Genomic DNA, 143771 nt, shown 5'->3' on the forward strand with positions numbered 1-143771 from the left:
TGACGCTCTACCTTATATACTGCATGTACTTGCTAACCATGCGTCGGGATGGGTCATACTCCACACGCTATGCTACTACACGGGCTGTTCTGCACAAGCGTCCACTGGCCTTGAGTAATCTCATATCCTATTGTCTTTTCATACATGCATCAGCTAATTTTCGGTGCAGTTTAGTCGGAGACTGTATGTATCGTTTTATGCATGCTTGCTGGTCTTGGGTACAGTATAAATTGAAGCTCAACAGGTCACCCCTCCACACGGGATCGCTTACCTTGGGCACAACATAGTCTTACAATATATACTGTCATTCTGCTGACCTTAGTATGATAGTCAATCTGTTAAATTCACTAATAATTCACTATTTGTAAGAAATTTACACACAAGTACACAGAAACTTGACTGTATATATATATTTCTGTAAAACTGTTAAATTCTAATATATATATATATATATTAGAATTTAACAGTTTAACTATCGTACTAAGGTCAATAAAATATAATAATATATATATATACATATATATTATTAGAATGTAAGGAAATATAGATAGGTTTAATTATATATTCAATTTAACTATAATAAAATATAGATATTATTTATATTTATATTACTATCCTTATATACAACATAAGGAAACTATATATTACATTTTGTTATATATTCAATTTAGCTATAATAAAATGTAAAAATTAAAATTTACAATGAAAAGTTAACAATTCATAAATAAAATAACGTTTAGAATGTAAGTTTTACATCATGGAGATTTTACAGACAAGACATGATTATTTAAAGACAAATACATTCCATAAGTGAAAAATATTAAATTTTATTACTTGTTAGTTAATAACAACCCATTAATTCCTTTTTTCAATCTTTGTACTGTATCTTCTGTATTCGGAATCTTCCATTCATTTCGCGTATAATATTTTTTTTTTAATGTTTTATCGAAAAATATTTGGCGTGCATGATATTTCGTCGATATTCCAAAATTTGTCGAATTATATATTATTAATTTTCTTTTGTCTCTCATTATTCAATACTCTTTCAGGGACAAATCAGTCCAGGTAGCTTTTTTCCATGTCTATCGACTGCATCGTTATATATAATTATTATAATGACGATAATGACACATAGAAGTTTATATAACATCTTACTCCTAAAAGATCATCAACACCTTTAGATCTATCAAATTCAAGGTCGGCCAATAATTATACTTCGCGGTATAATAAACCCCATTTAGTACGCTACATAAAAAAAAAATAAATACTTTTGAGTTATTACTTTCATATTATTATGTCTATCGTAAAATAATCACAGAAAGATCTCATAATTAATCACGTTCGTTAAATTATCAATATTGTCCAAAATCATTTGTTAAAATTATAAAAATGACAATAATATATTATGAAAATATATAGAAGAAACATGCATGATAAAACATAAGATTCGATACTCTCTATCCTCATCGAGGTCGCTGCAGAGATTTAATTCTGTTTCATTCTCACAATTTCAACATTTTTTATAATTGTTTTATTTATTTATTTATTTATTTATTTATTATACTTTGTTCCATATACATTTTCTATAATTGAATATTGCTAAATATATTTCATAACCTCTTTAATTTTCATAGGCAGATTTTGAGATTTTGACTAACACTTTTTTACAGAGTAGAAATTCCGTGCTCGACAATAAAGGGACATATGTTATCTTTACTCTGTCGGTAAGTCTTATCTACATTGTACAGTCGGTAAAAGAGTTGAAACACGCAGGACGGCTTCATGCAAAATAATAGTATCTTGATATAAATGCTACAATAAAAACAGTACATTTTAATATATAGTATGTTTCTGAATATTTTCATCTAAAAATTATTTTAGAAATTATTTTGAATAAAAATTTACATTTTCATATAATAACCAGAACCGAGCCTAATTAACGAACTTTCAAATACATAAAATAAAATTAAAAGAAATGAAATGTTCTTTTTCCGTAAGTAATTTATTATCTAAGGAAATTGTATAACAATAGATAGACGAAACAAAAACAAAAATCGAATTTTCGATTTTAAGAAATAAATAAGAACGTTGTGTATTAGATGAAGTATATAAGAATATATAGAAATAATTCATTTTGAATACAAAAAATGTTTCAGTCAATGGATTAACAATAAACGATTTAATGGTCCGAAACTATTTATTAGAAATTTAGAAACAATGGTAATATATTATGAAAATATCTATAAGAAATATACATACGTAAGCAAATTCACTCAGTATTTTCTATCAAAATGCATTACACATACATAAAAAAAGAACTTGAACTTAAACGATTTAAAAATCTATTATACAAAATTGCTTAATTCTTTAACTATAGATTTAATTTAATTTATAGTTATTTCTTATTTTAAATTAACAAATTTTTATTTTTATTTTCGATATTTCTTTTTTGAATGAATTATTTTTAAAATTCTTTTTAAAATTTCATTATTTTCTTATTTTAAAACTCTTCTATTGTACTGTAAAATGCAATATAAATAATTTTAGCTTAGCATAACTGATACATTATACATATCAGATGTTTCCATAGTAATTTAACTAATCAAGAAAAAATCTCTTAAATCCCTAAAGCAACCTCATTTTATATGCCGAAATAATATAGGATCCTTATCCACTAAAATTCTCATGATTACTCATGTGTATTATCCTATTTATATCTGATAATAAATACTGTATATTTCTTATTGGTTTTATAAAAATAAACTCCTTTACTATGTTACCTATTTCTTTTTTTTTTTTTACTTTTCCGAATTCATATCTAATTTCATAAATAACTTGAACGATATTATACAGCTTGTGATGTTTTTATTAAGTTCCAAAGGCTTCATATAATGTAAACAATGTTTCTTAAAATCCTTTTCAATTTTGCATGTTTAACATTTAATCTATCATGTGTATTGCTTAATCTACTTAGCAGGTAAAATTATACATTATACGAAGTTTCTTAGTTAAAATGTAGCTTTGTAAGCAATCACGTGTATTATTTATAATCATAATTATATTTCTATTTCTTCTTGCAAATATAGTAAAAATTTATTTATGTTATATCTTATTAAATTAAAGTTGACAGGTAACGGCTCTCTAATATGAAAATAAAATAATATATGGTAGACTTATTTCACCAAATCAAGTAATAACAGGTACATTATAAAATAAATTGTAAGAGCATATTATGAGAAACTAAAAAAATTCTTCTATTTCTTTCTTTTCTATCTTTATTAGTTCGTTCAATCGAATTTATTTCAATATATAATCTGTGAAACATTTTTGTCACTGCGTATTACTACGAGCGAATTAATCGCTAGCTTATTATAGTTCTTTTTCCTTCGGTAACAATAATTATGAGTTTACAGAAGACGCATTTTGATCGTATCGGTAATTTTGTTAAATTAGAATCAACCGATCGTAATATTCACATAGTTGAGTTTTCGACCCACCGATACGTTCACCCGCCCCTCGCAATTTTCTGATGTTTACTTTTCCTTTGTTTGTTCGAACAATTGAACATCAGCTGACTAGGATCAATACTGCATCTACCGATAAAACAATTAAATTCCGTATGCGCCACTGGCGACCGATACAGTTGTTCGTTTTTTTGGCATATGAACTTATTATTATTGTTTTTTACTAATTGCTTTTAATTATCAGACCCTTTTCATCATTTTATTTTATGATACTCATTTTCATTGTGATAAACGAAATCTAAGAAACCTTACGCAATATATTTTCACATACATACGAATTGTATAAACCATATGTGTTTTTTATATCTAATAGAAATCTGCAATTTTATAAAGAAATGAATAAAAAGATTTTAATCCTAAAATTATTAGACTGCACCATTGCATCTTGATGAGAGCGTCAATTATCAACAAAACAATGAGTTAATTACGTATGTAAATCCAAATAATATGATAGTTATATTTCCCAAATATTTTTCTTCGATTGTATACTCGGATACGAAACATTTTTTTATTCGCATTTCTAAGAATATATTTTATTTCTTAAAAAGCATTTTTTGAGAATTGAAATGTGGTGGACCTGTTTTTTACAATTAAACATGATTAACCATGTGGTATGTAACTTATTTAATACAGCTCTGACTACTAAAGCTTCTTAAAAATTATGCTAGATGACGCTAGGATCTCAAAAACTTGTTCGAATTTCAATGAATTCAGCTTAAATATGTAAATTCTCATTCATACTCTCCAATAAAAATTTTGCATACCTCTGTATTGTATGATAATGAGAAATATATATTTCTTAAAGTTGTCAAACGAAGCGGGAATATAGCCGCCATTTTTAAATCGAGTCATACAGTTTAATTGCACTTGATTGTACTTTATTCCAAATAATTGTGTATGAATAAATCGATTAAAATTTTTCTTCGTTCACTTTCTCACGTTCCCTTAACATTTTCGAAGTATAAGTGTTCCTGAAATATAAATATTAATAAATATCAATCGCAAACTTTAATAGAAAACTACATAGACTTTTAAATACCATTAAAAAAGATGCACCAAGTAATAGACTCTTTAATCTTATATCGAGATCTAATGGAAAAGTAAGTAAAAAAGTGTAATCATGGATTGTATTATTCCACTGATGCATTAAAGAGGCCATCTGATGTGAACCATCGATTGAAATAATCTATAGAAATAAGAAAACAAATTTTTTGATTAGATACAAATTCCACGAGGGAATAATATTTATTAAAATATTTGATAGGAATGTTTTTTTATCTTTCTATTGTATTGAAAAATCTGCATAATATATAATACTGCAAAATGATATAATATGCATGAATCATGATATTATCTAAAGTTATGAATTTCTTTTCCTTTTCCTGTTTATGTCTGACTATATATGCATGTATCTATCATAGACTGTATCTTTTATAGACTATAATCAAGAATGGATTTGATCGAATCTAACAAAATTTTATACGAACGATATACCTACCGTATGAAAATGTGCTATCTGAACTCTCAGATTAATCATTTCAAGTACTTGAAAATAGCGATCGCAAAAATCTACAATTAATTGTTAACTTTTAAAAAAATGGTTCAAGCAATTCTAATGAATTTATCGTCCGATATATTAGACAAAATTTTCGTTATTTTTCGAATTTTTACTCACATGAATTATCTCAATGTTCTTAGCCACATGTATCGTTTTCGGTACACACTTAACATTATTTTCAAGTCAAATGATATATTGACAGACAAAGTAAAAGAAAACAATTATTGATATCACTAATACATGTACTATGATAACGTTTGTAGCTCTTTTTAAGTCGTGTACCGATAAAAGTACTTACACGCGTAAATAGTATAGTAATGAGTTATCAATTGTATAATGCAACTTTTTTTAATTATGCTCATTGGCTGTGCGATTGGTTACTTAAATATTTGCATTATTGTGAAAAAAAGCAAAGACAAGAGAACATATTAATTGAGATTATAAAAAATTTACTAAAAAAAGACCACACAATGCAAGCGTAAATTTGATACAAATATTAATTGCTAAAAGTATACATTCGATTTGAATAGCTCGTTCAAATGGATATGATAAATGATGATTCGTCATGGACTTAATAAAGAAGTGACACCAAAAGAAAAGAATTAAAATGAGGAGAAATTAAAAAATAAGTAATTTTTTGTTGTTCTCGTACATTTTTAATATGAAGTAAACTTATTTATTCGTTATATTGTGTATTTTATAGTTCTAATATTTAATACTTTATTAAATAAAATAATTTGTCAGCTTGCAAAAAAACCAAAAAAATAAATAACTTTTACATATTTATCAAACTCCACAACGTGTAATGTTTCCGGCACATATGGTATAAAAATGACACAATTATTCAAAAATTTGGCAAGGAGTTCATTAAATGAAAGTTATTAAATTACAGTGTTACCTGAAATTGTGATTCCTTGTACATACAACAACTACATGCATTCGGTCCGTATATATTACACAAAGGTTTCCGTGAAGGATCGTAAACGGTAAAACTCGGGCCCAAAATAGAGAAATTTTGTTCCACACTCCCAATTAAATCCGTACTCGATACCGTAAGTTTCTTCGTAAATAAAGAAAAAATATTTAAAGTAGAATATGTATTATAGATATTTAAAAAATTATCGTACGTATGTCCTTGAAGTAATCATCTATTTTGAAAAATAAAATAAATAATACAAAAATACCTTCATGAAATGATATTACTATAATATTAAAAAAAAAAAATATATCTATTTGAAAATAAATGTCGGGAGAAAATATAGCCTAGAACTTAAATTAGAAGTTTTCCGTAATTTAATTCTGGAATGTACACCATCAATGTCTTTAGAGATTTCAAAGGAATTTGCTGTTTCTCGGAACACACATTCAAGCAGATTAGAGATTATCTTTCAATCTCATTAATATGAGCCTAAAGATTGGACATACTTTTAATTCTTTTAAAATATTCTAATTCAGTTTTTAATCATATCTTCTACGTTCTAATTCAAATATTTTTAATAAAACTACAGGCAAAATAATTTAAACATGGTTTAATTCAATTTGGAGAGCGCTTTTAATTCAATAGCTTCACGTTCGAAGCAATTGAGAAATTATAAATATGTGAATATTCAACACAATTGTATATATAATTATATTAATATTTCACCAAAATAGATGATTATTTTAGAGACATCCTGTACACCGTTTTGTATGTGTATGTGTATATAAACATAGTAGAGAATAATATTAATACGAATGTCAAAAATCAAGTGGAAACAATTCACACGTTAAATAATTTTCAATGATCAACAGTTTTATCACAATTTTACAGACCTTCATTTGAAACATTTTTAAGATTCCTTTAAAAAGTAATATTTAAAACATTAAAAACTTATTTTTTTAAATAAAACTAAATTCTAATTGCATGGAATTGATAACAATGAATTTTGTATCTTTCATGTACAAAAAGTTGTAAATATTACCGAATAATTATATAGATTTGCACAAAATTAATTCAGTAATTAACATATTAAATTAAAGAAAAAAAAAGAAAAAATAAAAAGAATGATATTCTTTAAAAAATTATTAACTATATATAACTTACGTGTACCGGTCCAGGCATATATTTCCATACAGGATTCTTCTTTATAACAAACGCCGTTTCTCCAGCTTGATCTAAGAAAATTAATGTAAAATCTGCAACTCTACATATGTAGCTTTCTTCGTTGTCCGCACGAGATTCCGTAGCTAAAAAGATTGTTTCACCTTTTGGTACTTTCACTCTATATTGTTTTTTATTGCCGGATAATCCAAATACTAAAAAATATAAACAGTTAAAGATGATTATTTTTCAGATGAATATAAAAATTCGATGAAATTCCAGATGAATAAAAAATTCGAAATATGCAATACGTCTATATATACAGATTGATTATAAATTAAAAGCCAGGTGAATATCTCTTTTATTAGTGGGAATAGAAAAAAAAAGTATGTCAAGAAAAGTTTCATAAGTTTATATGTCAAGTATTATTAAAATATAGAATACGAAATAAAACATCACCAACTATTGATTAAATAGGAATTTGAATAATTGTTAGTTTTTCTTATGGAATATCTTATATTTTTTTCAATTATTAAATATTTTAATTATTTATCTTTAAAAAAAATATTTAAAAAATATAGTCCTAAAGTTAATAATAAACAAAACATTAAACTGGAAAATATGCTGTGTTGTCGGAAGTAATAATATTAATCTTAATGAAACCAAAATTTATAAGAATTACAAGGGAAAATTATAAACTTCATTAATCAAATAACATCTAAAAACTTTTGTACAAAAAAGTACAAAAAAGTAACAAAATGTACAAAAAAGTATGTTTATAAGATGTCGATTGTACATACAAGAAAATGATGGATACTTTGAACACTTATTAAACGATCATTCAATTTCCGGTTTAATCAATAGTCGCGTGTTATATTCCACTCTTAAAGCATTTGACGCATGAAATTATGAAACTTTTTTCTACTGCTCCTAAACGAAATATTCAACTGGCCCTTCATTTATAATAATTCTATATAAATGGATATATATATATACATATAAGAAATTAAATCTTCTGGAAAGTTTTTAACGATTTACGATACATTTCAATATTGATATTTCATATAGAAGGATCTAAAGTTTTTTTTTCCGATAATATTCATCTATTGTATTATACGTACAACGACATATCAAGAAAAAACATATATAAATATAAAAAAAAACTCTTTTTAACAATATATATGTTACTGAATTACGTTATATCGAATGACATAATAAATTAAATTTCATATGAAAATTAATATATACATATGTCATAAGCATATGCAACAAGATTACGTATACACGTATATCTACGTAATCATATGTGTCCTTAAATTTTCATATTCAAAATTAACTTTTTAAAAGACCTTAATATCTTATATAGTTTCGAAGAAAAAGAAATTTACGGCCGTTAAAATTGATTATCCTTTGAATTTCCAATTGTTCAACTCCAGCTAAGAAATGCGTTCCCGAGAGTACATTCAATTGTGATCTGGGTGTTGAGATCCAGTCCATAGTAGATATTGGTATTGGTCTTCTGCCCGAGATATTTTCACCTGATTGTAACACCATAGAAAATATTTCTTATTCCAAAATAATCTAATAACGACAGAAGGATGAAGGTAGCGAAGGAACGAGGAAAATGTAACATTTACGTACATAGTTACGTATAGATATAGATAGACGTACCTTGTGGCTGTACCGTGATAACAATCGGTCCTTGAAAAACCGGTGGTATACTAGATCTTTCTTGCTCCTCTAATTCCATATTTCCGTTTATTATATAAATTATATGCGTCACACTCAACAATCTTATTCTAAAAATTTATGCCGATTGTATCTAAGATCATCGTATACAGAAATTTCGTATATACATTTTGCTTATATATTTACGTACATATTCAACACACATTTATTTCAACATTTCTCCGCGATATTGAACGTTTACATGATTCTCTATCATTTTGCATTCACTACACTTTCGTTTCTTCTTCTTTGTTGATGAAACAAAAAAGATTAATTTTAATTCGAACACTCATATTTTATGTCGTAATATATTCTATGCGTATCTATATATATATATATATATATATATATATATATATATATATATATATATAATGAAAACATGCACTTTTAAGCGTATTACGTTGTTATTAAATTTTTTTTTTAATTTTCTAACGGAAAATATTTAAAAAAAGATAAATAAATATCTATATATATCTGTATATAATTAATCAAGTCGCCGACCATTAACACTGAAGTCAAAAATATTTTCTCACTGCCCTCACTTATCCGTTATACTGTTATCTTTGATAAAATAAGACTTATCATGGCGACGGATAAGCGCTATCTTTCATCTACGTTATCCGGTTACCAAAAAAAAAAAAAGAAAAACTTGTTAATGCGAATTAAAAGACAAATTATTAAATAACAGAAAGATCTAAGACAAGAATAACTAAGGAAGAAAAGGGGGTGTTAGAAAGTTGATAGAATAGATTAATTATATGTATAGAAAATGATCATAAAAACCACATCATGAAAAATTTTTATTTTTTTAATTATTTTTCGCTGTACTTGTTAATCGTTGCTATTATGTATGCATATCGCGCTTCTCTCTTTCTCTTTCTTTTGAACACTGCATCTCTCGATTTAGAAATTAGATTAGTATACGCGAGATTCCATGTATGTAGCTGACGTAATAAAATGATATTCTATGAGAACAAAAAGTTTTCGTCACGAATTCTTGTTATATAACGAATATATATATATATATATATATATATATATATATATATACGCGCGCGCGCGCGCGCGTATGTGTGTGTGTGTACATAAGTACCTACCCTAAAATTTGTCCTTCATTTTTAAGGTAAACGCGAAATATGTATACGATATTTGTGGAATTTTAAGCACGTGCGATATATATTCGTTTAAATAGAGGTGAGGTGTCATTTGATAAATGGAAAAGATGATGAATTTGGAGAAACAAGATGATAAAGTCTAAAAAGGTTTGTCAGACAATTATTATTGTCAAAAAGAATACATAATTCATTTAAAAAATCGTTTACCTAGGAAAATAGTTCAAAGAGTTAAAATTAATTAAAATCTTCGTATCCCTTAAACAGATATAAAATATAATAATGCTATTTTTATGTGAAAACTATACGTAATACATTATACAATGTAATGTAATGTAGTTGTGTGTGTGTGCGCGCGCGCGCGCGTGTGTGTGTGACAGAAAATTTTCATGTCATACCCAGGAATGCAAGAATGCATCAATATAATGAAAAACTTCAATAAGGAACTCTAATAAAAAGAAACGTTATCTAGATCGATTAGTTTAAAATTAGTAATAATCTCGATGAGTTTGGTCACGTTATATGAATTTTCAACATTTTTTATCGTCACAATTAATACTACTTTTTCGACGTCATGGAATCACAATGTCACGAATAAAGCATTAAATGCCAAATGTACTTAATGAAAATATACGATTTTATTCGTATTTTGTTGTTATTAAATTTTTAAAAAAGTTTTCCGATTCGAAAAGAATAATAAATAGATAGATAAATAAATAAATAAATAAATATCAATAAAAATAAGGACGAAATGAACGAAAAAATCAACATTGTCAACATCGATCGGATGTATTAACATAATTCACGAGATATTCGTTGCAATTTTCATTCTCTGGAATAAGAATGACACGTAATATTTTATTTACATTTCACATGAGTCATTATTTTTCATTTAATCAGAGAAGAAGATAAGCCCTTTCGAATGAAAACAGGAATACCAAATGCCCGTATAATTTTCTGGTTAGTATATTTCTTCAGGCACACCCCACACGCCTTTACTTGTTGCTGCTACCGGCAAACGGAGAGTTCCATGCGCGTTTCTATCGATCCTCAAGGGCTTCTATATAAAAGCTCGCGTCATAGGTGATCGTGGAGCAGAGAACGAATTCCATGTTTCGAGAAACCATCGCGCAAGAAAGAAAACGAGATATAGAAAAAGAAAGACGAATTAGAAGGACATTGAACACGATCATACGACTTACGTTACGTGTCATGCGGATAAATTATTAAGAAAGAGAGAGGGAGAGAGAGAGAGGAAAAAAGAGGAAAAGAGTGAGAAAGAGAGAGAGATAAATAAATAGGGAAAGAGAAAGAGAGAACAGTAAGTGAAATGATCGAAATATGATTTATGTTTTCATTGTCCTTATCATGTCAGCACGCTTCTTCTTCGTTTCTTGTCACCTTTTCCTTGATGTTCGTTCGATATTTTCATAGGACTGTATTCACGAGCGTGAATAATAATTTTACTTCGTATCATTCGCAATATGTTTATTTTTTTCTTTTTAATTTCTTTTCTCAGGTGTATGTCATATTTAATTTTAACTCGTTTATTTTTATGTTTACATTTAAATTTATTTATGGATTTTCATGGTAAATCGTGCATACCGTTTGTTAGTGTAAATATCATTATGTTATGCTCAAATATGCGTGTTAAATTGAATGTTTTGAACGATAAAAGCTGAACAATCTGTGTGAGGAGGAGTTATTAGAAGGAAAAAAAATTAGTTTCATCAATATTTTTTATAACTTTATACTCGTCGATTGATTGTTCGATGTTACGGATCTTGCTTTTATTTTATTCATATATTATTATATTTTTATGAAAAAAACTGACATTTCACTGATCATTTTACATATTTTTCAAATTTATTGTACTTTCGTTAAACAAGATTTAAGTTATTGTTCGCGTTGCTTATTTAATTTTACGAGTTAAAAAGAGATTTGCAATATCGATTTTCTTTCATTGACAACAATAATCGACGATATTAAAATATAATGCATTAATTTTAAAGCAATTTGTTTCTTAATATGTAGCACGTCTTATTGATCTCACGTTGAGCAACAAATTATAGGCGTTCGATGACGTAAAATGAAAGATTATAATAGTCGTGTAAGATTCCTGTCGTACTATTTATTAATATAGGAAACTTATTATTAACATTATAAATATTTATATATATACTTATTTATTTATTACATTATAATTATATATATATATATATATATATATATAATCTTATCGATATTGAAAAAAATATTAGTTTAGAACAGGAAACATTTTTCAACTATTGATTTTAGACTTTACACAACGATTACGTTCGTATCTCATTTAATTGTTATCAATCGTTGCGTTCGAGTATATACCATTGCATCGTTTCAAGTATTTCATCAATATTTCTTCGTTTTGATAAAGAACTTTAGAGAAGTCGGTATTAGCCCAAATACGATTAAGCTCATTAATATTTCCATATTGAATAATTTAATAAATAGAAGTCTGATGAATGTAAGCATTTGCTATTTATGCACTTTTGTTCTCTTGTGTGTTTTTTCTTTCCTTCTTTTGTTGCTGTTCTTAAACATGCATGTTAAAAAATCCAGTACATCAAATAGTTTAATTCATTAAATTTATATTATTCCCGAATGAAACATAAGTAATAATGATATAAGGACGATAAAGAAAGGCAGAAAATATTTGCCGTTTGCAGCTAACGGTTATTCCGTTCGCACCTAGCTTCCGTTCATCCATTTACCAGGACTTATTGATTTTTTGAATTAGCAGATGTTGGGACAGGGTTGGATTTTGATGCTCGTCAGCGTTGGAATAACGGCGCTCGCTCCTGCGCCCTATGAGACGAACGAAGAGTCCCTAAGAAGTGCATTAAATGCTGTTACGAGAAAGCAAATATCGTTGGAACCCGCCTCTCAAGAATATTACAATGATTTTCGTCCGCTCAAGTATCATAGAGACGACGTCGAGAGAATGTTCGAGAAGGGACGACAGGGCGATCGAGTTTTGCCAGAAGGAGACGAGGAACTTGAATTTCTACCGAATGGTAAGAACAAATATACGATAAACCAGCGTTTCCTTAAATCTTCCTACGATGGAACATCTTACAAATCTTGAAATTTTAATGGGACATTTTCGTTATTTTATAGAGTAACGATAAAAAAAATTAATCAAGTAAATATAATAATTAAGAAAACAAAATGGACATTTATTCTCAAGTTTTAATTATCCAAAACAAAATCCAAATTAAAATAGTAAAATAATTCAAAATTATCCAAATGAAAATAGTAAATTAATATTAATTCTCGTAATTTTTCACGATAACTTATTGACTTTCCGAAGAACATAATTTGGGAAACGCTAGGCTAAATAATACAATTATTCGTCACTATATATAGTGATCGATCAAAATATGTTTCATTTCAAAGAATATAGGACAAAGTTTTGTTATTGAGTTTATCAACGTACCATAATTTTATTTAATATTGCAAATTGTTTAATTCCGTTTGAAATTTATATTTCTGCATAAAAAAAATTTATCTTATTTTAATTTTGGTCTACGCATGTAAAAAATTCTAACTAACTCATCACAACGCAATATCCCATATTCAGATCAATTGCAATTCCAGAGAACGGACAACTAGAAATGGTGGGTGACGGATTTCAAGGCGTAAACAACAAGTTGCTCGAGAAGTCAGTTATCGATTATTTGGAGAACGCGCAGGAGCAGGTAAAGTCTACTTTTCTTCGAGATTAAAGACAAAGAGAAAGAAAGAGAAAGGAAGGGAGAGAAGAGAAAAAGCTTAGGTTTATTAAACGCAAACTCGATAACTTTTAAAAATAACATTTCTATTTTTATTCAAAATCAAATATATAATAATCTTTAATACGTATGAGTATGTATAAGAATAACAATAAGTATAAGAATTATTTAAAAACATAATTCTCAAAATTTCAGCCTATTCGAATTAAAATATTTTCGAAATTGTAAATTCGATCAAAAATTTTTGTTTAATTTCATAAAAAAAAACAAGCTTCTCAATAGAAAGTATTAAGTGCTATGGAAATAATTATTTAATAATTTTTTTTCTACATAATTATACATTGTATAGACAGGAAGTCTGAAAAACAGTGAACGATTTACGTTACGTATATCTATTTTTTAGACTTTCTTCTTTCAGCATGCACTTTATAATGTGCGAATACTTTTTTAAATAAAAGTATAGTAAGCGCATACACGCAGGAAATGATCATTATACGGATCAATCTAAAGAAAAAATTGATTTTCCTCGATAAAATTAAAAAAAGGAGAAGAAAAAACATTTCGATTGAAAATATAATTTTTGAAAGAGAAACAAGTACTGCCCCGTGTTATGTTTTTTTAGCATTTTTTCGGATAATTGCATTTACCATTAATTATTAATAATTTTAAAAGATTCTTTTTATTTTATTTGTAACTAAAAACTCTGATATATTTCAATAAAAATGAACAAAAATGTTATTCCAAAAATGATTGATTTCGCTTGAAATATATATATATATATATATATATATATATATATGTAAATATATATATATTAATTGTTTCTTTAGGAACGAATACCATCGCTCTTTCGAGAACGCGAACGAAATTCCAATCATAAAAGGGGTAGCGTAACGGAAAATACTAATATAGATGGTCGAGAACTAGCGAAATTGTTTTTGGAAGAATTGCAAGACGATTATCCGTACGCTCAAACGGAAACCGAAGAAAATTATTTGGATACACCAATTTACGAGAAATACAGGACCAACCAAGAAAACAAATTCTACGAGTTAGTATAACATTAACGTACACATGAATTTTCATTCTTCGTAAAATATTTTTACTAAGTTTTTTTTCTTTTATTTTTTACGTTAACCTTTTCATTCGGTATTATTACATAACAGGAACGAAGGTCCAATGTCATGGAGCGAGCTTTTCGATAAAGGAGATTTGTTGTCAGGCGAAAGAAGAAAAAATAGCGAGGAAAATGATTTCTCGGATAAAGATACGGAACAGAGTGTCCTTTATTTCTTACCAACTGAACGGAGGAACGTAAATGCGAGATATCCTTTGGGCCGAGAGATCGACAAATATCGGACTTTGGGAAAACGTTATCCTGTAGCTAAAAGAAGCCCGAAAGAGTTTCAACAAGTAAAGAGACAAATTATGGATCCAAAGGTAGGTTTACTTTTTATTGACAGTTGACAGTAAGTGTTTTTTCTTTTTCTGTCTTTTTTTGTTTTTTTAACATTGTCGTAAAGCTTCGTAAAAGATTTGTATTATTTGCATTTTCTTTAAAGGTCGCGCAAGATCTAGGAGCATTATTCGGCACCACTCTGAATACTCGTAATTATACACGTCCGCATAATCACGACCACGAGCAAAACCACGACCACGACCATGACCATGAGCACGATCGCGACCATGATCATAATCACGATCATGACCACGACCACAATTACGATCACGGTCATGAAAATATTCGGGTCAATACGTCGGAAGCTCCAAAGGTAATTCCTATTTCCAAGGGTCAAAAGGAGAACGTCACGAAGATCAATACATCAAAAGGGAAAGACATCGAAGTGAAAAAGAAGAGTACCGATTGGTCTCAATATTTTGGTATCGATCGTAGGAAGAAAAAGACTACTTTCTTGGCCAGGCCAGATACGCAAGATCAAGATGACGAATGGATGTTACAACGATACTATGAGGTATATTTCTTTTTTTTTTCTCTAAAATCATTAATACATTCACCGATAACCATTACAAAGTTTTTCGTTAAGACAACTTTTCTTCTTTTTACGCCATAAGAATGAAATAAATATCTTACATATTATATTTTTGTCCAATTCAATATTTGTACATTTTGTATTACTTTTTTGCAATATTGCATTATTTTTTTAATATACGACACACGATTCAGAAGGGATAGATGGAAAGTCCGTCAAAATATTATTAACGGTGAATAAGTTAATACTAATTTGCTTATAAAGGAAACAATAACTTTATTCAATACCGAAGTGTTGCATGAATTCATTTTTTAATAGAACATGGCCGAAAATTTGAAACACCCCGAACGAGAATCCGAAAGTGAGAACCATGAGAGGAAGGAGAAAATTAATCAGATATATGCGATGTTGAATAATGTTGGTATGGATTTAGAAAAGGTTTGTAAAAAAAAAAAGAAAAGAAAATAAATCAATTATTGATACAAAAATATTTATATCATAGAATATTTAGAATATCGTTATAATTAAACACGATATTGTAAAAAGTTTGATTGTATTTATATCTTTCACTAATATTGTGATATAATATTAGATCATACACTAATATTTCACTAATACCTTATTATTCAGACAAAAGATCAGATCATGAACCGACTAGCGGCTGCATATTCATTAGAAAAGATGCGTAAGGCACTGAATGAATTTAGAAACAGCCTAGCTGCTCGTAAAGAAGCTCAAAAGGCTGCTTACGCCCGAAATAATTTGACACAAAACCTTCGTAATGACGAGAGTATTCAAAAAAACGAAAAAAAGCAGACTAGCTTCAACATAAACATTAACGATGGTACATATATATTTCATATATACATATACACACGTGCGCGTGCACGCACACAGATGCATATATATATATGATAAATATATTGTTTTCTTTCTTTTTTTATTTATTTAGCTTTGGACGAAAACAAAAACTGTCCGGATGTTGAGGAGATCGAACGACAATGTAAGATTGTCGACAATTTAACTGGAGATAACAGTCAGATGCTATATTTACCATGCGTTATGCTTCAAATATGTAAAGCTTGCGTATGTATACAACTTATCTAAGTAATTCATAGCTAAATCCCTTAATATTTATCCACATTTCTATTTATATACTTTTACGCTTCATTTTCCTTGGCTACTATTTATAGGATCATTCAACATTTTTTCTTAATTTGGTTAAACATTTGATTAAAATTTGGTCAATATTTTAAATATATGATCAGTATCGTAATAAAATATCACTAAATTTGTAACAATCCAAACGCAAGATACAATCTTGACAGTTAATTCTTTATACTAACTACAATAATATATACTATTTCTTTTACAAAATATTTATCATTAATTAATTAAATACTGACCAAATAAATAAAAGTGTTTATCTGTTATGATCAAATTTTCTGTATCATATAAAACGAAAAAGTTAAAATAGAATTGAAATCAATTCTCCGAAAACTTGAAAGTAGTTTCTCTTTTCTTCATCGTCAAATGATATTTAAAATAAAATATTAATATATATATATATATATATATATATATATATTAATTTTGATTTTATATGACCTATCTAACGACTCGTATCTAACTGTGATACCACTGATGAACATCAAAAAATGTCATCGTAGAAGCGTCTATGAAGCGCAAAGATTTAACATATATATTAACTATATAAAAATTATTTATAATTATAAAAAATTATAAAATTTTCTTCGTTACAGATACCAAATGAAATAGATGAATGTTTAATGAATTACGCGATAGAAGTGCGTAAAGTTTGTAACAATCAAAACGAGAAAGGAGCTCTTACGGAAAACGAATTTTGTGTCACAACAGCCCTAAATCTAATGCAATTGCAACCAAGTGTCGCTACCTCCTTACAATGTCGTATCAACAAGGAATCCTGTCTACATCGATATTATTATCGTTATCGACATCGTTATCTCCGCCATCCTCAACATGTCAATTATCTTTCTCATGAAAGTTACGATTCCCCGATATCGCAACTATCAGAACGATAAGAGATCATTCGAATATCGATCAGGCAATCGTATTGCAAATACGTGGATAAATAAATGGGCAGGTACAATAAAAAGAAAAAAAGAAAAAAAGAAAAAATAATGTGTCCACTATAATTGCGTGCACTCGAATTGAAACGCGATATATATGTTACCCTTTTTTATTTTTAGTCATCGTTCTTCGCGTAAAGACATTAAGGATTAAAATATTATTCGAAATAAGAAGCTTCTATTATTTTTTTCAGGATCGTCATTCACTTAAGTAATAGAAAAGATGTAAAACATTTAAATCGTTAAAGTTGATTCAAGAGCACATCAACATTTGTTAGCACGTAATAATTTCTATCCTGTTCTGTTCGTAACAGAGCTTATCTAACTGTGACTTTATTTTATAAATAAGTACTATATTTTACAATATAAACAACGTACATATGTATATCGGTTTAATATCCGTTTACTTTTGTTTCTTTTGTTTTCTTTTTGTATCGAGAGATGCTACTCATCTGGACAATTAGAATGTTCTTTCATATCATTATATTTATTTTGAGTAAGCAAAAAATCATATACGAAAGATGAAGACAATAATTAATGACTGAAATTTATGAATATTTTTATCTGCTGATCTTATATTATTATTTAGACAACTACCAATAATTAATTGTAGAAGCATTCTTCCTTAGTACATAATGATGAGCGTTGACATATTACATATTAAAAATATGATCAAAGTCCGGATGAGTGGCTCGAATGAGATCAGAATTGAACAATATAATGGTAAACGTACAAAGATGTACTCATTAAATGCGGCAATTAATATAATTAATATGAAATTCTTCCAAAATGCACTATTATCAGCAATACAAATGGCAAGTACGAGAAAGATGTGTCCGAATTCTGTATGTGATTTCAACATATATATTTTTGTCTATATATATTTTATGCAAGAAACCAAAAAGAAAAGAAAAGAAATCTAAGATATAATCTGTAGTACAACAATACAAATCCTCTTGTCTCTCAAATTCATTATCAAACTTTTATCGATAAAGAGCATAACAATATACATTAATGTCTATATTGAAAAATGTTTAAGAATAAATTAAAAGTATCGATTATATTTTTGTGCAATATTTGAACCCATCTTTTATAATAATAATATATCTTATGTTTGCATTGACATAATATTAACATTCTATATGTCAGTCCTATAATCGAAATATAATAAATATATTTAAACATATATGTCTCATTTCCTGTAATTTATAATCAATATAAAAATAGCAACAATATATATAAATAAATAAATTGGATGATGAATAATCACTAGTATTTGAAATATTTGAATTAAATATGATATATTAATAAATATATTCATTTTGGTATGTGTGTATATTATACATATTTATAAAAATTTATTTTTCATTTCGTTGATATTTCATCTAATATTATTTTTAATTTCAAGTTAATTTCAAATATCCAAAACAATATATCATTATATATTTTAACATTACTATATCACAATATTTTTTTTTACAAATAGAACTTAGAAAATGCGGCCTATATTAAATTATTTAAATGTGTTATTTTAAACAAGATAATATATATCTAAAACTTACAACAAATGGTTATATAATTCCATAAAATAGATAATATTAATAATCACATTAATAATCAGTACATACAATGCAAAAATTAATTTTCTTATTTTATATCCTCCATTTTTTTATCGAAATAATACTGTTTTATCAAAACTAGAAAAGAGATTAAAATATAACTGAAATAGAAAGTTTTTCCATTTTTTATTATCATATGAATTAATATTATGTTATGTCGTAGTTGTGAAAGAAACATGAAATTTAAATATATAATATTATGAAATAATTGTTCGTCCAGAATAATATTAAACTACCATTAATCTCTAAGAAAATATAGAAAAGGTTAAAAATATTATTATTTTGGCCTGCATCACTAGAATCATTTAATGAACATAAGTTCCTAAAGTCATCGATTTTCAATATCATTCTTAATAATTGAGTGACCAAGAAAATTAAAATTTGGCTTGTTAATGTTTCAATAACATTTTACACTTTCATATCTGCAGTATCATAATTTAAACGATCAATTCATAAAATAAGATTATTTTCTATTAATTATTGAGCTTTTCTCTTGACAAAAGCATCTATTAGAAAAGACCTGAATTTTCTACCAATGCCATTTGAGCAGCCTTTAAAACCTCGACAAATGCGCGGAATGTATATTGCTCTGAAGTATTGATCGCCTTGGCTTCTGTTGAACATACCAGTTTATATGAAATTCCTACAGCACCACCACCATACAAAATCTTTTTATCCTTACTAAGTATGTTATGTACAATGCACAATGCATCTTTTCATAAATGAAAAAAAATGAAATTAGATAAATAAATTTACATACTCACCATGTTTAAGTTATTAATATCTTCTTTTATATAATTTTAAAGACTAAGCTGTAATATGAACATGTGTCAATAAAGCGAAAATACCTGGTTTTATTGTTAATTGAACCTTCTTAAACTTACATATTTTCAAGCAGTCTGGTTAGTAAGATATATAAAAAAACATATGTGAAATTCTACTTGTTACCATAAATTAGACCACATAAATATTACCTACGACATCAGACAAACACAACTAAATCTTCTCTTAAGCCATTTCCTTGGGAATAATTTAAGATATCACCCTAATTAAGAAAAAAGTAATGCAAATGATATAAGTATTATTTTTGTTATCTAAGAATAATTGACATATTACGCCACATACTAATACAATATTTTCCATCAACTTTTCCTTCTATTCTTATTAATTGAAAATTAATATTCCATGTAACATGATCATAAACTACTAATATAGCATTTACTGCAATTTCTGCAATTTGTTCATAGCACTTATTGATACTAAAAATAAAAATATACTTTAGTTAAACTATGATTACTAAATATTAAAAATTTTCATGGCAAAAGTTGTTACAAAATGAATAATTACATCTTAAAGTCCAGAGACGTCATATCAATCTTGATGTAAGATTCTAAATTTTTCATGTGTTTTGAAAACTTGTATATAATTCTTTTAAAATCATCCGTGATACATTTAGTAGCCATTTCAAATACATTTATTATTCTTATTATATGTATTGCTTTATATAATGATTATTCAGTTTCTAACAAAGCACCAGTTAATAAAATTAATCCAATCCAAGAAATTGAACCTACTGAATAATTTTGAAACTTTATTTTAACCTATATACTTCAAAATTATAGCTCCATTATTAGTAATGATAACATCTTTATCCTAACTTGTCATCAACTTCTCCAAATCTTTTCGACCATAAAGTCTTGAGAGTATTAAGCACATTACAGGTTGCTAAAATGTGTAATTAAAAATTGAAAATTTATTATGTAAGATATTAACATAACAATTGATATTAAAAGTTGCTTCTAACAGTCAAAATGTCTTATTTTATTCTCAAAATTAACAAAAGTGTTATGAATACCGAATGATTTCCTTTTATGGACAGGAAAACATCTTATTGATTCTTATATTAATGTACACATATGGATATACTAAATTAATTGAGAAATGCATAAACGTTTCATATAATTAATATAAATTGTTTTTAAAGTAGGACATAATATTTCATACTTAGATAAGTAATAAAAATCAAGTTTGTTAATATAATGCCAAATCTAAAATATCACCATTACACCTGGTCAATCATAAATTCAAGTAAATATCAAAATAAATCAATTTTCTTAAATTTTTCGATAAAACAAAATCTTAATAATTATATATAATTTAAATATATACTTCATGAATATTATAAAAATACTTTATAATTTATAATATTTTATAAATTCATACCATAATCGCATCGATAACATTTAAGGCTGTTCATCACCTTTCTTTCGAAATGGATATGACTTCATTCAGATATGGATAAAATACGAATTACGAATACGAGCGGGATGCTGTCTCCACCATGTATTCATCGTATAAGTGTATAAGCTTATTCTACTCTTGTGCGTATAACAATGGTGTCATGAGGATTAAAATAAATAGTGTTAGTACTGTGAACTAATACTTTTCAGTCTTTCATATGTGTATCTTTTCTTGATAACCATGCGTCTCATAAAAGTTACGTTTTAAATGAAGGTTTAATCTGTTCACTCTATTTTTCGAATTTTTGAAAATACTTTAATGTAAATAAACCATTCTCGAAAAAATACCATTTTTTAACACGATTTTTTTCAAAGGAAATAAAATTAAAAAATTCGAAAAATAGGATTAATAGATTAAATCTTCGTTTTTAGAATGAAACCTTGTTTATCAAAATCAGTCAAAAATTACGCCTGTTCTGCTTGATAACATAAACTATTATAAAACCAGAGCTGATAAACAGTCTTAATCGTTTTTGTCTTCATTTTTTAAAATAATAAATGGACCTCATTCATAAAAAATACCAGAATCGTAAACATTTTCGTTTTAAGTTCTAAAGCAATTATCAAACATCATTGAATTAAAACATTTACTTTAAATGTTGTAATCCTAGCTGTCCACATTTTTAAGCAACATTTGCTTCTAATCTAATGAACATATTAACAAAAAGAAAGAAATACGTCACAATTATACCCTATACTGTCATTTTTCCAAAATATTCAACAGACAAGTGATAAATTTAAACTATTTGTCGATGTTTGATTTTACAGATCAATTACATTTAGAAAATAGATTGCAAATAGATTTTAAGAAATTTTATCAATTTTATTAAGAAAAGAATCTCCTTAAATAGTAACGTCCACATAGTGAGATTTTGATAATCAATATTACTTGCAATGTGATATTTATTGTTATAATTGTAAACACGGCAAGAGAGAGAGAGAGAGAGAGAGAGAGAGAGAGAGAGAGAGATAAAGTCGAGTTATTGATTATATTTAATGAAATTAAAAAAACGATCGATTTTTTTTTTTATATATATTTAGAGAATATATTCAATTTTGTTTTTACATGAACTTTTTTTACATAATTTTGATATAATACAAATTAAAAGAAATATTTCATTCTCTTTTTACACGATTTATTTTCATTTAACACGATTAACCCAAATACAAAGAAAAGAAATGTTTCCGTATTGCAATGAATGCAACATTTACTTTGCATCATTCATCTCTGTGTTGTTGTTTTCGATTCCAATTATAATTGGAATTACGCTTACGCAAACATATGCGTTTATTGTCAGAAAAAAACAACAAATAAAATGTTGTTATGTTTGTAACTGATATTATTTTATTTAATTTTTGTTTATGAAATTAATAACGTTATTTTTCTTTTCAAATAATAATTTATCTTATATAATATGTTTTTATATACATGTGCAATCTTTATGAAATAAATAATACAAGTATGTAAAAATTATAAGATTTATACATAATTTTTCATATGATTTATTGTATGATTTTTATTGATTTTTTAAGTTTGAAATCAATCTTCTATTTTCCATAAATACAGTATATTTTTTTACATATATTTTTTTGGGACGTATTTATCATATAAAAATAAAATTGAGTATATTTAGTAGTTTAACAATCATGGAAATTATAAATTACTTCTATATTATCTGATATAGGTAATATAGGGACATATTTCATTAGATTTCTAATATTTTTCTATTTAAGTATTTCTTTTTATTGATCCTACGAAATATATTTTAAAGAATTCATTTTTAAAACTTTTTCTTAAATTAACAATCGATTGTTGTTATATTTGTTTTAAAAATTCAAAGAAAAAAGATACGATTGGAGTATTGATAAGAATTTCATAATTGATTTACTGTTTATCATTAATTCACATTTTATTATTAGAGTTCTTTAATATATTATATTATTTGCATGATATATTTATTTGTATATTAAATAGTCACACACATGTAATTACTTTGGAAATAATTTATTGAATACTTTTGACTCAGAATCTGAAAATCAAACAACCAAATATATTAAATCCTGTAATACATCGTAAAAATAAACATTGGATTGTTTATAAAGTTTCTCACCTGTTCTATATATATTTCCAATCTTGACCTCCTAAGATCGAGTATCTTATATCCATATGTATTTATATGTGTGAGCAGCTCATTTTCTTTTTCTCTAAATTTTATACGGATATACGATCAATGTATACAAAGATACACAAAAGCAGAAACTTGGATAGATATAATATAAGTAATAATAATATATATCGGCTTTCCATTTTTAATATAATTTAAATACATATAATAACATTTTATTTTTATAAAATTTGATATAATATAATATACCTTTACTAGATAGAAATATGTATGTTTTGTCTAGTTTTGAAAAAGAAATAACTATTAAGAAACTGAAAATTATTGCTCAATATAGCAAATATATGAGTGGTATGAATTTTTTTGACCAAATGTTTTATGTTTATCTAGATGTAGCATTTAGATGCTTTATACTATTTTAGATGAATTCGAAATACTGTAAAAAATTTTCAACATCATTTCGCTAATAATTCTGAGTTGTTATATTTTGTTGGAAAAAATTTAAATAACAAAAAATTAACCAAATACTAATTTGCTGTGAGAATAATTGAATTAAATGAAAATTGGATGCAAGTAAAAAAACTCAACAACTAAATTTCTTCAATAATATGTACTTGTAAATTATTTTAGAGAAAAGAAAAGAATTGTTTGATGTATAGCACAAAAACAGAAAGATCAAGAAAGTATGTTTAATCTGCAATAGACGAGTATTTCATTGTCACTTGTACAAAAGAAAAGCTTTACATTCACATTATTCTTATAAAAAAAATGCTTATTTTTTTATATTCTATAAAACATAATTGTTTTCACTTCCGCAAAAATATAGTTCATTAAAAAATAAAAACCGAAAAAATTGTTTCTCGTACCATTCATTACAAACTTTTATTTACTAATTAAAATAATTTTTTTTCTTTCTTTTAAAGATGAAATAAAAAAAAGAAAAGACGTAAAAATATCTTCATTTAAAAAAAAGAGTATGTTAACTTTAACAGATATCTCAAACGTCGCATATTTTTCAAGATATTTTTGAATGATATCTAAAAAGAATATAAGTTATTATAGGGGTTAAAATTATTATAGAACTAATATTTAAATTTAAAAATTTGCAAAGTTTAATCATCGTTCAATAAATTGCAAAGATCCCTTTTTTGTTTAATGATATTCTTAAGTTCATTTAAGTAACTATATGAAATTGCAATGAATTGAATTTTATTTAATTAAATAAGTATAAAATTTACGTTTTTTAAATGTTATATAACAAGATAAATTGCAATAATTTTTATGATGGATCAAAATGATCTGACATTCGTACATCACATCGCTACTCAAGCATCTATAAAGAATTCGAGGGTTAATTTAAATACAAGTATTAACAGTCAAAATATAATGCAGCCGTTCTTCTATTGGTAGTTTTTCTATCTTCAAACATGAAGTATTCAATTATCAATTGCATATTTATATATTTATTAACTGCAATCAACTTGAACGTTCTTGTAATTTGCTAATAATACAATCAAAACATATAAAAACAATATATTCATAAAATGAAAATTACTTGCATAATTGATATTCTATAAATTTCTTCTCTTTTTTTTTTTTAATAATTAACGAAACACTAACGTTCTATTGCTAGCATACTCAAATATTAAATATCCTTACCTGTATTATTATTTAAAACTATATGAAGTCCTAGTCACATGATAGAAATATTAGATATTCTTTAATATTTATCTCAAAAAGATATAAAAAATATTTATTTTATTCTTAATATAAATATACTAATGTATAACATCATATAAACGATGCAAAGAAAAGCATTTGACTTGTATTTAACAAGAAAACTCATGTTCAATTGTATGCCTTTATAATACAGTAACAGAGGTCCATAAGTTGTATGTATTCGCTACCTCCTTCCAATAGCCTGTAATTACATTGCTAAAACACGATAAAAATATTGTGTTATATTGCCCAAACGTACTGTGTTCTCTCTCTCTCTCTCTCTCTCTCTCTCTCTCTCTCTCTCTCTCTCTCTCTCTCTCTCTCTCCACACGCGCGCGCACATACAGGCATATGTAACATTATATAAAAATTCTTAAGTTTGATTTACCCCAAGTTTTTCTGCGATCATTGCCTTCTGCTTATCAGAAAATTCATTAGAATAAATTATTCTTTCGCTCAACTGCTCTATAACCTAAAAAAATATCAAAATAGATATAATAATAAAGAAGTATCTAGGCAAAAAATTAAAGAAATACCTGCGAAGTTGCAAAAGCCTCCAATAAGAAATCTTCTACGAATGCTTCGACTTTATTATAATCTTTAGATTTGCATACATCCATTAAATTATCAAGCCAATTGTCAGGTATAAACTGAAAAAACGAACGTACACTATAGCAAATAACGTAATTATGATCCTTTCAGAAGAAACCTGGCTTATGATAACAATCAAGATTATGAAAGAATTGTATATAATGATTGTGTATAATAAATATAGTACCATTTTATACATCCAAATAATAGTTATTTAAAATGCCTACAATATTTAGAAGCAGAGTTATTCGATTTAGTTTAATAATAAATTTTACCTTTAAAAAAAACTTGTTTTTAAAGTTCCCTTATCTCTTCAAAAATATAGTAAAAATACTATAAAGTTCCTTTCTTTAAAGCTCTTTTAATAAAATATAAATGACAACATCTTATCATAAGTTAAGCTTCTTTGGAAAGGATCATTATAAATTGTTTAAAACACATTATTACTTTAAAGTTTAGAAAAAGAAAGCTATATAATTACACCAATAATTTCAAGTGCGTCATTGATCGTAACTTCTATGTCTTTCCCTTTTAATCTCGCAATGGATTGTAAACAGGTAATAGCACGTCTTAAATCACCACCTGATGCTTCTACAATTTTTACAAGAACTGGTTTTTCAGCTTTTAGGCTTTCTTTCTCACATATATATTCCAATCGTTCAATAATTTTTTCCTCCCCAAGTGGTTTGAATCTAAACTTTGTACAACGTGATGTCAAAGGTTCTATAATTCTTGATACATAATTACATATTAAACAAAAACGCGTACTATGAGATTCTTTCTCCATTGTACGACGTAGAGCTGCTTGTGCTGCATGGGTCATACTGTCTGCTTCATCCAAAATAATAATTTTGAATGGAGGACACTTCTTTCCACTAAAAATATTAACTTAATTTATATGACTATACATATTTTAGAATCTATATAAATAATATTCAATAAGATTACAGATAAATTAGAAATGCCTCAGCGTAATGTTTTTATCATATGGAATAACGAAGCAACAAGTACAATGCTGAAATATTTTGTCTGCTTGTAATAAGAGATCAAAAGTTAACAATATCTCTAAAATTTCTTATAATCTCTCAAGCAATTTTATATTTAGTTGGTAATAAGAGTTACAAAGATACTTAACTTGAACTCCTGAAAACAACTAAGCAAATTCTACTTTTTAAATGACTTTGTAAATGACTGTACAAGTGCTGCTTCAGTTAATCTATCAGACCTTTTACTAAAACATCATTGGCAATAGAGATATACAATAAGTATGTGAAAAGAACATAAGCTCTTTTCTCTAATGAACAGACGATTGTACTTACTCTTTTCTCATGCTTCCAGCAGTAAGTTGGGCAAACGATTTTACCTTGTCTCTTACTACTTGTATTCCTCTTTCATCAGAAGCATTTAATTCTAGAATTCTTTCTTTATACATTGTACCAAATAATTGCCTAGCTGCTGCTAAAATGGTACTAGTTTTACCAGTACCAGGTGGACCATAAAACAATAAATTTGGAAAGTCGCTACCATCCATGCACTGTTTTAAAACTTCAACGACTTCTGCTTGCTCAACGACATCTTCAACCGTTCTTGGTCGACTATAAAGATGAATTAAAAATGAAAGTGGTTGAGAATATTGAAAATATAGTTATAATTCGAAACTACGACCTACAAATCTCACTTGTTAAATGATAGCTTACAATAGCAATTTCTATTATAAGATATAATGAAGTATAACAAGGTTATAAATATGATAAAGCATTAGAAACAACTTACTATTTCTCTACCCATGGTGTTAACGACTCGTTTCGTTCTTCCTTTGTACGAGAAGTAGAAGGTTTCTTCGTATCTCCTGCTCCTAATTTACCTATTTTTAAGAAAGCTTGCATTCTTCCTTTGGTTTGTTATATTTTAACCAACATAGACTTTCCCGCATGAATCTTGTACTGCATGAATTATACCAAATTATGTGAACTAATTGTACTCCACAATAACTATATATCTTTAAATACATACAACATATATGAAGTTCATAAATGATTAAAAATCAATGAAACAAGAAAAAATTGTTAATAACAATTTTATCAGAATAATGTAATCCACGAACTTAACAATTTTAACAATATCTCGTTATAGATTTAATATGACTAATATGACTTTTTTAGCAACGGTTCATTCAAAATGAAACAGCGCCACGCAAAGAAAAAGAACACGAATGCTTAGAGCATTCTTATTGGTCCATAAGTTAGATTTCGTTACTTGTCCATAGGTTAGTAACTTATTTCTTGGGCTTGTACTTATGAGAAGAGAACGATACACAAATACAAATTGATAACTATACTATTAAAACTATAATTGAATAAATCCTATTTTATAAAATAGTATATAAAAAATATCATATTAAAATATAACATTGCACACAAGGTATGAAGCTAAAAATGCGTTTTCACATGACATCATATCTCTTACTTTGATTGTTTATCACTCTTCGCTTGAAGCGTGTGTGCTTCAACCCAGGTATGGACAAAATATGAAGTATAAATACAAGTGAGAAACACTATCCCTGCCATGCACTTATCATATCGGCGTTAAGCGTTTCGTCTCACGAGGCACGGGCCTCGGGAAAACAAATTCCCTTCGAAGAATTCCTGCTACGTCAGATGAATTTGCTTTTTTGGCCCTCCCCTCAACTTTGTGCAGCTCTATGACACAGGACTGGCACATAACAATATGCCAGACAGCATACGCAAGCCAATCAAATATCACCTACCTTTACTTGTGAAAACGCTGCTTTTTATCTCTGTTTCAGTGATGAGGATTGGCTGACATAAACTCGACGCTGGATCCACTTCTTTTATTGGTGGATTAAATATATTTACCACCGTATAGGCCGATTCCCTTGCCCTCGGTTCGGTTGGCTCGATCTCAGAGAGAATAGAATTGATTGGCTGTAAAATTGTACAAGAGTTCGTCGATTGTGCTGCGGAGAACGAATTCCTCGATCGCGTTTAAACGATTTATAAATAAAAGTAGAATTGAGATTCGTCTCAATAAAAATTGGAAGAGCCAGTCACTTCCGTAGATGCAACCAGGATTATTAACTTAGACTGTTTTAATAATGCTCAATTTATTTAAAATAATAACAATAACGAATAGATACAAGAATGATGACCGATTCAAGACCATAATAATAACTAAAAAATAAGTAAGAATGAATAATAACTGAGAATAACTGTAACAAAGACTGAATCAAATAAATTGTAAGCAATAACTTGATGATTGCAGTACAGCGAAAAATCTAAATAAAAAACCGACGAGACGATGTGTACAGTCGGTTAAATAGAGATCGTTGGCCAATCAACGAGGGGTGATTCGCCAAGATGTCGTTATTGACTCATCGTAGCTTTCCCCCTATTGGCGATGGAGATGTCCAATGGCGGTTGCGAACACTCGGAACGCTGCGTCTGGTAGGGATGAAGCTCTATGGACCTAGCGCATGCGTCTCGCATTTTTGTGACGTCCGTTGTTTGTTTAGCCACATCTTCTATACAATAATAGGAGCTTTGTTCATATTTATAATAAAACATATGTCTAATTCTTCTATTAATTAGGATAAGTTCTCATTTCAATTCTACAAAGGTGGAGATACCGCTTATCTATGGTTATATAGTTCTATTTCAAGTCTAACATCAACGTAGGACGTAACATAAGCTTGGTTGATTATATCCCTCTACGTATATATAACAATCGATTTCGTGTCGGTAGAGTAGGTAATTTAATATGCTGTAAACTTACTTTTCAGTCTTTCATATGTATATCTCCTTTTGATGATGACATCTCGCAGTAATTCGTATTAGATACGACGCATTTGTTCGCGACAAATGTATAGAGAATAATAAATATAATTGACACATATAATAACTAGTATATAAATTCGGAACAAAGAACAAGATTTTATCAAATGTTTTGTTAAAAATAATTAGTGAATTCTTATATATTACATTATTTTAATACAAAACGAAACAAGACATATATATAAATATAATTAAAATCGTGAGACATATCTATCGATTGGTGCTCATGTGTTGAAATTATCAAGGATACAATTTGTTGAAAATTCGCGCGAAGAACTATTACACGAGATGATGTATTTTTTCTTTTTTTGTTATTATAAATTACTGTCATCATATGAGTGTATAAGTATATTCTATGATGTATATAGTATATAATATGATGTATATAAGTATATTCTTTTACTTCTTATTATTATTCTTATTATTACATTATTATATTATATATTATTGCTGTAGTAATAATAATAATATAAAATGGACTACTCCTATAAAGGAAACTATAAAAAAAAAAAAAACGTTGGAAGAAAAACTTCGTAAATACTGTGTAAATAAACTTGTGTTTTGATTTGTATAAAAATAATATATAATATATAAGTATATATTTACTAATTATTGTCTTTGAAAAAATAATCGACAAATGTATATACTTTATATGCATTTGTCATCAAACAAAATTGTACTGCTATTGTAATCCTAGTATAGATTACTACGAAACACACGTTAACCATCAATAAAAGAAATAACTATAAGAGATCGAATAGTAATGCCTTACTGAACTATCCAATAAGGAAAAAAAGAATAAATTAGTTAATTATATTGGTTTACATTGATACAATAAAAAAAAAAAAGAAAACAATTATTTAGCCTCGAGAATCTACGATTTTTAAATTATAAATCTAAATGATATAAATTTAAATCGTACATAAGATAAAAGGAATTACAAATTTTTCTAAAATTTAATAATATTTTAGAAATAGACTTATTGACATGGAAAATATGTATTCCCTTATTTTTATTATAGAATCATCTGTTTAAAGTTCATTAAAATGTCCGAACGAAATTACCGTAGCATCTCCATGTGAACATCGTGAAACGTATTTAGTGCATGTAAAATGAATCATCATCAATTTACTTACCAACAATTAGGTAATCGTTACTTCATAGGAACAAAACACACACTATTCAAGCGTGATATGGAAGTCAGTAGTAGGAGTATGGGCTTCTTTACCGTAGATTTTAAGAGGCGCCATATATGAAATTTTCTTCGCGAAAAATATCGAAAACACCATTTACGAAAGAATGAATCCAGGCGTAATTCTCGATCAATTTTTATGAATAAGATCTGGTTTTAAAAAGTTTAATTAGTTAGAAGATTTAAACAGGAACGACGCTATTTTGAATTTTTAGAAAAGCTTTATATTTACGAATAAATTATTCTCGAAAAATACCATTTTTTAATGATTTCTTTCAAAGAAAAGAAAACTTTTTAAAAAATTCGAAAAAATGAGATTTTAATTTAAATTTTCATCTTTAAAATGAGATCTTATCCATAAAAATTTTTTAAGAATTGTTTAAAAATTACGTCTATTCTTATTATTTATTTAAGCCATTATAAAAGAGAAGTGCTGAATCATTTTTATTTTTATATACATACATTTTACGTCTATAGTTCATTCACGTCTTTATTAAAGCAAGTCGGTAAAACAGGGATTACCGATATGTCACAACATATGGCAATTTAATGACAAGTGGTTTTCAAAAAAATCGCTTTCCCATTTCATTCAAATAATCTTATTAGATTATGTTACGAGTGTGTAGACTTGTGTTAATGAATCAAACATGAATCGTATCTATCGTCTAATCTTGCTTTGATATTGTAGCTCGAAAGAAGGCATGTATGTTAGTATGAAAAAGATTGTGTGATAAGAAATATGCGTAATTCACAAATGCTTTTATTTTATTCCACCAAGTAATTATCGATTTAGAAGTACTTTATCAATTTAATAATATAATTTTTAATATAATAAAGAAAAAAGTAGGATTATTCCACGAACTACGTATAAAATAATGGCAAATTCGATCATTACTTCAAACACGGAACTTCGAAAATTACATCCAGCACATAAATATGCACTTGCAGAAATACTAAATGTTTCTGACTCATGGAAAAAATTAATGGCAATTATTCCACGAGATGATACTAATATGCCAAGGTTTAATAGTGAACATGTTAGGTAAGTACTGTTGGTATATCAATATTTAGAAGAATTATCCATTTACTAAATTATTTTAATGAATAATAAATTTACTACTTTCAGCATAATTGATCAAGTAGCACAAAAACATCGAGAGAATGCTGCAAAAATTTTTTTGGAAGAATGGGGTACAATGGGTAGATTAAGACCTAGATTACAAAACTTATTAGATCTTCTTACGAAAGCAGAATTATTTAGAGCTGCTGATTATGTTGCTAATGAAATTTTAAAAGGTTTTATAATGACCAATTTATATCAAGTAAATAATTATTATAAAGTAGAATTTATCATTAATATTAAGATCATGCTTGCAGTTGATTTACCTAAGCGACCAGAGTATGGACCTGCTGCAATTATCGATATTTCAGATGAAACTTTAGCAAGACTTATGGATGATAGAACTAAATTAGATAATGATGAAGATGATAAATCATCACCAATGCTTGAATCATCGTACCGAGTTAATGTTGGAGAAATTATATATTTTTCAGACGCTGTAGATCTCATGGATCCTTGTTCTATGAAAAGTAATACACAAAATTTTGAAGAAATTAATGCAAATAAGAAAGATATAAACTTAAGTGCCCAAAATATACTTGTGCCATCTGTTAATTATAAACATTTGGAGGTGTCATCTCAAGAATTACCATTGTTCTTGAAAAACTTTGAACAAAGCAGAAATATGAATGATAGTGTTAAATCAGAAGAAATCCCTGTTTTTTTAAATGAAAGCATCTCCATATTGGATAAATCTGAAATTAACAGTAATAATAATTGGACAAATATAATGAATGTGGATAATGGAACAAATTCAACCAATTGCAATTCCAGTTTTAAAAAGACAGAAGATAAGAAAGATAATAAGAATTATCAATTTCAATCTGAAGTAACATCCTCTTTATTACCAGAATTTGTAAATAATCGAACAGAAACCAACATTTTGAATGAAACAAATAATATACACATTAAAAGTCAAAATATAATAAACTCTGAAGATTTGCCGCTTACAGTATTGGAGTTTAATAGATAAAAACTTTTAAGTAACTATTATAATTAATGTAATTTATCTTACAGAAAGACTTTTAGACGAAATTTCAAACGAAAAGAAATGAGTTTTTGATTGGACCGTTTTTGAATGAAATAAAATATTCAACCGAATATGTACAACTATAAAATATTGAAAATTTTTTACTAATAATTTTTTGAAAAAATCGATTTGAAGTTTCGAGATTGTAACGTCCATATAAAAATTAATTCTTTTTTTTTATTTTTAATTTTTAACAATATATGAGCAATTCAAGTATTTAAGGTTTCAAATGTTATTATCCCATATTCAATTCTTATATGAATGTTCTTTTTTCCTCACGTGTTTTTTTTTTCTCTTTTCGTGTTATTAACTTTGCATAATTTTACTCGCTTTTCTGCATGAGCACTATTACATCATCAATAATTAACAATTACTATTCAGATTACTTACATTAGAGACAAAGTTGGCTTATCAAGATAGTCGTATAATTTTTCCCTCAGATGAAAAAATATGTTAACTTAGCAACACGGATAAAAAATATGAATGAAGCATAATATCTAATGAATTCCCCTAGCTTTTAAAGATCCTTTCTCTTTCCATAAGAAAATTGTGGTGTTTTCCGCTTTCAGGCTAGCACTTATCGAATAAATAATTATGTGAATTTCACTTAACAGCTTATATAGCTTATTTTTTTATAATATATAAGATGCTAAAACTTTATTATTTAACAAAGATATGATTTAATATAAAAAGTATAACAATGAATTTTCCTATATTTTTGATTTACAAAAAGTTATGAAAAATATCAGATAAATATACCGGTTTATACAGATAAACATACACAGTTTATACCAAATCTTGCTTTATATTTATTTATCCAATTTATTTTATGATGTAAAAATATATTCGTTTTACCTTAATTATGTTATATCTATTTTACAATCGTTTAGAGATATCTTTAGCATTTTCTTTACTATTAGCTATTCGACATCCAAATTGAAAAGCTCTTTTCGGAAAAGTAGCAGTATTTTGAAGACCTAGCTTACGTGCTAATAAACGTAACAGTAATTTATCTCCTAAACCAGATGGCATTTTTTCTGTTGGATAACATCTGTAAAGAAACAAAATAAACATTTAAAAAACAAGCTATTTAAAAAAGCAGTTTAATACTTCTTTTTTAATTTGAATACCTTTCCCATGGTTGCAATTGTTGAACATATTGTACCACATTTTCATCAAGATATGGTAATCTGGATTGTCTACCATGATCAGAAACAATTCTATTATCTCTTCCCAAATTTCTTTGAGAAATTTTGGCTAATTCAGTATTCAACTCTTGTTTTAAAGCATTCCAGCCTTTATGTTTCAATATTGTTCTATGTCTCATGTATCCACCAAATAATTCATCTGCACCTATACCTAGGAGAAGTACACGACATGGAGACTCATACTCTGTATCCGTTTTTGTAATTATGCCTTTTGCTCGACTTGCAAACCACATGGCACAACCTAAACTTTCATCTAAGATAGTACAGAGAGGATAAAGTAAATCATTGATACGAGAAGATCGATATTTCTGTAATTCTGCTTGTGTTACATTTACCTGAAATAATAATGGTATTGGTAGAATAATATTTATCATTTTTATTTAAATGATAATAAATTTTATATCATACCTCAATAAAATTCCATTTTCTATTCGGACAAATTTGTAATATTTCAGAGAGAGTCTGTCTCCCTGTTTTTCTATCTGGAACATCATATATTTGTGAGGCATATAAATTTGTATTTTTAATATGCTTATTTTTTTGAGGTGTATTAACAGTTTTCTCAAATGCGACATTTATCAGATCAATAGGTTCATTTTGTGATACGTATTTATGAGCAATTAATGTCAAAATAGCTGAATCAAGTCCACCAGAGAATAATATACCTATTTTTGCATGATCGCAAGTAATATTTTCTCCTTTCAATGCAAGTAGGATACAGTTCTTGCAAAAATTTGGTTTTGTTTTTATTCGCATTTCAATTGCTTTATGTAAAAGTTTAGATAAATATTCTACTCTTTCCAAAACTATTTCATTTTCTAATAAATGCTCTATCATTCCATTAAAATCTTCTAAATAAGGGTTATTTTCTAAATAATCTAAATCTTTAATAGTTGGATGTAAATGCATTACTACCTTATTAGACAGATTTTGTTCTGTTATTATCTCTTTGATATTAATATTTACGTTCAAAGCATTTCTTAATTCTTCAATGATATTTTCAAATATAAAATCTGGTTCTTTCCACGGATAACAAGTAAGATTTATGTTTGTATCAGATAAATTTATTGCAAATATACCAATTGCAGGAACTTCCATTATATTTTTCAAATATTTAACACCAACAGATGTTATAGTTAATGCATTTTTTTCATTATTTAACTGTAGAAGTAAACTGTGCCTTCCAATAATATCTCTTCCAAAATATAATACTTTGCTAGATTTTTGAAAATATATAAAACTATATGGTCCTTGAATATACTGAAGAGTATTTGTAATATTAGGAGATGTACTGAATGCATTTAAAATAGTAATACTATCACATATATCATCTTTTGCCTATAATTTCATGTAACATTTCCATTAATATTAATGTAACAAATTTATTGAGAAGTAAAGAATTACTAAAACATTTACCAAAGATCCAGAAAAAACATCTCCGTTCCATAAAAGAATGTTACCATCCGAATCAATTAATGGTTGTTCTACTAACTTCAAACCTTGCATCCATAGTATACTTGCTGCGAAATGTCCGCACCATATATCAGTTAATGATGTAAAATTCTTAACTAACTTATCTGGACCTCTGGAAATTATAAGATTTTTGCATTTGTCCCACTGGAAAAGAAAAATATTAATATAGAAATAAAAATATTAGAAAAAAAACAAGAAATTGTTGATACACTGGCATAGTGATATATATTGATAGAACTATAAAAAAAATAAAAAATAATTGTCATTTAAAAAATAAAGATCTTTACCTCATCAGAATGTTTGACACTATCTTCTGAATGTTGAGAAATACAACAAAATATACCACACATTGTATCAATAAAAATATAACCATTGATTAGAAAGTCATCGTCGTAGTATCTTTTGTCTAAAATCTAGAAGATTATTACATATTTTGGAAGTATTATAAAAAATACTAAATAAGTACTAAACAAGTGTTATAAATATATATATAATGTATTTCATAAACTTTATAATACAATCATTCTTATTAATTATATTTATATTCTAATTGATCAATTTTATCTGTTTTATATTTTTATTCCATCTTATTACATATTATTCAATATGTGAATAGAAATAAAAATATGCAAAAAATATATATTTTGTAAATACATATTTTCATTCTATCGTGTTATAAATTCATATATCAAGTCCCGAAAAAATGACGTTTCTGTTGTAATTCTAATATTTATGTCAATCAGCACCAGCAGCAATAGGTAAAAGTCTCAACCGCGAATTTCTTTTGGTGAATTAAACGCTTTTCACGACAAACCGAAGTATAAAATTGAAAAAATACTTTTATTTTCAATAATTTTTTTAAATTCTGCTCCTTACTGATTCATTTTTTATGTAATAACTTGTTACTATCGTATTCTATCAATCGAGTACACCTCGAAATTCTAACAATCACCGCTTGATGTCACCCTATGACTTCGAGAATTAAACTACATTATATATATATATATATATATATATATATATATATATATATATATATATATATATATATATATATAAAATGTAGTTTAGTCTTTTTCATTTGATTTATTATAAATAAAAATATGTAAATTTAATTATATACATATAAAAAAATATTAAGGATCCGTCGTGTGTTTTCGTAACAAACTTAGCTATCACTAGTATCATGAATAATATTATTTATAATAATTCTACATTGAAAATAATGCCTTACGATTACATTAATATTTCTTTACAGTTGTTAAGTATTTAAATAAGTCAATGATAAGCGATGACGGGTTTATTTTATTAGTTTATATACTGTCTTCAAATTGATTATTTAAAACAATCTCTTTTTTTAATTAGACAAATATTGTTACGCGCGGGACTACTTGCAATGAAAAAGAATTTTATTAACAAGAGCAAGAACAATTATGTACACTATTTAGCTTAACAGACTCTTTGAAGAGATTTAAAAACAATTAAGAATGTTTGCGAGACACGTCCTCTGAGGCCGAGCTTCTTCGGAAGACAAACACATCTCGTTGTTATCTGTCGTTGTCATCTGAACTCTTCTAGGCCAGCTCGTAACAATATATACACGTTAAAATATTCTGTATTATATTATACACATGTATATTTGCTACTTACATAGATTACAAACTTTCTATATTTTTTTTTACTTATTGTTAACTTTTAATATAATTATTTTCTTTTCGTTTTTGAAAGAGATTTTAATTTCTTTAAATTACTTTTTTTTAGGTTTTATATAAATTTTTATATTCTACATGCACATAAGAGATGATATAGAACATAATTATTTTAAATCGATATAAAATAAAAACAAGAACTCTCGTAAATAATAAAAAAAGAAAAAGATATAATATGTATGTGATCTCTGAATATCTAATATGGTGTATTAACAAAACAAAATTTACCTTAAGCTTCTATAGTTTTGAAATTTCAATAGACTCATTGTATAATTCTTAAATGCATTTTTATTATTTTCTATTCTTTTCAATTAACAATAAACTAGAACAAAGAACATATTTTTATATAGACTTATAAGGATCAAAATTCTCAATTAATTATTTATTACTCTATATTTATTTATATACAATAAATATAATGAATCCTCTTCATTTTTCATTTACTTATAAATAGTGAGATGAGGAAACTAACATCATCGGCTTGTTGTATCTTTAAACGTTTAAATATGACTATTATACATCAATACTTTGCACTGTAAAATATAATTCTCTTACGTCAGAGACTTGCTAAACTCTGTTTACTCCAAAAGACGCGATGGTTAAAACCACCTATTTTGGTCACATTGCTTACATAACATTTATCGTTAGATGGCCTTTAGATTGATAGAATACAGATCTGAAAAGATTTTGATTAAAGATTTTGATCTACAAGTATGCGAGTTTGGTGAAGCGCGGCAATTCAAAGATAGAATGAAGAAGTTCGTGTTACGATCGAAGGATTCGAGGGAGAAACGCGAGGAAATGAATTTGTCGAGTCTCGTATCGGTAATATATCCCAGGATTGAAAATGAGACACTTTGTGTAATATAATAAGAAAATACATCCTCGATTTTACTTACGATAAAGGAATTAAAGTAATCTAAATTTTTTGTTAGTACGCCTTTACAAATTTTATCTCGGTTCTAATAGCTATTGGAATATTTCTACAATTTATTCTAAATTGTTTGCGAGAGAAAAAATAACTGTACGATTTGATTGCTCGTTTAAGACTGACTAATCGGGCTGATGTTAAGATTCTTGCTAACTCTCAATGGCTGAAATGGAACTGCTCAATTGTCAGAATATCGAATTTTATTCAATGCCTTCACAAACAGTGCTTACAGTGTTGAGAAAGTTACGTCAGAAAAATTCTTAGCCATCATCTGGGTTGATAGGGTTTCTTCTTCTGATATACGATTCGCGTTTTTAGTTTGAATTTTCCATGCCTACTCTTTCCCTTACTTCGGTCCATGAGAGAAAACAGATACGTGCTTATCCTGTCCTTGCATTATTCCACAGACATCATCGTTGTGACACGTAATCGCACAAAATATTTGCCTACTGTTGGTATTAGATGATTTAGCGTATTCTACTAAATGAAGGTTCTCGTTTTATATATCTTAGTTTCGTTTTTCAAGAACGCTGGTGTCAAGTGGTTAAACGATTTAATAAAAAATGGAAATATGCGTATGTGTTATAGTTCTTCTCTATAATAGTACGTTTCTAATTCTGAAGTTTTTAGTAATCTCAAAATTTTTATCAAGACGTTACAATTCTAAGACGAATAGAAAGAAAAACTTGATCGAACGTAAAGTCGAATTCATATTATTTTTCATTTCCGTCTGCAAATAAAGCGAAGAATAGCGTGTAGCGAGTAACGTTTGTTATATGCGTTTGCTTGACCAGTCGAGTCACGGATTGTGACACACACAGTGAAAAAAAGAATGATCGAATAGCAAAATGATTTTTTATGGTGGGATAATTACGAGACACGACGGATTGAGATTCGCCCTTAGCTGAGTTCCTCTTTTGAGTTACAGCGTCCATGCGACACAACCATGGATGAGGAAAGTAGAAAAAATTTGAAAGATTTCTATTCTTATAAAAATAGAATGTATTTTTCATTATACAATTTAGATAGAAAATCGTTCATGAAAAATATAGGAAAAACAATAGAAGACTTAATTTACCGAGATGTCAATAATTTCCAAAAACATAAATCAACGGTACAATGCGAAAACAATGCGAAGTTGACAATTATAAAAATAAAATGAAAATGATGAAAGTACGTTAGATACATGATAATCCAATCACAACTCAGCCACCCTAGTTTCGATACGAGGGCTTTTTTATACTCGCTGGAGATCCAAAGGATCAAGAAGGAGAGGCTTTTTTAATTAATAATTAAATCTCATTAGTTACGATTTTTCTTTTCTTCCGCATTCCTGTCAGTTTTCTCTATTTTTTATGATTATGATGAAATCACTTTATTGATTAATATGTCGGCATTTTCGTCTTGTGAAATAGTTTATCGTGACTCACGAGTTAAATAATTTATAAATCGCATTTCTATGTTCGATGATTGATTGTCAGCGAATTTTGTCTTTGCGAAAATAAGATAATCTGCACTGCGAGATAAGCGGTTTATTGATTACATTCCTATGCCTGATGTCAATGAATTTTGTCTTTCGAAAAGTAAAATATTTTAAGTAGAATCTATACTGACGAATACGAATACGATACTGACAAATTTAAATCATCAAGTTTGGTTATCGAGTTTGTTCGCCTGTTTCTTCGGTCTTTCGTTGATCTGATCATCAGCGACTAATCGACGCGCATACGCAGCTTTATAAAAACAGAAAATACCTGGAGATAGTGGTCTATAATGATATCTAAATAAGGCGAGCTCATTGTTTGTCTTACCATACTGATAACCATATCATGAATCATGAATTGCAGCAGCAGGGCAATTCTGATGTTGCGATTTCTCATCTGTTGAATTATAGTAATAATATGTCGCCCATATTACCTTCTTCATATTTTTAACTGAATCACAATGCCGACGAATCACTAGACCTTGGTACATAGTTAATTTGTCCATTCTTTTTTATACCTATCCAAAACATTCTTTTCTTATCTCTATTTCGCTATAAAGATTAGCATTCAGAACATATGTGTTTTTATATTATTATCATTGATATAATCGAGAAAAAATTTATTTTGGTATACATACTGGAATAACTCCGGATACCCTTTTTTTATAATTGGCAACGACTTACACCATCTGTTCAAGAAGTTCCGAGACTGGATTAATAAAAAATAGAGGAAGTCAAGATGGCGGTTTTAATGCTTCCGGTGTTTTACATAATCTTTCCCTACTCCAGTACAATGCACAGAATGTTCATACAAACATGTGAAATTGTCAGCAAAGTCTTTCTTTGGAATGTTCTTTAACTTGCGTGTCAAACTGGCTTGAATGTCAATTATATCGTTAAAGCGTTAACCCTTCATGTGAATTTTTATTCTGAAGAATAAAAAAGTCATTTTGCGCCAAATCGGGTGAATATGGAGGGTGGTTGAGAACTGACGTTTGTTTTTTTCGTTAGAAACCGCTACAACTGCAGTCCTATGAACGGGCGCATTGTCGTGCAGCAAGAAGAAATTCGTGACGCGCGAGGTGAATATCATCTCAAAGAAAGATTTTTCTAACAGTTTCACATGTTTGTATGAGCATTCTGTACGTTGTACTCAAGTGGGAGAAGACTATGTTGAATACCTGAAGCATTGAAATCGCCATCTTAATATTTCTCTATTTTTTATTTATCCAGGCTTGGAACTTTTTGGACGGTTCATGTATTAAAAATTTTTTTTCAATTAAATAAACCAATTATTATCAAATTTGAAGTTTTTTTTAGCAGTAAGAATGGTTTAATTAGTTTCAGAACGCAATATTTATATGTAAATAATTTTCATGAAAATTATTAATATTGAATTTAATTATATCAATATAACAGCTTTTATTAATAAAATGAATATATAAGCATTGACATTTTCGTTTTATATATTTTTACATATCCAAGAATTGTGTAAGCAAATGACAAAGATAGTGAAAACCACAGTTTGTAATTTATACAATAATGATATTCCTCATAAAAATATTTGAAACAAAGCTATTCGTCACACTATAGCACAAAAATCAACGTTCAAAATACATGTATATATTACAAAAAACTAGGTCAATCTTCAAACAATGTTATTATTACTTATCATGGAAGAGTTTTGATACAAATATTTCCTTGAATGTAGCTTATTGATAGTTGCATTTATAACAGCGGATGATGTCGTTCAATTAGAAAAAGTCAGTGCTCATTACTTTAAAGCCATTTTTTCTAAATAAATTTGATTAATATTACTAACATAATAAACATGTTAGCCCTACTTTTCAAATCGCGTGTATATTGCAGACGCTAATAAGATCAATAGAAATTATAAAATTTATGATCGAATAACTAATTTTCAAAATACATATTTCGCACCATCGATCGAACACGATTATGTGCTTGAATTTACTGATTTATTAAAATCACATAGAGTTTAAAATGTAAATTACATCATATCTATAGAAAAAGAAGAAGATATTTTTGACTTTGAAGAATGTATTGTTAATGACATAGACAAAAAAGTTATATAATTTAAATTAATTATAATAAGAAAGTTGTGGAGTTCTAGAAAAGTGGAAGAAAAGTTCTTCGCTTATGGCCGCACAGAAAAATTGTCCGAAAGTTAAATTCCTACAGCATATACATAAATTTGGAAATAAAAAACCTAGTGGATCTACCTGAATTTAATGTAAGTAAATGGCGGATTTGGAAATTCCAAAATGTGTATAGAATTGTGTCTCGCAAGATAACAATATTCAAAAAGTAACATATTAAAATTTGGTTTAGCCTAATATATATCTACGTAATAGTAGCCACAAAAGCATGCTACTATTTAATTTGTGGACTGCTCAAATCAATTAAATCAATTGATTTCGTAAAACAAAAAAGTAACATTTTCAATCCTTCCAAAAAGACGATGGGTATGATTCAATCTTCATATGTGTGCAAAAAATTTGGTGCGGATGATATCGATCTGTATTCACGCAATGAAATTAAATTGCAATTAAATTCTAGTCATTAACTCGTAACTAATCAAATTCGAAAATCTTTTTCAATATGTTTGGTTTAAAACGCATCTCAGCTAAAAATGCATTTTAACAAGTTTCAATATCCTACAGATTTCTGTTACTTTAAAAGAGAATGGACTCTGTTAAAATGTAATATAATATTCGTGGAGCGTGGGCATTTATGCAATGTGTAATATGATCGTGTGGCATCTTCGTTTCAAACATTTCTATGAGAAATACTATTATTGTACTAATTATAAATCGTGATTTCCACTATCTTTATTATTAGCTACTTACGTAATACTTCGATATGTAAAAATATACAAAATAAGAATGTGAAGGCTTGTATATTCATTTATTTATAAATTATTATAATATTTTTATTTAATTATTCAATTATTGTAATTTTTATTGATTATTTATTAATAAAAATTGTTACACTGTTATAATGAAATTTAATATTAATAATTTTCATATACATAAACTTAAAAAAAATGTAAATTATTCAACTATTGCTTATTGAAAGCAGTTTATTAAAGGAAACAACTAAAATGGACTTTAAATTTGAAAATAATGGATTTATTTAATTAAAAGAAATATTAACCCATAAATCATTGACTGATAAATTATGAAAAGAGGGCAATGTATACTAAAATAAATTTTTTTAAGGAACGATAGTGGAAGGAAAAGGTTGGTCAAAAATCATGAATTTTTCAAAAATTCTTTTCGTACCATTTGGCAGATACAATAAAACGATGTAATTTTTGTTGAAAATATTTTTATAGATCTTTCATTATTATTGAAACATTTTACAAAAAGAAAATTTCAAATATTTTCAAGGAATAATTTTACCTCTTAAAACCGAATTGTGATACAAAAAATATAGAATTGTATTACTGGTGACATACTTCAATGATACCCAAAGTTCCAGAATTTTTTGAATTTCTGGGTTGTCTATTATTTCTTATTAACAAGCAAATCAAATAAAATCAGAATTGTCACTTCTGTACTTACGAAACAACATTGTGAGAATATAAAAAAAACTATTATTATATATTATTTTATATTGTCTACATAAGCAAAAGAAAATATTGTAATTATATTTGATATGTCTTTTTTATTAAAAATGATTTAATGAAAGTGTATCCATCCTCGGTAGTATAGTGGTTAGTATCCCCGCCTGTCACGCGGGAGACCGGGGTTCGATTCCCCGCCGGGGAGAAGGGTTATTTTTTTCATTATTCCTTTTTTATTTTCATATTTACTTTTTGTTAATATCATATTTTGTGTTCACTTCTATTTTTTCTTTTTTTTTTTTTAAATAAGCACATGTGCTTTATAGTACTTTAAATTAAGCTAAATTCACACTAGTCGTAAGAATGTGTATATATATATAGCTATGTTATACGTATGCATAGTGTAAGATGCGTAAATAAGTTGGGTGTCATAGGTTGCTTGATGTGTACACGTGTGGATATGCTGTTAAATATGATGAATCATGTGTGGATGAACACTTAATACATTTATAAATATATAATCTCAAACTAATATATATATATATATATATATATATATATATATATATATATAAGCTAAAATTACACCTACAGGCAAAAACCAACTAATAGTATTAGTACAATATTTAGAATTGCTTTTCTATATTTTACTGTGATTAGATATAGCCAAAGATAATTAATCTTAGTACTTGTATATAAATCGTAAGTATTATATAGTTCTTAACTCCTAAGTTTATAAGCGCTCACTTCAAAGGCATTAACCTAAATTATTATTTTTTGTTTATTGTGGATTATTGCGAAATATTTTTTGTATTTTTAACAATAAATAAACGTATTGATTAACCAAAGAAAGAAAAAAAAAAACGGTTAGTATCTCCATCTATCACGCGGGAGATCAGAATTTTATTCTTTGGGTTGTTCAAAATTGTTTTTTCTTCTTTCTCTCATTTAAAATTATTTTTTCAATTTCCTACATTTCTTTTTCCTCTCACAAATAACTTAACCAAATAACGAAACATTTAATCTCAAAAACTTCATTGCACTTAATGTTAAGATATTTCTCTTAATGCAAAGACATAGAGTGATCAGAGAATTTCTTTTTTTACTAATTTCTTTTTTATAGATCTAATATTGTAAACATGCACATTGCTATTCTAATTTTATTCCTACAAATACTTGTAACATTAAGTATAATACTGTATTTAAAATAGCATTAGGTTGTGAGCATACGATTAGAATCATTAATCTCTAATATAATATTATTTTTTCTATAGGATTGTTCTTCTATTTCATGTATTCCTTTTTTTGTATTTTATTGGCAAAAATAAATATCGTACATTCACCCATTTTGGAAGTAAAATCATAAAAGTAACCGTCTGAAAGGATTCTTCTTAAAAATCTTAAATGCTAATAGGAGTCAAGTGGTATATCATTTGAATGATTTTTTAATTCTCTTTTGATGGCCATAGTAGCATAGTGCTGTATTTTATTGGTTTTTATTACTGTAAATTTTAAACATAAAAATAAAAATAAAAGGCTGCCCATAGCCCTGAGTAAATCTGTTAACTAAATCCTAACTGGATTTAATTCCACATAAAAGAAATTGAGGTGAAACATATGTAACAATTTCATGGTTAAGAATTTGAAATCTAAAATATATATGTCTGTTGACAAAAATTGAGAGGTGAAAGATCGTCTAATTACACATCTATATTATTAGATATCTTTCAAATTTTCCTCTCAGAAAAATCGATTTTTCATATTAAAGAAGAGATAAACAATTATTATAAATATATAATTATATTTAGAAAGATGCATAATGTATGAGATATATGAATTTTTGTGCATAATAATGCTAAAGCAAAGGATAAAGAAACTCTCCAAGGTTAACTGATCTATTGATGAAATACTGAGAACATTTCCTGGAAAGTCATGACAAGAGATAGACAAACTCAAAATCTCCTCCTCACAACCATATCAAAATCTATGAATTGATGAAAGCCTGTTATTGTATAAAGATAAATGTTATTTTAAACAATTTTTAAACAGAATTAATTGACAATGAAATATAAAAAAAAAGATGTTTGAATGTTATCTATTATACATCCAAAGCTAAAATGATTGAAACTGAATAAAATTATTAATTAGAGTTATAGAAGAAAAAACCAGAATGTGTCATGGATTGTAACTATAATATTAATGGAGTAAATAAAGTAGAAATGATTTTAAACATAATCATTCTGTAAGAAAAATTATAAAGTGATAGAAGCTTCTTTTTCCATTTATTAGATTTATCAATATATAGTGCATATATCCTCTATCAAAATACTACCAATTAAACGGATTTAACAAATTCCATCTAACGTTGATAAAAGAAATTTTATGAAAATATCTACAAAGTAGAAAACAATGCAAAGTGACAAAAGAAATCCTGAAAACTTTCATTTGACAGTTAAGCATTTAGCATTAAAATATTCAAATTGAGTTGCAAGAAGTAAATGTGTTAAATATAAGATGGACTATCGGATTACGATTTATTTCGAAGTTTACAAAACTCTCTGAACGATAAAACTTTAACTAATGATGATGATCTGAAATCGCACTTGGTTCAGTTTTTTTCTGATAAGGACCAGAAGTTTTATTACCACAGAATCATGAAGTTGCCAGAACGATTGCGAAAAGTCATCAGATATGATGGAAAATATATAATTGATTGAAGTTTATTTTTTATATAAAAAAAAATTGAATTTTATTTCACATTATAAAACCGAAATTACTTCTTTACCAACTCATTATAAAAATTAACATTTTATTGTTTAAAATATAAGTTTGAAATATAATTTCTTGTACCATTTCTCAAACTTGAAATATTTAAATTTATTATAATGTTCAAGATATCGTATTTTAAAAATTTTAATGCTTTCAAATAAATAATACATATCTGAAAGAAATGAAAATCTTTTATTTAATGCGATGTAAATGAAAAATTAAAATGGTAATTTAGTCGAACATTGTATAATCAATCGATGTATCGACAGAGTACGCGATATACAATAAAATATTTCGTCCGTAACGTCTTTTATTTTATTAAATATTTAAAATGTATATCGCCGACCGCCATAATAAAATCTTTGTACAGTGTTACGGTACATTCATGTTCGGTAGATTCGATGTATTTCAGTAAACGTGTTGGATGATATCTTGGGTAATTTATTGGTTCACTCTTTTTATCAGATAATTTAATCAAAGAGTTATTCTTTGATTTATTTGAAAGCTAGACTTATCCATTGTTCGTAAATGTTATTCAAAATAGAAAGCGTTTTTTCAACACGATATGAAACTCTTTCACAATATGTAACTACTTTTTAAACTAGCATTTTTCCGATCATTTACGCTTTTCGATTTTTTTTCTATAAAAATATTTACAATTAAGAATGCGCCATCCAACTGATTTCATTAGAAGAACTTCAACAGCGAATAAATTAAGCGTCAGATTACACTGAATGTACTGCAAAATATTCAATTCTGATGTATTGGAGCAAAGATTTTAATATCACATGAGTCAGCTAAAACTTTGAAATGCATTTTCTCATAAACTATTAATTCAAAATATAAAAAAATAGCACCATTATAAAAAGAATTAAAAAATCTTTCTAAAGACTCGTTACTTAACCCCTGCTGCCATTTAAGATTGTTTAGAGAGTTGTTATCCCTCCCTTCTAAGTTAACCAAAAATGTGTGAATTTATGATAAAAATCTTCCTCCTTCTTTGAAGACAAAATTTGTCTCTGCGTTTTTCGAAAAAATCCCTAGATTTTATAATAATTTTTGTGGAAACTTTTTGTTGAAACACTTTGTATATAAATATGTAAATATACATAATAAATATTTTTAATTTATCTAATTTAAGGAAAATAACTAGACCATTTTGGCTAATATAAATGTCATTAACTTTAATCATTGATTAACTAGATTAGCAGACTATCCAATAGCAGAACTTTTAATATCATTCTTAATTGATATTTTCGTGATATCAATAATCAATTAAACATTGTATACATAGTATGCACTAGTCGCATAAATTATCAAAAAAGGTAACTAGCCAATAAACGTCCCGGCTGCACGCTACAATGTGGGTTAAACGTTGGAAGAGATTGCAGGTAATTTTGAGGTTAACACATTAATCATTTCATTTAAAATCAAGGAAGAAAATTCAGAAAGAGTATAAATCGACGTAATATTATTCTGCTCCACGATAAAATCAGATCCCATATTAGGATGCAGCTGTTATGATTAAATAAATGTTATTAAGATTAGAGTGGATGATTCTTCCACATCCATCTTACCACCAAACATTGTCCCATCTGATTTTCATTCATTCAAGTCGGTGCAACGCGGCTTATCCGGTACATAATTTGCTAATGCCAAGAAGGATGTCCGAAAGTGGATCAATAATTTTATTACGTCAAAAGAAATGTATCGTTTTTTAAAAATTACCAGATAATTACGATTGTTACGTAGAAAGTGACGGCAGATATTTTAATTAAAATGAATATGTGATTTTTTTCATTACTTTTAATTAAATAAATATATTAAAAAATCTGACAAACTTTTGCAAGCACCTAATATCAAATTCGAGATCTCTTTTGCAATTTTAAATGTGCGGAATAACATCAAAATATGATGTTTCTATAGATATTTCAACAACCTGGGAAGAATATATTATTTTAATTTCATTATATTAAAATCACAAATCGCTACTAAATTAATTTTTTTTTGCTTATATGTAGATGTATTTATTTACGTGATGAAATAAATATTACATCGATTAAATTTAGTTTTAATTCATTGATTGTATTAATTGAATTTTGTATCAATTGCACACTAATTACAGCTTTATTTTATAGATAATGCACTGTATGTTTTCTCAAGAAATTAATATATGTAGATAAGATAATAAAGTAACAGACGATATATATTTTAAATAAAGTAAAATTCTAAAATCTTTATCATTTTTTAAGTAGTTATGTCCAAATATTAATAAATAAAAGTATGAAGTTTATTATTATCAATTTTATAAAGTGATCAATTTGTGTTTTATGTATATTTCCAAGTGATGTGTCAACTCCGTTTGTGTCTGAAAGAAAAAAATTTTACTTATATTAACTATTTACTTGTATAATATTAAATAGAAATGTGATTTACATGCTATATTTAAAAAATATCATTTTTTAGAATTTTAGAGAACTACTTATCCAATTACTACAAGGGTAAGGAACGTAGGATTTTAAACTTTTTATTTTTCTCTCTCTACGTTCCCTCACCGTAATCATAATATTGCAGTGCTTCTGTAGGTTCTTCCTCATCACACTCCTCAGTAACAGTAACAGATCTGACTCTGACATTTTCTTTTCTCAAATGTTGCTTCTGCTTCTTACTCACATAAGGGAATACGACACGATTGAAACTTGCCAGACGAGCCTTTGGTCCAATGCTTTGATGTCCAAACTAGAAAAATCAGGAAAGAAACAAGTAAATACTAACCATAATCATGGTATTCGATGGTTGACTCCGTGTCGGTAACCTCGTCGTCTTCTTCCTCCTCTTCAGCATTATCGATCTCATCTTCTGGTGCAGGTTCATCGCTAATCTCATAATCTTCATCCTCTTCATCATCGTCATTATCATCATCATCATCCTCATCTTTGTTTTCATTCATGATTGAATCTTTATATCTTGCATATCCCCGATAAGCAAATTTACCTCCTTGTGCACTATAATCTGTATTTCCATATCCATATCCATGATCTATGTTTTGCAGAAGGTGACGACGCAACGATCTCATAGATTTCATATACTTTGGCTTTACTAACGGGATCTCTTCTTCAGAAAGTAATTTTGTCAAACTTTATCAATTTCAGATATTTTATTTTTTACAAATGGTACACACGTATTGTTATCAAGTACCTTTAAAATCATTGTTATAATAAGCTTTATTGCTTTTCTGGTTATCGTCATTTATTTCTTCTTTGAGAACGTGTATACATATATCTTTTTGGAAATAGTCATCAATAGGAAGATAAGATTCTGTAAAACGTATTATTGTCGCGACATCAATGCTAGATGCAAGTTTGCAGATATATTTCATGAAACTTATTGGGCAGCTAGAAGATTTAGAATCGTTAAATTCTTGAAATTGTTAAATTTATAATTTACAAAAGGCAAACTCACCAAAGTAATTCTGGATCAATGTAATTTACAGTTTTTTTTTCTCTATAAAGAAAAAAAAAATAAATAAAAAAAATGAAAAACAGAAACTTAAAACATTATTATTTTTATATCAACTAAATTCTATTTACATTATTTGGTTGTAACACAAAGACACTATCGATACTAGTCCTTTCCCACATGTGTTATTATAAATTGGAGGTAACCAAAAAAACGAATTTGAAGTAAGAACAGGCATCATAAATGTCCAAAGTCCTATATCTTTGCAAAACTAGAATTAAAGCTTTATTTTTATTTTTTCTCTCGCCTGAAATTTTATGTCTTTTGTTTGACATCTATAAAACAGTATACCGGTTGTTTTTGATGGCACTTAATATCACATCTTGTAGTACGAATATCATTTATCATTATAGTAAAACATCGGATAATTTTGTAGATATCGCCAGGAGTACAAAAAGATTTTGGTAATAGATCTTTGAAATATGAAGAAAACCCTAAAACAATATATTGGTTTTAATAAATGAAGCAAATCTTTCAAGAAATATTAAATACTCTTAGTAACTATTAATACCCTGTGGTCTTTGTAATTGTTGATCATCTATTGTCATGCAACAATTACAAACAGGAGTTTCTATATTTAGTAATGGTATGTTGCACCACTCTTGATAGGTTCTTGCATTTGTGTTAGCACACGCTGTACCCTGTCTGTATATACAGTTAAATTTTCTGAATTTTCTTAATTCCAATGAACATAAATTCTCAAAATCGAAAATTGAACAATTGTATAGTTCAAAAAATAATTTTATCATGTAATAACTATCAATAATTTTCATTATAAATGGTGAATCGTGTAACTCTACAAAAACCTAAGTAATGAAACCAATATAAAATTAAACCAGACTTCTTTAGTACTTAAAATGTTGTAGATAATTGAAATTAATTTCTTACGGTATAAAAACTTTCTTTGTTCTCTAAAAAAGCATAATGCTCTACTTGTAAATGTCGAATCCAAAAGGTTATATCATAATTCGATAAATGATATGTTTCTTGTGACACAGTAGAGAATTGATCTCCATCGTTCCCGAGAATATCATTACTCCGACGAATTTTACCACGGGATAAAATAAGGAAAGTTAGTAAGAATGTAAAGATAAACATAGCCTTTGTATTGACATCAAAGAACTTGACAGTGATCTGTCATGCTTTTATCAAAACATCTGCACCCGTTAATTCTTCACATAGTTTGATTAATGTTAATCGCAATAATGATAATCGATTATGCATATGTAATAAGAGAATAAATCGTGTGTGTGTGTGTGTGTGTGATTTATTGTCTCGTTATATTTATAAATATATAACTAGTATTACTTAAAAGAATATTATTTTGAAATTATGGTTTTTATAATCAATCAGTTTCGACGTGTTATCCTTAAAAAGGTCAATTTATTTGGTTCTGTAAAATTCAAGAAAAATCGTCATTGTATCTTCAAATTATTTCTAAAAATCAATGAAAAATATGATAATGAAAATTATAATAGGAATAAAATCATAGTTGATAATAAAAAAAAAAAAAAATGAATCAAATATGAATATAAATAATTTGAAAATGATCGAACGCTAGTAAAATTGCCATCGTTGATTTGTATTTTCCGCGCAGATCGTAACGGGCTCTGCCGACAAGATCGTGAACAAAAGAAAACCCGTTTCGATCAGTCCCAGATTAGTTGCGAATCAGTCGTTCCCCGACTTCTCGTGAAACTGGAGTACTCGGTGTATTTCGATAGAAATTTTTGAACGTTTTCGAGGTTAGAGAAAAGAGAGTGTTATTTCGTGATCTTTATGAGTGATAACGAAGTCAAAATGAAGAGTGAGATCGACGTGCGAATGTACGTGAATACGAAGAACGTATCGTCAAGGCGCGAAGTCAGAACTAAGTGTAAGAACAGTGACGATGAATCGTGATCTTAGTGGTTGGCCTTGTCCACTCCAACAGTCGTCGTCGTCGTCATCGTTGTCAGCCTTTCGTCGCTGCCGCTGCCGCTGCCGCTGCCGTTGTCGTTTTAACAGCGGTGCAACGGTCGACGAAGAAGAGTTGGCAGAAGAAGAGAAGGAGAGAGGGAGGAAGAGGAGCGACAGCAACAACATTAGTAGTAGTAGTAGTAGTAGTAGTAGTAGTAGTAGTAGTAGTAGTAGTAGTAGAGTAGTAGTAGTAGTAGTAGTAGTAGCAATAGCAGTAGTAGCAACAGCAGCGACAACAACAATAACAACAACAACAGCAGCAGCAGCAGCAGCAGCAGCAGCAGCAGCAGCAGCAGCAGCTGCAGTAGGAGACAAGAAAAGTACGATAGTGGTAGAAGCAAAAAAAGGAAACGAAGGACGGTGACGCGGGGTGTCGACGATCGCGTGGAATGGCAGCAGCCCTGAAAAAAAACCATTCGCGGAGAAGATTGGCCGCTTTGACATTCCTCTCGAACATATCTCTCGATGGAAGTCATCGTGATACAAAACTGGCTCTACTCTCGCGCAAGCCCACCTTCGGTGGGGCTGCTGGAATCGCGGGAGAAAGAAGGGTTGGTGGGGAACACGCGCGAACTTTGAGCGACGGCGGCGAGGTTCGCCGACGAAGCTCGACACCAAGATTCGAATTCGATGATTCGTTCGAGGAAACGAACTCGCCTTTGTTATTGTCATCAAGACGGCGTATCGCTCTTGACAGCTCGACGACTATCGATCAAGATGAGAAACAAAGTCAACGACGAGAATGTCCTTCTGGTGCTGATTCCTCATCCTCGCCTCGCGACTCGCATAAACAAATTCATCGTGCGAACAGTGCTAGACGCAGGGATTCGATTGATTCCGACGAATCTCTCATTCCCGCTAAGGCGGCTGTAGCTGCGTTCCTCGAACAAGAGAGAAACTATCCGCATTTACCCTCTTCCGGATTGCACACCGGTTCCTTTAGAGAACGGTAAAACCCTTCTTTTTTCCTCCTTTTTTCTCTCCCTCTCCCTTCCCTCTCTCTTTTCCTCCTTTTTCCTCCTTTTTTCCTCCTTTTTTCATCGTATGTCAACCTCTAAACTTTTCTCACCGTCTCGTTACATAAGACACATCTATCTTCGTCAATTATCTAATCCAGACTATGGTAATCCTCAGTCGATAGCTGGTTGTTTGACGGTAGTCAACAATAGTCATTCTTTTCCCTCGTATCTCTCCTAAAGCTCGACAATCGATTTTAACGAATAAAAACGAAGTTATGTTAGACATGTAGACATTTGAGAATAGTCGATCGAAATATAGCTGATTGTAAGTCGTTCTTTTTTTTCCATTCTTTCTTTCTATTTTTTCTTTCTTTTTTTTTTTTATTTTTAATAGACAAGTCGAAGTTCTCAATTTCAAAGCATCCTTTCGATTATATTGATTTATAGATGCAACAACTGCTTATCGTAAATATAAGTTTATTTTATACGCGATCGTACCGAAAAACTTGATGGCAGTTATAATGCGCTTGAAGTCTTACATAATTTACAAATTCTATTCTATTACACGCGTATCGTATTATACAACGCGATGATACGTTTAGAAAAAATAAAGAAAAAGAAAAGGAAAGGAAAAAGAACTATCAGGTTCATACCTATTTTCAAATTTTATTACGATTGGCGAATAGTTCGATTTACCGATAAACAATTTCAACGATAATTCGTTTTTATTAACAATGAAGAATTTGTAATAAAAAATCTTGTTGAGAAGTCATCGAAAGATCATTATTCTTTGCTCGACCGAAAATAATATCATGTCGAAGTTAACACATCGTTGAGACCGGATGTTATAAGCGAAAAAGTAACGAGTTTCCTTATGGTTATGTTCGTATAATCGAATTAAAATCTTTATTATTAAAATCTTAAAAGTTGAGAAAAATTGACGATGTATCAAAATTAAGTAAATGTTGTCTGATACGCACGCAAGAGAAAGATATCATAATAACAGTTTAAAGAATTGGATACTTTGATAATTACATAAGTTGCATACATGCGCGAAAAACGCGAGTATATCCGTGAGAACGGCCAACGATGTGTTAACAATATCTGTTAAAATTACGTGATTGATGCTGCAGCACTGGAACAACCGGCAGCGACTATTCTATGCTCGAAAGACGCGTTGGCTCGTTGCAATACAAGAAACGGATAAGTCATCAGACATCGACGTTATCCGAAGATATAAAGCATCGATACAATAGCAGCAACGAAAGCATCGGTTCGCTTCGTTCCAAGTCCCAATCATCGTCGTCTAAGGCAAAGGGAAAACCATCGTGCAACAATAACGTGCAACAAAACATTAATACCAATAACATACCAGAGATCACAAAAGCAATACGATTGGTACAACGACCGACTAACAGACAAAAATTTGGAGACGACAGGCTCGTCTTGGTTTCCGATAAATACGTTCCGTTTTTAATATTCTCGACTCTTCCCTACAACAAGGGTCGTTCGAGCTGGTAAATAGACAAAAAAAATAAATAAAAATAAAAATATATAACGGGAGATCGATCGAACGTGTTACCTTTGAGGGGAGATAAAATCTCTAACCTTTGCACTGTTTTATCATAATACTTCGTATTACATATTATTCGTAGGTCCGAATTGAGGAGAGATACAGGAAGAAGGAAAAACGTATCGTCGCAAAGACCCCTGTCCGCTATCAATGACACTATCGATCCTTTCGGTCTTCTCGGTATAGAAAGAGCTAAAGACGGACAGGTACTTTAACGATCAATTCTAGATTCTAGCATTTCTTCTGATTTATATAAAAGATGCTTGTTTTTTGTAATAATTATTCACCTCTCACCCTCCATACGCCCTCTTGTTTTTGTTTAGGAAATTTCCTACGAACGATTGTTGGTACCTTCGAGACAATTTCAAAAAGAGAGAAAATTATGCTCGACCGAGAGTGAAACGATAGAATTATCTCACGTTATAGCAAACAAGCATCACCCGGTACAAAGGTATTTCTTAAAGATAAAGCAATTTTATTTTTAGAAGAATGTCTCAAGTATGTGTCCAAAGCATCTACCTCCGTTTGTATTAGCACGCACATTACGTTGCCATATTTAGATTGAATTATTATCGTTCACTAATTTCATTCGCGTATCAGTTATTTTGTTCTATTAATATCGTGCGTTAAATAATTTCCCCCTTATCTATCTCTTCTCGCTACTAACAATTATTTCTGATATCATTATTCGTAAATTTCGTGACCATATGTTAAATTAATAATAATATAAAATACATTTCACACATAATCACATCCTATAACATCGCTTCTAAATCATCTTTTTGCAGGACAAAAACTATTACATGGAACTTGGATCACACGAAATGGTAAAAGTTATTTAAAAAAAAAAAATAAAATAAAATAATAAAATAAAAGAAAAAATATATATATAAAATAAAAATACAATTATGAAAAAAGCAAGCTAGGATTGTTAGAAAAATTTAGTTTATTTTGCACGACGTGTGCTTGGTGTAGGCCAGTCGTAATATTGATACAGTGCTATATTTTTAACTATAAATATATATGTATAAGATTCTTTATTATGGATCTTATTTTATATTTGTTTTTACGTTTATGTTTTTCGTTCGTCGACAGAAACGAGGGAAAAAAAAAGAGAAATTTTATAGTATTTAAAAACTATGGATATCTAAAAATAAGAAAACTGAAGATCACTCTTGTCGAACTTTAGAGTTTGGGTTAGTCGTTCATAGAATGTTCTTATTTAATAAAATGAAACAATTGTTTACAATTAAAAAAAAAACATTTCTAGATATTTAAATCAACATTCATTGAATGTAAAGACTTTCATTTCATATCTAGCCTAGATAATAATAAAACGATCGAATATTTATTACCAACTACAGGATAATTTAACGGCGATGACGATCATTTGATTATTTTAAAATGAAAAGATAAGTTTTAATTCATTTACATATCTTATCGCATTAATATTTTTTTTTTCATTTGCACGTTATTTGCACAGGGATTAGTGGATCCAAAAGCCATCGACGATTACGCTTCACCATACTTTTTTACTTTTCTTAAATATATATATTCTTCGTACTTACGTACACACACACACATATATATATATATATATATATATATATATATATAATACTACACGCGTGCTGTTTAGTGTAGCTCACTGTTGTTATCATTTTTTCCATCTGCATCATATATTTTACTATGCATGCTAATAGATATTTGTAATTTTATATTAGTACATAAACCTCGTAATAGATCATCAATATTTTGTTATTATTATTTATTACAGGTGTCTTTCATACGACACGGCAACACATCGTTTACAACACAATGCTCCAGAATCTCCACCGTTATCTTTTGGTGCCGACCCTATTAGTAAATGTATATAATATATGATCTATTAAAAACGAGCAATTTGTAATTAAAATTTCTAATCGTTTTGTAAATAATTTATTTAGTTTATGATTGGGACGAACAATCCGTGCAATATAATCCAAATTTGTTAGACGATCCAGAACTTATCGCAGGGAAACATAGAACTCTCCTCACTTTTACATCATATATGGTATTTATATGTATTATTGTTTTTCATCAATGTGTAACTTAAACGAATGTTTTTTAACACGGTATTATATTATTTCTTTTACAGGCATCGGTAATTGATTATGTCAAACCTTCCGATTTGAAAAAAGAATTGAATGACAAGTTTAAGGAAAAGTTTCCGCATATAGAACTAACGCTCAGTAAATTACGTAGGTACGTATTAAATACTTTTAACTTTTTTATTGTGCTTTATGTAACATATCCTTGAAACGATACGAATATCTTCGAACGAATTTTAATTTATAGTTTAAAGCGAGAGATGCGAAAGATAGCAAAGACGGAATATGGGATAGATATGTTGACCGTAGCGATGGCTTACGTATACTTCGAAAAATTAATTCTTCGTAATATTGTGACCAAACAAACGCGAAAATTGTGCGCAGGTGCTTGTTTGCTTCTTGCGGCAAAATTAAATGACGTTAAGGGTGACGTGTTGAAATCATTGATCGAGGTACTTATTTTTATTGTTACATTTATTTAATCGTTTATTTGTTAACAATTGATATAAAAACATTTTACAGAGGATAGAAAGTGTATTTCGCTTAAATCGTAAGGATCTGATTACATCTGAATTTGCTGTACTCGTCGCATTAGAATTTGGCTTGCACCTTCCAAATTGGGAAATATTTCCTCATTATCAACGTTTGATATACGAATCTTGACCTTCCTTTTCGTCCTTCTTCATGCACAGACGTCAAACATTATCTTCTTAATAGTGCAAGAAGTTGAACAGAGATATGTACATTATAAAAGTTTAACTGTTGTCGCTAACACTGGATACGAAGAAAGAAGAAAGAGATGTAAGTTAAATCTTTAAAAAAGAACATTAGTATGCGTATACAGCGATAACACACTATTTATAACAATTACGTATCAATGTGATACTGGAATCGTAACAGATAAAAGTAGGAATAAGTTACAGAATCTTCTTTCTTACCTGAATCTGAAGAAAAGCTCCCGAATTTCAAATAATGTAATGGAAAAAAGGCATTCTTACAGGAAACAAATATAAAAATATAAGTTCGACTCAATATTTCATTTTTTATTTTATAGTCATATCATTGCAATGAATTTATTTTGTCCCGCGAATTATAAATATTCACGAAAAAATAATGAAAGAGAGACAAATGAAACTTTTTGGGTTGTGGTCTGATGAAGGTCAACAAATGCCAGAAATTCGATGTTATTATACAATGAAACGATGTTAGAATATCACTCCTTCTTGAAATTCAAGTTAATAAATATACAGTGATCTTGAGATAATACAGAAACTAACATAACGTAGGTCTCATAGTTGATATAGTCGTAATCAAGTTTTATTATTTACATTCAGTTAATTTGAACTTAAAATTTGATTATTATATAATTATTACTCACTGTAATTTTGTTTTTAATTGCTGTAGCAACAGAGTTATATAGATGGAATTGTCGTGAATATTTTACAATTATCGACGTAATTTTTTAAATGAAATATTAATTTCTTATTTTGAGGATGATAATCAATAAATTATAATAACAATACATTTTTCAATTGAATTTAAATAGTAAATTTTACGATATATATAATTTTTAAGTTTTCTTAAAAATGTAATAGATTTAGTGATTGAAAGACTATGTCTTTTATATTTTAAATACAAAAATTCATTTTAGATCATTTAACAATAAAATGAAATAGTATTTAATATTTGTTTTGATTTTGTTTAAATATTATTTTACTTTATCAGGACTGCGTGTATTATCTTAACTATCAAATTAAATTATTTTAGACTACTTTATGTCTTTACGCACATAAAATTTCGATCATTAAATCTAGTATCATACAAATTTAGAATTCTACTAAGGTTAATTCTAGATCATGTTTACCGAACTCGATATAATATGAAGAACAACAAGTATAGCATAAAAAAAGAAAAAAAAATACCTTTAATAATGCCTTATATCTATCTATTAATACCTTCACTCATGAAAATGGCAAAAATACATATGTACTCCAGTTTAGTCATAGATTTCTTCAATTCTTGTTTTAATTATTTTGTCATTATCCCTGATAGTTTCAATGATATTTCAGTGGATCATCTTAAATGTGACTCTACGTATATTATTATAATGAACATGTTTTACCAATAATTAACTATTTTTAATATTTTATGTAAATACCTCGTTTTTACGTGTTTAATGTTTATATAATCCTTTCGTTTTTCGTTGCCTTGTATTTATTAAAAAAGTGAAATTGTGTATATTTCTGAAATAGTACTAAAAAGTAAAATTATGTAAAATGCTCTATGTAGATATAATTACGATATAATTCCGATTAAAGAATTTTTCCAAAGTGATTATTGATATTTTTTGAAGATATAAATTAGAAAATAAAGTACTTATTTTTAGAATAAGGTTGTATATTTACATTTACATTTCATGCTTTTTAAATATTTATATCGATTTATGTAGACGTAATTTAAATTAAAGTGATGTGTGTTGGTCATTTTAAGTTGTGTCAATGTAGATTATAAAAAAAAAAAAAAATACTTTTTTTTTCCAAAATAAATTGTATCTTTCTAATATGTGTTTTAAAGTAAAGTACAAGCTGGTTTAATAATTATTATTGCTTTAAATATTCCTAAATCAATGAAAGTTAGAGAAAACATTTTTTAACAAAACTTGAACTATACAAAAGGGACCATGATACGATGACAATGATTTTTTGTCAAGTTCAAATTTCGTTAATGAATTTTTCTCTAATTCTCGTATTTCGAGATATTTATGATAGTAGTAGTTATTAAACTATCTTGTATAACTATCTAAAATTATGTAAATAAATTAATATGTATATAAGCCATATTCATGTAATTCTACGTAATCAAATCATACAACTTTCGTAAAATATACTTCTGTACTTTTAAACAGATTTATTATAAAGAAAGTTTATATATAAAAAAAGAAAAAAGAAAAAGAAAGAAACATTTATGAAATAAAATACAAAGGTATAATAATACAAAAAATACACTATTAAAGAGATATGTGTACATGTATATGTACATATAAATCTTATTGACTTAATTATTAGACAATTTAGTAAACTATTTTGTAGATTTCTTCTAATATTATGTTTTAACTGTTAAGAAACCTACTATAATTTTGTAGCTATAACATATTTGTATACTGGAAAGAATGAAGAGATTAACGATTGAGTGCTCGTAAAATTTATAATCTTGTACAACTTTTAACAAATGAGAAAGTTTAAAGATTTTTCAATTTTTATGGTTGATATCTTTTCCACTGTAGCATGATATGATCTCTATACATAAACCTATACAAAGAACCTGATAGACTTATTAAGACTTAGTGTATATTAGCATAGAAAACCTGATGTATATTATATAATATGACACATTAGTAATTATTGTAGCTTTTATGATCATACTTTATACATAAGCTGTTGTTGAATTATTAAGGTTCAAATTTAGCATGAACTGCGATTAGCATTATCCTATATACACCATGAGGAGATAACTCAAGTGGACTTTGTGTGCTTCTAAATATAAAATAATTGAATTAAGTTACACCGCTGCAAAATGTATAAATGTATTTTTAATAATGAAGAACATGTAGAAAGACTCAACTATTTCATGAATAGAGCCTCTAGTCAATAGTTGCTTGTAGCCATACATAGCATTACATCAGTAATTATGACAATGGACTAAGTCATATATTTTTCGTATTAAAATATTTAGATTTTTGCATTTGTGTGTAATAAAAAATATTTTTCCATTATGTAACAAAATATTTTTCAAAATACTTACTGTTATAATGTAAATTTTTTATGTAATTATGAAGTTTTATGATTATTATATAAAAATATGAGTTTTTTGATATTTCATATGACAGATTACATTCAAAATTATTTGAACAAATTAAAAATGACATAACAAGAAATATTCCAGTTTTATTCAAAAAAAGATGTCATAAAGGAATATTCACTATTATTATAATTATAATCATATTAACTTGATTTAGAATACTGGAAATTTTTTCTTTTCCAATAACAATACTTTATGTTTGTTTTTCATAGTATAATTATTTGTTTAAAAGTTTTAAGCGAAGAAGTTGATTTAACTTGAGCATCAACTTGAAAATAAATGTAACTTTATACAAATATCAGATAATATTCCCAGGCAGAAAAATTAGGTATATTTTTCAAAAAAGAAGAAAAAACAGTGTACAGAAAAATAAGTCCACTATCAAAATAAATAAAAACAGAATTGTTTACCAATTTGGCAGGCATTGAACGGTATATTTAAGAACTTTTTTTTTTATATTTCGACATTTCTTAAATATAAATAATTGTATTATAAATCAAAATCAATTTTTTCAATTTCTTGATTTAGCTCATTGTCATAATTACGAGCACATATTTAATAAAACTATTTGCCAGTTCCCATAAGAAGTTTCTTTTTCTTAAATATAAAACTAAATTATACAACTATTCTAGACACGCATAAGAATAGAATATAACATATGAATAAAAGTACAGTAAAATTATAATATATTTCAATAATAGAATAGAAAAATTATTTTAAATTTCGAAAAATATAAAATTAATAAAATTTTGACTGCTTTAACCTCCTAAATAGTATGTTTTAGTAAGTGTATTAGCATTTCTTTTTTTATCGAAAAAGTTGTAACGCATGCGAATAATAAGGTCCTCTGTCAGACAGAATGATATCCATACCGTTCTTGACCTTTTTACCGATTTAACTGACAATATACATAGTCTGATTACATATGTATATGCTTGCAGCCATTCACTGCCGCAACAAATTGTTGAGACTTGATAAACTCCACGTGTGGCATTACATTATTTTCAATTGTGCCATTCGTACTAATTATCAAACGGTGTAACTATCAACTTTCTGAGGTCAGTCTTCAAAAATGTGTAGGAAAGTATTTTATTATTGTCCTGTCGTGTTAATTTATCGATTGTTTAAACAGGTGTTCAAAAATGAAGTCTATTGAAATGATAAACATTGAAGACCTTGTCTGTGCAATAATAAAGTATCACGCTATATGGGACAATAATGCTGATGATTATAGTACAAAATAAAGAGGTAAAAAGCATGACAAAACGTAATTGTTAAGTTTATGTCTGATTTCAAAAAAAGATCCACAGAAAAGAAAAAGCGAAATAGATAAGTTTGTTATTAGAATAATTGTTATTTTTACTGCAAAAAAACAATTGCATAATAAAAATAATTAAATTAACATAACCTATGGTTAGTGATTTTACTTTTATTATATCCAATTTATTTGCCATGGAATTATATCTTTGAAACTTATGAAAAGATTAACTAATTTTTTTCTTATATTGTTTCTTAATCCTTTTACTGATAACATTTCTGATTCTATATCAAACAGTTCCTCGATAATCAACATATACCTAATTCAAATCTATTGCGATTCCTTACAAAATTACAAAGAATGCAGCACTCTATGATAATAGGTTTTGCTAAAGTAACATTTACTTTATTTTTATTTATTGGTCTATGAAAAGTACGCCACTTGTTGGCAAGAATTCCAAAATTTCTTTTAATAAATCTACATGCTTTGAACAGTATGATGAAATATATATTTTTTAACATTCAACAATTTTCTTGCAAATGGATATCGTATGAATTTGGATAATATCATAACATAAATGATATAGATTCATTAAGTCCTGCATATAACTCCTAATAGAAATAGTTACAATTTGGTTTTATAATTTTTCAAAAAACATTGTTCTTAAATAGAGTTAAGTCAGGCAACTTTATATATACTTCAAAATTTACATACATAAAAGTCTGTATGATAAATCATACGTCTAAAGTTAGAATTTGATAAGTTCAGAAAAAAGATTCTTATAGTTATAATACAAAGAAACATTTTCTGTTGATTTTACAATTCTAATATGTTCCGTTTGATAGAATCATACTGTTCTCACGAGCCAAAGTTTTTTGCTAGTAGTATATAGACTTTATCTTTTCTTAGACAACATTGCCTTTACTTTAAGTTATAAAAAAGAATTTATTGATTTATTTTATATTTCTTTCTTTTCCTCTTCTTTTTTTTTTAATAGGACATTTTTTACTTCCAACATTTGATGGATTTAGATTTCTCATAGTAGTATCCTATAAACTATACATAATTATAGTAGATAACCACGTAATACAGCTTCACCTAAATGTAGATTCATATTACACGAGCCAAAAATTAATATGTGCTTAATAAATAAAATTAATATGTGCTGTATAATACAGTATATAGATGTCCTATCTAACTCAATCATTTTAAATAACTGTTGTTTTTGATATGTGCAGTCATAGTATTTTCAAAGTTAGTAATTATCAATTAAAATCGATTAATAAAGTCGTGTTTTAACTAAATAAAAAATGAAAATATTATTAACACATCATTTAGCTTTCAAGTTTTTTAATAATCTTCATATTATAATGAATTCATTTGTTTTTAGCCATCAATCCAACTATAAAAAAGAATTCTAAGATGACTAAAAATTTACTTTTCTTATAATTATGTGTTTCAAATGCACACAATCGATATTTATATAACGTTATGATTTATATAACAATGATTCATATAACAGAATATATTATCTATATTATACAAAGTTATTGTATTATATCTCCTGTATTATGTATATTTTTTAAACTCTTACACTGTCATATTAACTACAATAAAATATGCATACAAAATATAAAATTTTATCAATTCAATATATTGTATTTAGAAAATATATAATATGATTTAATATTTACTATATTACATTGATGTATTGTAGAATATAATTTAATATCAATTTGGTCAACATAAAATTTATTTCAATATTTTCCATAACATCATATAAGAAAGAGACATATTTGGATGTGTATCTTTGAAAATTATTATTTTAAATAAGTTCAATATTTATTACAGATGGAATAATCGGAGCATCTTTTACCTTTTTAGATTCTATTATGTATTTTGCAGCCTCTAATATTATTTCATAAAATTCAAGAAATGTCAATAAATAATTCATATTAAGAATTGTGTTATCGTCATTATCCTTAATTAAAGGACATACTTTTGTCATAATCTGTACTATTTTAACTGGACCTAGTTCTTGGAAAAGTAATAATTCTTTTGTACCACTACCCTGCCGTTTCTTAATTATCTGCATTTCAGTTTGCATAAAAGGTTTTTCTTCTCTTGGAAGAAAATCAATTCTTTCTCCAATTATAACACAATTTAATCCGTTTAAAATGTATTCTGGTATACTTAAAGCAACTGGTTCATTAACATCTAGTATGTTATCTCTAATACATGTTATTAACATATCTGTTGCAGTTGGTGGATATCCTACTTGTTTGTAAAGTTTATATACGGAATAAATTGGTAGAAGATTACATTCGCGTGGAATTATACCTAATAAGAAATGTAAAATTATCTTAGTATATTTATAAATTTAAAATAAACATACCGACAAAATTTCCAACGTTAGGATACACATCATTTGTGAGAAATTCATTTAGACATTTAACTAATATTCCATGTTTCCAATCTGTCTCTTTTTTTATTTTAATATCTTTCCAGTAATAAATACGCCATGAAACTTCAAGTAAAGCATGCAAGAATTGCCAGATTTCGATTTTCTCAAAAGGATAGTATGGCTTTTCTATAAAGCTTGATTCATTTTCAGCTAGATATCATAATACATAATTTTATAAGAAATATATATCAGTATTCCGTAAGTGCTAATAAAATCGAAATAATCATTACAGTTTACTAACTTATATAATTATCAATTTCAATTAGACTTAAACCTTTGGTATTTAAGTTACAATCACGCCATAGTTGCCAAAGCATTAGTTTAATCATAATGAAGGGACATTTTGATTCTTCCTTGTTAAATAATTTTGCATAAATATCATAAACATGTCGTATTTGTAACATGTGCAAAGTTAAATAATCATATGTTTGATCTTTTTCATATTGCCACTTCCTATTAAAATTGTTTTTTAGGATAGTTTCATTGTCCGTTGTTTTAAATGAAGATCGAAGCAAACAAGAACATGACTGCTGTTCATTACAAATATAGCATTTTCCTAAGGAATGCAAATAAACTGAAAAGTTTTTAATTGATGATAGTTGAATTAAACGATTTATATGATATGATAAGGATGGAAACTGTTCGGGTTTTAAGATTGTAGTTGTATAAGGTTCCAAGATTTTTGATATCTTTTTTGCATTTCTGTAAATAATAATAATCAATAAATTCTTAACTATTTCACTTTTTCGCTATTAATAATTAAATTAATTTGAACAAATAAATTCTATTATTCTTACAAAAAGGCTAGAATATCTATTGAGTATAAAGATTCATCCTCTGTTAATTCTCCATTATTTCCTATAAAATATTATTATGATATATTAAAATTTCTAGAACTACTGAATGTAAACAAAAATTTTTATAGTTAAAGATATAGAAAGATAAAACAAAGTTTACCAATTATTATTCCATAACCATTTTTCTTGTTATATTTCCAATTACCAAAATACTTTGCACCACCTATTGAGTTCAACTTTAATAAACCTATTTGAAATGATAAAAGAAAAATAACAATCAAGATGTATAGAATAGCTTATACATATTAATAATTTATTATTACATGCTATATATATTAGCATTTATTTTCATTTTCAATAAAAAACTATATTATATATGTATATATTATATATGATATTATATATGCGTATAATGTCAAAATTCTTATTTCATCTTACTAATATATTTTACTTATAATATATAATTAAAAAATAAATTAATTAAATATTAAATAAAATTTTTAATTTTATATTAAATATATTTTATGAAATAAAATTTTAAAAATATCATAATTAATTGCAAAGAATGATTTTCTAAATGAATAATGATGGCCAAGACATTAATTTCATATCATTTGTATTAATATCTGAAAATACACTAATACTGACCTTTTCCATGCTTTGTATTGTGACACCAATTGCCAAAATATAAAATATTTTGTGGCCAACTGAAACTTCTGTTACAAAAGCCATACCACATATATTCTCCATAACTATTAATTATTGAAATTATATGAATAATTATTAATCATATTGATATTATTTAAAAAAGAAAAAGAATGTGAAAAGAATAATTAATAGACCCATGTATATCTCCATATTCCCATTCTCCGTAATAAACATCGCCGTTGGGCCATGCCATAATTCCATTTCCATGTCGAAAATCATTTTTCCAACCCCCTTTATACTGAGCTCCATTTGAATAGGTATAAAAACCTGTACCGTTTCTCTTACCCATTGACCAGTCACCATCATACGAGTCTCCTTCAACGTAACAGCAATAACTATAAAAAAGAACTGGAATTACTAATTTAAAAGCTTATCTTAAAGGAGAATAAGAGGATATTTCAAGAATCTATTTAAAGTAATTTCAAACCCTTTTCCATGTCTGTATCCCATGTACCATTGACCTATATATAAACGATAATTGTCTTTATCCACCAATGTACCTTTACCATGACGATAACCATTCATAAATTCTCCTTCATACCAACAATTGCTTTGCCATTCTAGAAGTCCCCTACCTTCTATTTGATTTTTTTTAAACTGACCCTATTGAAACATTAGTCAGTTAATATTTATAAATTATAATGTTATTTGTAAATAAGATAAATCTTATGATTAAAACATACTGAAATTAAACCTTATATTGTACACCATGATGCCATTTATATAATCCTTCATCATTCATCATTTTTCTACTTGTGCAACCAAAATAGGTGTTATCATTGATGAAAAAGAAATGAACGTGTTCATCTTTTAAATTTGATTTTAAATATAATTTATTTATTTTCTCTCTCGTAAAATCATTGTTATTAAATCTCTTTTCTATATCTTCTGATAACTCTATTTCATTTTCATTCTCATGCATTTGTGAAATGATACATTTTTTGCATATTGATGGTCCATCGTGCCTGTATCAATTGAACGAAATAATTTCAAAGAAAACAGAGAAATGGAAACAAAAGAAAAAAAGGATAATTACTCGATTATAAAATATTTAATTAGATCTTTATACAAAGAATAAATAAATTTATCTTTAGCGCTATATTTGTGATGCTCTTTTGCAATATGCGCATAATCTAAATCTTCCTTTATAATTCCTTCCTCTTCTTGTTCTATACTCTCCTCTTGTAAATTTTCTTCGTTTTCTGTGGTCTTTGGTATTATCATTGTTTTGTTATATATTTGCATACATACACGATTTCCTTTTTCAATTCGATTATATCAATGCTTTAAATATTTATCATTATCAATATTATTCGCGTGATAGTTTGTTATGATTCAAAATATAAATCAATCAATCAATGAATATTTTCTATTTGAACATCGTGCAAGTTGAATTTACAAAGTAAGATCTAACAATGTACAGAATCGAGTTGTCAGGAAGAAAAAGATACAAATCATCTATGTCGCAAAATGCTCTTTTGTAGCGTATTTTAAAATAAATTACAATATATGTAATTGTATGTTAATAAAAAAAAGTAATATTATTTTATTTATTTGATTAATATACATCACACACACACACACACACATATATATATATATATGTGTGACAAAAAAAATGAAAAAACAAATAAATGTAAGTTAAATTGAAGGTTAATCGAGCCGATAATGAATGTTAATTTATATATATTTCAGTCAGTCTTTCTACCATGCGATGATGAAGTTGAAGATCTTGAACCTATTCAATTTAATATACCTGCATCATATAGTGAAAAAGTCAAAATTCATAATTGGTAGGTCTTACAAGCATAGAATGCGTACGAAGTAAAATATTACATTGTTACGCATAGCAACGAACATATTTCTGCGTATCGTATTATACTCTACAGTGAATAATACATTCAAAGCGCATTAGATTGGAATATTATATTTTGTGCATTTGTGTAGGCAAATGAATACACTGGCAGAACCAAAAGATAATAAAGATATTTTTCCACCAAAAGGAAATCTTCAGAATTCAACTTATAGACGATTAGGTTCATTCGACGAACCTATGGGTATATCTGAAACTCATGCTATGCTATCTCAAATAGAGTTCAAGGATTTATACAAACCGATGCAACCGCATAGAGGTTTTCTTAAGATGCTATCTTTTGTAAGGACCGAGTAAGTAAAACTTACATGTGTAAATGTGCAAGAGATCAAAAAGTTTATAATTTCTTATAGAAGAGAAGAACAAGAGGAAGAACCAAAGTTAGAAGACATAATCTATAGTCCTGAAGAAATGCGTTGTATGGATTATCGAACCACAACAGAAATTGAATATCGAGCACCTTATCCAATGAAATCTAGACCACCGCCTCAAGCACCTCCACCAGTACCATGGTTACTTAACCGTCGAACTATTGGTTATACTCTTGAAGACCTACAGAAGTACGATGGTGTTGTTACGTTTTTGGATGAAAATATGAAACTCCAACAATGCATAGCTGATCTAAAAAAGGAACGAAATAAAATGAGAGATATCATATCAAGCACAGAAACTTCAGTCAAGTCTTCGTATGATTGCGGTTCATGTCAAATTGTTAAAAAAGATGGAAACGAATATCAATGTCATGAGTAAATAAAAATACAAGTTTACAATATTAAAATATGTAAAATAAAAAAATTAAAATAGATGATTTATAAATAAAAACAAAAATTTATTGACTCAATGTGTTTGGTAGCAGGAAGCAAATTAGAAACAAATATTTATATACAATATTTCATTGAAAAACATATCTACAAGACAGCTTTCTTTTTATAAGACTTATTATAGCATTATATAGAGAATAATACATCAAAATATATTAGAATAGGACTCATATGTAGGATTGTACATCGTTGCTCGTGACAGAAGCAAAAGCTACACAATTTCTTAAAATAATTATTATTTCTGTGCTGCAATTGTTCTTTTAGCTATCATATTGTGGCACTCTGTAAGTGAAGTTATTACTTGTGACAATATTAATTCCGGCACCATAATATGGCATAATATAATGTGAACCATCCGCTGGTCCAACAATCTGTGTTGCTATTAGTATTACATCTGCGAATTGACCCAGGAAGAGAAAACCCAAAGTACTTAATTTCAACAATCCAAGTGCTGGATATCCAAGATAAAATCGATCTGCACCAAACATACCCAAAAATATAGACAACAGTAAAGTTGTCTCAAAGGAATATCCATTACTGTAAATGATTATAAGAGAATGTTTGATAAAATACATCAATACATTCGATTAAAACAATCATAATATATATATATATATACACGCACACACATACATATACACATACACATATACATACGTCCATTTACAAGGTATATCCTTTTTAAAAGTATTATTCCTCGTTTCTGTACAAATAAGGCCATCAGCAGCTAGACACAACACTGAAAACCAAAGTTCAAATATATTGTTTATGAATATTAATGAATAATTTAAAAAACATCAAGTTTTTATAATTCTTATCGTAGTATTCTTCTTCACACAAATCTATAAAATATACGGTAATAAAGAACATTTTAGGAAAAAATCTATAAAGATGAAATATTTAGCAAAGGTTAATACTGTAATTGATATGAGAGACAAATATAAGTAATATACATATTATAAACAGATGTATAAATATGTCAATTCACCCCTGGCTTTATTTTCTTTCGTACACCCTTTAGGTTGTTGAGTTTTTTGATCTATGAAATCATAATCGGGATGAGGGCAGATGTATTGTCCCATTCGTAAATTATTACAGTCAATTTCATATGTGTAATCGGCAGCATTGCTATATAAAATTAATAAAGAAAGTAAAAAAAACACGCTAAAAAGTTGTGCTGGATAACACATAACGTTTCATTTTACACTAATACTATAAATGCAACAGCGTTACTTGATTGACTTCTAGTTCACGATTAAAGTAATGTCTACATTTTTGTTGTATTTTGAACACAATGCAAGAGGACATGAGCGCGCTGCTGTCGTTTTCATTTTTTGAATACTTAAAGCAGGCTGGCAATATCATGTGTTAGTTAAAGGCTTCGTGTCCATCATAAAAGTTTTTCGTTAAAGAAGTAAGTTCAAGTTTTAAACTACGCTAACTAATTGTGTTTATCTAACTTTAGATGGCGTCATAATCGAGAGTAAAAGTAAGTTGGACAAGAAATCAGATAACAACCAATTAAAGTGTTCCGGAATGTACAAGTCAAGTTAGGCTAAAGAAAGTTTTATTGAATACTTTTCCTTCTTTCTACGTGTTATGTATCTTAAGCCATTTTAACCAAGGTCGGTTAACTTAAGCTGTTCATTACCTTTCGGTCGAAACATGTGTGACAGGTATGGACAAAATATGAATTATAAATATAACCTGTCTACCTGCTGATAACTACCCACAAAGGGTACCATTTTTTCTCGTAATATTACCTTTTTTTTCTTTTTGTGTTATTTAAGTTAACATTTCTATTTATTTATTATGCAGTAGTAAAATATATGGTTTCAGAGAAAATATTTGGTCATATTTGTTTTTTCTCGTAATATTATCTTTTTCTCTTTTACGTACTTTATCTTAAACGCTTTACGCAGATTAACCATAGGTCTATCGTATCGATGTATAAACTTCTTTGTTTATTCCCCTTCCCGATATATAACAATTGATTTCGTGTAGGTAGTAAATAGAGTAACAGTAGATTGTGAACTCACATTTTTCAGTTTCTCGTACGTCTTTTGACGAAGCGTGGACTCTCGGCGATCTGGCTAGATACGGCGTAGTACGTATTTGTTTTACGATAAATGCATAGAAAATAAAAAATATAATTGACATATATAAGAACTGATATATAAATTTGTGACAGAAAGTAAGGTTTTATCGAATGTTTTCTTAAAAATAATTACGGAATAAGTATTTATGTATTATATTATTTTAATACAAAGAATATGAAGTGAACTCGTACAGAAGAAACCATAATAAAATAGCGCTAGGAAAAAATCTTGTATATCTACAAGATCTATCGCATGAAAACGAACTTGTATTTTGATTTTTATTAAAAATAATATATAATATATGTTCACTAATCATTAATTTTGAAAAAAATAGTCGACAGATTTATATACTTTACATGCATTTGTCATTAAACAAAATTATACTGCTGCTGTGTTCTATCTAGCATAGATCATGGCGAAATTCATTTCAATCATTGGTAGAAAAAATAGATATAAGAGATTGAATGGTAACATCTTGCTAAATCATCAAATAGGCAGGAAAGAATAAATTAGTTCATTATTTTCATTTACATCGATAAAATACAAAAAAAAAAAAAATCATCGGAATCATTTAAGTCTCGAACCTACAATTTCTGAATAACGAATGTAGTTGCTTGCTAATGTACTACACATTGTTTATAGAATCTTTATCTTTTTAGCTTGTAAAACCTAAAAGAAACTATAAAATTTTCAAAAATTGAACAATATTTTAGAAACTCAGATCCATTGACATGAACGATTGGACACGTATTTCCTTATTTTTGCTATAGAATCGTCTGTCCAAAGCTCGTTAAAATGATCGAATGAATTATAGTAGCTTCTCGGTGCGAGTATCGTGAAATGCATTTCTTTGCGTTTGAGAATGTTTAGAAAATTTGAGCATCAACTATTTACGCACATAAACAAGCAGACAATTGCTACTTCGCGGAACACATACATCATTCAAGCGTTGTATAAAAATTAGCAGCGGAGATACAAGCTCTTTCTCCTTTGCTGCAAATTTTAAAGGGTGCCATTTTTTCTCGTAATATTACCTTTTTTCTTTTTGTATTATTTAAATTAACATTTCTCTTTATTTATTACGTAGTAGTAAAATATATGATTTCAAAGAAAATATTTGATCATATTTGTTTTCTTTCGTAATATTATCTTTTTCTTTTTTACGTACTTTATCTAAATACGCTTTACGCAGATTAATCAATATTTCTTATTACGCGGTTGAAAGAGCCGAAAAGGATATGAGTAGGGATGAAATGAATTTCTCGACTAATCCCTTTTAATACGACATAAGAAATAATCCATATTGCATAGATAAATTTTATTGGTCGCTCCCTATCAAGGAATATTTATTAAGAAGAAATTAATTTTTTTTTATATTCTATCATAATAAAAATATCTCGTGGACAGTAATATATAAATTTTTCGTCCCATGTCTCAAACAGCGGCCACATCTGCTTTTATTATTGTTGTTATTATTATTAAACATCAGCTAACATCGTTCCTTGAACAATTACCGTTTCTATGAACAATCATATTTGTAAAAAAATCGTTTCGAATAATCCTTCTTCAAAAACATTCTTTATCTACCATGATCCTATAGAATGTCAAGCATTTAATTTTCGAAGTGTTATCATTTAAAACGGTGTACTTTAACATTTTGCGTTTTTTATTACAATTTATCGGCGGTGACATGATGCTGTGATCGAGATTAAAGAAGAAGAAGATAAAATTTATAATGGCAGTGACAACGAACTTTAACGAGACAAATATGGCTCTGTTTACAAAGGTTTATTTGAACGGTGGAACGAGGAAACAGAATCTTTTTTCAAAGAACTGAAAGGTGGGCAGCTTTAACTAGAGGATATAATCGATTAAGGTGAGATAGACTATCGAGGGGTCGTCTGACGATGTACGCGGGACATGAATCAAAATGGAATTTTTCCTTGAATAAGCGAATATTTTATCGAGGAATTTTTTTGAAATCCGACTTTTTATATCCTTAAAAGAAGTTGACGTAGAGAGTCAAAAAGAGAAAATAAAGATTAATTATAATGTTAACAGTATTTCTGGATATTGAATTAATGATAATTTGGATAGCACTTGTTTAGAAAACCATAGATACGATAATAATATTTATTTCAAGATCAACGGTGAAATTAGGAATGATAAGAAAAATCTTAAAGAGATTAATGATGATTTTAAAAGGAAAAGTTTGTTAATCGATGCTAAAGTAGAAAAAAAAGAAGAGAAGAAGAAGGAGAAGAGGAGGAAGAGGACGGAGAAGAAGTTGAAGAAAAGGAGAAAAAAGAAGAAGAAAAAGTTGAAGAAAAGGAGAAAGAAGAAGAAGCGGAAGAAGAAGAAGTTCAAGATAAGGATAAAGATTATAAGCCTACGCTCGTTTATGATTCAATCGACGATAGGTTTTATCTCGACAATAATGATTCCAAAGATAAATTCAATTCTAATCAAAACGATGTTGATGTCTAACTAATCATTGATTTAGCAAATTTCGATTTGAATTCGAAAATACATAACAAGATGTATCGGAAAAACGAAGCTAATGGATGATCGAGGCCAATAATAATAATATAGAAACAATAGAAAATTATATCGAGAAAAAAAACGATTATGAGAATGGAAGGATTAATCATGGATTAAAAAATGAATTCAGAAAGAATCAAAATGAAACTAAGAGAGATTTAATTTTCAAGATAAACCTGCAAGCACGAGGTTCACGTGGCAAATCAAAAGATTTACTGTTAATCAAGATAGAATTGTTAGGCCAGGAATACTTTTAAATTGTACATTTACGTCGCCGGGTCATCATTATTCCATCAATTTAAAATAAGTAATTATTCAATATAATTAAAAATAGAGGAAATTGTGAATTCAATATTTCAAATATTCACATGTATTTATAAACTATTCAAAATATTTAACGTACGTTTCTCAAAAATATAGGAATCAATTAATTAGTAGTGTAGCGCGACTACTCTTGTTAATAATTCTTCATAAGGATGAAAATACATGTACGTAATACGTACTTCCACATATACCGTCAGATACCTTCATATTATCCATTTTGTTATTATCTTTCTCCCTTTGCGTGTGCACTTGTACTCGAATGTATGCGCCTCTTCACGTGGGCGGTAATGCGTGCGCGGACGTGTGTGCCTGTGCGTAAATAATTGCCTCTTTTGAAAATAAGAAAGGTATTTTTCCGCTTGTTTTCCTTTCATCAAACCATAGCAGACAATTGCATAATTTAATTACCTATTTAACTGCATCATTTAATTATCCGTTTACTTCTTTTACAGAACGAGGTACTACGTCACTGATTTAGTTCTTTCATATAATCGACTATATTTTCCTAAAAATTTGCTCCCTATTGGAGGATTTAAAAAAATGATCTAATTATACTTCTAGTTATTTAATAATTCTTATTATATTTTTTAAACTAGTTAGTTCCTAGGAAAATATTATATTTCTTTAATCATTTATTTCTTATTACGTATAACTGAGTACAGTAGTGATTTTATTATATTTCTAATAATATAATATTTGGGATCGTATTATCCGAATGATTTAATTTCTTAAAAGACACACATATAATGTAATACTTATATAATATTTTCTCCAACATTTACTACTAATTATTATTTAGGATAAAAGCTAGGAATCTTATTCTACTTTTTCTAGCTATCGTAACCGATCAATATCGCTCAAATCATAAGTTACGAAAAGTGTAGAAAGATAGCTATACCGTGAAATAATTTCTCTTTTAAATACAATCTTTTAAATTTTATGTTGTAGGTAATGTCAAAATTTTCTTTGCGAAAAATAATTAAAAATAAATAAATGAATACACAGAAAGGAATAAAGACTTCTCTCTCTCAGAAGAAGATAAACAAAATTCGATTGTCAGAGAGTAAAATGATCAAAGAAAAAATGATCAAAGGATATGAATATGGAGAATGATGGTTAGAGAGAATCAAAAGGAGAAGAAAGAATCAGAAAAAGAAAAGAAAGATAAAGAGAAACAAATATTACCCGTAACGGTATTATCGATCCAAATTTATTGGTAACATTGCGATGAGATTACCGGGGATGATATGCTCGTCAAGATGTGAAAAATTGTGAGGAGATCTAAATAGCGCATGCTCGGATCAATGTCTGGAACTCGGAGAGATGGTGTGAGGGGAAACAGGGAAGAGAAACCGAGATTTAATATTTCAATCGATCCTATTTGTTAAAAGACGCTAAAAGCTATACAAAGAGTACTAGACAAGTTGCTTATTTTGAATCGAATCGCCGGCATGATCAAGATAGAACCACGTAATAGAAGCAAAGTAATCTATTTAACGAAAAAGGAGAAAGGAAAGAACAAGAATGCAATTGTTTAATGAAATTTTAAAGAAATTCCGAAGAAGAAGACGATCTAGAGGAAAGATAGGATTAAAACCGGAACCTGCAACCGTATTGAGAACTGTCCTTAATATTCTCCACTACGTTCTGGGTAAGATAAATCACATTAAAATTTTATTGTTTATCAGTTAATTAATTAATTAAAGTAAAGAAATATGATTCAATGATATCAAGAGAACAGAGTTTTTTTGTCTTTGAGACAGATCACAACAGAACCGATATCATTTGTTTTTGGGATTAAACCTTTTAGTTTTGGTGTTTTAATTATTCTATTCTCCGTTTGCATGATATGAACATTTATTTCAGAAAGTTTCAAAGAAATACTGACACTTTTTCTGATTAAACTAATATTAGTTAGTATAATGAATGTTAACACAAATTTTTAAATAAATAATTAGAACACTTAAAAAGTATATTGGAACATTAATGGAACATTTTTAACATTTTCGGAAAACTTTGGAATTTTTTTATAAAAGTAAAACCCACAAACATCAATATTTATTAACGATTTTTGTAAATCGTTTAGATCATTCAACTGGAGTAATTATGAAGTATTCAGAGTAATTTAAAGATGTTTAACCATTTTAATACGTCTTATTAATATTATCATCATTATTATTATTATCCTTTAAATAATGAGTCTCATGTTGAAATTTGATTTATATGATAAAAATAGAATTTTGAATGTTGTCTCGAATTTTTAAATAAATAATTACAACGCTCGGAAGGTATACTGAAGGATAAATTGAATATTTTTAACATTCTTGAAAGGCTCTTAAGTATTTTTAATAAAAATAAAACAGCAAATGTATTAAAATTTATTAATGATTTTTATAAATATCAACGTTTAGATCGTTTAATTGGAATAATTATAAAGTAGTCAGAGAGAGTAATTTAAAAATGTTTGATCGTTTTGATATGTCTTATTAATATTATTATTATTATTAATATTATCCTTTAAATAATGAATCTCATGTTGAAATTTGATTTATATGAAATTTATTATTTATTATCCGTTCTTAAGAATATTAATAAGCCAGATCAATCGAAATGTTGATATTAATATTGATATTTATTTAAATAAGTATATGCGTACTTATTTATAATCTTTGTTCGTAGGCAATTTTTATGGCAATGAATTTCACCATCCGACCGATGTAAACAATGTTACAACCAATGGAAAAATGGTTACATAAAAAGGTTGCATAAAAGTTAACATAGAAGTATATGCGATTGATGTGTTCTTTAGTGTTTTTCATCTAGCACTCCAACTATTTGTCATTAAGTAACCAAAGACATTTTGGGACGGTTTATCTGGTACAAAATAATAATGTTTTATTTTCAATGAAAAAAAAGGAAAGAAATCAAATAAAGTGTTAATTTAATATTTCGTTTAATACACAAGGCATAGATTTCGTTGCAAAGCTCAAATTTTTTGAATTGGAACATGCGTTTTCGTTTTATAAATACAGACGGAGTATTTGAAGAAGTACTCGATCGACATATTAAAGATTATTATGAGAATTCTGTGAAGAAAGAAAATATCGACGCCTTGCAATTCGCTGTAAGTAATTTTTAATGTTTTTGTTTAACGACGAATAATAATAATAAAATTTGATAAAATTCTTTTATAAATTTCTATTTGTTTTATATTATAGTTTCATTCCTGCGGAAACAAAAATTATATCGTTTGGTTGTCCGTAAATCTACCCTACATTCGAATATCATTTTGCATAGAACTAAAAAATTGCAGCACTGCTTACCTTAATAATACACACACCAAGGTATTATTAAGGAAATTTAATAAAATATTTATAATAATATAAAAATACATTGGAAAGATAATATTCAACAGTCTCTTTTTTTTTAATTACAGGGTTGCTATAAAAGTGTATTAAACGTTATAAAATTCAAACGTCATTTATCTTATTGATAATGTGAAGTGGAGAAGATTAAGGACAATTCTCAACATGATCGCAGGTTCCGGTTTTAATCCTATCTTTCCTCTAGATCGTCTTCTTCTTCGGAACTTCTTTGCAATTTGATTAAACAATTGCTTCCCTGTTCCTTCTCTTCCTCTTCTTCGTTAAATAGATTACTTTTCTTCTTATTACGTGGTTCTGCCTTGAGGTGATATATCTGGTTACGTTGGCGATTTGATTCAGAATAAACAGCTTATCCAACTTTTTTGTAGGTTGTACCCGTTTTTAACGAATAGAATCGATTCGAGTATCGAATCCTGCTTGTTCGAGGAAAAACTGATATATGATCCGCGTACATCGTCAGTTCCAATATTTTTTTTGACCTCAATGGATTATAACCTGTAGCTAAAGCTGTCCATCTTTGAATCCTTCGAAAAAGGTATTTTATCTCTCCGTTCCACCATTTCAATAAAGCTTTGTAAGACAGCACCACATTAAACTCATCAAAGTTCGTTGTGACTTCCATTATAAATTTTGTCTTCTTCCTCTTTAATCTCGATCATATAATGAACATGATATGGATCTTAGCGAAACACTTAAAAACATAGACGATGTTTGAAAAGGAAATGCCTTGCCATTAAATCCAGCAAATTGATTTATAGTATTCCCAAAAAGCACTGCAAATATTTTGGAAGCCGTTGATAATTTTAGATAATATAATTTCGTTGATTCTAACCGTTACCATGTAATTTAATGTGTGCTCTCTATACATAAGGTATATAGACATGTATTTTTTTTGAATTTGTACTAAACTAAAGCATCATGTCATTGCTGATGAATTTTAACAAAAAACAAAATGTTAAAATACAGATGTTTTAGATGATTATACCCGACAACTTTGAAAATTAAATGTTCGTCATTTCATTAAATCATAGTAAATGAAGAATATGTTTTTGACGAAGGATTATTCGAAACGATTTTCTTAAAAATGTAATTGTTCATAAGAATAATAAATATTCAAGGAACGATGTAACTTATGTTTTATAATAATAATAATAATAATAATAGTAATTTATATTAAAAAATAAATAATAATAAAAGCTTTTACAAAAAGAATTGTATAGTATGAAAATTATATATGTAATAATATTATTATACTATATAGTTAGTAACTTGGACTTACAAATGAAAAACTTTATTTTCTTTGGAAAAAATTGGTAATGATGATATTTTTCGAGAATAATTTATTTATAAGGAAAAAGCTTTTTCAAAAATTTAAGTAAGTAGAGTCTTGGATGAAACCTTCGTCTTTAAAATGAGACCTTGTTCGTTAATATTGGTCAAGAATTATGCCTGCCCTCATTGATGGCGTAAACCGTTATGAAATCAAGAGTGATGAACAGTTTTATTCGGATCAGATATATAGCGAAAGATTGAAATCTTTTACTGTATTTCGTTCTTAATCTATATTTTTATGATATCAATAACCATTTAAAGATTTTATACATAGTGTAGAACAAACAGAATATTAATTAAAATAAGTTAAGAGAATTTATATGTGAATTTCCATACTATGTATAACATTTTTAAATGGTTATTGATATCATGAAAATATAGGTTAAGAATGATATACACATAGAGGTTCTATTGTTTTACTACATTATCGATCGAATTATTTGAACTTGTTTGAAATGGCCATCAATTTATTATTTTTTTTTATTCATCGTTAAAAAGAATAACATTTTTTTTTTAACAATTGCAAGTAGTTGTGAACAAAAAAGCTTCATAATTGTTGACAATATTTTTTTATATAAATATTTATATAGTTTTTTATATAAATTATATAAATAGTTCCTTTTTAAACACAATTGTTTTATTATTGTTTCTCATTTTAGGAGGTAAAAAGAATTTTCGAAGATAACAATGTTTTTTGGTTTCATTTTATTATTTTCAAAAAGTTAACAGCTATCGACAAACTTTTAAAATAAATATTTTTATTTTTAATATAATTTATTATTAATATTAATAAAAACTTTGATTTAATTAAACAATGAAATAATTATTTTTCTACGTATTTATTCTTTTATATTCTTTTTATTGTTTCTCTCTTGTTTCTTTTCGTCTTCCAATTTCGCTTTTTCTATTCCTCTCTTCATCTCCTATGACTTTTTCTTTTAGTGATATTATTTCATATTATTACGGTAAAACCTTATTTGCAAGCTTTTCGCAAATTGATTATAAAAGTAACTATAGTAATTTTTGTCTCCAGTATATACAAATCTCCACTACTTTCCAATTTTAAGGTGTTAAATTTTACATTTGAAAAAAGAAAAGAGATATATTTCAATTATTTAAGCAAATAGCATCTATAATATATCTACATGATAACTAATATCATGGTTTTATACTGCTCAAAAAAGAACAAAGTAATATCCATATTATCTTCATTTTATAAAGGTAGAAAAACATGAAGTTTTTAATAGACTAGAAATTTTTAATTTTAATTATAAATTATAAAATCTAATGAAGCAGAATGCAGCAGTAATCTTTTCAATCAGTTTTACTCTTCATATATATATGTACAAAAAACAAACTGTTGGTTAATGAGATTTTGCATGAAATGCTTGATCAAGTGATTGCTAATAGATATATTTTACATGATTTCTAAATTATGCTGAATAATGAATTAATAAATTTCAGATTTTTTTTAAAAGATCTATCATTAGTCTTGATTGTGCTATATATATATATAAAAGAAAAAACAAAATGAATCTAAGCTACATGAATCAATTAAAATAGATATTCAAAAAATATAAAAAGATAATAAGGAAAAGATCTGATAATCGAAATGATAAATTAAAAAAAAATTTTATATTTATATTATTTAAATTTTTTATTCTAATCTCAATTTAAAAGGTTTGAAGATGATATATAAATTTTGTCGGATTTTTTCAGATTTTTTCAAAAACTTTTACCTATTAAGAAATTAAAATAAGATGTTTTATTGTCAAATATAAATCATTCCTGTTTCTAGAATAAGAGTTGTTATACTCAGACTTAAATAACAATATAGTAATATGAATAGCAGTTGATATATACTTGCTGATGTTATATTAATAACTATTCTAATTACATTGTAAATCTGTAAATATTTTTAAAATCTAAATGGAATCATTAATATTGTTTGAGGAATGCGTGTATATGATTAACTTTTTTGGAAGAGAGACAATGAAAAGAAGTAAACAATTTCTAGAAAGCAATTGTTTATTCAAAAATACACGAAGAATATATAAGAAGAATATATAAATACATGAATTAAATATATTACATAATACTTTTGTTTAAAGTATTTTCAAATATTTTCGATTGTAAATTGAAATTTTTTCAAATTTTGAAAGGATTTTTTATATATACCCTGTACAATTTTTCTAATAAATAAAAATGTCATTAAATAACAATATTTATTGTTTTTATATTTTTTATTGGAAACCTATATTCTTTTATAATAAAGATTACCAATTACAAGAAAAGAAAAAATAGTTTCTATTAAATATACAGTTTCAAAGATATAATTTTTGAAGAGAGGTTATAAATAATAGCTTTAACTTCATTCACATAATGTTTAATATTTTTAAATATCATTCTAAATTGCATTTATACAGAAAGGGGTATAATATATTTAATTTCAAATGAAATCAGGAATATTACTTTTAAGTGTATATTCCTATTTTGTACTTTTAACATAATATCAAGAATTCGATTCGATTTGCAATGCTGTGACACAACTTTAGCAAAGAAGTAATCGAAATATATCAAAATTAATCCAAACCAAGAATATAGAAATATATTTTCAAATCTAACTATAAAATTAAGAATATATCCTTAGATTCAGGTTTAGAATCAATGAGAAGAAAAAAAAAATAAAAGTATTTTTGCTATGTAAGTACCTTTCCTGCAGAACTTTTGACATATGTGCTTTAGTTTGCTGTTTAATATGCTGTAGTAAGCACTTATAAGAGCATTTATAATCTACCAATAACTAACATATATGAATATTTTTATCATATTAATATAAATTTGACACAAAATACGGTGTTTTCCAGACACCGTAATCCTATCGAAACATCCAATTAGAATCAACATTAATCAATACGAAATTGTTTAAATAGAAAGAATTTTATTTAATTTATATAAACACAAACCATGCGTATTCAGACAATAAAGTGTATCCTTTAAATTGCATCGATGATGCCGTTAAAATTTATGACGAGTATCCGCTCTATCTAACCCTTTTTGGTTAGAGTCTTGAAGCATAGAAGAATTTTGTATGTTCAGACATGCCACCTACATCCGCATGCGCTTTATTCCAAAAAATCATCAGCCATATTGGTGTGTTGTATCGCTGTTCTCAATTATTTCAAAGACCACAAAGGTATTTGTTTCATCTGTTTAGAGATTTATTATTATTATTTTATATAAAATTAATAAATGCTGTTTCAAAATTTTTCTATACAAATTAATCTTTTATTTGGGATTTTATGTGACATCTATCGACAAAAAAAGTTTGGTTAATATTGCCACCTTGGCTTAGAAAATCATATCGTTAAAGAATATGTCATAAATAAGGATGTAGCATGTGCTCCATTGAGATTACTTAAATGATATGTCATATTTAATATCTTTGTTTATCTATTAAAGATAACTTTGTAATCATAGCATTTTAGAGAAAACTGCTTGTAACATGCTATTACCACCGTCTGTTGTGCACTTTGTTATTTTATTTCATTCTTTTTGTGTTACATTTATCTTTAAAAAATAAAGTTTCACCCTTGGATTTTTAATAATACTTTTATGAATTTCTATTGTAACGTCATTATATAAAACTATTTATTTTCTTTTTTTTTATTGTATTATTCATTTTTTTATTGTACCTTTCCTTTCATAAAATTTCTTGTATATCTACCATATGACATCATCAGATTAAAAAAAAAATTTGATTTATATAAATTTTATATTTTATGCTAAGTAATACAATATTTTCTTTATTATTCATACATTCAATAGATATTTGTTTCTTTATTTATATATACATACGTTTATAGATATGTTAATATTTTTCGATAACAGAAATGATTTGTATGATTTTAAATTATATCTTTGTTATTACATAAACTACGTATTATTTTATTTTTTTCTTTTAGCAAATAATTCGTCATGACGGATTCTATGAAGTTTGGTCCTGAATGGTACGTATTATGTATAAAATAATATTTATTAATATTTATATTATTTAATATCAACACAAGATTTTTTATAATAAAACAATATCATTAAAAATAAAAGTTAATGCTATATGAGCAAATATTTATATATTATACATATCTATGAAAATAGGTTGCGTAATCTCTCAGGAGAAAATTCTAATAGTAGTGGTACTAGTGGAAGTACCTCAACTTTAAGTACTCCTCGATATCAATTAGCGGAGCATAGATATGGACGAGAAGAGATGCTGGCTTTATTTGACCGTAATTATAAACCACCTGAACCATTGATAACATTTTCAACATTATATGTTGAAAAAACTCAACTTCCACTAGCTCTTATACAGATGACAGAAGATGAAACAGTAAGTCAAACCAGCAGATTTTTTATCTGAAATTAGAAAAACAATCCGATGTTAATTGCTAAACATTATAAATTTTATTTGTTAGGAATTAATGAAATATAAATATAATATTGATATAATATATGATATAATATTATTATATATATGAAATTAATATAGTCTACATACATCTATATGTAATTTTTAGCGTATGTGGAATGGAGGCGTGACTAATATTGGAGGCCGTGGAAGAGGTGGAAGTGTAGATCGTGGAGGGAGAAGTAGAAATGGAAGAGGCAGTTTGTATTCTTCTCATTATTCTAGAGCAGTTGGTTTTGAGGATTCGGGTGAAGTAATTCGTATAGATTCAGGCCAGTCTTTTCAAGTATGTAATATATTCTTAAAACAAATATTCATTAAGTCAGAAATAGAACTAGTTTTGTTAAATCTTCAATTATACATTTTATATTGCTTTATATTATTAGGGAAGAAGTCGACCATTTGATAGATCTCAAAGCGAACGAGGTTGGTCAGAAAGAAATGGATCTTCTGATCCAATTGAATGGAATGGTTCTACTAGTCCTAGAAAAGAATTATCTCGTGGGACTAGCGGAAGTTCTCTCATGGAAAGCAATTGGCGAAGACATCGAAATGGCGGGGAAGATGATGATGGTTGGCGTAAATGGGGTAAGTAAATTTTTTCTATTTAAGAAAATCTCAGAATTATATGAATTTGTTTTTTGTTCGTAGGTAGAAATAGTTGGCGCGAAGGGGGCAGTATAGATAGGGATAGACTGGATAGAAATGAAGGTGATGGTGAAGAAAGTCGAAGCGGCGGTGGTGGTGGTGGTGGTGGTGGTGGAAGGTGGGAATTCCGTGGAAGTCACAGATCTCCTCATGAAACAAACCATATTCCTCCACCTCGTACTGCGCGTACGTGGGAATCTAATCATCATGATAATCATGATAATCTTCCAGAATGGTGATTGGATATATTATATATTGCATTAAATTTGCTAGTACTCTATAAGTAATAGTATTAAATCTTTCTGACGTATGAAATCAAATTAAAATTTTATTTACATATTAGGGCAACTGAAAACCCTAGTGAAAGTGGAGGACGATTTGATGCTTCAGGGGCATTTCATGGGGGAATGTATTCAGATGATGACGATGAAGGAATTACTGGCGTACGTAATTCTCAAGAGTTAAGGACTCGACGTGTCTCTGAAGGAAATGCTTCCATTACATCCAAGTCTGTTAGTAAGTCTGTGTCATATGGCACAGGTCAGGGACAAGTAGAAAATCGCCATCATACAAATAATTCTACTGGTACAAAGCATAGGGAAAAATCAAAATCTGTTCGTCTACCGGAAGAAAAAGATAATGCTACAGAAAGAGACATTAGTAATTCTCCAAGTAAAGTAGTACTTTCAATATCTAACAATACTTCAGCAAAGAATTTATCATCTACATCTTCATCTGCTTCACTTACTATGACAAATGTAAATACAAATAATATTGAAAGTGATAAAACTCAACCAAATGATGCAGATAATAAATGTTCAAATGTGATACATGATAGAGGAACTGTAGAACCAGAAGTTAATAAGGATATAGTAGTGTCTACTGTGAATAGACAAGTATCCGTACAAACCGAAACACAAAAGGTTACACATGATTCAGTAATAGATGATGTAAAGAAATCTGAAGATGATCTAGATAGAATGAAGGAAGAAGCTGATGCTTTAGTAGCCAAATTGATGGCTGACGAAGAAAGCCATAGAGAAAAAGCTGCAACTATATCTCCATCCATGAGCAATCAACAAACATCTTCGAATGTACAAGAAAAATGGTTTTATCGTGATCCACAAGGTGAAGTACAAGGTCCATTTTTGGCAAGTGAAATGGCTGAATGGTGCAAGGCTGGATACTTTACTGCGGGGTTAATGGTAAGAAGGACTTGTGATGAGAGATATACTACTTTAGGGGAGTTAAAGAAAATTTGTGGAAGAGTGCCATTTATTCCAGGGCCATCCATTCCTCCCTTAAAGGTAAATATTGTTTGTTCAATATTTTTAAGAGTTATGTTTTAAATGAAGAATCTATACGTACGTTCGCGCGTAATGTTTCATGTAAATATTGCCACGAAATTTAAAAAACAAATGTCACAAATCAAATTTTTAATTTTCTTTTATGTTTATATAATTTTGTAGTATCAAAATTTTATTATATCTTTTTTTTTCTAATGTGTATAAAGAATATCTTTATTATTTAAAGTTAAAAAATAATTTTGCTATCTGTAAAATTTATCGCATAATAATAAAAGAAGAGATTCGGAGATTGTACATGAATTGTGAATGTGTAAAGAAACAGAAACTAAAGTGCACAAAATGCATTATTAATTACATAATCAAATACATATAATGCTTTATTGTATGGCAGTAATTATTCTTTAATAAATTTTAATTATAGTTTTAATCTATTAAAGTCAAATACAAAGTAAATTGGATAAATAAATCTGTATTGTATATATAAATTTTATCGTGTATGTACCTATATTGCTTAGAAAAATAATGTTTAAGGAAAAATGTAAATCTTTACATTAGATAAATGTCGTAAAATTCTTAAAATCAAATTTCATCAACTTTTAAAACAGAAAATACAAGAAAATAAATTTTCACTTCTGAAGCTTGTAGATGTCATAATAATCCTGTAATTATTTTTGTATATATATATATAGTTTCTATATAAAAATATGTATATATATATATACACACATATATATATACATACATACATACATACATGTGTGTGTGTATATATATATATATGGTTTTCTATCAAAAATACTTGAACTTTAAATTTCAATAAAACAAGTTATATTTGTGACATTGCAATATTTTTTATTTTGTTTTAAACTATATTCAATACCAATTATGTACGAAAAATTAGCTAAGTGGTCAATGTGACTTTTGTGTATAGTGATATTTTGTGGATAGTGCTATTTTTAATAACATCCCGCATAAGTGAAGCTCAATTTCATCATTAACACGAATGATATTAGCCTGTAAGTCATCTATTATCAAATATTGGACATACTGACTGAAAAATTCGAAATATTATTCTTCTGAAATAGTAACGTTAATTGGCCAGTGAGATCGTATGGTCTAATGCCTTCAAATTATTTTTGTGAACATTAAATCTATGATTTATACCAAAAATCGCGAAATAACGAATTACAAGCCAATATCACTCGCATCATTGATGAAATTGGTCCATCAGAATACACGATATCATACAGAGCTTGGATGACCACTTAGCCAATATTATTTTTCATACGTAATGGTATTGAATGTACTTTACAATTCAATAAAAAATATTACAATATCACGAATATAATCTTTTTTTATTTAAATTTAATGTTCGGGCATCCTTAATGAAATACATCACATGCACAACACACATATATACACATACATGCATCTATGCACGCACATTTATACTATTTTTTAAAGTGAAGATCGCATCACAGTAGGTGCAATGGAAATAAATACATCTATAATTATATTTTTGTATAAAAAAAGTTATGATTTAATTAAAAATAATCGTATTATTCTCTATATCTTTAGATATATGAAAAATAAGAATACAAGAATACTAATGTTGATAAATTGTATACGAAGAATATATAGTACTAAAAATTTTATTTAAAATATTTGTTTCTCAAATAAGAAGAAAATCTGAAAATTCGTTGCAACATTTGCATAGAACACTGTATATTCAACTTGTATATTACATCACATATAGATAATCATTATTTAAATAATGTAATGAAAATAAGATTCCTTATCTTAAATTTGCTAAGCTAATCAAATCTCTGTTTTCAGTTATCCGAACCAGTAATACCATCTGCTCCTAGTACAGTACCTGCAGGTATAACTGCTACTACTTTACCAAAGTCTGGAATAGAAGATCCTTTACTTTTACTTCAGTATCAACATATGCGTTTATTACAAAATCAACAAATATTATTAAGACAAATGAGAACATCAGCTATAGCTAAACTTTCTCAGTCTGAACATTGGGCAACTTTAAGCCCTATCGAACAAAACCAATTAATACTCCAATATGTTATTCAGGACTCTGAAATACCAGATATGCCAATTTCTACAAATCCATTTGTGCCTCATCTTACACCATCACCATCAAATCCTGTTATGCAGTTATTCAATCAAATGCAACAGGTTAATAAAATATTTATTATTGTACGTTTATATGTATGTTAATGTTATGTGAATAAAATATTTGCATGGTATTGTAACTATGACAGGCAAAGGTACAACCCGAACCTCATCTACCATCTAGTTCACAAACCAACACTGCAGGACATTCTGGTCAGATTGATCCTATACAGCAACTCATTCAACAAATGGGTGGTATCCAAAACGTACCTACAATTTCACAACCAAACTTAAATTCTGCTTCATCTCAAGAAGATAATCCTATAAAATCATTGCTACGACAGCTTAATGTTAATGCAACCGGACATCCACAAACATCTCATATCGATACTGTTTGGCCACATTCACCTCCACAGATAACTCCACAATTCAATGCTCAAAACTGGTTGACACAGGTGTGTTTCTATATTTTGAATCGCATGTATAATGTGTACAGTTTTATTTAGAATATTTATACCATAGGTGGGACCTATACCTGCAGTACCACCTGGACAATTACCTACTACACTTTGGAATTTGCACACTAAAGAAATAAAAACGGAACAACAAATACTAGTAAGTACCTTTACTATGCAATGATTCTTATTGCTTATTATAATGTATAATAAAAACTATCAAATGTGTGGATATAAAATGTTTTTTTTAGGAAGAACAAAATCTTAAATTGCAAGAGCAAAGAAAAAAAGAAGAATTGAGAAAACAAGAAGAATTACAAAGACAAGCTGAAGAAGAGAAAGCTAAAAGAAAGCAAGAAGAAGAACAAGTTAGACAAGCAGAGGAGGCAAAACGAAAAGAAGAAGAAAGAAAAAAAAAGGAAGAAGATAAAAAACGAAAAGAAGAAGAAAAGCGGAAACAGGAAGAAGAACAAAAGAAAAAGGAAGAGAAAAAACGTAAAGAAGAAGAAAAGAAGAAAAGAGAGGAAGAAAAACGGAAACAGGAAGAGGAAAATATTAAGAGAAAGCAAGAAGAAGAAAAAAGAAAACGGGAGGAAATTAAAAAACAAGAAGAAAAACATAAGAAGGAAGAAGAAAAAAAGAAAAAATTAGAAGAGGAACAAAGAAAACAAGAAGAAGAAAGAATCAAGTATATCGATTTTATAATGCATTGTTATTGTATATATGAATCGCCGTTTAATGCAAAAAATATTACTGGATAATGACGGATGAAGTAAAACTTTTGTAAAATACAATAATATCAATGAATGTTACATTTCTTATGTATAAGCCATTGTAAAGTCATTCGACATATGATAATGTTGTTCTCTACCGAAAATCAAGATACATAATCATTTTATCTGATTTTTTTTTGATTCGCACTACTTTTACATCGAACTTACCTATGAACGTTTTTTATTTGTTCAGTTCATATCGAGAAACTCATAGGTTGCAGAATGAAGGTTAAATTAATAAGATGTGATGTTAAACCAGATCGGCAAAAAATTAACTTACACCAGTTTTGCATTAAACGATTTATATTATTCTTTTTTATACAATAATTTAATTTTATTATTGTTATTTCAGAAAAGAAACTGAAGCACGCAAGCTGCTCGAAGCTGAAGAACAGGCACGACGTACCGAACAAAGGCGTCGAGAAGCGGAAGCTCTTCGTAAACTTCAAGAAAGAAGTAAAGCACCATGGGCTCAAGCACCTCGTACACCGGCTCCTACAACTCATGCTTCACTTGCAGAAATTCAGAGGCTGGAACGAGAGAAAAAAGCTGTAATTAACTGTTTATTAATAAATATTATAATTTTAGTAATACTTTTTTCTTAATAATTTTAATTATTATAGGAGGAGCAACGGTATCAACAATTAATGCAACAGCAATTAGCACAACAAAAAGCTGTAGAGGCAGTGCAAGAAGCAGCAGCGACAGATTCATCCAAACGGTTACAGTTTAAATGGGCAGAAAAAGCCACATCTTCTAATAAAGCTCTTCAAGTAAAAAGTCTTACGCAAATTCAACAAGAAGAGCAAGAACGCATTGCTAAGGTAAACATGTACATATATTCAATATTTAATATTACAAACCATTCAAATTATTTTTATGCAAAATAATTGTTAAACAAATGATATTTCACATATTATTATTTATATATATATATATATATATATATATATATATAACATTTATATAATAATATATAAAACATACTATATAAGGTAAGTGTAAAGTTTTATTAATGTTAGCACATACGGAAGATATTTTATATATTATAAAATATTATTATATTGATTAAACTTGTAGCAACAAGAAAAAGAAAGACATGAAAAAGTAGTACAAAAAGAGTCGGCTAATGTTCTTCCTAATGCTGGTATATGGGGCACAGCATCACAATGTCTGAATTGGACTAATTCTAGCTCATCCAGTAACAGTCAAGCTTGGTCTACTAATACTAGTACTAGCGGTTTTTGGGATGATCCTACAACTATGAGATCATCTCTTACTACTAAACAGACAACAAAACCAGCAACAACAAAATCTACTTCTAATCAACAGCCTCAACAACAACAGAATAATAAATCAACTAAAAATAAAGTAAAAAAAGAAGAGGAGCTAGTAAAAAAATTATTCGAACAAAATACTGCCAAGCTTGACGACTTTACACAATGGTGCAACAAAGCTTTAAGTGGTATACAAGCTTCTGTCGACAGTGAGTAATAGATCGTTTCGTAACTATTAATTTTTTTATTTCTATTTGTTTTTATATGTATAATTTGTATATTTAGTCCCTACATTTGTTGGCTTCTTACGGGATATTGAATCACCATATGAAGTAAAAGAATATGTACGTGTATATCTCGGCGATAGTAAGCAAAGCACTGAATTTGCAAAGCAATTTTTAGAAAAAAGAAGTAAATGGCGTTCAGCACAGAGACCTCAAGCTCAGGTAGATAATTTGTGCAAACCTGCACCAGCTGTAAATCCAAATGCTCCTACTGAATTTCAGGAAGTCAAGGTATTTTTAATAGGCATTACTTCTATTATGAACGTCTTAAAATGTTTAAATATTTTTTATACATGATTGTTTTGTGATAGGGAAAATCTAAGAAACCCAAGAAAGGAAAAATGTTTAAAGTGGACAATAGGATCCTTGGATTTAGTGTAACTGCAGCACCTGATCGTATAAATGTGGGAGATCGCGACTACGGAGAAGATGTTTAAGCGCATTCCGTGCTATTATTACTAAAATTGAGGAAATTAAGCAGCGCTCAATTCATCAAATGGTTCGTTATTTATTTATTGTAGATCATACAAAAGGTTCGAAAGATTCCATTGTGAGTATAATCAATTCATAAAGCATAACCAATTTTTCTGTAAAAATAATATTTACTAGAATTGATTTTAATTAATTTTATTCCATAATGGGAGCCTTATGAATCTGTATGGCGTAGCATTATTATTTCTTTATTTGATTGAAGCTAGATTGTGTATCTAATTATACCCATTGTATATACTGTTTAACAATTTATTAAATAATTTGAAAATGTTTTGCTTTAGATATGCGACATCTAACATTGAAAAAATTTTATAAAATTTCATCATCATCATTTTAGTACATAGACGAAATACAAAGAATTTATGTCAATCGATAACTTGTATACATAGAAACATCGCAGTCGATAGCAATATGTGCTTGTAAAGGTATTAAACGATGAATTTAACATTGTTAAAACTTATTTAAAATCATGGAAAAAAAAATATATATATATATATAACCACCCACCCATCCACACACACACAAATACATACACATATATATATATATATATATCATCTTTGTACAGAGCACAGCATAATGTGCATCAGTGTTAAGCAATCGAGCATGTCGTATATATGAATCCTATGGATTTCTTACTTTCTAGAAAATGTCATAAAAATTCTGCTTTACATTATATTTCATAAACCGTTAAAAAAAAAAAAAAAGAAAAAAAAACAGTAAGTCGCACTTTTTCTGCAGTAAAGAAATTTTTCGTATGATAATAAATATAACTATACTATCGTAAGAAAATGTTACATGTAATATTGCATTGTTTCTAAATAATAAATGAATGAATGAAAAGTTGCAAGCAAGATTGCTCTTGCTGTGCTTCGCATACTAACCTGTATAATAGTAACTTATATTATGTTTATAAATACGGCAGTGTTTTCTTTTTTGTTTTTCTTTTTTTAGAAATATTGATATACAACTTCGTATTATCTGGAGAATAAAAATTCTTTATCATTTTATAAGTTTTAGGAACTAATCATTTGTATTTGTAACTGCAGTGAAAATAATGTACAAAACAATAAAATTCAAATATTTGTTAATAATTTTGCAAGACATTATCGAAAATATAAGAAATAATAATAATAATGATAATAATAATAATAATCATTAATAATGATGCATGTCTATGTATGGATCTTACCAACATGATTTTTTTATTTTTTGCTTTCAATCAAATGTCTAGCATTATGGAATCGTTACAGGATTGAATTAATATATTAAAATAAAATTAAATAATTTCGTAAAGTTTTACTTGTAATCATAAATGTTATGCTGAAAAATTCATCTATCTGATTTCATGATGCATAAATATTTTTAGCCTTTTAATTTTTTGTTTCTAATTAAATTTGTAGATTGATAACATGGCACGGATACTCTACCCTTTGCGCGGAATGTTACAACAGATCTGACCGCTCATAATATTATAATGATTGTTAATTAAGGTTCATTGGTTTTCTCTTAGAATTTATACAAAATAGTTTTAGGAGAATTCCATTGACCCTTATATGAAAGATTTATGTATAAATAGATAAATGTACAGTAATACAATGATGATTAGGCAGAAACAGATAATTGATATTGTATCAATATTATTATTGTATCTAATGGACAACATATTAAAATAAATATTACTATATTTTCAATTGGATAGTTTTGTTTTTGGTTTTATATATTATACATGATTTTTAAAATTTTTATTCTTGGATATACTGATTTTTCATATTTACAAGGAATTTGTTAAAAATTTATATTTATTTACATTTGAATAACGTTGTTTTGAATAAAATTTATATAATTTTACTTATATTGGTAAGTTAATAGAAAAAAAAGTTTGAATACAAAATATAGACATTGCATAATAATACATTTTATATAAAAATTCTGTTGCTGCATCATCTTTTACTGGTAAGATAAAGGTCATAAAAAGGAAAACATTATATAAGACATTGTATAATTCATATTCTTTTCTTAAACATTAATAATATCTATATTTTGAATATATTATTTTTATTGCTTACTTATAAAGTTTTGGATTTATTTCATAAATATTTTTAACAATAATATATAATTATAAAAGTATTTAAAAATATTTAAACACATAGTAAGTATAGAAAGTATTCATTGCTTATAATTTTCTATAAATGCGTATTTCTTTGTCATGTTTTATACTTTTTCATAAGGTGATATAAAAGATAAAAAATTACCATATATTTTAACTATTAAATATAATGAAGATAATCCTACAAAAATAATAATTTAAAAGAAAAAATAGATAATTTTGTAAATGCATCATTGATTTCTATTTATAATATAAGAAATGAATAATTTAATATCTTCTATTATAAAAAATTTACACACATTAAAATTACACACACACACACAAACTGTGCGTATAAAACCATATATACACATAACACTTAAGGCAGATTTACAAAATTATATACAATTTCTTCTGATAAGCTATTATTTTCTTATATTTAATTTCATTAAATTTAGTAGTTAAGATACATATATTAATTATAATTATGTAATATTTTATAAACAAAATGTAGAATGTTATAAAGAAATATGCGTTCGTATAAAATTCTAATAAATATAAAAAATACTTTATACACACAGCTTTTGTATATATAAAAGGTGTAGTGATATAAAAAAACAATTTAGTTCAAATGGTCCAAAAAAGATTTTTGTTTTCTTGATAAATCATAAATAATTAATAAAGTCATTGAATAAATTTTATTAAAGATTTCCTCTTTTTTTTATTACTTTCTCTCCTTTGATGATGTTATATGTTTTCCTTTATAGTCCTTTACAATGTCAATATACTGAAAATACATTGAAACATATATGGTTCAATCTAACTATAAATATATATAAAATTTTATATCTTACCTCTCTAGGAACCATATATTCTAAAATTTTTAATATGATATAACACAGTGATACAACTAGTAAATATGGTAATACACCACTCTGAATATAACTAGTTAATTGTTGACCTAAATTTTTCTTTGCTTCATTGGATACTAAATTGTAAACAATTTCAGTTCTTTTACTGATACTGAACCAATTATAAAATAAACTTATTCTTCTATGCACGTCAAATGGATGACTTATATTTCCTTTCATGTAATCAGATATAGCTTGTTCTAATCCTTTAATAAGATCTGGTACTGTTGGTTCCACCAAATAAATCAAATCTGGAGGTAACACTTCAGGTATTCCTCCAACTTTAGTAGATACGACTTGTAAACTAGAAATAAAAATAAAGAAATTATAATAGTACTATAATATAACTATAATAATAGAAAAAAATATAACTATAATAATAGAAAAAAAAGAAAAAATAATATAAAAGCAATGTTTTTATAATTTTTATGTATATCTTTAAAAAATACATACCCACAAGAAGCAGCTTCAACAATTGCCATACAATAAGCTTCTGTGAGACTGGTATTTAAAAATATATGACCTTTATTTAAAACATGTTTGACCTGAGCATGTTCCAAACTTCCAAGCAATGTAACTCTGTGCTGTAATAAATTTCTTTCTCGTATTTCTTCTATAAGCCATCGTTTTGGACCATCTCCTCCAATTAAGAAATTTACTTTTTTATGTCGCGAACATATTTCTGGTATTACATGAGCTAAAAGATCTACACCTTTTCGATATACTAATCGTGATACTACTACTATAGTAACTGTGAAAGCAATGATCAAAGAATTTATGTTATATCAATTAATTATGTATAACAATACATAATTTAATAAAATAATAATAAAATAATAACACTTACTGAAATCATTACTTCGTTTGTTAATATCTGGTGTGAAAAGCATGGTATCCACAGCATTTGGAATAACAGATACTTTTTCTTTATGAACTTTTGCTCGCAAAACAGTATTTTCTTTTCCTATATGCGATACACATATACAATGATTACAATCTGCTAAAGAAATTTCTAAAAATTTATTTGTTAAAATAGCAGATGCATCTGCAAAACCAAATAATGAATGATCTGTGAATACTGTCTGAAAAAGAAAATGTACTTATTTTAATAATATTTTAATAATACTCTATAAATAAATATAACACAAATTGATATAATAAATTCGCATATTACCTTTAACCCCATTAATCTGCCAATTAACATTCCTTCGTGTGCTAAGGCAGAAAATGCAGAGTGTCCATGTATTATTTCTATTTCTTCTCTAATGAGTATATATCGAATTAGAGGAATAGAACATATCATTGTTGGCAAAATACATTGATTATAAAATACTTTGACTGGAATATAATATACCTTTAATGTAAAAGAAAAATGAAGTTTGAATAGGTCACTAAAAGTATTTCGAAACCTTATACATATAAAGTTATACCTTTAATCCATTGGTCATATAACGTATTCCAATTCGATCTTTGTACGAATGTGTTAATACCACAACCTTATGTCCTCGTTCTAATAAACATTGTGACAAATTAAATATATGCTCTTCAACACCACCCATATTGGGATAGAAAAAGTCAGATACCATGCTGCAAAATTTTATACTGATAAATACTTATCTATGCACAAAGCAAAAAATCTTTAACAAAATTATTATTTTATTTATTTTTTACAATAGAAATTGGATACAAACCATATTTTATGTTGTAAATTCATCATCACTGCTTCTCTACAATCGTTTTATTTATATTATCTTTGGAAATATTTTATAGGTTAATTTTTTTTATTATCACATCCGTGCATTTCACGCCGCTATCAATTGGACTGATATGATATTGCATTTACTTTATATTATTATACCTACTTTTTTTATTATTACACAATTCTTTATGTATTTGAACAGTTTTTTTAATTGTGTGATCACAGATTAATTAATTTGAAATAAAGTAGTAAATAAGTTACATCAAACATTATATTCTTGCTTTTAAAATATTACGTAATTATAATTATGTTTGTTTTAATTCATTGATGCAAAATTACATTAGATTTTTAAGATTTTTAAGAACGAATGTATAATATAAATAAGTAAAAAGATGTTGCTGCGTGTACATGACAAACAGATATTTAAAACTAAAAATCTAAAATTGAAATTTATTCTGATTCTTAAATCTTATTGCAATGATTAAATTATATCTTTTGGACAATTTTTATTAAAAGTTATAAAGGTTACGGAAAGTTTTGTTGAATTTTATTGCATGTATTTCATAGAATAAAACTCAATTCTGATTTACGAATCGTACCCAGTAGTTACTACGTATTTTTATCACTGTATGGTTTTGGCGCTTTTGTTATCAACACGGAAATCTCAAATGTATTTCATTGCTCTTCCGTTATAAAACTTTTTATTTTATCAACATCAGTATATCCAATATATAGATGTGAGTTGTATATTTCATTTTAATTTATTACTTTGAAAAGACAAACAAGCTATAGATTTTTAAACAATTAATTCTATAATGAATAAATTTAGTTAGATATATATCATTGATTATAATCTATCAGTATAATTATCATTCAAAATAACATAATGTTTATCGCGGGTTATTTATTAGTGATTCAATTTTATTGTTATTTTTATTGCAATAAAAATATCAGTTTTATTGTGACGCAGTTAATATCTTTATTCACTCGACATACATCTCATCTCTTTCAGTTATTTCTAACGATTCTCCTTCCGTGCTTTCAGCTATTTTGGCATGTCATCTTCTAATTATTTTACACAATTGCGCAGGCGGCAAATTTAAATAGTTCTATACTTGGTTTTTCTTTCAAAGGTAATGGATACGTTTCTTTAATCTTTTTGTGCATTACTTTTTTTAGGCCATTTTAAACACAGTTGTCTTTTTATATTGTCTGTTATTTTTGACTCGATGTTATTTCGAAATATTATTCAATTTATACATATACATATATAGAAATTTATTATTATTTCGATCGAACCCGTAAAACGATGTCCTGATAAATACGAAATACGAAAATATAATTGTATTAGGTACTACCGAGTCATTTAAAATTTAAATCGCTCTATGTGTCTTTGTAGTGAACCCGTTAGTTTAGTAATGTTTTTGTTTTTTTTTGTCGATTTCTAAAAACATTTAAAAAGAATATTTGAAATCAAATTATGGCAAGATAAACGAAAGACGAGGAATTTTTGCAGCGCTATATAATATGTATTAGCTTTTTCTACATAATATTATTTAAAAGAAACTTATTTTGTTATTATTATTAATATATATATATATATATATATATGTATATAATATAATATTATTAAATATATAAACTAATTTGTTTATTATTATTATTAATATATTATTTATTATTATTCTATAAAAAAAAGTAATACACATAATGTAAATAGAGTGTGAGAAGAAAAATCACGTTTTATTTTTTTTTTATGAAATACGATTAACTTCGTACTTATCAATTGTTTTGTAAAAACAGAGGATCATATACTATCTAATGATTCATTCTAAGTTCAATTTTTCAATTCAAGTGCATCGACGGCATACTTATCTATATAAACATACACATCGATACCGATGAATTTTCCAATGTTCTCTTAGTTTACTCTTTTCCGCACTCGTCATTGTATGTGACAACACATATTTTGAGCGATATTGGGTAACAAGTTTAATGCCTTACTATGTACAATATAAGATTGGTCGGAATAAAAAGAGACAAAGATAATAGCCAAAGGGTAGCAGCCAAGCAAATCCTTATTTGTGTCTTTCTTTTGAGTTAGCTTCACTGATCATGCTTATCAGCTACAACTTCATTGTGTAACATGTGCGTCACTGTTACGTGTGTCATCACAATCATCGATATGTTCGGTGCTGCCTTTCGTTTCGAAGGACGTATGCAGAATGATAAAAACAGAGTCCGATACTTAAAGAACTTTTAATACTTTAGTACTTATTCATCGAGAAAAGTAAAAAATTGTATATCAACATAGATTCTAAAAGCAATCCTTTCGAGGAAGAATCAATTTTTATTGTTTATTAGGACTTGCTAGTATAAATATTTTTTTGCAGCACACTATATATGTACTTCATAGTAGTCAAAAGTTAGTAGTACTTACCAATGTTCATATTTGTAGATATTCGATATATTTTCTTTTCACTTAATATAAAGTTCAAATGTCATAGATTGACGTAACAAATATATTTTCAAATATTTTTTCCGTGCGATATATCATATATTAAGCATTTTCTATTCATCATTGCAAATCCGACGTATTATTTATTATTGACGATGAGTAAGGTAGTATGTATAAAACTGAGTAAGTATAAAATCAAAAGAGTTCAAGTTAATATATTACGAAGAGATTTACTTACTATATCGAACACTAATAAATAATAAAAGTTGATCGAAAGGATTGCTTTTAAAACTTATATTGATGAAACATTTTTTATTCCTCTCGGTGAATAGAAATGTTTTAATTTGAACTATGTTTTTTATCTAACTAGAAAAATCTTATATATCTACCTGAAATACAATTTGTGCTTTATAATTAATATTAATTAATAATAGACATATAGTAAAATTTGCAAAAAGATTGGGCTATCAAATAGTCAAAGGATCAAGGGATACGACGAATCTTCCCATGGGTCAAGTAAGTGATTTTTTATCCTTTCCGGGCGACTGTTCTGAACCTATTAAGCTATCCAGAGTCCTTAGAGCCAACTTCTTCGCGAATGCCTACTTATTATAGAAATAAGAGTGCTCTCGCCATCACACTCAATCATCCATTTTGCAAACATATTTTCCCCCCTCAATAGTGTTCTTCACCACTTTTTCTTTTTTTTTAAGACAGTCTTTTGAAAGTGTCAGGGTAACATTTAAGAAAGACCTGTTATAATATATATGTATCTCTCCTTATGCTTTTTTCTCCTTTTCTGTTGTATGGGTTTTTCATTTATTCCACCAGATTTCTCTTTCATAAATTCTCGTGTTTTTTTAACAGTTACAATTTCTGAATTTTTAAGATGTCAGGGGAGGGTTTGTTTACTACTTCAAAAACATTATTTACTTTTTCTCTATCTAACTTAAGAAGGTTGGCTATTTTGCAGATTTTTTTCTCAGTGAAAGGAGAGAGAGACAATCTGGTGTCCAACCCTAGGCCAAGCCCAAGCAACACTATTTTTTCTTGCGCTATTTTTTCAAATGCTTTTTGGTCAGTCCTGAATTTTATTCTCATTAGATTGAGGGGAAAATAGTGTATAGTAAGAAAAGTTGGTCGAAACACAATTTTTGGGTTTATTTTTGTTGCTTGTTTTTTCCTCTTTCGGTCTTCCACTAATTTTGCTTTTTAAATAAAATTTTTTCTCTTATGTTGTACGACTTCCAAGCGTGTGATAGATAATATGACAATGATAGGAGGTTTTAGAGGCGCCGCATGAGATCTCTAATTTGTAGGATTCGCGAAAAAATTAATCCCCTCAGGACGAGTTTTGGAACCGGGATTTGAAGTTGGGTCTTCCGCTTTCCAGTCGATTACCCTAACCACTGAACTATTGAGGCCCCCGAATGATATGTACCATATATCATGTTATATATACAATATTATGTGCTCGCTTTTACTACTCTTCTATTTTAACAATGACGTGTAACCTTGCGATTGACACGTCTCTGATGTGTCAAGACCGGTTGGCAAAGGGAGGAAAGGAGCCAGTAGTTAAATCACAACTGTTCTTTTGGCATGGTCCTTTATTCTCTTCTTACTAATATTATCTCTTTTGTTTATCGATTTTTAATGACTAACATATAGAATACACAAAACACGTGTTACCGAAATAGAAATTTTTTCAAAATTTTATAAGAATATAGTGTTTGTATAGAAATAACGAATATTATTTGGAAATGGTGCATTACTCAATCTTTCTTTGATGTTAAAGATCAAAAAAATAAATTAAACATGACTATCTTCTACTAAGAATATTTAATAAATACATAAATAAATCGATATATATATTCTAATGAATTTATGTAATTCTAATAAATAAATAAATACATATATATTTTTTATATTTATATATTTTTATATCTTTTTGTTTTAATATAATAATAATACACACACACACACACACACCTATATATATTAAAATAAAATTAAAAAAAAATTTGAAGATAGAAAAAATTTTCTATGTACTATTACATCTTTTTTATAATAATAGTCTTATAAGAAAAACCAGGCTGGGATTCTTTAGACTTATTTTGTTTTTAAAACAGTTTTTATTTATTGAACATATATACACATTTATAAATATAACAAAAATGTAATTATACTATTAACTTTAATTTTTATGGAATTTTAGTGATCAAAAATTCATTCGAAAAATAAAGATTTTCTACATGAGATAATTTTTGAAACAATCTTTTACTTGCATGAATATTATTCTTAGAAATTATTTATTTTTATACATGTCTTTTCCAAGGTAAACAACATCTTGTCAAGATAGAAACAATATGTATGGTGCAGGTAAAAGTTTTGACAAAAGCAATGTGAATCGCTTGGTGCAAAAAAAGAATATTACCATTAATATATTAATTAGATTATGATTAATATATTATTTATATTAATTATATAAAACAATTAATTTTGGTACTGGATATTAGAAGAAGGATGAACACGTGGCAAGAATGTGCGTATATAAAAGAATGCAAGCCAAGTGAGTGGAGGAATGATCTTTATCTAAGAATAGAAAATAATCAATTATAATTGAATAGAGAGAGAGAGAGAGAGAGAGATAAGTATATTAGAAATATATTTTAAATATATTCTTTATTTTAACGTCTATTAGATAGAAACAAAGGCTCATATATTTGACAAATCAGCATTAATCAGAAATATATCATCTACAATTCTAATTCTGATTTATTTCATTTTAGAAAAAATGGAATGTGAAAAAAGTATCTATTTTATAGGTATAAACTTAACGGGAAACGATCTTGACGGACGCAGGCTAATATGTCTTATCATTTTTACGTCAAATTTTTACATCAAGCTCATCAATCGATTCCAAATAAAAATCGTGCAATATGTTAACTACCATTATTTTAAGCCTAAGCATTGCATATTTTTGACTTACAAAAGAGACAATATAATTATTTCGATCTTTTTCACATTTGTGTTTGCATGTACCGATATAATTTCTTAATTCTGCATTAAACGGGATGTACGAGTAAGGATTTCACATTTTCTGATAAAAATCTGTCGGAATCGAAAACTTTAGGATTTGATTAAAATTTTGGTTTTCTGTACATGGTATAGATGTTCATGTGACAAATCGAACTAGCTGAAACTAAATAATTTTCTAAAAATGAATATAATCTTTTCGTTATTCGATTTAAACGATGAAACGAAAATGCACATATAATGTAAATATATTACATACTCAACTATAAATCCTGAGACATAAAACGAAATATAATATGAATGCTTGGATATAAACGAAATGATTCTTTATATCTTTTTCTTTTATACTTTCTATAAATAAATACATCATATTTTTCAATAAATGTTTTATTAATATTTTAGATCGAAAATATTATCTCAACGAATCAAATATTATCTTTTTGTGTTTCATAAATAGATTCAAAATAAAGGATAACACCGTTGACATAGTTTCGTAATGCTACAAAGATTTTTTTTTAATAAATTATTTTCTCATTTTTTCTTATCGTTAGAAATCGATTAATAAACTATAATCTACCGTAACGATGAAGGTATTGACTTTCTCTCGAATTCCATTCTCATCGATTTCATTACCGTTCAGAGATGTGGCTATAAGTAGATCTAGCATACAAAATCTTTTCTTGAATACTGAATTTACGATGAACAAATTCGATTGATATTTCTATCTGAGATTATGATCCATTAAACATTATTAAATAATTAGAATTAAATAATTAAAATCTTCTTTTTTCTTCCGGTCCTTTATATGAGGACATAATGTCCGATAAATATTTCTAGTTCGTTTCTTCGTGGAAATGATTCCTTTCTGCGATTATTTATAATAAGACTAACTCCAGATTTCATGAAATTAAAAATAGAATAACTTGCTCATTTACAAAAGAAATAATCATTTTTCGAAAAATCAAATGAGGTGAATGCAAATACAGTATCGAAATAGTGGAAAGATCTTGCATATAGATGTTTCTGTGACAAAAATAAGGAAATACGTGTCCAGTCATTTATGTCGTTGAATTTAGATTTCTAAGATATTGTAAAATTTTAGACAAAATTATAGTTTCTTTTATATTTTATAGATGAGAAATATAGAGATCTTATAATCAAGTGTAGTACATTGGCAAGCATCTAAATTAATATTTCAGAAATCGTAGGTTTGAGGCTAAATGATTTTGTTGATTTTTTTTATTGTATCGATATAAGCGAAAAGAATCAACTAATTCATTCTTTTTCTCTTATTTGTTAATTTAGTAAAGTGTTACTATTCAATCTTTTATATTTGTTTTCTCGATTGATGCTTGACGTGAATTTCGGAATGATCTATGTTAATTAGGACAGCGCTACAGATTAGGTTGATAATAAATACATATAAAGTATATACATTGTCGATTATTTTTTCAAGAACCAATTAGTTATTTTCTTCTGTATCTTCGTTTTCATCTTTCGAACGAATGATCTTTGATTATCAGGTGTAAATATTTGTAAATACATTGAACATTGGACAGCTTTAAGGGTTATTCTTTTTTTATGAACCACTTTTACAACAATATAAATAATTGATAAAAAGATTCAAGGTGATTTACAATGATCCAAATATAGAATATGTGCACAGAGTTCATCAAAATAATTTTAAAATGATCTTGAAAGTATTTTGTTTCATCATGATCTACATTTGGTTAATAATTGGTGTGGTTGGCTGGAGTTTTAGAAACTTTGTGGTTTCTATTATTATACGTACTTTCGCTTATATTATTTTTTCACAAGAACCAGAAAGATTTTTGTCCTTTTTCTTTGGATCTTTTATTGCGGTCTATAATACTCTTATGTCATTATTGCTGCTTTCATTGATTAGTAATTGATCAACAAAATCTTTCGTTTTACATCAAGACAAGCGTTCATTTTTTGTAATAGAAATCCAAATTGTAATAAATTCATTATTATATTTTTGGAAGAATTTTTTTCCAAGAGAGAAATTCTTTTAATTCTCTTTCAAGATCTTCTTTTCTATATAATTAATAAAATAAATAATTATATTATTTATTTTATTAATACAATATAATTTACAATAAATTATTTTTAATCGTATTATGTCAAATATATTCTGTTTAGAAAAAAAGCATATTTTCTAAATTATATTTGATATTCGTAATGTAATTAAAAATTAGGTTTAATATTCATAGTCAATATATAATTCATACGGTTTCTATAACGCAGTTTATATCATACGTGGATTTACTTTAGTCCGATTATAATATAGGTTAGATATATTTTTAGGAAATAATGTCCATTGATTTTATATATATATATACATTTATTTATTTATTGAAGAAAAAATAATACTTTACTTTTAATGCATCTAATGAGTTAGATCTAATTTTGAATTTCATCTTTTTTTGATAAAAATTGAGAAGGATGTTTCCATTATCGACAGTCAATAAAATGAACCTTAGATATTATTTGCAAATCTATACTATTTCTTCTATAATCTTGTCATTAAGAAGTCAACATTCTGGTAAAAAAAATATACACATACAAAATACGTTCAATCATAAGAAAAGTAATAATATTAAAAATAATAGGAGACTACCAACATCTAATCTATATTCACTTTGTATGGAATATCAATAAATTATATAAAAAAAACGTAATTCTGATTAACAATATTAAGTAACATTGCGTTTCAATTTGCAATAAAAAGGATTTAAAGAGAAAATAAAGGAAAGAAAGAAAAGAATAAAAAAAAGATAGATTGTTTGAAATGTTATATTGCTCGATGGCACATTATTTGAGATGTAGAAAACCTTGAAAAAATTCTTGATATACACAATGTAATCACGCATGTATATGACATAAATTTCATTATCATGCAATAAATAAAACATTGTTTAATATCGCAACAAATAAAAAACTGGCACAATAACATAAACCTTCCAAGAATTTCGAACCTGTTCTCTTCCTTCTTCATTCTCTTCCTTTATTATGTTTATAGCTTGGCAAGACCGTCGAGTGCATTCCTTGTACGAGTGAAAAAGATGTAATATTTGACAGAAATAGTTGTATTTGAATCAGAGAATGATATATGTACTTATCAGTTGCAATATGTAAAACTATTTACAGAACTAATGATCAAGTAACGAAGAAGCATCAAACGACCAATTACAATCACAATAGTGGCATTCTTTGAGGTTTCAATAAGGCATATGATCTCCTCGATCTTAAATGATATCTTTGAGACATTTTGTAATCGATATTTGTTGTGTAAACTAAAACATCCATTGATAATTTACAGTACTTTAACAATATCAAAGTAAGTTTACTTTACGTATTTACTATTAATTATTTCGAATAAATCACAGTTCGTGAAGCTTTATCTTATATACAAATATATGCATAACAACTTCTTACTTACTGTATTTTTACAACCGCTACACGATTGAGTCTGCTCTATATATATTTGTTATATATGTATTGTATATTTGTTATATATATATATATATATATATATATATATATATATATATATATATATATGTGTGTGTGCGCAATATATGTATATGTATATTTTTACTAATTATATGTTCTGTATGTGTGTACGTGCGTACATACATTCTATTAAACGATATAATCATTTTATAATTCTTGTATAGATGTATACGTACATGCGTGCGCATAGACATACACATTGCTATATATGTTATTTATGTTATATATATTTGCAATTGTATATTTGTAGATATTATATTATATATATTTGCAATTTCTTTTTTAAATATCTCTTTCGAAGCTCTTTAAAGCGCACTTAAGAATATTTTAAGATATGCAATGATCTCGAAAGATTATCAAAAAGATGTTCATTGGAAGTGTATACCAAGAAAATAAATAAAATAAGCATAAACGTGATTTTGTAACAAGTCACTACATAAGATAAGGCCACTCAACGACAAGTTATCATGTATTTTCTTCTTTTTTACAATTTACAAGTATATAATTGTTTATAAAAATATCATAATTATATTAATGGAGAAAAGTAGAGACAAATTTTTAAATATTTTTTATTATCTCTTCATTTTTTTTCTTCTAACTATTAAAATTAAATAGCTTGTGTGTATATTTTTAATTTATTAAATGGCTCATCGGATCTGCTAATAATAATTTTTTGTTTAAATTATTTTTCGATTTGTGGTAATGAATATATTAATTAGTATATGACTAATAAGTGGAATAATTAACGTACATAAAAACTTCCGAAAGACCTTATTATAGGTTTGTTATATAAAAGAGTTCGACTATGACCATTTTTTGATTTTGTTATTTTGTTGTTTTCCTTGCTGCGAAATTTATTCCATTTTGGTTTGATACAGATTGAAATAATGTTTATTTAATATTTGATACGTTTAATTTCTTGGAACAAAATTTTTAATATAAGTGACGACGGAAGAAGTCGCTGTTTCTTAACAATCGCTGAGTAATTCAGATTTTTCGTTTATATAAGTTTAGCTATGTAATCAATAACATAAATAAAATTAATAAATAGTAAATAAAATTATTTTTTGAAAATAATGTAAATATCTTGAAACTTGAGAGACATTTTTAATTACAGGTCGATAAAATTATAAAAACGTTTAAATACGAAACAATGTTTAATGATAAAGTTTACTCTGATTAAAATAAAACTTGAATTGTAAGACAATGATATAATTTCACTATAGTCAGTGGATATCGGATAATATCGGAAATGTAATACAATATGTATACCGAGGATCGTCGTGTCTGAGCGTTCATTCTTCGTCGGCTAAGCTATTTGGATCGTCGGTACTTGGTTTCGTTGCTACTTGGAATGGGTTTCTAACTATAGTATTTCTCCTCTTTTACGGAATATATACAGAAATTCTAGTTGCTTGGTGGTGTTATATTTTGTTTGGATGGATTTTGATCTCAATATTTGTAATTGTCGGGAGTTAGAAAGTAAGATTAAAAATATTTTTCATAATCCATATGTTTCTCTCTAATGTTTTAATTTTTTAAGTTTTCTATCGTTTTATTTTTTTTTTATAGGACTGCATTTGTCGGTCAATTCCTATTAAACTATTATGAACGAATCTAACTTCATTCTAACAGCAATTATTTTTTCACGCGTCTTCCTCATGGAATTCTTTCGAGTGGTCTCTATTAGCCCTTGTGGTTCGAGGATTTTTAGTTACGAGAGAAATGAATATTGTATGTTCTACTTGGAAATCCTTCTCAAAAGGAGGAATTTTCTTAGTTAGGTAAATATATAAGAAATAATCATTAATTTATTGATAATATTTATAATATAATTATTTTAATATTTATTATCATAATATTATAATATTGATTGTAATATTATTAAATTATTGTAATTAAGTTGTATATTATAATTAATGAATTATAATTACATTATTATAATATTTATTGATAATATTTATTGATTACTTATCGATAGTTGATTTGTCACTTATCGATGGTTGGTCTATAAGTTGTAGGAATTATCAAATTTCAAATAGATGACACCTCAATCAATTTGATGATATGGCGTGATGTTCGAATTTATCTTCCGTTAAAATAATCTCATATTAGTTATTATTAATTATATAGGAACACAGTTTTAGTTCAAAAAATATTAATTATTTTCTCTTGTCTGAAGTAAAAATTACAAGATATACAAGAAGAGAGGTTATTTTTATTTTTGATGTTATGTCGGAAACATAGGAATTTAAATTATGAAAATACTATATTTTGATTAGAGGAAAAAAGAATTTTGAGAAAATTCCTTTAAAGAATGGATAAGATGTTTTATAGAATTTGTTTTCCTTTTTTTTCCTTTGTTGTTTTTTTTTTCTTTTTTTGTTAACATCATCACATTTATTCATGATGTTTCTAAGCTTTATCTTGAATTAATTTCTTTCAAAAAAACGATTCGAATTGGACAATTTGTTTACCTCAATTTTGTATTACATTTGATGCCAATTTTGCAAAATTGCCATTAAATGTGTTTACGTAACGATGGGTCTCAAACAGCCAACAAAGCAAGCTCTGACAAATCTTACTAATTTCTTATGATCTACTGATACTGATTCTTTATAGAATTTTTATCTTTTTGATCTAAAAGTAAAATCTAAAAGAAACTATAAAGTTCCCCAAAATTGAATACTATTTTAGAAACTCAGGTCCATTGACATGAAAGATTGGACATGTATTTCCTTATTTTTACCATAGAATCGCCTGTCCAAAGCTCATTAAAATAACCGAATGAGTTATAGTAGCTTTTCGGTGCGAGTATCGTGAAACGCATTTCTTCGCGTTTGAGAATGGTTAGAAAATTTAAGTATCAACTATTTACGCACATAAACAAGCAAACAATTGCTATTTCACGGGACACATACATCATTCAAGCGTTGTATAAAAATTAGCAGCGGAGATACAAGCTCTTTCTCCTTTGCGTCAAATTTCAAAGGGTGCCATTTTCTCTCGTAATATTACCTTTTTTCTTTTTGTATTATTTAAGTTAACATTTCTCTTTATTTATTACGCAGTAGTAAAATATATGATTTCAAAGAAAATATTTGATCATATTTGTTTTCTTTCGTAATATTATCTTTCTCTCTTTTACGTACTTTATCTCAATATGCTTTACGCAGATTAATCAATATTTCCTATTACGCGGTTGAAAGAGCCGAAAAGGATATGAGTAGGGAGGAAATGAATTTCTCGACTAATCCCTTTTAATAGGACATACGAAATAATTCATATTGCATAGATAAATAATCCTGCTTCATTTTATTATATCGCTCCCTATGAAGAAATATTTATTAAAAAGAAATTAATTTTTTTGTTGATATTTTCTCATAATAAAAATATCTTGTAGACGTTAATATACACATTTTTGGTCCCATGTTTCAAACAGTGGCCACATCTGCTTTTATTATTATTATTATTATTATTATTATTATTATTATTATTGTTGTTGTTGTTGTTGTTGTTATTGTTATTATTATTATCATTATTATTAAACATGAGCTAACATCGTTCCTTGAACAATTACCGTTTCTATGAACAATTACATTTGTAGGAAAATCGCTTCGAATAATCTTTCGTCAAAAACATATCCTTCGTCTACCATGATCCTATGGAATGTCAAGCGTTTAACTTTCGAAGTTGTCCGGTGTTATCATTTAAAACGGTGTAGTTTAACATTTTGAGTTTTTTGTTACAATTCATTGGCAATGATATGAAGCTTTGGTTTAGCACGAATTTAAAAAAAAATAAAAATACATATCTATATATATATATATATATATATATATATATATATATATATATATATATATTAGTGTGCAGAGCATTTATTGAATTATATGACAATGGATTTGAATATGGAGATTGATGGATAGAGAGAATCAACAAGAGAAGAAAGAATCAGAAAAAGGAAAGAAAGATAAAGAGAAGCAAATATTACCCGTAACGATAATATCGATCCAAAATTATTGGTAACATTGCGATGAGATTACCGGGGATGATATGCTCGTCATGATGTAAAAATTGTAGGGGATCTAAACAGCGCATGCTCGGATCAATGTCTGGAACTCGGCGAGATGGTGTGAGGAGAAACGGGGAGGAGAAACCCAGGTTTAATATTCGAATCGATTCAATTCGCTAAAAGAGACTACAAGCTATTTGATGAGAGTTAGACATGCTATTTATTTTGAATTGAGTCACCGATCAGACCAGTTATATCACCTCAAGGTGGACTAACGTAATAGAAGCAAATTAATCTATGTAGCGAAAAAGAAGAAAGGAAGGAATGGGGCTGTTGTTGTTCAATCAAATTTTAAAGTACTTCTGAAGAGGAAGACAATTTAGAGGAAAGATAAGCTTAAGATCGGATGCTGCAGCTATATTGTGAAGTTACACTTTTTCACTATGTTCTGGGTAAGATAAATCATATTTGAATTTTTTTATTTGTCGGTTAGTTAATCAATTAGAATAGAGAAACGTGATTCGATGATATCAAGAGAACAGAGAAACAGTTTGTCTTTGAGACAAATTGCAATCGAAACGATATTATTTTCTTCTGTGATTAAATTTTCTGTTTTTAATTTTGCTTTTTTAATTATTTTACCATCCGTTTGCATAATATATTTCGAAAGTTCATTCCAGAAAGTTTCAAGGAGATACTGACACTCTTTCTTATAAAAATAAAATTCTGTATGATGACTCAAATTTTTAAATAAATGATTAGAATGTTTAAAGTATATTAAAAAATTAATTGAACATCTTTAGTATTTTCGGAAGACTGAAATATTTTTGATAATAATAAAATATCAGATGGATCAAAATTATTTAATAATTTTTGTAAACGTCAACGTTGATATGGTTAAATTGGAATAATTATAAAGTATTCGGAGAGAATAATTTAAAAATATTTGATCATTTTAATATGTCTTATTAATATTATCATTATTGTTATTATCCTTTAAATAATGAGTCTCATGTTGAAATTTGATTTATATGAAGTTTATTATTTATTATCCGTTCTTAAAAATATTAATAAAACAGGTCAATCGAAATATTGATATTAATATTTATTTATATAAGTATATATGTACTTATTTATAATTTTTGTTCGTAGGCAATTTTTATGGCAATGAATTTCACCATCCGACCGATGTAAACAATGTTACAACCAATGGAAAAATGGTTACATAAAAAGGTTACATAAAAATTAACATAGAAGTATATGCGATTGATGCGTTCTTAAGTGTTTCTCATCTAATACTCCAACTATTTGTCATTAAGTAACCAAAGACATTTTGGGACGATTTATCTGTTACAGAATAATAATGTTTTATTTTCAATGATGAAAAAGGAAAGAAATCAAATAAAGTGTTAATTTAATATTTCGTTTAATACACAAGGCATAGCTTTCGATGGGAAGTTCAAATTCATTCAAGTGAGATGTATGTTTTCGTTTAATAAATTCGAAGTATTTGAAGAAGTACTCGATCGACATATTAAAGATTATTGTGAGAATTCTGCGAAGAAAGAAAATATCGATGCCTTGGAATTTACTGTAAGTAATTTTTAATGCTTTTGTTTAACGACGAATAATAATAATAATAATAATAAAATTTGATAAAATTCTTTTATAAATTTCTATTTGGTTTATATTATAGTTTCATTCGTGCGGCAACAAAAATTATATCATTTGGTTGTCCGTGAATCTATCCCACTTTCGCATATCATTTTGCGTAGAACCAAAAAGTTGAAATACTGCTGACCTGAATGATATACGCACCAAGGTAATATTAAAAAAATTTAATAAAATATTTATAATAATATAAAAATACATTGGAAAGATAATATTCAACAGTCCCTTTTTTTAATTACAGGGTTGCTATAAAAGTGTATAAAACGTTGTAAAATTCAAACGTCATTTGTCTTATTGATAATATGAAATGGAGAAGATTAAGGACAGTTCACAACATGGCCTCAGGTTCTAGTTTTAATTCTATCTTTTCTCTAGATCGTCTTCCTATTCGGAACTCCTTTAAAATTTGATTGAACAACTGTGTCCCCCTCCTTCCTTTCATTTTTCTCGTTAAATAGATTACTTTGCTTCTATTACGTGGTTCTGCCTTGAGGAGATATGATCAGTTACGTCGGCGATTCAATTCAACATAAGCAACTTATTCAACTCTATTCGAATCCTACTTATTCGAGCAAAAAATTCCATTTTGATACACGTTCCGCCTATCTCGTCAAACAGCCCTCTGATGGCTTTTCTGATCTCAATCGATCATATCCTCTAGCTAAAGCTACCTACCTATGGATCTTTTGAAAAAAGTATTCCGTTTCCTCGTTCCATTATTCGAATAAACTTTTGTAAAACAACGTCATATTAGTCTTGTCAAAGTTCGCTGTCACTTTCATAAATTTTGTCTTGTTTCTCGTTAATCTCGATCACATAATGAACACATGGTATGGATCTTTACGAATCACCTAAAACAAGGTCGACGTTTGACATGGAAATACCTTGCCTTTACATCCAGTACGTTGATTTATAATATTCCCAAAAGTTTTGGAAGCTACTGATAATCTTAAACAGTATAATTTCGCTTATCCTGACCATTACCATGTAATTTAATGTGTACTTTCCACGCATAAGGTATATAGATATTTTTTTCGTTTTTCTTTTTTTCTGAATTCATGCTAAATCAAAGCATCATGTCATTACCGATAAATTGTAGCAAAAAACTCAAAATGTTAAATTATACCGTTTTAAATGATAACATCTGACAACTTCCAAAGTTAAATGCTTGATATTCCATAGGATCATGGTAGATGAAAGATATGTTTTTGACGAAGGATTATTCGAAATATTTCTCTTACAAATGTAATTTTTAATTTGTTTAATAATAATAAAGGAATTTTACAAAAAGAATTATATAGTATGAAAATTGTATTATCATTTATATCTAATATTATTATTATACTATTCTTATATCTAATTCAGACTTACACAACGAAACATTAAGGCTGTTCATCATATTTTAAAGTTTAATCTAGGACTCTTTTTCAAATTTTAGAAAAAGCTTTATTTTCTTCCAAAAACATCGATATAGGTGGTATTTTTCCGACAATAGTTTATTTACAAAAAAAAGCGTTTTTAAATATTTGAGGAGATAGGATCCTAGATTAAATCTTTCTCTTCAAAATGAGATCTTGTTCATTAAAATTTGTCAAGAATTACGCTTGTTCTCATTGTTAACACTTGTTAATAATATTTACTCATCACATAGATCTTCTTCGTTCAGTATTCATTGACTTATTTCACATTCTTATTAGTACACTATTTTATTCATTATTTTTGATTCCCCTTTACTTCACAGGACTTCGGTCGTCACAATTAAAGCATCCCTTACTTGCCGTACCATTGTTTCCTTGAGAGACCCTCTTTCTTTTTTGACCTTGGTTATTTTTTCTTTTTTTTTTACAGTTGACTTTCGTTATATACATTGATGATGTTTCAACTTTTTTACAGTTTAGAAATCATTTTGGTAGTACATAATATAATTTTATTTATTTCGTTATAGTGCATTCCATTAATTACATACTGGATTAATGCGTTATACGCGATATCATCTTGAGCGACGATTTTGAGCATCTTATAGATATATTCTGATAATGATTTCTTTCTCTAATTTTTTATGGACGGTATAACTCTTGATTACTTTGGTAAATCCTTTCTTTACCATACGCTTTAGTTAATTCCACGTTTTTTTTTCTCAGTCTTCAAAATGTACGGCTAACGATTTAGAGAATCGCTAAAGAGTATCTTGGTCCATTCATATAACTTAGCCATTTTCATCTTTAAAATCCGTCAACTAGACTTTCATCGTCTCTAATTTCGTCTTTGAAGGTCAATGCAACCATGAGTCATCTTGAAAATAGCACGGACACCATACGATGTTCGTCATCATGCGAGCTATTGTCTTCAAGATCATCATCGTTATCGTTGTCATCGTCGTCCTCGTTGTTTTTGCTGTGACCTTAATCCAATTATAACTTTGCTTTGAAAACCACTCGCCAAATCTTCTTTACATCCTAACATATTGAGTTCCTGCTTTTTTAGCTTATCGTCCCTTAATTCGTCTCTTTTTAATTCTTTTATTTAAAATGTGATATTTAAAAAGTGAAGTTTTTATTCTTTTTTTTATAAAGTGATCGACGCCGATAGACTGAACGATTTAACTTATTTCTTTGTCACTAATGATGATAACTTGTTTAATACAATTTGCTTTGATTATTTCATTGTTATAGGTTCAGATCTATCTCATTTGGTTTGATATTCAATCCCGGTTGAGCATTCATAATGTAGCATTAATGTAGCATTAATTATTTGCTCGTACAAATTTGAATACCTCGATTAAATCGTATCTCTTTTTAATATTTTATTCGGTGGAATATTATTTTCCGATTATCCTTGCAACGTTACATATATATTTTCTTTTTTCATCAGATAATGTTTTCGATCGATATTAAGATCGATATAAGAGATTATAACTTTTGTCTTTCTTTGACTGATAGGTATAAAAATTTGCGTTCTTCTCTTTTAGGGCCTTAGTGACCTTTCTGTAGGTGTCAAAGGCATTAACTTGCACTTTAACGTGGTTGTCCTTTAGTTGCTTTAAAATGTACTCGTCTTTAGCTATTTCTTTCCAAAGATCAATTAGTGGTGCAATGATCTGAGCTTCTACATGTATTGATGGGAGTTTCGGCTGTGGATTATTCCTTTCCGTTCTATCGTTTTTTGGAAGTACTTCATCTACTTCGTAGTTTGCTAAATGAGTTGCTCACTGGTATTTTGCTTAGCTATTTATCATGTGGTTCGTTCAGATCTGCTGTTGAATTTCCGTTTCTTTGTAGCATCATGTTTACTGTTAGGGTTATCGATATTCATTGGATCTGTCGAAGTTTCTAGTCTCGGAGTTATCGATTGATTGTTAATGGTATAATTTTTGCTATTTTTGTTAATAAATAACTTTAAATTATCATTTTGCGCCATTAGTAACGCAAACTTGCCGTAACTGCTGATAAAGAATACGCAGACCTACAAATAAGAAGGTAACTATAGATTCGAGTAAACTTATAATCGCTAATAGTAAACACTGAATATAATCTCCTAGAACAAATGTATACACGTCGACGTTCGAGAATAAACTGATACAATCATATGGAAAGATGATACAAATTTTCTATCGTCTGCATATTTACATATGTAAATATAGAAAGTTACCGTCTAATATAATTATCTGATATAACAATTATAATATTAATTTAATCGTCTAATAAAATTATTCGATATAACAATTATAATATTAACTAATATGATTATTTTAACTCTTTCTCTACGTCACGTAAATTATTGTTATCTAATTCAAGTTGTATTAAATGAATACAATCAAAACTATGCAAAACAATGCGAAATTTTGGTGCCATCCATTGTTTCCACAAAGCCAGTGATAACAGAAAAGAGAATCAAGGAAAACATGTGTTGTGTTAATAAATATAAAATATATCTATGAATATAAAATACATCTAAAATGTGCGATCATAATAAATATAAAATGTATCTATAAAATATATTTATATTTGGTTAGAACTTTTATCTAATTATATAATTTGATAAGAAACAATTTTATTAACTAATTATTTGTTTTTACTTCGTAATATTATTTCAATTATGCATGTTATTACGCGTAATATTATTTTAATTATGTAAAAGAAACGAGTGTGAACAAAACATATGATCTATATGAACATATATTACGGATAAAAATTGTTTAGTAAAGGAAGAATGTTACAAAGAGCTGCAAATTCTGAAAGTAGATATTAAGAGAACGATGATCACATGGGAAAGATATATGTATATACATATGTGTGTGCGCGAGCTTGGATAGGCGTTTATATATGAACGAATGCAATGTAATGGAGTTAACGAATTGTGATTATCTAAGAATAGAAAATAGTTAGACAAACTTTATAGAGCAAAAATTAAAAGAGAAAAAATCTAAATATATACATATATGATATACTAAATATGTATGTATCTCTGAAACAACTATAAAGAAAGTTATAAATAAAAGTTTTTTGATTTTGTAGGGTAAATGTAACAACATATTTCCTTCTGAATCGATCGAATGTTTTCTGATGAAATTAAGTCTACTTGTTTTTTAAAATGAAAACCCATAGTTCGTCTAACGATCTGTTCTTTTACACGAGAGAATGAATTTTTTTCCGAAACAGATCATTTTATCCAGTCTCTACTTATTACGATATTAGTTTTTTATATTTTTCCCATATATCTTATAATTTATTCCAGTAATAAACATTAGGTAAATTGTTGTATCCGTGAAAAGTAACACGTGAACGTTGATCTCATTTAAGCAACGCTTGCATTGATAAGATCAATCGATCCGATATAATTGCATTGAAACTTTTGAAACTTTCAGGGATGTATTGACTATAAATATTGTTGTCTGGCGGGTAAATGTCCCTTCCGATTCTTCTTTTGTAGTCATTTATTGCCTTATTTATTTCTTTTCTAGGAATGTTTAGCAGCAGAAGTTTTAAACTGCCTTTTCTTACGTAAAATAAAATGACGTTATACAAATTACAAGTTCATATAAAGAGAAAAGATGAAGTTGACCTAGAACTAACCATCAAAATATCCATCGAATCAGATATAATTATATAATAAAAAAAGATATATATTTGTGATATATATATTTGTGAGAGAATATGTGTTTATATCTTCGAATGCCTCGTGAGATCGAATGAAATCTTCTTTCCGAACTTTTTTCTCGAAAACGTGATGTTTCCTAGATATTTACATTACTTGATGTCTTAATTTATAAAATATATATTTCATATTAAATGGTACATAGTAGAAATATACCTATTATACATTATTTTAATACGTTTAACGTTTAAATAAATTTAACGAATTGGTCCAACATATTATATACTTAACAAGAGATTATTACCAATCACAACTAAATCATATACGATTCATTCTGTTTTATAGGTGTAAATTTTAGTCGAAGTGGTTTGAACGGATGCAGAGTAAGATCTCCTATCATTTGTACATCATCAAGTTCATCAACCGATTCCACATAAAAATTGTGCAATATATGAGCTACCATTATTTTAAGTTCGAGCATAGCGTATTTTTGACCTACGGAAAAGAAGCGATAACAAATAATTTTAATTTTGGACCTAAGGAAAAGATCAGAAAACACAATTATTTTAATCTTCTCTCATTCAGTCTTTTCGACACAACATTTACCGATACAGTTTCTTGAACCTGCACTAAATGGTATATACGAGTAAAGATTACGTCCTTTCATATTTTCCGGTAAGAATCTATCAGGATTGAAAACATTAGGATTTGGCCAATATTTTGGATTTCTGTGTATACTATGAATGTTTACATGACAGATCGCACCAGTTGGGATTAAATAATTTTCTGCAAATAGATATCATTAAACGATGAAAATGTTTAATATAAATATATTTCATACTCAGCTGTAAATCCTGAGATATGTGACGAAATATAGCATGAACGCTTGGATATAAACGAAGTGATTCTTTTATACACATCTCCAAGTACGACAATTTTTGTAGTTCCAAAATCGTCAGTTCGTTATTTTCTTCTTTCATAATCGTGTTCACTTCCTCTCTTATACGTTCCTATTAATAAATGGATCATTAATTATTAGTTATTTTTTATTTATTTGTCGATGAATGTTTTCTTTTATTAATCTCTTGATTTGAAAATGTTACCTGAACATCTTTGTGTTTTGCAAAAAGAGACAAAGCAAAGGACAACGCTGATGCTGTAGTGTCATGACCCTACAAAGATTTTCTTCATAAATAATTATCTTACTTTTTCTTATTCATCGAAATTATTATTCTAAAATCTACCGCGAACATGAAAGTATCGACTTCTTCTTGAATTCCTTTCTCATCGATTTGATTATCGTTTAGAGAACTGGCAATAAGTAGATCTAACAAAGCAAGTCTTTTCTTCGTATCTGTTATGAAAAAATTCGATTAATATATCTACAGAAATTATGATTTATTGAATATTATTAAACAAATTAACATACAATTATTGTTATCGTTTGATTCTTTGGATAAAATGCCATTCTCATTCATGTTTGTAACATTTTGTAAATATTTCCAGTTTGTATCTTCGTGGAAATTTTTCCTTTCTGCAATTATCTGAAATAAGAGTAACGAATTAAAGTCTATACGATTTGGCGATTAAAAATGTATGCATTTATAGGGAAAAACATACCTTTTTCGAAAAATCGTGTAACGTTTTTATCAGTTTCTTTTGTAGACGACCGTACGAAGAGAATGCAAATATAGCGTCGAAGTGATACCATGGTCTTACTATCCTAATATTAACATTAATATAAACAACAAATCTTTTTTGAAATTCAATTAATCTCTTAACCGACGATCGATATAATAACGAATTATTAATTACCTATAGGACACTATTTTGCCAAAAGTGTGAACGGCATCACGATATTTAGATTCCATTTCACCCATTTCATCCAAACGTATGCCCAGAGCAGTTTCTACAAACGAGCTTTTTCTGTAATTCATTTTTCTTTGATAAATGTCGACGAGTGAAAAAATGATATCTTACTAACCGCATATCATGTTTAATGCATGTTTCCTTATAAGTTGTTGCACGTTTTTGACGACAGCAGCTCCTTTTCTTTCCTCTTTTAAAAATTTTACAAGAGATCGCGTTTCCTCATTAAAAACAACGACAAAATGTTCAAGAATATTGAAATGGAAAGCAGGTGTCAATATCTTTCGCCTGTTTTGCCACTTAGTCCCTATCGAATGAAACATATGACTAATTCAAAAATTATTAAATATTATTAAATAAATTTAGATATATTTGTTCAAAGTATTACCTGCACTAGTCAGTAATCCAGTAGAGAGCCATGGCTGTAGGTATTTGTAAGGAGTATTTTTTTCCATATGTTTTGTGGACTTCAAGAGTACCTACGTTGAAAATATATGTATATTTTTTTTACGAAACGATAGCCTAGACAACTATAAAGCGAACTCAAAACTAATAAATCTTTTCTAAACACCGAGAAAATTTGACAGAACAATGGATTATCGTCGGTCTTCAACGGGAACATAGCCTGAGAGAACATGACTCACGAACGTTCCGAAATATCTGTATATTTTCTAAGTGAAGTAAACCTGTTAACTGTACATAAGTTGGTTTTTTTTTTTGTTATTAAATATCGTTTACGTTCATACACTTGGTTGCGCGTAACAATATATATTTTCTTTTGTCTTTTCTATAAGATCAGTTAATGTTTAAGTAAGAAAAGAGAGAGAGAAAAAGAGCCTACATATTATTCGTTTTTTCTTTTTAGTTTAATTTTGGTTTAATTCTTTTTATGTTTCTTATTTTTTTCTTTTTGTTTATTTTCTCTCTAAGATGTAAAATGTACTTTGCTTTTTGCTCATTATCACTTACTTCCACATCTTCTGGTTGAAGTATGATTACTATCGAAATAAAAAATGTCCATATGTTATAGATTGGATAAAATTTTTCATTCATTTTCCATAATTTTTTGAGTATATGTTCTGAAATATAAATGAAATGTTTGTGTTAAGTATTTCCACTTGCAATTCTTTGCAAATGTGAATGGAATGATGTTTTGGATTGACGAATTTTACTTTTAATAATGCTTACCATTATTAACTTGAAGATGATACATATTTCCTATTATGGGATATGCTTTTGGTCCTGGAATATGGTGAAGTATTTTTCTTACTCTACCATATCTTATTAAACAGTGTAATATAAATAGCAGGAAAATTAAACTTAACGATATCGTTAGGAACATTATATCTGTGGAAAGAAACGGAAGCAATTGAATAAATTCGTTCAAATCTACAATCGTATACAGCGATGATAAACAAACATTTATTACGTTGTTGTCCTTACGTACATGTATACATATAACAATTAACGAATATAATCATCTTAAATGTCAGATATAGAATCTAACTTGCAAATAATAAAATAACATACATATACATTATTTTAATATTCTCTTAGTACAATAATCATATCTTCGTTTTTTTTTCAAAAAAAGTTATAAACATAAAAACACCTTTCACGTATTGGCTATTGATTTAATAAACGAATACAAAAATGATATGAATTTAAATTTAGAGAAATATGTTCAAAGTGTATCTTCCACTGAAACAAAAGAATGTGTTATCGTATCGAAACTTCATAATTAAAACTTTTTCTCGATCGTATAATTTTAAGAAAAAAATATTTCAAAGTAATTATTTTTTTAATGCACTTATTTAATTATTAATTATTTCACTACATGGACCAAACGTTTTAAAATGGATGAATTAAATTGTCTTTTTATTTTAATGTTATAGTATACAATAATAATTTACTATAATATATTATCGTTATTTACTATATATTGATTACTTATACTATTACTACATACTGGTTACTATTACTATTACTACTTACATGATTAGATCTTACTGTGATTTTCCAAAAACAGACTATAAATTTAAAGCACTGGTAAAACATATCTAGTGAATCATTGAAATGTTGAGTAAATAATTCTTGAGGAATCAAAGATTATACGTCTTATATATTGATATACTTTGTTTAAAAATATAAATATAAAAAGATATAAATATATCTAAAAAATTATAAAAAATAATTCATTGATAGTGTTACAAAAGACAAGACTCATCTAAAACGTAAATATGTTCCCATCTTTTTTTGATATACAACTTTTATATTATTGTATCGTATAAACTTTGCATGATTTATATATATTAAGATACATGCTTATAAATACATACTTATAAATTCCAAAAAAAAAGAAAATAAAATGTAAGAACAGTTTATATATTTTTATAATTTTATATTAAAAATAATATTATCTTGTTGTAATGTCAGAGATCGATCAGAGTTAAATATTTCTCAAGCTCATGCAAGAAATGTGTGTGAAAAATTATTTTATTATTATTTTATAAATAATAATGAGTGTATGTATATATTTTATAGTAAACAATGAAATAATAAAAGATAGACAAACTATATTAAATTGATTAAAATGGGAATATTAAATCGAAGAGAAAGCAAAAGTATATACTTAGTTTATCTCGGTTTAAAAGAGATAAGAATAAAATTAAAATAGTTTACATCCAATAGCACTTGTTAAAAAAATAAATAAAAGAACAGCTTTATCAATAAAATTTCGTCATCTTAAAGAGACAATTTTATATACATTTTTATAATTGATATTCGCGGATGAAGTATTGATAACGCTGTACGTTTTGTTCGCAACTACAATGCATACGATGCGTGAGAAAAATCTTGTTATATTACAATCAATTAACAACTGAGATGATTTTACAAGTATCTTGCTTTTTATGACCAATTCGTAACTTAGATTATTTAACAAGTAATCGATTCGCGACTAACCCGAGTTTGCGATTCATTTGTTACGATCACTCGTGACTGATGTCCGACAGCAAGTAAAATTGTTTAGCGAATCGTTCAGAATCGTTTGGACTCATGCGAGTCGCGATCTTAGAAAGATGACAATTCTGAAATGTGCAAGATACACGATTCTCGAGATTATTCTTATCAAAATCTAACGATCTAAATAATACCATGTTTATATTTCGAACAACCGACCGCTCTCCTTTTCGCAAATCCGTAATGAAGTATTCTAATCAGTAACGAACTATTCTAATGAGGTTAAATATTCTCATATTTTAATATTTAAAACGATTCACTAGTTTGTTATAACCTCTACTTTAAGAATCTGTGTATCCAGTACATTCATTGTCGGAAAAAATCAAGTTTAGTTTCAAAACCATATTTTTCATAGTTACAACGATTAAAAATATTCGATTACGAAGAGTTCTTTACAAAAAGCTGAAACAAAAACAACGTTAAACAAAAAAATTTTTATTTTATACTTTGAATCATAAAATGTTATATACGATTTGATGTAATGCAAATGATTGTTGTATAATATATTATTTTGTTCACCATCGAGCGGAAAGTGTGGGCCATAAATTTTTGAACGAGTAATGCAACAAATTTCAATCTTCAGTTCGATTCTAATCCTCCGTTCCGTTTTATTTTGGTTCTAAATTAATCTCAAAATTATTATAAAAAGCCTGAGGTTTTAAAATAAATATTCATATAAATACCATCTATATTCTCTCTCTCTCCCCCTTCTCTCCCTGTTTCTCTCACCCTCTCTCTCTCCTCTATCTCATGTTTTTTCCTCGTTATACATAACGTTAAACTTCCTCATAATGATCAACAATCAATTCTATATTATTCTTTTTAAACGAAAACTTTCCTTTTTTCCGCATACGCCGAATTCTCTCATAATCTTTTCTTTCGTAAAAAAATATTATTACTACAAGTTCGGGAAGTATTTTAGAAGAATCTCTTTATTAAAGGATTCATTTAAATCATACACATATAAATATCACGTAATAAAGAAATAGTGTTGTTCATATCGAGGTTTTCCTCATTATTACTAAATCATTTATCTTTTACTGATTAAAACGACACAATCTTGCTTGATATATTTCTCGAAAGAATGTAATAAAATTATAACATGTTTAAAAATAAAAAAAGTGTTTGATATTACTTTATTTTCGAAGTTACGTCATAGTTTCGATATAATTTTACAGTCAGCGTTTTGATATATTATCGTATATGTGTGTGCATATATATATATATATATGTATATGTGTGTATATATATATATACACACACACATACATTAATATCTTCATGCTTAGCATTCATTCTTTGATTTAAGCGATTTGAACTTCATAAAACGATTTGAATCTTCATTACTGGTTTCGATATTATCTGGAGTTGATTTTTCATTATTATTATCATCTTTTATATATGGAAATATTACGTTATCTAGTAGTGTTTTATCTTAGTGTCTGTAATTCTGGAACTATATATAGGTAAAATTAAAAACAATTTTTTTAGTAATACAAATCTTACAAATATCCGTATCTTTTCTCCCGATTTTTTGATTTCTTAAATCTCTTTCTAGGACTGTGTTGATCGTAAGAAAAAAAGAAACGAAAATTCACGATGTATAGTAACTCAAAGTTCTCGAATTCATCGATGTCTAAATCGATAGACATTGAGTTTTTCTATCTGATCTACGAAGTTCAGAATGGATTTCGTGATTCAAAGAAACAAATCCTTAAAGGGATAAACGGTTTTTTTAAATCCGGAGAAATGACAGCTATCATGGGCCTGTCTGGAGCTGGAAAATCAACGTTGTTGAACATTTTGACGGGATTCAAACAAGACAAGAGCTTAAAGGGAAAAATAAATTACATCAATAACGAACGAAATAACATTACTTGGAACGAACATAAAAAGTACTCCTGTTATATATCTCAAAACGATCATCTTCCAAATTTATTTACAGTGAATGAAGCGATGACAATATCAGCCAATTTGAAAATAGATCAGAATCTGAATGGAAAAGCCAAACAGATTTTAATCGACGAGATTTTAGATACATTGGATTTGACGAAGGCAAAGAATACGCGTACGAATGAATTGAGCGGTGGACAAAAGAAGAGACTAAGTATCGCGTTAGAGTTAGTTACTAATCCTTCGGTGATGTACTTAGACGAGCCTACGACCGGTTTGGATTCATACTTTTCTCTTCAATGCGTGAAAATGCTACAAAAGCTAGCAAAAGGTAGCAGAACGATAATCTGCACAATCCATCAACCTAGCGCGCTAATATTCGAGATGTTCGATCATCTTTATTTGCTAGCCGATGGACGTTGCATGTACGAGGGAGCGCCTCAAAATATAGTCCAGTACTTTGCTAATTTAGATCTGCATTGTCCAAAATATCATAATCCTGCGGATTATATGATAGAAATCGTTAACAACGAATACGGGAACTTTAGCGATCAACTCGCCGCAGCAATCGAATGTAACAAAGCGATTTGGCGAGCAAATTCTTCGGAGAAATCGGCAACAATTGTCGAAGACAAGGTTACTCCAGATTACAACGAGGAAGAAAAAAGGATACTCTGGATAAAGACTCCTTCCGAATTTAAAAAATTTTTGATTTTACTCGATCGTTATTTTGTACAATTTCACAGAAATTGGACAATACTTTACCTGAAGCTGTTCATTTATTTTCTCGTAGGTATATTTCTTGGACTATTCTTCAAGGACGCCAATGTCGATTGTCACAAAATCATTAAAAATATCAAATATCTTGTCATCGTCACTATTTTCCTCTCTTACACAAACATAATGCCGGCTATATCGAAAATCTCTTCGGATCTAGCAATACTGAAGAAGGAGCAATTTAATAATTGGTATCACCTGAGAACTTATTATCTCGCTTTGCTAATAGCTAATATGCCTCTCCAATTATTTTGCACTCTTACTTTTTCTTCCATTTCATATTTTCTTAGTAATCAACCGTTCGAGTGGAACAGATTCTTTATGTTCTTTGGGATCGCTATCTTAACAAACTTCATCGCTGATAGTTTGGGATTCATTATCGGTATTTTGCTCAATCCCGTGAACGGTATCTTCACAAGTTCGGTCATCATAGGTATATTCTTATTGTTCGAGGGTGGTATTATTTTATTCAACCACATGCCAAAGTATCTCTATTACTTTAGTTATTTTAATTACTTGAAGTATAGTTTTGAAGGTTTGGTTCAATCCATATACGGATACAATCGCGAGAAATTTAAAATTTCTATCGATCTCACATATTGTTTATCGCAATCACCGCAAATTGTTTTTAGGGAACTTGAAATGGAAATTGATAAATATTGGCTGAACCTACTCATTCTAATCATCTTTTTCATTTTCTATCGAATTGTTGGTTACTACGTGTTGAAAAGAAATTTATTGCTAATGTGATATGACAACATGAACAATAATAATTAGAATATATATATACATATATAATTTATATCGTAATAATAACATAAATATACATATATAGTATATCTATATTATATACATATCATTAAAAATTGTTATAAAACAGAATTCTTACATCATTGAAAACTTTTCAAAACCGATCTACATTATATATTAATAGTTAACATCAGATTTGTAAATATCATTACACCTTAGTGTGAAATTAGTATTTTAAAAATGCATATATTCGTTTATTATAAAATATAATATATTTATATAAAATATGATATATTTTATAATTAGTTATTCAATAAAATTTATTCTTTATTCGAATTATCTGAGTTAGATCATCAAATTATTTACAACATCTTTAATCCTTTAGTTCCAGCACGTTTATAAAAGAATAAGTTTTTTCTAAATGAAATGCATCGTTGACAATTAGACTTTAACGTAATCGAACGGTACTTTATAGATACTCGATAAAAATGTTTCTATTTTATAACCTCGGTGATACGTAATTGATAAAGTAAATATAATAAATAAAATTATTCTTTAAAAAGAATCATGATTTATTTGAAGGTTCACTTATTAATATTATATATTTAATGTATATGCGACATTTGTAATCACAAAATGATAAAATTATAAAAACATTTAAAAATGCAACAATGTTTAATATTAAAATTAATATAAAGCGATATAATTTCACAATAACCAGCAATTTAATGGATGGATCGTGCTAGCATAAAATAAATGAAAGTAAAAAAAGATGCAAATATAACAAGCATACCGAACATAATTTGAACATCCATTCTTTGAGAGAACAACCATTTGGATGGTCACTACTGGTTTTGGTGATTTTTAAATTTCAGTTCTAGCTATTTATCTTTTCTTACGAAAATTTTACGTTCCATGATAGTTTGAGAGGATATTTTTTAATTTTGATATTAGTAATCGTTGAAATAGAAAAAGTAAGATCAGAAATAATATTTTTTATAATGAAAATTTTACAAGTATGTTGTATGTCTCTTTTTAATTTTTTAATTTTTTTTTAATCTTCTTTCTTTACTTATTTATTTTTTCTTTTTTGTAAAAACATCTTGCTTAAAAAATTCCATTTGGAAGTGTTATATCTGAAATTATTTCTCTACTATTACAAGAAAACTATTACAAAAGGATCGACAACAGAAATTATTTTTTCCTTAATTATTCTCATTATATTTTATTAATTGGTCCTTTTGAATCGAAGATTCATGTTTATGAAAAAATATTTCTGTCGTATGATCATCCGTTCTACGATATCCTTTGAAAATTTTTTTCTACATAGAATACTCTCTTACAATTAGTTTAGACAAGTATATAAAAAAAATCATTAAATTATCGATAGTCGGTCAAAAAACTGTAGTTTCGACAGTTGATCGGAAAGCTGTAATTCATTCAACTTCGAACAGATGGCACATCAATCAATTTCGTGATATCCGCAGTATTCGACTTTTTTCATTAACTTTGCATATTAGTTATTATTAATTATATAGGTACAGATTTGCACTCTAGTTCTAATCGAGACATTATTACTTATTTTCTTCCATCTAAAGCAAAAATTATTGATACAGTATTTTTGCTGTCGATATTAAGTCAGAAGCATACGAGTCTAGATAAGAAAAATATCGTCAATCTGAACAAAATGTTAGTATTTTTTCGAAATGCTATTATTTGCATATTTGCATTATCTTATTATTATTATATCTTATTATTACTTGAATATTTATTTACAATAGAAATTATATACAAAATATGTGTGTGTAATACGCGAGCACACATACACACACACACACAAAATAGATATATATATATATATATATATATATATATATACAATAGATTTATATAAATATATGTATATATACAATATAATAGATAAGTAGATATACGTATCTAATAAATGTCTACTTCTAAAAAGTTATCTAAAATCGATATACATTATATGTCACTAGTTAACATCAGATATGCAAATATTGTTACATGTTATTCTAGTATATCGTACACAAAATTTTCAATAGTTTTTTTAATAATATATATATTCATTTATTATAAAATATATCTTTTATAATAAGTTATTCAATAAAATCCGTTATTTATTCTTGTCATTTAACTTAAATCGTCTGATTGTGACTTTAACCCTTTCGTTTCTTCAGGCGAAAATATGTTTCTATAGATAGAATAAATGGCTGAAAACTAGATTTTAACATAATTGAGCGTTATTGATTTATATTGCTTAACAATTGTTACTAAAGAATTAATTTTGCAGCGTCAATCAGCAAGCTCGTTAAATACTACGCGATAATTGTAAGAATACAGTTAATATGATGCTATTGTGCAAATTTTCTTGTCTGTATAAAAGCAAAGCTTCAAGTAACAACGAATATGCAAATCAAAATCACATTGATGATATTGAAAGACGTTACTGTAAATTTTTGATATTTTAGTTTACAGAGAATTTTTAAATTATAGAACAAACTCAATGATAGCAGCATCACTCAAGATCGAAAAGATCGATGAAATCAAATAAATCACCCATATTGAGACTTCATAACTGTTGCCATTCATGTGAGAGACAGCATTTTCTCTTATTATTCGATGATACTTAATCAGCATTTTTTTTATTTTGTTACATTCTTATTTTCCCTGATGTGGAATTTGTACCATTTAATTTGTGATATAAATACTAAAGTACTTATAATAAATATTTGATATGTTTTATTTCACACAATGAAATTTTTATCGTATTATGAAAAATGTCGCTATTTCTTAACAATTGTCAAAATTTCTCTCTTTTATTAGTTTAGTTATGCAATTTATATTTTTATATCGGATGATGCAGTAATGCATCTTTTCAAAAATGAAAACAGAATGGCTGAAGTAGTAGTAAATACGTTTTTTTTTTTTTAAATAAAAACTGGTATAGCAAAAATTAGGAAAAAATCCTATTTTTTCTTATATGTAAATATTGACAGCTAAAAGTTAATTTAGTAATTACTAAATATTTTTAGAATGGCTGAAATTATATATTAGCAAATCTTTTTGAAACGTACTTAAGATATGATGAAACTTTCCACTATATAATAAAACTTACTCCGCATGTCGGTTACCATGTTTGCAAATTCACGCATAATTGAAAGAAAATAAACTTTCTTTACACTAAAATAATTAGTTGCGCCTTGAAATTCTAACACTATTCTAACATTAATTATAGTCAAAGGTTAATTAGTCCTTTATTAAAAAATTATAACATTTTATTGGCACTATGCAACTCGAAAATTTATTTAACCGCAATTAAATTTATTTGATTTCTATTAATTTTATCATTAATTAAATACTGACTTCAAACTTCGTCTTTTTTATTTGTTCAAAATATTTGTCATCTAAATTTTCTAGTTTTAAACTAATAACTGCCGTTGACTCAATCATTTTATATACTCTCCAAATAGCTTCTCGAAACTTTCTGTAACCAAACTGTTAATAAGTATAATACAATAAACAAAATTATTCTTTGAAATAACCTATTTAATCTAGATGAGAGATATTTTTAATTACAAGTTGAGAAAATCAAGAAAACGTTTAAAGATAATATTACTTTTAATAATAGAGTTTATTCTGATAAATTACAAGATTACATCTAATTTCACGGTAGTCAGCAATTTAAAAATGTAATATAATATAAATATCACAGACATCGTGTCTGAAGGTTCATTCTTCGACTGTTAAGCCATTTGGATCGTCATTACTGATTCCCTTGCTACTTAGAGTTGATTTCTAACTGTTTATCTTCTTTTTTACATATACGGAAATTCTACGTTACTCGATAGTGTTACATTTTATTTGAATGTATTTTGATCTTGATGTTTGTAATCGTGGAAAGTTAAAAAGTAAGATTAAAAATAATACCTTCCACAATATAAATTTTACATGTGCATATCTCATTCTAATTTTTCACTTTTTCAATTTTTCAATTATCTTATTTTTTTATATGACTACTTTGGTGGAACAGTTCTATTTGAAATTGTTACTTTTGAAATTATTCTTCATTAAACTATTATAAACGAGTCAACTTGACTATAATAGCAATTATTAAATACTTATTTTTCTTATTATTTATCATCGTAATACATCATTCCAGACCCACATAATATTTTACCATGAGTATCCTTTTTTAGTGCTTTCGGTCAAAAGATCCTTGGTTGGAAGAGAAATTCTCGTCGTATATCTTACCTTGGAAATTTCTTCTAGAAGAAAGAATTTTCTTCGTTAGATAAGTATATAAAAAGTAATCATTAATTTATCGATAATATCTATTAGTCAGTCACATATCGACGGTCGGTCACTCACCGACAATTGGTTAGTAAATTTTAGAGATTCATCAAATATTTGATAGATAACACCTCAATTAATTTCGTGATACCATAGGATGTTCAACTTTATCCTCCGTTAAGATTATATCAGATTAGTTATTATTAATTACATAGGTATTTGCAATTCTAATTCAGTCATCATTGTTTTTGGTGTAGTAAAAATTTCAAGATATACAAGAAGAACGGTTATGTTTATCATATAAATTATATTAATCGTATATATAATCGTACGAGTCAAGAATATGAAAATATTATATTTTAAATAAAAGAAGAAAGGATTTGGAAAAAATTTCTTTCAAGAATGGATAAGAAGTTATATAGAATTTGTTTTCCTTTTTTTCTTTGTTTTTTTTTTTTTTAACATCGTATTTATTCATGATATTTCTAAACTGTATGTTGAATTAATTTCTTAAAAAAAAAATGATTCAAACTAAATGATTTATTTACCTGAAATTTGTATTACATTTTTAGTCCATTTGATATCAGTTTTGCTGGCACTGTCACGAAATGTGTATTTAGAACAGTCAACGCCAGGACTCGACAAATGTTATTAATTAACATATGATAAATAAATTGCAGCACGTGATTGATAAATATTATATTTATAATCATATCTTTTTAAAGGAATACTATTCAAAAGAAAATACTATTTTTATAAAAGATCAACGTTTATCAAGCTCGTTATTAGATAGTCGAATGAAAAAGAAAAGGATAACGAAAAAGCAAATGTTTATAATATGTAGCCAATTCTCTTGAATTTGTTGAAGTCTCGATTGATATCGAGTTTTTCAATGTGACGAATAAAGTTCAAATAGATTACGTGGTTGAAAGAAACAAATCCTCAAGAGGATCAATTTTTCTTATCGAACGACGTATTATCTATCGTGGGTCAGAAGAAAACTAGTAAATCGAGGTCATTGAACATTTTGACGAAATTTGAATAAAACAAGAATCTAAAGGACAAGATAAATTATCTCAATAACAAAGGAAATAAGAAATAGGTATAAAAAATACTACTGTTATATATTGCAAGAAGATCACCTTCCTAATCTATTACATTTACAATGAAATATTTACAGTGACATCAGCAAATTAGAAAATGGACAACAATCTGAATCAAAAGACGAAACAGATGCTGATCGACGTATATAATCTATATAAGTACTTAGTCGAATTTGATGAGGATTGAGAACACGCCTACGAATAAACGGTGGATACAAGCATTGCTTTCGGTTAGAACTGTTAGATAATCCTTTGGTGATGTTTTTAGACGAGTCTACAACCGATTTGGATTTCTCAATACGTGAAAATGCTTCAGAAGTTAACGACAGGCGATACGACGATAATCTGTACAATCCGTCAACCTAGTTCATCTGTTTACGAGATGTTCGATCACGTTTACTTGCTAACCGATAAACGTTGCATATATAGGATAGTAACTAAAAATACAATCAACTATTTCGCTAATTTTATTCTGCACTACCCAAAATATCATAATCCTACAGACTGTATTATTATAGCAACGAATTACATTATGAGAAATTCAGACATCAATTTATAAATATATAGATCAAGTAAAAGCCCCTTGATATTGAATATCATAAACATGCTGATTCTTTATTTACTTACTTTTTACACGATTACTTACTTTTTACTTTAGCCGATCGCTGAAGTTTCCGCGTTCGTTGCTAAGGATTCCTATCATATAATCCCCAGGATTATGATATTTTCGACAATGCAGACCTAAATTAGCATAGTAGCCGATTGTGTTTTTAGCTGCTTCGTCGTACATGCAACGTCCGTTGGCTAGTAGGTGAACGTGATCGAACATCTCGAACATCATTTTGTAAGCTTACATCCTAATGTAAGCTGATGGATTATGCAGATTATCATTCTATCGCCTATCGCTAATTTCTGTTGCATTTTCACACGGTGAAAAGAGGAATAGGGATACAGACTGGTCATAGATTCGTCCAAAAACATCATCATAAAATTATCAACCAGCACCATATGTAATTCGTACGTACATATGTATATAAGTAAGTACTTACTTACTTGATCCTCATCAAACTTATATTTATAATACAATATTTAAAATATCGTCGATCAGCATTTGTTCGGTTTTCTGATCCAGATTGTTACCTATCTTCAAATTGGCTAATATCGTCATCACTTCGTTCTCTGTAAATAGATTCAGAAGATGTTCTTCTTGCAATGTATAACTATCTTTATTTTCTTTGTTATTCAGCCTGTTTGTCTTTCACTTTAAACTTCTTTTTTATACGAAAATCTAGTCGTATATCGATTGAACAAAATCTCCTAAAACACAAACCTCAAGTATCATTTCAGTTTAAATGCATTTACTTATACAATATTCTCGCTTCTTCATTTTCTTTAAATAAATGCGTAAACATTTAAGAAGAACAAAAGAAAAGAAATTACACGAAGCATAAAATTATTGTATACATTCTAAATAGTAGAGAAAAATATTAGAATCTTTCGTACGTTTAAATATTCAATATCTATAATATCTCATCGCTTCTTCGTTTCATCTTCTTTTCTTCGCATGTAAATATGTAAAAATAGATACAAGACAAGAAAAAAAGAAAGAGCAAGAAATTTAATTATAAAATCTAAAAAAAAAGAGGAAAAAACTGAAGAGATTATAATTGTAAACAAATTGAAATAAATTCATTTATATATGTTCATCCATATCCGATATTTCTTTCTCTCTCCCTCTCTTCTGTTTCTCTTTTTCACCTTCTTTTCCAAATTTATTTTTCTCTTTTTTTTCTTTTCTTCTCTTCGTTTCCTCCTCTCTTCTCACTTTCTTATTACTATTATTATTAGTCTTTACGGTTTTGTACCTTGTAGTCATAGTCGTCGGCGTCGTCGTCGTCGACGTCGGCGTCGTCGGCGTCGTCTTCGTCTTCGTCGTCATCAGCATCGTCTGGTCCCGGTCATCTTCAATCTCTGAGGCGCCGGCGTCTCTGACTGACTGAATAAATATACGTAAATTCAAGTCAGATAGTTACTGAATCCGGTTCACGCTATCAAACTGCCTTCGGCGTTTATTTTACGAGTATGTGTATTTATACATGTAAACACTATATTTGTATGACTCTACTTATACATACGTACGTATAAACACACACTTATATGTGTGTGTGTTTGTCTGTATGTATATATATATTTTTTTTGTATATATCACAACATGCCATCCTAAATTTCGTGTTTTTGGACTTCAAATAAACCTGGCGCCGTCTCCGACCAACTTCTTTTACTTTCGGAGACTAAATCCTATCTATATACATTATCCCCACCATTTCTCCCATTATCAAGATAATTATTAGTCTGGCATGAGAAATAAATGCGAAATGTTTTCTTCGAATATATCGATATTAATACTACGCTACCACCAATAAATTTACTCAAAAATTTATGATTATGTGCATTTCTTCTCCTTTATAATCAATTAGATTGTCTTCATTAAAGTAATCCTGTATTAATAATAACCATAATACTATTTCATTTAAATAGGTTTAATTTAATTAAAATTTAAATTTAAGTTTTATATACATATAATAATATCTATATATATATATTTTTTCTTTTTTTCTGGACTTTTTAATAATCTTCTCTCTCAGTTACTTTCTACAAAAAAGATAAAGATGAATCTCAACAATTTCAAGACGAAATAGATCTTAAAATTTTCTCTAATCACGTAATCCCTAAATTCCTAAACATATTGAAAGATTTTTCATTCGAATTAAACTAAATGCGTTCTAATAACAATGAAATATCGTTTCTTTTAATAACATATAATAAATTCTGGATTCATATACTTATAATGAATGATATGAAATAAAATGAAATGAAATGAAATGAAATGAAATGAAATTACACGAAATGAATTCTATCACAAGAAAATGATTTAGATTTTCGAAATTAAAGAAATAAAAGAATAAGTAACTTGTACATTATTTTCAACGTTAAATAAACAAAGAAAAAAAAAGAAGAAGAAGAAAAATAAACAATCTCGACTGAGACCATAATCATTGCTAGCAATTGAGAACCACCGTTGCAAGTGAAGCATCAGTGGAAGATGGTTAATTAATAGATTATCTTAGAATTCGTGAAAAAATCGTAAAATCTCGTCTTCTCGTTCTTCGATTTATGAACAATGATACCTAACCCGACTTCTTGGAAAATTATCTGACTCTATGTTATATGTATTTATACGTACCTACTCTTGACGAATTTTGGTTTTGACGTCCTTCCTGGAAGGGCCAAGGATAAGGTCCATACTTAAATTTCCCACATCAAGAATTTATCTTGTGTGTGTGTCTGATGACGTCAATCGGCCAACGTGGCACAAACGTTTTCCACGAAAGGAGGATCCTTTCCTCCATCATTTCACTCTGTATATTTCTTTCCTCCTTTCTTACTCTGAACAACCTGCGACAATAAATATAGGAAAACATAAATCATATTGGACAAATATAGGTATAGATTTACCTATATATTTGTTTAAATAATTAATTGTATCGGATTGATTGAATAATTGATAATATATGGCAATTTTTATTATTTGACGTTTAAATAAATAACAATGAATAGATTATAATTCTTGCAAAAACAATAGAAAATATATAAATTATATTGAACAAGTATATAAATACTACCTATAGATGTATTCGTTTAATTATTTCATTGGGTTGAGCTGACTGATTGATGATATATTGGAATTTGTGTTACAATATTTTATTCTAAATAAAAAAAATAAATTATGTTTGTTTATGTATTATAACATAATATAATAATATAATATAGAATTGGTCAATACTACTGATAAAAAAATACATACATATATAATTAAATATTCGTTTAAATCTTTAATTGTTGAATCGACTAATAAGTAAAGTAAGAATTTGCATTATTTTATATATAAATAAATAATATCATCTATAGTATGTCAATTGTCCATATATATAATAATATAAGTATTGATAAATGCAATGGAGATAACTTGGAATAAAAATTATTACTTACACTTGATGACTTTCATTATTATCGGTACACATACTTTATCCAAGTTTTTTTATAACAATTATGTAAGTTATACATCAACGACATATCTGACATATACTTATACCTATTTGATAGATATATTACGTAAATATTTCGTAACGTAATGAAGACAAATAAACAAATACAATAGCAATACATGTTATCTACATAAAAAACTTTAACATAAGATAAAAGAATCTTCATGTAAGTATATCTATTTTAAAATGTAAAAATCATTCGATCGATGATTTAGATATCTAGATTAATTTCTAATCGACGAAAAAAGATTTTCTTTTCCTCAACAACTTTTTATCATTTATATTAATTTATTCATAATAAATACAGTCGAGTAGATACTTCATATAAAAATTCCGATACATTATTTGTTTTATAAAACTTATAAAACAAAGTTTATTCTTTCGATAAAACACGAGCCATTGATTACGAAGCTGGTCTAAGTAAAAAAAAATTAAAAATAAAATAAATTTATTCCGTAATTCGTAGATATAGCCATACGAATTACACAACAAATAAAATCTTTTTTCTTTTTTTTCTTTCTTTTAACTTTTGAATTAGCTCGTACTGAATATTATATTTAATATAATTATATTAAATTATGATATATTGTAGCATAATATATACAGTGTAGTATATATGTTTTGTATTATATTATATTATATTAAATTATAATTATATCATTTGAAAACGCAATGGAGCAAGTAGTTTATATTGAAATAAATATACGAAAGATAATTCGATATAAAAGATTGGTGGTCTTACGGGGTCGGTTGTGAATGCGACGCAAATGGCCGCGCGCGTCCGATATTTGTCCACTTATAGTCGTCAATGGTACAAACGTAGGATCATATCGATCGAATCGTTGGGAATGCCTATGACGTCAAAAGATATATATCGTTTGTTCCTCCTTTGACCCGCTTCCTTGACCTGACAAAGGCAGAGACAAAGAAATAAAAAAAGAGTGAACAAACGCGCACGCGTCTCTTTAGTGGTACCGAAGACGAAGAAGATGAAGAAAAAGAAGATAAAGAAAAAAAGAAGATAACGAAGATGAAGATGAAGGAAAAGAAGAAGAAAACAATGAAGATGATGAAGAAGAAGAAGAAGAAGAAGAAGAAGAAGAAAAAGAAGTAGAAGTAGAAAAAGAAATTTCCTCTTCCAATCAGCTCGTGTCAATTTGCGTTGGGGCCAAGAGTAAAGAGGGAAAAGAACGAGGATGATGGCGTTCGTTCTAAGAATCCTTCGTCGTTCGTATAAGTTTGCTGACGTCATTAAGGGGATACGTGATAGCGCAGTCGAGCATACCGGCCGGGCGTTGAAATTCTTCGTAGGGATGGTCCTCCAGCTCCTACGTGACCGGTATCACGTATACATACTTTCTCTCTCAACCCTTCCCCCCTCCCTCCGCGCGCACACACACACAACCCCCCACCCACCCTTGGGAAAGAACTAGATTTAGATCGGTATCTCTTTTTAGTCCCTTTCTCATCGATCATGTCCGAGGAATATTTTTTACTTTTTAGTTATGGATCGAGATCCATATAGATCGTTAATGAGATAAAGATTTCGAAATAACAATCTTTTTATTCATTTTCGATTTCTTTCGAGTTTCGTTTTTGTATGAAATGTGACGATTGATAGATCCGTTAATAAAAAGGGAGAATGATTTTTTAATGAAAAGTTATTTATTCCAGTCGAGTTTAATTTTATATGGAATCGATCGATAGATCATTAACAAGATGAGAATAATTTTTCAATGAAAATGTATTTCTTGTTTCGAGCTCATCTTTGTATGGATCCATCGATAGAACATTTACAGAGTGAGAATAACGTTCTAATGAAAACGTATTTCTTATTTCTTGTTGATTTTTGTATGGATCGATCGATAGATCATTACAGAGGTGACGACGTCTTCGATATAAAAAGTACGTACATGTTATTCTATGTTAACTTTATATCCGTATCGATCGATCGATCGAAATGTGTCATCACTAAGATGACATCAATTTTCGAAGAAATCTGTATGTTCTTTCCTGTCCATTTTAATTCTATATCGATCAGAATAGATCATTCTTGGAATGACGATAATAAAAAATGATGATAACTATTTCAAATAAGACAGCAAGTAAGTACGTATTTCTCCGTCAATTTTCGTTCGATCCATCGATCGAAATAGATCATCATCGTGATGACGCTAACTTTGAATAGAAAAAAAAACACATCTACATACGTATATAAGTTGTTTATCGTTCGAGTTTTGCATCAAGATCGATCGAAATACATAGATCATACCTAATCGAGTGCAGGATCGAAGAGATAAATAAAAATGACGATTACTTTCGAAAGAAAACACATGCGTTCTCGGTTATGGTCGATCGTTTATAGATGAACTCATCGTTAAAACAATTGTGCTTCGTTAAAACGATAAAAATTCCAAAACGATCAATATATGGTGGCTTCGTTCGCGTGTCTATACGTATGAACCCGGCTTGATTAGCTTCTTGGAAAACGCGTAGCGTAGTTTAGCAAGACGAACCGGAACATCACGCGCTAGCTGACCGAGTTGTACACGCGTCGATAAACCCAACCAAAGACACGTGGATGCGACAACATCATTATATTAATTAGATATTATTATATAGATAGATAATATTTCGATTAATCGAATCAGATGACTTTTCCTTCTTCCCTATTTCTTTTCAAATAATATCGATCAATTTAACTATTTCAGAAAATCAATTTAAGTAATTCTTTACTAATTTATTCACATTATTTTCTTTACCATTAAGTGAATAAAGGAATACTTAAATTTATAAAAAAATGTAAAATATATCAAGAGAATTAGTATTAAATTAGTATTATAATATCTATTAGAATACTATTAATATAATATAATAAAATGCTAGATAAAATACGATGTAAAACAAAGAGAGGGAAAGAGAGTATCTATTAGAGAGAGAATATTAATTTACATTATATAGTTACATTTACCCTATATAATAATAATTCATAAACAATTTATTTAAATCTATATGATAATACCTAATCCGCAGCACAACAATTTTGTTTCAATATTATTAATCTTAATAACATAAAAATAATTTGTATAAACTATTTCACGTAAATAATATAATAACAATAACAATAACAACAACAACAACAATACAAAATAATTTATTAAAATACAATCTTAGACAAATCTTAAACAAATCTAAAAATAATTTATATCCAATTATAAATCCAATATACCTATATTTATCCTTTAATAAAAATCGTAATATCAAAAAGATCGAAGTAACCGGAAGTCGAAGGATCAATCGATTGCACTTTTTTTCTTATTTCTTTGTTTTTTTTTGGAAGGGTTCCTTCTTGAAAGAGAACACATTTCAACGAGGAATATTTATAAAATTGAAAAGGAGCTCTCTTTCTCTCTCTGTCTCTGTCTGTATCTCTATCTCTCTCAGTGGGTGGTAGCGATGGTGATGATGGCGGCGGCGGCAGCGGCGGCGGCGCGTCTTTGAATGTTTTGTCGTGAGTTCGCGGTGTGACGGCGATACCACCTCCGTGCCAATAAACCTGTCGGCGGATCGTTTTGGATTCTCGGGAGACGATCGCTCTCTGACGCGACGACTCTCTCTCTCTCTCTCTCTCTCTCTCTCTCACTTTCTTGAGACGCGAGACACGCTAACGGATACATAGGTTTTCCATAAGAGAATCATATTTTCTCGGGTGGCGCCTAAACGTTGGCGGGGCAGCTGTTCGCCGGAATCGACCCCGAGAAACGGTGAACGCTTCGTCTACTTCTTCGTCTTATTATTATTATTAGTGTTGTTGTTGTTGTCGTTGTCGTTGTCGTTGTCGTTGTCGTTGTTGTTATTATTATTATTCCTCTTTTTCTTTTTCATCTTATTCTTTTCGTCTATCTTCTTATCTTCGCAAAGACTCTCTCTCTCTTTCTCTTTCTCAGTCTCCTACTGATCGCACCCAGATGTACCTCTCTCGTAGATTGCCACAAGAGGTATACGTAGATATTAATATAGAAAAAATATATAAGAAACTCGTATTTTTTTTATATTTGTTTCTTTTTTTTTTTTTTTTGATTAATAAACATTAAAACTACCAGACCCGTCTAAATGACGTAATTTTAAATTTCTTCTTTTATCATTATCAAGATTATAATTATATAATGTTAAAATGTTATACAAAAAATGTTTTTCGTGTATGTCTATATACGTCGCAATGATCTAATTAATATATTAAATAGATCTAATTGTAAATTAACTTTTTACACACTTTATTTTTCTTTTTGACATAGAACACTTTTATACTTACTGGTTGATATAAACTATATCTTAATATATCGGAATAATTATTGGTAATTCTATTGTTAATGACTATGTAATCGTTCTTGATAACACATTTATACAATTCGATTAAATATCATGTATTTGTAAATAATAATTTTACTTTTCGATTCGATCTTATACATGCATATGATAGAAATAATATTTTACTGTGATTCGTTTATCCACGGAATAAGAGTAACACCGCGAATCATTTGCGAATCAGACACAAGCGGTTGGACCATCGTTTCTCTCGCGTGATGCCTGATTCACTTAGCTTCCTATATTTAGAGTCGTACAGGCCGACGACGGTTCTTTTAAACCGTAAACAATGTCACATCAATGTCACAGCTCTACGAGCGTAAGCACAATTGCAGAAAACATTTCTCTTTCTTTCTTTCTTTCTTTCTTTCTTCGTTTTTTATTTTCTTTTTTTCTTCAATCTTTGATAATCTCTCGATCACGATTTTGTAGGACCGATCAATTAAAAAAAAATAATTAATAGATCATCGAAACTTTCTTTAAAAATTCTTGGATAATGAAATCGTAATTTCTGCATATAATTTTTAGATATGTATATTATATGACATTTTTTATTTGCATGATATTCGATGATCGATCGATATAGTAATATCATCGATAAAAATGATCGATAATTCGTTCGAATATCTCTATTGAAATTTTTTAAAATAGTGAAGTCATATTTTTTTTACACTCTAATCGCGTCAGTGAAATTACTAACAAACCACGTCAATCGTGTTGTTAATACAAACGATGGTCGTTTATTTCATCTGGGAAGATGAAATACGAGAGACAGGAAGTCCTTACGCAAGTGTGAAATACATGGAAGTAAGTATATATGAAGCGATAATGTCTAACGTGTAAGGAAAAAAGAAAGAAAATATATAATAGATAAGGAGTTAGTTACAAATGCTCGTGGCGAGCCACGCGAGAGGCACGTGCACGTTGCTCGTTGAAAGAGTGTCTTTCTTCTTTGAAACAGATTCTTCATTCTTTTTTTCTTTAGGTACTTTGAGCTTTGAACAATTTTTTGTAAATAATATATATATATATATATACATATATAAACATATTTTCTCAAAGGTAAATAAAATCGACAAAATTCAATTAAGACATCGAGAGGATTAAATAAATATATAATCTAAATCATTTTATTTCATAATTATTTTTTAATTTTTTAATCATTTTCATTGCCCTTTTGATACTCTGAATAAATTCAAACGAAATTTTTTATAGAGAATATAAATTAAAATAATTACATTAACATATAAATTAATTACAATTGTATTGAAAATTTCTTAAACGTTAAAATATTCCATATAATTTCACATAATTAAAAGAAAGAAAAGGGAAAGAAAATATTTCATCGTATAAATAAAGGTCTACATATAATAAATGTACTTTGAGAGAGAAAGTATAAATTTTTGAGTGATATAAAAAATGTATTGATCTCTCTCGCGACTCTGGTTAATTTTATATTTTTTGAATATGTAAAACAGCAGACCTAAGTACATATTCATAATTTACAGAAAAGAAAAAAACAGAGAAAGAAAAACAAAAAAAAAATAATAAAAGTTAGGCAAAATAATTTTAAAGAAATGCAGATATCTAATTGATTTTTTTTAAATACATTTAGGAACATTTTTGGACCAGCTAGGAAGACTTTTTGCTTGTCTCTGTAGATCGAAAATGAGAGTTGTTTCACGACCATTCTAAAAATAAAAAAAGAAAGGGAGCAGAGAAAGTGTTTTCTATCTGCGAGAGCGATCGTTTTGAAGGATTGCCAAAATTTCGGCAGTATTGTTCGTATTAAATGACAAATAAGCCTAGACGCGTTCGAGAGAAGAAACTCGAATAACCTTATTGTAGTATATTGTTGTATCTATATGTAGTATATGCACCCATCAGGATGACGTCATAGCTCAAATAAAGCTATATTTATGTGTGGCGTGTGTGTGTGTGTATACATATACGTATTGCTTACACAATTAAATATTTAAATTTTATATTAAACTAGAATTTTATAGCACATAGGACACACAGCACAGGTGTCATTTTATAGATAAAATTTTATAAAAAATTAAATCATTTAAAATTTTGCAGGATGCATCAGATACGTATCTCATTTAAGAGAGAGAGAGAGAGAGAGAGAGAGAGAGAGAGAGAGAGAGAGAACCCTTCGCTCGTTTATTATATTTTAATATTATGTTTTATAGATAATATTTAAAAAAAATTAACATGGTCTATCTATATTTTACATCCGAACATATAGGATAACTAAAATAAATTTCATTTAGATTGGACAAAAATAGTAAGAATTTATAGGGAAATTCATTAACAAAAAAGAACAGAGATTTTAACTTTTATATTAATAATCTTTGGTATCTATAACGCGCGTGAGAAATGTGTCTACGTACTTACTACTACTCGGCTTCGTCTCAAAGCCGAGCTAACCAAGAAGAGACTCCTATTTTATTCTTATTTATGGGAGCTAACCGTTGCCAATGACACTGTTGCGCGAAAAACATGTTTCTTATGAAATGAGTTAGATGTATACAACGGTGTCATTGCTCGATAAATGCGAGAGAGAATGCGACATATATAGATATACATGTGTGTATATACGCACACAGGCGTTAAAACTAGAGCTAGAACTATCTAAATTTATTAATTAATTTTAGATAATTCTTATTAATCTTTTACTTTTATTTATAAGATATTGAAAATAATAATTGAATTTGTGTAACAGAATTTTTTAATACAATCTATAAAAAAATTGTATATAATTTTATTACATTATATATCTACATTTATTATAAACATTATAATTGCGAAGTTTATAGATATTATACCAATTATAAGTAAATATATAATGTATAATTTAGAAAAAAAGACTAGATTAATATGTAAAAAATTTGATAAAATTCATATATACGAAGAAATTGTATAATTTTGTCGTAAAAGAAAATCAAACTTACAAAATAAATATCTATATACATAAGAACTCGTGTATGACGAATTTTAAAATTACATAGAAGCGATAATAAAAAAAAGAAACGTATTAATATTGTAACGTTCGGAATTCGTATAATCATAATTCTGACTAAAATAAAATACCCATTTTGACTAATAAAATAAAATGAATTGAAATATGAACGTTAGGTAAATACATATATAGACATTCTAAAATATTGCTGTTGTTATTCTTTCTTATATTATACAAACATGTTATCTTTCTTTTCTTCTTGTTTTTCTTTAAATTCTATTATATTTAATGATCGCATCAATCGCTTTGTTTATTAGCGAAATAAGGCAAAGTTCGCTGTTTATTATACAGTTTGTCGCACTTTAAACAATGTACATTTAAACTTTGTATACTTTTTATACTTTGTCCCTTAAATTATCTTTTAAGAAGAATTTTATTGAAATGTTTTCTATAAGATAAATATTCTTAGAATCATCTAGTAATACACCTTTAGTAGTTAAACACGTATCTCTGTAATGTGTATAGAACAATGAAATAATATGTGGTATGTGTGCGAAAAGAAAGATATGTACATATGTACATACAAATATCATTGTCGACTTACAATGTAACAGTTGGAGTTTCGATCGGAAACAAAATTTGAACCCTCGCTGACTCTCTCTCTCTCTCTTTCTTTTGGACTGCGTAGGATAAGAAAAGCAAAGAGAGAGAGAGAGAGAGAGAGAGAGAGAGAGAGAAGAGAGACAAAGAAGAGAAAGAGAGGAGAAAGAAAAGACAGAGAGAGGAGAGAAGGAGAGAGAGAGAGAGTACGATAAACTCACGCTGTGCGTAACTCTTCTCTCCCGGAGGAAAGAAAGACAGAAATGACGCAATTTAAAGACGGCAGTCGTAAGCCGCCTCTCGGCCTTCTTCCTTTACCGCGTTTCCCCCTCCCTCATTCCCCCATTCCCCAAATCAGCCTTACCCCCTCTCTCCTCGTCCCATGCCCCAACGGTTTCCCTTTTTCGTTTTACTTTGAAATCGAGCCCCCTCTATTATATTCCACTCCACGCTCCCCGTCTCATTCTATTTCAAGATAAGAAATACCTACTACGTCAGGCACATCACCGAATCGGGAGAGAGCTTACCAACTATTCGTTTTCGAACATGAAAAGTCAAATTGATTCTTTTAAATTGATCTTCTTCTTTTGTTTCAATTGATCCAATTGATTCTTTTTCTTTCGCTTTCTCTTTTGTCTCTTTTTTTTCCTTTCTATTTCTTCTCTTTTTTCAGCGTCCTCGTATTACTGCGTGCCAAATTTTGAATTTTATCCCTTTCATATCTATGAGTTTTGATGGGTACGTTGTACGGCGTAGAAAAATGTCGTTCGAAGTTACACGTTTGTTTTCTTTTTTTTTTCTTTGTTTTCTTTGTTTTTAGGCATTCAAATTATTTCAGGGAAAGAAAAATAGAAATTTTACAAATTATTTGTTGAATCGATTGTTGTAATTGCATTAATATTTATTTGTTTTGCATGATTATGATACGTTTTATAAGAAACTTTAAGAAAACACAAAAACGAAACTTCTAAATGATACATTTTAAAAACCTTCTTTCGTTTGATCTTATTTGTTTAATTATTTGTTTTAAGAAAAAGAGATGATTTTATCAATTATTTAAAGTATTAATATTTATGATCGAATTAATATATCATATCTGGGCATCTAGGCATCAAGAAATATATCATTTTTTTTATGATAATAAAAAATAAGAAATAAGACGCATTATGCGGTACAATGTTGCTCCATCAATAGATCGATGGAAGTATATCATCGGTAATCGTCTCGTTACATCAAATCACATTCTCTAACGAGCGACGCAAAGTTCGAACACCTGTCAGATCGAATACGATACACGTTACGAGAGACCAAACCACCGATATTGATACACCAAGTCGTGATCTCTTATTACTCTTACTAGACTTACTTACCTTAAGTAAAATGCGCATTTACGCGATCAACATGCAAAAGATATCACGATTATCGATTATCGTTGGTTTAATACGTTATCACTACAAAATAATAATCAAAACGTATATATACAAAATTTTTGATTAAATATTAAATATCGTTAATCATATTATTCTTTTATTATTTTAATAAAAAATGATTTTAATGATTAAATAAAAAAAAAATTTTCTAGTCGACAAAAATCACATGCACGTAAATTGGATACGCCAACGCTAATATAACACTAAACTGCTAGAAAAACACGTATATAATACTTTTATGCATCTTGTCAATTATGTTAGTTAATGTGTTATCAGTATGAAATCCTAATCAAAACAAATGACAATTGCATGATCCGAATATCATTGATATCGTTTATTCTAAAATAATAAAATAATTTTAATAATTAAATATAAAAAGGAATAAGAAAAATCTTTATCTAATCGCAAACATCACGCACATCTAAATTAGCTACGCTCATTCTAATACCACTCCGAACAACTAGAAGAACACATTTATAATACTTTGATAAATCTTATCAATTATATTGGTTGATACTTTATTGGTATAAAATTTTAATCAAAACAAATTGACAAATATTTCATCCATTTATTTTAAAACAATATAATGATTCTAATAATTATATATATATAGAAAGGGAAAAACGAACAAAAGAAAGAACAAAAAAAGAAGAAATAAAAAGAAACAGGAAGAAAAGAAAAATTTTCCTCTACTCGCAAAAATCACATGCACGTAAGTTAGATACGCCCATGCTAATACACTAAACAGCTAGAAAAACATGTTAATAATACATTGATGCATCTTGTTAACGTCATTAATACAAGAAATCGATGATAAGAGAGCTCAAAACATATTCTCGATACACGGTAGTTCGCAAGCGCGCGCGCGGGCTCAAGAAGACGCCACTCAAAGCATCGCATGGTTGCTTAACGTTGATTGGTCAATACACAGGCGGGCCCCCATCGTGCCTCCGCGCATCGACTCGCCCATTCGTTTATCTGCCGATAATATGGCGGTCTCTAATCGACCGACACCTTGTTGACCTATCGCGTTCCAGAATGATGACGATAACGATGATGACAAGTATCTAAATTCTAATGAGAAAAATATTTTGTTTGTCCAACGTTTGATATGTCTCTCTCTCTCTCTCTCTCTCTCTCTCCCCCTCTCTCTGCTTCTGTCTCAAACATATTCTCTTATATTTAATATTCTTTTTTCTCACTTTTTCTCCTTCCAATAAAAATACTTTCTTCATTCTCTAGTTTCCCACGATATTACTTTTTTGTTTTTGTTTTTGTTTGTTTCCTTTTTATTTCTAGCGACTCCATGAATTACTATATTATTCTCGTCGATAAAATTTTGAAACTTCGTTATAATGATGATTTCTCAAAATTTTCTCAAAATTTTACTTTTATTTTCCCAAAGAAGATGTAAAGATAAGGAGAGATAATTCATTTACTGAGCTCACTTTGTCATCTTTCACCGTAGTTGTTTCTAATAAATATTATCGATAGTTACAAATATTGTTCAAGATACTTACATCGTTATTCAAATCTTAAATTGAGAATGTAATCAAAACTATATTAAAAATCGACTTTTTTTTTTAACATATAATTTTTATACGCAAAATTTGTATGTGTATACGCAAAACATGTTTACAAAGTTGTTAATTAAAAACATTTATAAGTACCTATATATATATGGTGTAGGTAAAAATTAATTGGATCAAAAATTAATTGGGATACCTACTCATAACCAGGTGTCATTACGAAAACGATACTCTAAATCTTGAGGATAATCTAACAAGACTTGAGTTTGCGTCATGCATGAACTTGATGGTAGCTGATGCAATCTATCTACGACTTAATGCAGTGTCCTCCTTCTATTCTAAATCCGTACTAATCGAATTCTCCTCGATTTGATTAAAGGACATTGTGTTTACTTTTGCTACCACAATAACAATAAGTTTGTGTGGGAACGACGTGTTAACAAGATTATAATTCAAATGTATATGTAATTCATACGTATATATTTATATATACATACAATATGTACTATATTAATGGTGTATATAAGGTTTATTATTATGCTATATATATATAGATACGC

The 143771-nt window shown here is 27.7% G+C and overlaps 15 protein-coding genes, 4 long non-coding RNA genes and 1 other non-coding gene across 61 annotated transcripts; 10 read left to right on the forward strand and 10 right to left on the reverse strand.

Annotated features, from left to right (window-relative positions):
* Window positions 1-817: 817 nt before the first annotated feature.
* LOC127069628 (phospholipid scramblase 2-like) lies at window positions 818-9213 on the reverse strand. 7 transcript variants are annotated; one of them, XR_007783639.1, is made up of 8 exons: window positions 8834-9213; window positions 8551-8700; window positions 7166-7377; window positions 5981-6142; window positions 4564-4710; window positions 4289-4495; window positions 1618-1812; window positions 818-1245 (listed from the first exon to the last, which is right to left on the reverse strand). XR_007783639.1 is itself a non-coding variant. In XM_051006819.1 (7 exons), the coding sequence occupies exons 2-7, from the start codon at window positions 8910-8912 to the stop codon at window positions 4460-4462; spliced, it is 786 nt and encodes a 261-aa protein (XP_050862776.1). In that variant the 5' UTR covers window positions 8913-8961; window positions 9042-9213; the 3' UTR covers window positions 3150-4459. The 7 variants fall into 7 exon arrangements, 2 of the variants coding, with proteins under 2 accessions (XP_050862776.1, XP_050862775.1); XR_007783642.1 differs by lacking the exon at window positions 1618-1812 and having other exon boundaries at window positions 833-1245; XR_007783638.1 differs by lacking the exon at window positions 818-1245 and having other exon boundaries at window positions 1555-1812.
* A 1874-nt stretch (window positions 9214-11087) lies between these two features.
* Window positions 11088-17926, forward strand: LOC127069622 (uncharacterized). 2 transcript variants are annotated; one of them, XM_051006807.1, is made up of 10 exons: window positions 11088-11326; window positions 12782-13058; window positions 13642-13742; window positions 14606-14826; window positions 14942-15215; window positions 15338-15748; window positions 16085-16204; window positions 16397-16610; window positions 16719-16852; window positions 17530-17926. In XM_051006807.1, the coding sequence occupies exons 2-10, from the start codon at window positions 12785-12787 to the stop codon at window positions 17827-17829; spliced, it is 2049 nt and encodes a 682-aa protein (XP_050862764.1). In that variant the 5' UTR covers window positions 11088-11326; window positions 12782-12784; the 3' UTR covers window positions 17830-17926. The 2 variants fall into 2 exon arrangements, with proteins under 2 accessions (XP_050862764.1, XP_050862762.1); XM_051006805.1 differs by having other exon boundaries at window positions 12785-13058.
* A 2399-nt stretch (window positions 17927-20325) lies between these two features.
* LOC127069623 (uncharacterized) lies at window positions 20326-22499 on the reverse strand. The gene is made up of 3 exons (XM_051006808.1): window positions 20844-22499; window positions 20622-20755; window positions 20326-20541 (listed from the first exon to the last, which is right to left on the reverse strand). Exons 1-3 carry the CDS (start codon window positions 20957-20959, stop codon window positions 20537-20539), a joined length of 255 nt encoding a protein of 84 aa, XP_050862765.1. The 5' UTR covers window positions 20960-22499; the 3' UTR covers window positions 20326-20536.
* A 3163-nt stretch (window positions 22500-25662) lies between these two features.
* On the reverse strand, window positions 25663-28942 carry LOC127069629 (replication factor C subunit 4). 3 transcript variants are annotated; one of them, XM_051006822.1, is made up of 7 exons: window positions 28696-28942; window positions 28003-28093; window positions 27549-27824; window positions 26711-27104; window positions 26175-26288; window positions 26027-26110; window positions 25663-25854 (listed from the first exon to the last, which is right to left on the reverse strand). In XM_051006822.1, the coding sequence occupies exons 3-7, from the start codon at window positions 27758-27760 to the stop codon at window positions 25768-25770; spliced, it is 891 nt and encodes a 296-aa protein (XP_050862779.1). In that variant the 5' UTR covers window positions 27761-27824; window positions 28003-28093; window positions 28696-28942; the 3' UTR covers window positions 25663-25767. The 3 variants fall into 3 exon arrangements, with proteins under 3 accessions (XP_050862779.1, XP_050862777.1, XP_050862778.1); XM_051006820.1 differs by having other exon boundaries at window positions 28003-28172; XM_051006821.1 differs by having other exon boundaries at window positions 28003-28172; window positions 28243-28942.
* Window positions 28943-31759: 2817 nt separating this feature from the next.
* Window positions 31760-34527, forward strand: LOC127069627 (uncharacterized). Of its 2 annotated transcripts, XM_051006817.1 has the most exons (4): window positions 31760-31971; window positions 32110-32314; window positions 32399-32568; window positions 32650-34527. In XM_051006817.1, the coding sequence occupies exons 2-4, from the start codon at window positions 32148-32150 to the stop codon at window positions 33363-33365; spliced, it is 1053 nt and encodes a 350-aa protein (XP_050862774.1). In that variant the 5' UTR covers window positions 31760-31971; window positions 32110-32147; the 3' UTR covers window positions 33366-34527. The 2 variants fall into 2 exon arrangements, with proteins under 2 accessions (XP_050862774.1, XP_050862773.1); XM_051006816.1 differs by having other exon boundaries at window positions 31761-32314.
* Window positions 34208-37045, reverse strand: LOC127069626 (asparagine synthetase domain-containing protein 1). Of its 3 annotated transcripts, none has more exons than XM_051006812.1 (6): window positions 36850-37045; window positions 36391-36516; window positions 36047-36247; window positions 35039-35968; window positions 34553-34965; window positions 34208-34473 (listed from the first exon to the last, which is right to left on the reverse strand). In XM_051006812.1, the coding sequence occupies exons 2-6, from the start codon at window positions 36451-36453 to the stop codon at window positions 34299-34301; spliced, it is 1782 nt and encodes a 593-aa protein (XP_050862769.1). In that variant the 5' UTR covers window positions 36454-36516; window positions 36850-37045; the 3' UTR covers window positions 34208-34298. The 3 variants fall into 3 exon arrangements, with proteins under 3 accessions (XP_050862769.1, XP_050862771.1, XP_050862770.1); XM_051006814.1 differs by having other exon boundaries at window positions 36980-37031; XM_051006813.1 differs by having other exon boundaries at window positions 36942-37029.
* A 6903-nt stretch (window positions 37046-43948) lies between these two features.
* On the forward strand, window positions 43949-44020 carry Trnad-guc (transfer RNA aspartic acid (anticodon GUC)). The gene has a single exon. It is a non-coding gene; the product is annotated as a tRNA-Asp (tRNA).
* Window positions 44021-48686: 4666 nt separating this feature from the next.
* Window positions 48687-51567, reverse strand: LOC127069787 (uncharacterized). 2 transcript variants are annotated; one of them, XM_051007262.1, is made up of 9 exons: window positions 50992-51567; window positions 50615-50909; window positions 50395-50537; window positions 50175-50314; window positions 50047-50088; window positions 49783-49979; window positions 49400-49698; window positions 49140-49323; window positions 48687-48952 (listed from the first exon to the last, which is right to left on the reverse strand). In XM_051007262.1, the coding sequence occupies exons 1-9, from the start codon at window positions 51199-51201 to the stop codon at window positions 48840-48842; spliced, it is 1623 nt and encodes a 540-aa protein (XP_050863219.1). In that variant the 5' UTR covers window positions 51202-51567; the 3' UTR covers window positions 48687-48839. The 2 variants fall into 2 exon arrangements, with proteins under 2 accessions (XP_050863219.1, XP_050863220.1); XM_051007263.1 differs by lacking the exon at window positions 49140-49323 and having other exon boundaries at window positions 48690-48952; window positions 49360-49698.
* A 213-nt stretch (window positions 51568-51780) lies between these two features.
* Window positions 51781-61949, forward strand: LOC127069785 (CDK5 and ABL1 enzyme substrate 1). 10 transcript variants are annotated; one of them, XR_007783722.1, is made up of 12 exons: window positions 51782-53011; window positions 54155-54538; window positions 54677-54800; window positions 54918-55045; window positions 55383-55421; window positions 56372-56463; window positions 56541-56647; window positions 56732-56838; window positions 56932-57136; window positions 57207-57485; window positions 61484-61600; window positions 61675-61949. XR_007783722.1 is itself a non-coding variant. In XM_051007257.1 (11 exons), exons 2-11 carry the CDS (start codon window positions 52452-52454, stop codon window positions 57345-57347), a joined length of 1887 nt encoding a protein of 628 aa, XP_050863214.1. In that variant the 5' UTR covers window positions 51782-52193; window positions 52326-52451; the 3' UTR covers window positions 57348-59018. The 10 variants fall into 10 exon arrangements, 7 of the variants coding, with proteins under 7 accessions (XP_050863216.1, XP_050863214.1, XP_050863213.1 ...); XR_007783719.1 differs by having other exon boundaries at window positions 57207-61600; XR_007783720.1 differs by having other exon boundaries at window positions 61484-61949.
* On the forward strand, window positions 61644-68447 carry LOC127069791 (uncharacterized). Of its 3 annotated transcripts, none has more exons than XM_051007268.1 (4): window positions 61644-61790; window positions 67465-67562; window positions 67717-67935; window positions 67996-68447. In XM_051007268.1, exons 1-4 carry the CDS (start codon window positions 61761-61763, stop codon window positions 68390-68392), a joined length of 744 nt encoding a protein of 247 aa, XP_050863225.1. In that variant the 5' UTR covers window positions 61644-61760; the 3' UTR covers window positions 68393-68447. The 3 variants fall into 3 exon arrangements, with proteins under 3 accessions (XP_050863225.1, XP_050863227.1, XP_050863226.1); XM_051007270.1 differs by lacking the exon at window positions 61644-61790 and adding an exon at window positions 67158-67286 and having other exon boundaries at window positions 67773-67935; XM_051007269.1 differs by lacking the exon at window positions 61644-61790 and adding an exon at window positions 67265-67405.
* On the reverse strand, window positions 63434-67014 carry LOC127069793 (radial spoke head 10 homolog B-like). Its single transcript, XM_051007274.1, has 10 exons — window positions 66806-67014; window positions 66464-66734; window positions 66197-66372; window positions 65904-66104; window positions 65710-65813; window positions 65222-65308; window positions 65062-65122; window positions 64506-64966; window positions 64196-64414; window positions 63434-64140 (listed from the first exon to the last, which is right to left on the reverse strand). The coding sequence occupies exons 1-10, from the start codon at window positions 67012-67014 to the stop codon at window positions 63626-63628; spliced, it is 2304 nt and encodes a 767-aa protein (XP_050863231.1). The 3' UTR covers window positions 63434-63625.
* A 72-nt stretch (window positions 68448-68519) lies between the features above and the next one.
* On the reverse strand, window positions 68520-69869 carry LOC127069792 (TM2 domain-containing protein CG10795). Of its 3 annotated transcripts, XM_051007273.1 has the most exons (4): window positions 69697-69869; window positions 69452-69591; window positions 69109-69202; window positions 68520-69000 (listed from the first exon to the last, which is right to left on the reverse strand). In XM_051007273.1, exons 2-4 carry the CDS (start codon window positions 69543-69545, stop codon window positions 68724-68726), a joined length of 465 nt encoding a protein of 154 aa, XP_050863230.1. In that variant the 5' UTR covers window positions 69546-69591; window positions 69697-69869; the 3' UTR covers window positions 68520-68723. The 3 variants fall into 3 exon arrangements, with proteins under 3 accessions (XP_050863230.1, XP_050863228.1, XP_050863229.1); XM_051007271.1 differs by having other exon boundaries at window positions 69452-69868; XM_051007272.1 differs by having other exon boundaries at window positions 69121-69202; window positions 69452-69865.
* A 124-nt stretch (window positions 69870-69993) lies between these two features.
* LOC127069796 (uncharacterized) lies at window positions 69994-78025 on the forward strand. 4 transcript variants are annotated; one of them, XR_007783735.1, is made up of 6 exons: window positions 69994-73410; window positions 74376-75078; window positions 76107-76551; window positions 76646-76771; window positions 76864-77117; window positions 77182-78025. It is a non-coding gene; the product is annotated as an uncharacterized LOC127069796 (long non-coding RNA). The 4 variants fall into 4 exon arrangements; XR_007783738.1 differs by having other exon boundaries at window positions 69995-73410; window positions 76864-76967; XR_007783737.1 differs by having other exon boundaries at window positions 69995-73410; window positions 76107-76304; window positions 76393-76551; window positions 76864-78025.
* A 3203-nt stretch (window positions 78026-81228) lies between these two features.
* Window positions 81229-92419, forward strand: LOC127069784 (GIGYF family protein Gyf-like). Its single transcript, XM_051007254.1, has 16 exons — window positions 81229-81341; window positions 82111-82155; window positions 82304-82535; window positions 82723-82899; window positions 83000-83201; window positions 83265-83496; window positions 83605-84568; window positions 86405-86761; window positions 86848-87153; window positions 87221-87313; window positions 87405-87841; window positions 88279-88477; window positions 88550-88750; window positions 89007-89412; window positions 89489-89718; window positions 89799-92419. Exons 2-16 carry the CDS (start codon window positions 82124-82126, stop codon window positions 89922-89924), a joined length of 4194 nt encoding a protein of 1397 aa, XP_050863211.1. The 5' UTR covers window positions 81229-81341; window positions 82111-82123; the 3' UTR covers window positions 89925-92419.
* A 341-nt stretch (window positions 92420-92760) lies between these two features.
* On the reverse strand, window positions 92761-95900 carry LOC127069789 (phosphatidylinositol N-acetylglucosaminyltransferase subunit A). 2 transcript variants are annotated; one of them, XM_051007266.1, is made up of 7 exons: window positions 94671-95900; window positions 94410-94566; window positions 94154-94333; window positions 93827-94061; window positions 93433-93730; window positions 92923-93283; window positions 92761-92855 (listed from the first exon to the last, which is right to left on the reverse strand). In XM_051007266.1, the coding sequence occupies exons 1-7, from the start codon at window positions 94694-94696 to the stop codon at window positions 92793-92795; spliced, it is 1320 nt and encodes a 439-aa protein (XP_050863223.1). In that variant the 5' UTR covers window positions 94697-95900; the 3' UTR covers window positions 92761-92792. The 2 variants fall into 2 exon arrangements, with proteins under 2 accessions (XP_050863223.1, XP_050863224.1); XM_051007267.1 differs by lacking the exon at window positions 94671-95900 and having other exon boundaries at window positions 94154-94317; window positions 94410-94558.
* Window positions 95901-96422: 522 nt separating this feature from the next.
* Window positions 96423-114062, forward strand: LOC127069794 (uncharacterized). Of its 9 annotated transcripts, none has more exons than XR_007783729.1 (6): window positions 96423-97652; window positions 107796-108179; window positions 108880-109320; window positions 109424-109549; window positions 109640-112874; window positions 112937-114062. It is a non-coding gene; the product is annotated as an uncharacterized LOC127069794 (long non-coding RNA). The 9 variants fall into 9 exon arrangements; XR_007783726.1 differs by lacking the exon at window positions 112937-114062 and adding an exon at window positions 107582-107737 and having other exon boundaries at window positions 96488-97652; window positions 109640-110691; XR_007783727.1 differs by lacking the exon at window positions 112937-114062 and having other exon boundaries at window positions 96489-97319; window positions 97507-97652; window positions 109640-110691.
* On the forward strand, window positions 103736-105658 carry LOC127069797 (uncharacterized). Its single transcript, XR_007783739.1, has 2 exons — window positions 103736-105194; window positions 105285-105658. It is a non-coding gene; the product is annotated as an uncharacterized LOC127069797 (long non-coding RNA).
* Window positions 114063-114656: 594 nt separating the features above from the next.
* LOC127069788 (cytochrome P450 4C1-like) lies at window positions 114657-118459 on the reverse strand. 2 transcript variants are annotated; one of them, XM_051007265.1, is made up of 13 exons: window positions 118357-118459; window positions 117550-117708; window positions 117331-117440; window positions 116750-116840; window positions 116477-116668; window positions 116308-116401; window positions 116113-116215; window positions 115922-116036; window positions 115737-115846; window positions 115596-115664; window positions 115334-115502; window positions 115117-115278; window positions 114657-114987 (listed from the first exon to the last, which is right to left on the reverse strand). In XM_051007265.1, the coding sequence occupies exons 2-13, from the start codon at window positions 117701-117703 to the stop codon at window positions 114806-114808; spliced, it is 1551 nt and encodes a 516-aa protein (XP_050863222.1). In that variant the 5' UTR covers window positions 117704-117708; window positions 118357-118459; the 3' UTR covers window positions 114657-114805. The 2 variants fall into 2 exon arrangements, with proteins under 2 accessions (XP_050863222.1, XP_050863221.1); XM_051007264.1 differs by having other exon boundaries at window positions 115099-115278.
* A 2633-nt stretch (window positions 118460-121092) lies between these two features.
* LOC127069854 (ATP-binding cassette subfamily G member 4-like) lies at window positions 121093-122719 on the forward strand. Its single transcript, XM_051007426.1, has 2 exons — window positions 121093-122587; window positions 122685-122719. Exons 1-2 carry the CDS (start codon window positions 121132-121134, stop codon window positions 122717-122719), a joined length of 1491 nt encoding a protein of 496 aa, XP_050863383.1. The 5' UTR covers window positions 121093-121131.
* A 2045-nt stretch (window positions 122720-124764) lies between these two features.
* On the reverse strand, window positions 124765-133695 carry LOC127069652 (uncharacterized). Of its 3 annotated transcripts, none has more exons than XR_007783649.1 (4): window positions 133065-133695; window positions 131461-131672; window positions 130082-130212; window positions 124765-127088 (listed from the first exon to the last, which is right to left on the reverse strand). It is a non-coding gene; the product is annotated as an uncharacterized LOC127069652 (long non-coding RNA). The 3 variants fall into 3 exon arrangements; XR_007783650.1 differs by lacking the exon at window positions 133065-133695 and adding an exon at window positions 132267-133023; XR_007783651.1 differs by lacking the exon at window positions 124765-127088 and adding an exon at window positions 127742-129533.
* Between the last annotated feature and the right edge of the window lie 10076 nt (window positions 133696-143771).

The sequence above is a fragment of the Vespula vulgaris genome, chromosome 16 (assembly GCF_905475345.1).
Source record: "Vespula vulgaris chromosome 16, iyVesVulg1.1, whole genome shotgun sequence".
NCBI lineage: Eukaryota > Metazoa > Arthropoda > Insecta > Hymenoptera > Vespidae > Vespula > Vespula vulgaris.

Bases quoted from the DNA above. Each gene is read 5' to 3' on its own strand.
- LOC127069628 (XM_051006819.1), bottom strand. From the start codon at position 8,912: ATGGAATTAGAGGAGCAAGAAAGATCTAGTATACCACCGGTTTTTCAA. The intron at 8,701-8,833 runs GTACGTCTATCT...TGTTACAATCAG, and splicing joins TATCACGGTACAGCCACAAG to GTGAAAATATCTCGGGCAGA. The intron at 6,143-7,165 runs GTAAGTTATATA...TTATTTACGAAG, and splicing joins ATATGCCTGGACCGGTACAC to AAACTTACGGTATCGAGTAC.
- LOC127069622 (XM_051006807.1), top strand. From the start codon at position 12,785: ATGTTGGGACAGGGTTGGATTTTGATGCTCGTCAGCGTTGGAATAACG. The intron at 15,749-16,084 runs GTATATTTCTTT...ATTTTTTAATAG, and splicing joins TGTTACAACGATACTATGAG to AACATGGCCGAAAATTTGAA. The intron at 16,205-16,396 runs GTTTGTAAAAAA...CTTATTATTCAG, and splicing joins TTGGTATGGATTTAGAAAAG to ACAAAAGATCAGATCATGAA.
- LOC127069623 (XM_051006808.1), bottom strand. From the start codon at position 20,959: ATGGCTACTAAATGTATCACGGATGATTTTAAAAGAATTATATACAAG. The intron at 20,756-20,843 runs GTAATTATTCAT...TTTTATTTTTAG, and splicing joins ACGTCTCTGGACTTTAAGAT to TATCAATAAGTGCTATGAAC.
- LOC127069629 (XM_051006820.1), bottom strand. From the start codon at position 28,115: ATGCAAGCTTTCTTAAAAATAGGTAAATTAGGAGCAGGAGATACGAAG. The intron at 27,825-28,002 runs GTAAGTTGTTTC...TCATCTTTATAG, and splicing joins ACACCATGGGTAGAGAAATA to TCGACCAAGAACGGTTGAAG. The intron at 25,855-26,026 runs GTAAATCAAACT...ATCGTGTTTTAG, and splicing joins TGATCGCAGAAAAACTTGGG to CAATGTAATTACAGGCTATT.
- LOC127069627 (XM_051006817.1), top strand. From the start codon at position 32,148: ATGGCAAATTCGATCATTACTTCAAACACGGAACTTCGAAAATTACAT. The intron at 32,315-32,398 runs GTAAGTACTGTT...TACTACTTTCAG, and splicing joins TTTAATAGTGAACATGTTAG to CATAATTGATCAAGTAGCAC. The intron at 32,569-32,649 runs GTTTTATAATGA...TCATGCTTGCAG, and splicing joins TGCTAATGAAATTTTAAAAG to TTGATTTACCTAAGCGACCA.
- LOC127069626 (XM_051006812.1), bottom strand. From the start codon at position 36,453: ATGTGTGGTATATTTTGTTGTATTTCTCAACATTCAGAAGATAGTGTC. The intron at 35,969-36,046 runs GTAAATGTTTTA...ATGAAATTATAG, and splicing joins ATGTTTTTTCTGGATCTTTG to GCAAAAGATGATATATGTGA. The intron at 34,474-34,552 runs GTATTCAAATTA...GTTTCTTTACAG, and splicing joins CAATTGCAACCATGGGAAAG to ATGTTATCCAACAGAAAAAA.
- LOC127069787 (XM_051007262.1), bottom strand. From the start codon at position 51,201: ATGTTTATCTTTACATTCTTACTAACTTTCCTTATTTTATCCCGTGGT. The intron at 50,910-50,991 runs GTAAGAAATTAA...TTCATTACTTAG, and splicing joins ACAAAGAAAGTTTTTATACC to GTTTTTGTAGAGTTACACGA. The intron at 48,953-49,139 runs GTGAGGGAACGT...TTTTTCTTTCAG, and splicing joins ACTGCAATATTATGATTACG to ACACAAACGGAGTTGACACA.
- LOC127069785 (XM_051007257.1), top strand. From the start codon at position 52,452: ATGGCAGCAGCCCTGAAAAAAAACCATTCGCGGAGAAGATTGGCCGCT. The intron at 53,012-54,154 runs GTAAAACCCTTC...TTGATGCTGCAG, and splicing joins ACCGGTTCCTTTAGAGAACG to CACTGGAACAACCGGCAGCG. The intron at 54,539-54,676 runs GTAAATAGACAA...TATTATTCGTAG, and splicing joins AACAAGGGTCGTTCGAGCTG to GTCCGAATTGAGGAGAGATA.
- LOC127069791 (XM_051007268.1), top strand. From the start codon at position 61,761: ATGCTGATGATTATAGTACAAAATAAAGAG. The intron at 67,563-67,716 runs GTAGGTCTTACA...GCATTTGTGTAG, and splicing joins AAAGTCAAAATTCATAATTG to GCAAATGAATACACTGGCAG. The intron at 67,936-67,995 runs GTAAGTAAAACT...AATTTCTTATAG, and splicing joins CTATCTTTTGTAAGGACCGA to AAGAGAAGAACAAGAGGAAG.
- LOC127069793 (XM_051007274.1), bottom strand. From the start codon at position 67,014: ATGCAAATATATAACAAAACAATGATAATACCAAAGACCACAGAAAAC. The intron at 65,309-65,709 runs GTCAGTATTAGT...CATTTCAAATAG, and splicing joins CAATACAAAGCATGGAAAAG to GTTTATTAAAGTTGAACTCA. The intron at 64,141-64,195 runs GTATGTTTATTT...ATTTCTTATTAG, and splicing joins TAACGTTGGAAATTTTGTCG to GTATAATTCCACGCGAATGT.
- LOC127069792 (XM_051007271.1), bottom strand. From the start codon at position 69,653: ATGTGTTATCCAGCACAACTTTTTAGCGTGTTTTTTTTACTTTCTTTA. The intron at 69,203-69,451 runs GTGAATTGACAT...TTTGGTTTTCAG, and splicing joins GAAAGAAAATAAAGCCAGGG to TGTTGTGTCTAGCTGCTGAT. The intron at 69,001-69,108 runs GTATGTGTATAT...AATCATTTACAG, and splicing joins AAATGGACGTATGTATATGT to TAATGGATATTCCTTTGAGA.
- LOC127069784 (XM_051007254.1), top strand. From the start codon at position 82,124: ATGACGGATTCTATGAAGTTTGGTCCTGAATG. The intron at 82,900-82,999 runs GTATGTAATATA...TTATATTATTAG, and splicing joins ATTCAGGCCAGTCTTTTCAA to GGAAGAAGTCGACCATTTGA. The intron at 83,202-83,264 runs GTAAGTAAATTT...TTTTGTTCGTAG, and splicing joins TGATGGTTGGCGTAAATGGG to GTAGAAATAGTTGGCGCGAA.
- LOC127069789 (XM_051007266.1), bottom strand. From the start codon at position 94,696: ATGATGAATTTACAACATAAAATATG. The intron at 94,334-94,409 runs GTATAACTTTAT...TTTACATTAAAG, and splicing joins ATATGACCAATGGATTAAAG to GTATATTATATTCCAGTCAA. The intron at 92,856-92,922 runs GTAAGATATAAA...ATGTATTTTCAG, and splicing joins AATATATGGTTCCTAGAGAG to TATATTGACATTGTAAAGGA.
- LOC127069788 (XM_051007264.1), bottom strand. From the start codon at position 117,703: ATGTTCCTAACGATATCGTTAAGTTTAATTTTCCTGCTATTTATATTA. The intron at 115,503-115,595 runs GTAACATTTTCA...ATTTATTAATAG, and splicing joins CAAAACACAAAGATGTTCAG to GAACGTATAAGAGAGGAAGT. The intron at 114,988-115,098 runs GTAAATGTTGTG...TCTTTTCCGTAG, and splicing joins AGGTTCAAGAAACTGTATCG to GTCAAAAATACGCTATGCTC.
- LOC127069854 (XM_051007426.1), top strand. From the start codon at position 121,132: ATGACAGCTATCATGGGCCTGTCTGGAGCTGGAAAATCAACGTTGTTG. The intron at 122,588-122,684 runs GTTTGGTTCAAT...AATTGTTTTTAG, and splicing joins CTTGAAGTATAGTTTTGAAG to GGAACTTGAAATGGAAATTG.